This window comes from Tachypleus tridentatus, chromosome 1 (assembly GCF_004210375.1).
Source record: "Tachypleus tridentatus isolate NWPU-2018 chromosome 1, ASM421037v1, whole genome shotgun sequence".
NCBI lineage: Eukaryota > Metazoa > Arthropoda > Merostomata > Xiphosura > Limulidae > Tachypleus > Tachypleus tridentatus.
The window spans coordinates 90,319,381-90,463,559 of NC_134825.1; the positions used below are offsets into that span (position 1 = coordinate 90,319,381).

At 33.7% G+C, this 144,179-nt stretch overlaps 1 protein-coding gene across 1 annotated transcript; it reads right to left on the reverse strand.

The window, feature by feature from the left end:
• Positions 1 to 968: 968 nt before the first annotated feature.
• On the reverse strand, positions 969 to 99,277 carry LOC143255346 (osmosensitive cation channel TMEM63C-like). The gene is given in 24 exon segments (XM_076510847.1): positions 969 to 1,745; positions 9,535 to 9,600; positions 10,327 to 10,439; positions 11,112 to 11,279; positions 11,931 to 12,036; positions 15,476 to 15,638; positions 17,308 to 17,364; positions 24,420 to 24,506; positions 29,751 to 29,857; positions 32,563 to 32,713; positions 40,586 to 40,711; positions 46,801 to 46,934; positions 48,897 to 48,971; positions 48,973 to 49,024; positions 49,240 to 49,320; positions 56,462 to 56,535; positions 59,687 to 59,798; positions 62,843 to 62,894; positions 64,290 to 64,429; positions 72,163 to 72,200; positions 81,651 to 81,750; positions 82,575 to 82,657; positions 92,440 to 92,644; positions 99,010 to 99,277. Coding segments are annotated over 23 exon segments (2,457 nt in total). The 5' UTR covers positions 92,629 to 92,644; positions 99,010 to 99,277; the 3' UTR covers positions 969 to 1,562.
• Positions 99,278 to 144,179: the final 44,902 nt, after the last annotated feature.

A 144,179-nucleotide genomic window follows, 5' to 3' on the forward strand; every position in this document is an offset into this window, starting at 1 on the left:
CTCAATGTGTCTTTGATGAAATTTCACTCCTCTCTAAACCACACTATTTGGTATAATATTTTTAAATATGGGGTTTTCTTTATAATCAACCTTGCAATTATTTAGTATTCCACTTATCAAATCAAAAACATTTTAAACAATGACAAAAACCTAAACATGTAATAGTCGTTTATTCACTTGTAAAAGCATAGGCAATTTTGTGATACAATGTAATCCTTTCATAATTTTAGAAATTACTCTGAATACTTATATAATTTAAAAGTGCCTAACTCATTTCTTCAAAAGCTTGCAATTACTTGCTCTTTATTAGAAAGAAGAAATGGAAAAAAATTTTCTGAAAACTTTTAAAATCTTAAGGTATTTAAATATGGTCTCCAGTTTTTTTGCAACTGTTTTCTTTTTCAGTGACATCAACATTATGTACCAATGTCACAAAAAATATTCTTCCAATGATATTTAAGTTATAATGCCAAAAAAACCAAGTTATTTTCATTCTTGAAGAAAAGAACTTCCATTTATGGTGCAAAGGTTTACAAAGTTATATACTGTCTCAGTGTACCAACTTTTCTTGAGATTGCTCCACAATTATAGGATATCACACAAAATCAAACACCAAAGAACATGTTCTATTCAGACTTTGAAATAGACAGCCCTTATTGTAGTATATTGAAACAATAGTGGAATTTGTAATAAACCTTCTAAACAATGAAAATAATATGAACTTGTAATATACAGCAAAAGTAAACTTAAAATCAAATATATTAAGCAACAAATACAAAATTTAGTGAATTGCAACTAATTAATGACTTGTATAAGAATAGACCATATGACTTTAATAGGAATGCCTACAAAAAAAAAACACACAGTAGCTATACTTGTAACATTTTTGTAACACTTAATTCATTTCAAAATTATATTTTATTTTACAATTACTGTGCCAAAATATTTGTATAAAAATGCTCAAGAAATGCAAAGTTCTTTTTATTTAAAAACAAAAGCAGAGATTCATTTGTCACAGTATATGCAAAAACATGATAGCCTGAAGACAAAGACCTATGTTAATAAAGTAAAAATTGGAACTCTGCAAAATCAAAGCCCAAGACTTTAGCAAATGTTAACAACATTTTTGGAACTAAAAGAAACAATTAGATTACCAGATTACAAACATACGATTAGAAATATCATAAAGTCTATGGAACCATCATAATTTATGGATGGTAAAAACAACTATTCTATCTGCCTATATATTTTTTTTTAAGATTTCAAATTGAAACATATTACACTATATACAAGTGACTTTGAAGCTATAAAAATCAGCTTTTTATTGTTAAATGCAATATATATTTATCACCTCTGAAGCATTTACAGCTGCCTTGTTGATATGGGGAACACCAAAATAGTATAACCACAAAATTGTACTTAAAAACTGTAGCTGAAATTATACTTGGGGTGCATGAAAATTAAATTATCTAGAAAATACAGCAGTGTGAAAAAAATTTCATTGGCATCAGTATTCATTAATGTTATGAATAAAAATCTTTCATGTATGATCTAAATAGATATCAGTAACGTTGATACGGCTGCTCAAAATTGACCAGCTGTGCAAGTTCTTGGCCTGGTCCTACCTGTTCCACATCTGGTGTTACAGAAACACTGTTTTCACTGGTTCCATATGTTCGACCACTGTTTGTATTGTATACATCAGCTCTGGAGGACTGCATTTTTAACACAGTGGGTACATAAGTCTGTAAGTACAGCAATACCACCAATAAAATAAATTAGTTGCTGCAACTATTTTAAAAATTTTTCACTAAAAATATAAAATTATATCATTTTATTTATTTTACACTTTATTTTTTAACCTTTTCACTGAGGTTAAGATATATTTTGCAGTGCTTCCACCCTTCACACTGTGATTGGAGCAAATGTTTCCCAATGCCATTCAAAATTGTTGTTCATTACATATGGGAGTAAAATGAGTTGGAAAGTATTTACTGGCATCCCACTTAGCCTTTCAATAACCAACAAGATGCCTGACCATACACACATTGTCATAGCACCTAGCAGTAGATCTAATTACAATGTAAATGTGCTTGACACAGATAGCTTAGAAGATAGTTAAAGTGAGGCAGATGGTGTTCCAATGTGTGATGATGAAGAGGCAATGAGACAAGTGAAAGCAAGCTCTCATCAATCTAATGATGACAGTAAAAATGATAAACCTGAACCCAACAGGCAAAGACATAAACAGTGTCAACAATGGGAAGTATTTGTCACAGTTGCATTGTGAGGTTACGGAGCACTAAAAAGTATGTCCAAGCCACAGTACATGAGTTAATTAAAGATACAAAAATTGTGAACTAGTTTTAGAATGAGAAATATAACCCCACCTCCTCTAAAAGTTACAAATAATTCCACAACAGTTCTAATGTACAAGATATCTGAAAAGTCTGTAGCCATAGGTAATTTACAGCTTTTCTTAATGTCAGGTAAGTGGACTGATTATGATGCTGTTAAAGCATGCAAAGATCAAATTTATCCTGCTGTTAACCTAGTTTCAAATTATAAAAAAACTGATTTCATTAAATGTTCTTCAACCTACACACAAGTTAGATGAAATGTATTTACCACGTCAAAAGCTACAGTTTCATTTACACATTTCAAACATTTCTGGACTGTTTTATTTAACAAATCATGTGTGGTAACTTCCACACTTATAAACCAAATTTCAGACACCTTGATAAAGACTGAACATATACAAATGTATGTCTACGTATATATATTCGTATGTGACAGGTATTAAATAAAATCTTTAATAGTTTGCTACTGAAACTCAGTCTACATATCAGCTATATACGTTGTAAGTTTTCAGAGATACTTGTAAGAACATTAATAATAAAATCAGTTTTATACTTAATAGACTGCTTTTAAATGCATTGAAACATTTGTGCACTTTTACTTGGGTCCTGATTTGTTCAGACATATTCCTTTTATTTGTAGTCTATATGTACATACCTTCAATACTCCAGAATGGAACTTTCCATGGATGTGATTTTTTTCATAGTATAAAATTAACTTTTTCTCATGTACAAAATGTATTTGTTTTCTCTATAAATAATTTATAGTACCTTTTCTGAAACTTGAGTCACTTATTCCATGTTGTTTAATCTAATCAGTCTTTCTTATGAATTTAGCTTCACAAATTTTGATAGTCAGATATAAAAGTTTGGATATTGAAGAATTTTCAGTACACTGGTGGGTGAATTGTTTATTACAATAATGTGAAAAAAAGGATAATGATATTTAAGATGAACACTATTTATTTATAACGTAAGGTAACAGGTAAATGTTTAGGAATTCAACATATTCTATCTTCAGTATCTAAAGCAAAATAACAATTACATTATTCCTAAATAACTAACTAAAATGCATTGCTATTATAACTGTAATTTAATGAAAACTACAACAACATAAAAATTATATGGGTAAGGAATAATTATTGTACATATTAGAAAATGTGCAACTGAAATGAAGACTACATGTTGTTCAGTACTGGTGAAGGATGTCTTACGTGGAGGGTTTCTTTAATCAGTAATTCCAAATCCATGTTAGCTTTGTAAAGGACACTGAAATTTTATATGTTAAGTTCATGTCCTATTTCATTATTTTGGCATATAAAGGAAACATTCATGTTACTTAACTTTGTGTTTTGATGAAAATTCTCAAAAGTTTATGTCTTGGTAATAAAATTGTTTTTTTAATTTAAGCCTGTTTAAAATTTGAGCTTTGTAGTCAACTTATGTTATCTTTGGAAAAACATTGTTTTGTTGGATTAAAATGATACTGGTGTCTGATCTCCTACAAAAATTATAATTTCTTTGACCAGATCATTGATGAATAAGTTGTATATATTGAAGTTTACCAATACATCTTCAGGAGTAATTGGAGCTATTATTATACCTAGAAAAACTAGCAACTTTTGTCCATTTCTTAAGTGTGTTATTAACAACATAATTTTCAGAAGTTTATGACATACTACTGATAAGTTGGATAAATTTAGATTAGTTGTGATCTTGCTTATAAGACAAATCCAATAACGCAACAGAAAAAAATTATGAAATAAAAATTTGAATTAGTAACCTGAATTAGAAACCTCAATAAAATCACAAAATACTATACTAAGTCTGCCATAATAGAAAATAAGGAATTAAAATCAATATTGTTTCATAACCAATATTTAGGTATCATTAAAATCTTACAACCAGTCCATACAACAGTGTGACAAGTATGCACCACAGAACTTTATTTACACAATATAAGCAACTTTTGCTATTTAATGATAAAAAAAACATCACAATGCTGCATAATCCTAAATTACTAACAAAAAACACTTCTTCATGGAAAGCTGTCAAACACACAGTTCTGGCCCTATTTGTGTGCCCTTGCAAGTATGAATGTACAATTCTTGGTGAAAGGTACATTTTTTACATAGCCTTCCCATACATATTCTATTAAATATGGTAAAGCATGATAGCTTACAAGGTTAGTAAAGCAATTATTAGGGTTTTAAATGTCACATTACAAAGGAATTGGTTGTACTATGAAAATGATTATTAATATTTAGGTAAATGGATTTTGAGGGAGTGTATGTTTTCTTATAACAAAGCCACATCAAGTTATCTATTGTGTCCACTAAGAGAAATCAACTCCTCATTATATATAGCATTGTAAATCCAAAAACAGAGTCACTGCCTTCCAAATGGGGGAAGAAATGTTCAATTAACAAATAGGTCTTTGTCAGAATCTTCAAAAGCCACAATGATCTCTTTCATTATCCCATAAAATTATATTTTCTAAACAACTATGAAGGTTATCAACACACAAGAATGTACAATATAGAAGATATTTATGCTTTTTAACATACATATTTTCTTTTTTTTTTAAATAACATTTGAAGAGTGAAATTTTCCAAAATCTGAAATTTTTTGCTTCTTTATCACAAAAAAAAGTTCACTATCAAAAAACACCTGACAATAAAGTAAGTTAAAAATAATAAACATTACTTACAAGTGCTTGAACAATTACATAAGGAACATAAAGCAGGGGTAGAAATATTCTACATTTTCAGCACGACACACGTCCTGTTGGACAGTGAAACTTGCCAGACATTTGATATTTTAGCAGGACACCTCAAAATTGTCACCGGACATTACCGAAAACAAGAAATCAAGTAGAGACAATTATTATATAAAACAGAATCATTTTATTTATGGCACTAAAACATTATTTCAAAGCAAGTGGCAACAAGCCTTGTATCCATTAAAAAATGACACATCAATGAAACTCGTAGATTTAGTCATCCAGCACTAAGACATCAGCTGATGTAGACTCAGTATCTCTTTTGTCTCTACGTGTGCAAGTTCCATGTGGACTCACAAATTGTCTGTTTTTTTTACTGTCCTTCCACCAGGGTTCTACAGACTTGCACAGTAATTCTGTGCTTGTAAGATCATAGGTCTTATTCTTAGCTAATTTTATTGTCATCAAGTCATTAAGAGATTCATTTATTAGTTTGGACTGCCAGTTGTCCTTAATAACTGCCATCTGGGAAAATCCATGTTCTGGTTCAGCAGATGACATGGAAATCACCTGCATGAGGCATACCAAGGCCAACACTGTTGATCCAGGGAAAGGTTTACCATCCTCAACAGTAATTTGACTTAACATGTGGGCCCACAATCCACTTGCACTACTAGCCAGGGACTCATCTGATTTGGAAAATCTTGTGGCTTTGAGCAGTGTCTCGTGTAAGTCAGCTTGGCAAATATCAGCTGCAATGTTGAAACCCTTAGCTTCTAGCAGAGCACCAAAGTGGTCCAATAGTGAATAGAGTTCATTATGGCCATAAGATGACAATGCTTCCTTGCTTTTAGGCCAGTTGCTTGGTTCAAAAATTTGAAAGGCACCAATAAAATCCTTATCAAATTCTTCAAATCCCCCATTCAGATATGCAACAATTTTTACCTATGAAGATGGCAGTTTCTTCAGCCATGGATTGAGCAACTGTCTCTTTTGTAGCACTTTTTTGAGCCTCTGGCCTTTGTCTGACCACTAATAGCAATCACCTTCCTCTAAGTAACCACTTGCCAGTTTGTTCACATGTTGTGAGCTCTAACAATTTTCTATGATCTCACAACATGATTCAGATTGCTCAGCTTCTCTTTGCAAACAGCAAGTTTGTTAGAAACAATGTTCACAGTAGCAGAATTGTCTTGCATTTTGAGACTAAGAGATGTCAAAACAGGCAGAACTGCCAAGAGTATGTCCATGTACAGGATGAATTTAAGGCTTGTCAAAGTACTGTATAATCCTACAGCTTTCTGTCCATGTTCCCCTTTGTCATGCAGCTTTACTTGATACAAATGCTCCACTAAAGCTGGCCAGTTATGAGAAACTGACTATAGAGCATGCTCTTAGTAGGCCACCCACTGGGTTCCTGTCCCTTTTGTTGGCTTTACCAGCTTCTTTGAGGCCAGCCCAGTTCTGTGGCGAATTGTCATAAAACTTCCATAGGTTTTCTAAAAAGGTTTGGATACTATCAAGGTAAGGGATGTCCTTGATGGTCTTCTTAATTGCAAGTTCCAATCTGTGACTAACACAATGGATCCCAATCAAATAAGGGTTTTGTGCTTTCAATCTGTTGACAAGCCCTTTATTTATGCCAAAATTGACAGCTGCCCCATCAGCTGTCAGGCATACAAATGATTCAAGCCAGTTGGGAAATTTGCCATATATGGACAATGCTGCAAGTACAAAAAATTAGTACCCAATATTAGTTACTTTCTGTAATAAAAAAAAAAGTAAATTTGTACTTTGGAAAATTCAATTGCTCCATTATCTATTACGCTAGTTGTGCTAGGTTAAGCTCCAATTCTGTCATGTTAAATACATGGTTCTTCTTGGTTTAAATCAATCGAAGAATGCTTGAGTTTTCACTGATGTATATTAATAATGGAATAACTATACAAACCTGAATTAAAACACAAATGTACATGAAATATTGTCCATTTTAATTTTTCTTAATTAGGAATTCAGGATAAATCCAGAAAATTCTCATCCAAGGTAATTAAGAAACCTTAACCTGAACTAAGTGCCTGTAGCAAATGTTCAGAATCAGCCTTCTCAACTGACTGCAGACACAGGAAGTGGGTTACTGGGTAATGTTCATTGTCCAAGTATCTTACATAGACTATCTCCTGCTCAGTGTTAGCAGTGTCTGTTGAGCCGTCAGTCATAATGCCAAAGAATAATGAGATGTGCAGACGAGATCTGACATTAATTCTAATTGTTTCTGCAATATACTTCGTAAAGATAACTGCTTGTTTGTCATTGGCATAATGTTCTGTTAAGTTCATACCAAAGTTGTGCTCCTGCAGCAACAGAAGCTCTTGAAAATCGCTGAATGGTTTTGCATTCAAAGCCATATAAAGGGCAGTCCTGAACAGCATAAGCAAACGATCTTTCTCAGTCTGGTTAAGTTTGCTCAATTCTTTTATCATGGGAGTTAAATCAGCTGTTTCTTTTGCTGTTTTAGCTTGACAACTTAGACTGTGGGTGTGACTGTTTTCATGCTCCTTAACCACACTTGCTCTCAGGTTGGAAGATCCTGTTATGAAGGTGTTTTTCTGCCTTCTACTACTTTGGTCATATTCCTGACAAATTGAGCAAAACATCAGTTCCGTAGCGTTATTATACTCCAGCCATGGTCGGCTTCTATTCCATTCATCCTGGAAACGATGATTAGGCTTAGTGCCAGTACTAGCGGTAACAGTTTTTGCTTTAACACTTGGGCTTAGGTCAACTAGCTTGGGTTTTTTCACTCAGGGTTCCATAGAATTGTCTTCTGATTCATTAGTCTTGCTCGTGAAGCCAAATTGAAATAGATCTTTAGACTTTCCAGTTTTTTTACTATCAGATGTCATGGTCAGATCATCGTGAATGTTTAGCAGTCACGTGACTATCCGGGACGGCACGGATAAGGCGACCTAAAAAGCTCATTTTGTGAGCGTTCACGGCCGTTTTTTTTTAATTTGCTTTTTTTTTGTCTTAAATTAAATCTTAAATTTTGCAAGTTATTTTCCACTCATAGATTATACTTTTAAGCAAAATCTTTGGGCTGTGCATACACAGCTTTTGTCTCACTTATATTTGAGGGGATGGTGTATTTGTGTCCAGTATGTTAGAAATATAACCACCTGTCACGATGTCTGATGATAGATGAGAAAGTGCCAGTCAAACTTGATTTTTTAACGAGCATGTCCGGCTTTAAATAGAAAATTTCGAACCCTGAAAACTATATTTATGAATAATGAAAACGATCTTACAACCAGAAAAAACTTAAACAAAAAACAGCAAAAATTTTTCAGTTTTCAACTTTCTAAAACTTGTATTGTAATTCAATACCATATGTAGTACAAGTTCTTGAATTAACTGATTTCATGCATTTTAAGACTGTATTCATACGTTCATCTCTATCAAATCATTGTATTTTATATTTATCTATTCAAACTGCAACAAGTTACTTGTATACATTGTAAACCTAATTCATGTATATGTAAATATGCATGCATTTTCCTAAGTAAACATAAATATAATAAATCCATCTCAACACAATTGTTGACAAGCTGATTTTTTGACTAGTCAAATTTTGGCAACTTGTCTATTAATGACTTGGCTTTTGACATACTTTAGTGTTGCCAAATCTGCTGTTACCAAACCATATAATGTTCTATAAGAAGGCATGGATATAAGGGAAGGGTCCAAGGCAATTTAAACCCCAACCCCACCCTTCCACTTATTCTATTTCACAAATTGCTAATTGTATTATTTAATGTTGTAAAAGTAGGCACAAATCTAGGGGACTAACCTTCTCCATAGTTTGTAATCAGATATTAACTTAAAAAGCAGCCATATAACATCAAAAGAGTATATTTAGTAACAGAATTCAAATCTTCAACCTGCAGGTTTGAAATTGAGTGTTCTAATAAACAGGAATTACCATATCTTATTAAAGTATGCCAAATATGTCACACTTACATATCTGACACTGAAAAAGATAATTTACTATCAACTTCCTAAAACAGTGACATAAGAGTTAACTAAACTATATGAAAATGTTATATACACAGAATAAAATGTATACCTTTAAGGACCAAGAACAATAAAGACTACAAAATAAAAACACCTATATACCTATATGAATCACTATTGAAAGTTTTTCAACAATTTAACATCATAATAAATAACAAATAAATGTAACTGAGAAACAAAAGAATGTTACAGAAGGTATAAAATTTAATCTGTTATGTTAAAACACAATCTGAAATAAGTTAGTTTTACTTAAAATTATATAAGTTATGAAGCAATCAGAATAAATTGCAGATAATACATATTTTAACATAAATAATATGCTATGAATATACATACACATATAGCAAATAATATGTTTTTCTTTAAAGAATGTGATTCACTTACTTGAGGTTCTTCTGTCGGAGAATGATTAGTGAGCACAGTGTGAGAAACTGGTCTTCTTATCAGTTTCTGTATAATAATAGGAAAATTTAAATGGCTTGTGTTTTGCTTAAAATATAAAAGCACTAACATCTACTTACTTGACAAAAACAATACAGACCCTTCATTACTCTTCTATGAAATCCTAAGTTTAATATAAATTACTCATTACAGTATAGATATTACTAAGAAACAATCTAATTTCCCTAGCCTTCAATTTTCTTTGTTTGTGGAGATATAAAAAAAAAAAGAGTCAAATTCATCTGCTCTGCCCTCCTATTACACCCTTTCTTTTACAAATTGCCAGAAACACCCTTAGACATTTTCTATGACATTCATAATCAATAAAAACACTAAGTTTTAATCTACCAAATGATGTAAGATATTTTCTTGTTCTCAAGAGATTTTTTTAGTTATTTCAACTACAGTTTGAAAGTTGTTATTGCTAATTTCAGATCAAACAGCTAAGAAAATTATTATTGGGCATTGATGCCTTTGTAACATTGCAGCAGCCAACATGTTAACTGACATTCTGACAAATTTGTTATTACAGCTGTGCTGTCAGCATTATAAAGCAATTAGGTTTATGTAATTTTATTTTGTAGTCTTATGTGATAATATTTAGCTACCCTTGGTGTATATATATTTAATCTGTGACTTGCTAATATGTATTCCTTTAGTTATTAAACCTGTGATACAATGGTTATATAATCATGATTTGGTGAAACATTTTATAAAATGTATTATTAATTTTACCTTGTAGGTTATGGGGCTCAATTCTTTAAACCAGTGAAAGAAAACTTGTCCAAAGAACACCATTAGAGTCAAAACAAACACAGACAAGGAAACTATTGTAATATTACTCCACCCTGAAAGGTAAGAAAATCATCATTTCCAGCACAGTTTAAATTTATTTTACAAATGACAAATTGATACAAATATAAACACCTAAATAACAAACCTACCTTGATTTATTTTAATTTTTTCTTGAATCCTAACTTTTGGATTTCATAAAACAATTTCACTTTTGAATGTTCTGAAATTTATAATTTATATAATATAAACTTACAATTTTACTGTTGGGTAGCTTGAGAAGTATATACTAAAGTTTATTATATTCAACATTATTTCACACAAAAAGTACAGACAAAGTAATAAAAATTACATTTCACCTTTTAATCTAGTTCACACCATAACAGTTGTTGTTTGTGCAGTGTGATAATACAAAAAACTCAACTACTACTGTGTCTTAATGAGCCTCATTACTATGCAAAAGGCTTCAACAGCACTGTATACAGCAGATGATAAATTATTATACTTTTACTCATAAGTTCTTAGAATTAGTAAAGCTAGATAGTAGAACTAAAGGTCAAGAAATTATCATTAAATGGACTAGGTTTCAACTTCTTTACACTTATATGTAAAAAAGAGGAAGAAGAGAGAAAGGGCAGAACAATAGTAAAAGCTGCCATAAACTTATCTTAAATGAGTATAATATTGTTAAAATGGAAAACTAAACTTCAACCCCAAAAATTCCTCACCTGTTCTGAGAAATGAAAAGAAGAAGAGAGAAACTTGTTGTAAAATTAAACAGAAAACAACATAATTGATTGCTGATGCATGAATACTTTGGTTTATTTTAGAAGAGCCATAAGCAAAGTAAATGTTGTAACGATCCACACAGTGTTTGAAACACATGTACACCAGTCCTATAAAAAGAAAAAAAAATACATTTTATGCAACAGTTTTAAAAATATTTTAACATCTTTAACAAACCCTCAAAAATTTATATGTGCTAAAATCCTAGTGTTAGAGACATTTTGCAATAGTTTTCTTGATGGTAGTTTAAATGACTTTTAAAGTAATTAAAGTAAAACAATTACATCATTTTATTTTCTGAAATTGTGTTTAAAGTTCTTTATAGGTAAAGACTAAAACAGAATTTTTAGAATAATTAAAAACTAAGCCTATACAAGAATGACTACTAAAAGATTAAACTTTAACAATATTAATACACCATAAATAATATCCATGATAACATCCTTCACAAAATCAAATGTATCATCTTCCTCTCTCTCTCTCTCACGTAGCAAGCCAATTACCAATTTTGAGGTGGGAAGGAAAAGCACTTTCGGTCTATCTTTTGTTGTGTTTTTCTGTCACAACTATCCACTATCAAAGACACAAACTGGACTTAACTTTTCTCGCTTTGCCAACTTATGAGTTTTACATCTGATTACTTATATTCAATGATTAACAGTTTTTGAAAACTAGCCAATTGTAATAAAAGTCACAAATTAAATGTTATGTTATTTTTCTCTGGTTATTAGGTACAATACATATACATATTTAAATCTTACCAAATGGTACAATTAAAGGACATGGTAGACTGTATATAATAACCATTGCAAAAATAAGCAAAATCCATGCATACTGTACTCCAAACTCAAACTCCCACAGCACTGCCTGCAAGAAAACAACATTCACAATGTTTAATCAAAAGGTTGAAAACATAAATTCAATATTAATGTATTATTAGCATGAGAAAGTTAAATAATTGCAGTAACTATTTGTGATTGTAGCCCAATATATATGCAGATTAAATTTATTAATACATTTGTTTTATATATCATAGATTTACAATTTATTTATTATGCACAAACTTAAATCATTAAATATGTGCATGATGTACTCCAAACTCAAACTCCTACAGTGCATTTGTGTGTATCAAAGACTAGCATGGAGAAATTATTTATTCATTCAATGTAATTCGATAACTAAGTTAGCCTCAGTTTACTTAGCTTGCATTCTCCAAATACAGTGTGGGCAAAAAATCTGGACTCTCCTACCTTAAATAAATATAATGAACATCAGTGATTCTCAACCTGTGTGCTGCAGTGGTTTTGAAACACATTCACTTTTCTTGGGATTTTACAAGCAAGTTGAACACATCAGTTAATAAAAGCTAATATAGAGACAACACTCTGAAACCTTCCAAAGCATTCTATTGTTTTCATTGAACTCGAGCACTAAGAAGTTCACACTTAACTTTCATTCTCGACTGCAAAGGTTTGACTGTTGGTTTAATTGTGGTGCAACAAGTGCTTCGTATGTCATAAATGATGCATCAAACAATCAAACTGCTTTCTAGAACATGTTCTCATTCTGCGGTAAGCTACAGCTACTACGCTGTAGGTAGGAATTTTACATCAACTGCTGAACTTCGTGCTTATCGTGTATGAATTAGTTTTATCATTTATCCATGGAAAAATATTTAAGTAAGTCTGGTGCTGCAAAGGAGAACGTGTTGAATCAAAAGCAAGAAATCAAACAAAAGTACAAAAACGAATACATCGATTTTTTATTGCTTTGGAATCGGAACATTCTCAATTACCATTCTGCCTACTCTGCAATGCAGCTTTATCGAACGAGGCGCTTGTTCCTAGCAAACTGAAGAGAACTTGGAAACAAAACATCCAGCTGTGAAGGATAAACCAAAAGAAGACTTCAAGAATCTCGCAGCTCAACAACATGAACAATCAAAGAAGCTTGTGAACTACATGAAGCTGCCTGAAAAAGGATTGATTGCAAGTTATAAGGTTGCTCAATAGTTGGCAAAATGCAAGAAAGCACATACAGAGGCTGGCTGAATTGTGCCAGCATTAGCAATCATTGTTGAATCTATGCTTGGAACAGATGCCGCCAAAAAGGTTAAGTCCGTTCCACTGTCCAATGACACAATTTCGCACAGAATTGTAGACTTGTTGTCACATTTGAAGGATCAAGTTTGCGAACACTTTGAAGCACCTGAAGATGAATTGTCTCTGTTGTGATCTCTTCCAGTTGATTAATCTACTGACGTTAGTGGAAAAGCTCAAGTTCTGGCTTTTGTTCAATTCATAAAAGATGGAAAAATCGTAAACAAATACTTACTTTGCAAAGACTTAAAAACTACAGTGAAAGGCCAAGACATTTTCGTGTTGGTGAATGAAATCATTTTGCTCTTCAAATTACATTGAAATAACTGTCAGCATTTACACTGATGGCTGTCCTTCAATGCAAGGAAAAAAGAAGGGATTCGTCACTCTGGTGCACCAACAAAATCCAAACATTAGGATTGTTCACTGCATGATTCACAGAGGTGCTCACCTCCAAACCTTTGCCAAAAGATTTGCAGTCTGTTATGAATCAAGTTATTCAAGTGGTGAATTTCGTCAAGTCTCGGCCACTTCAATTTCGACTTTTCTCTCTTCTCTGTGAGGCGATGGATTTAGACTACAAAAAGCTACTGTATCACACTGAAGTTTGATGGCTTTCGAAAGGAAAGGTGTTAAAGTGTCTTATCCAAATAAAAACTGAAGTAATTTCTTTCTTGGAGAATGAGGAAGCAGGTTTTGAATTTTCTTTTCATGATGAGATTTGGTGGCTGAAAATTCAATTTCTCTCCAATTTGTTTGACAAATTAAATTCTCTGAACTTAAGTCTCCAAGGACCATCTGAAAACATTATTACTGTAACGTCCAAACTGAAAGCCTTTGAAAAAAAGGTGACGTTGTGGAAGAATAAAATCTTGAAAGGAGTCCTTGATTGTTTTCCTTCTGTTAACGAATGTCCGTCAAAGAAAATTGTCCCTCAAATTTTGAACACATTTAGTGACCTACAGTCTGCACTAAAACATTACTTCCCGTCACTTGCTGTTGACGAATATAACTGGGTGACCTATCCATTCAGAATCAATGAGACAACAAATCTTACAACTGAGGAGGAAGAATAGCTCATTGATTTATGAAAGAACAAATTTTCAGTCATTGTTTCCCAAAAAGAGCTTGGATGAGTTTTGGATCTCCATTACAAATTCATATCCTGCAATCAGTTCAAAAGCAGTTGAAGTTCTGCTTTCATTTGCATCTTCGTGGTTTTGCAATATTGGATTTTCAGTATTGACTGAAATTAAAGCCAGAAAGAGAGTGAGTCTTCTTACAGTCGATGATGAAATGCGAGCTCGTCTGTCTACGTTAGAGCCTCGCTTCAATTTGATTTGCTTTCAGAAGCAGGCACAAGAGTCACATTGAAAACATATGTAAAAATAAAAAGTTTTGATTGTTCTGCTATACCACAAAATTGTTAAAAAGCATTAGAAGGACACTCATGGCCAAAGCAAGTGATAGTATTGTCAATGTGCAGATGACATCAGTATCACTTGCTTTGGTCGTGATTTTCATTCTAAGGCTTCTTAGGCTTGCCGTATAACATGTACCCAAAAAATATCGTTAAGAATTTCCTGGTATGCTGCAAAAATTTTCAGATTGTCGTAGTGTGCTGCAAGTCAGAAAAGGTTGAGAACCACTGGTGTACATTAATAACATGAAATGTCTGTCTGTTGATCTTCATTTTGATGACATAGAATAATACGTGCCCAAGTGTGAGGTGACATCCTCCTTAGCATACAAGGGGTGAGCTTGGCAAAACTTCTCTATAATTTTTTGTTTCAAAGCATTAGTTGTTTTTTTTATTGTTCTTTTGCTCATAACTGGATTAATAAATCCCCACTAAAACACAAAAAATAAATTGTTAACCTGAGTTTTAAATAAAGGGTTTCCAGACTTTTTATCCACTTTATAAATTGTAATTTGCCTAACCTATAATTATCACTGATCAAATGTTCCCATTTGAACTACAAAAGTGGCTTCACACATTGCTTAGTTGCATCACTTGGCTTAGTTGCACTTTCCTTTAGTTTGGTAGTTACTAATGAAATATGGTATGCCCAATGTCTATTTGCTATTTCTACAGCTATCTATCTTTAGGGTTTTTTGTCTTTTTTATATTTATTTTCCCCTGTAACTCTATACATTTTTTATTTCAAGAAACTTTATACACAAATGTATGAAAAATATTGACGAACCTTTCTAATGCCAACTTGTTCAGCAATAGATCGAGAAAAGCACAAGTGAATGGCATACATAAATAGTTCTGGAAAGCGAATGATTTCAAGTGCTGTTCCAACAAATCCAGATGTTATCACATAATTAACAAAAAATGCTCCATTGTCTGGCAGAAAGATACACCTGTGAGAAAGAAGCAATTGTACACACAAGCAAAAATTTATTTATTATTACAGTACACATGCATGCCATGTGAACCCACAAATGTTGTATGGTATACGAGATCTGTTCAAAAAATAGCGGACTGTTTGAATTGCGTGGCTCAACTTGGTTCCAGGGGAATCCGCTTGGTGTCGCTAGGTTCGCACAGATCAGCTGATTACGATGCCATTTCCCGATTGCAGATACCTTCATTTGTGTATTAGCTACGCGGTTTTAAGTAAAGTGCGATTTTTTCGTTTGGTGGATTTCAGAATGAATGACCTGAAGGAGCAACGACTTGCTGTGAAATTTTGTGTTAAACTTGGAAAATCTGCGACTGAAACTTTTGCTATGCAGCGTACGGCATGTTTCAAGTGGCATGAACGTTTTAAGGATGGTTGACAGTCCATTGAAGATTATGAGCGTCCTGGACGTCCTTCCACGTCAACTGACGACCCACACGTCGACAAAATCAACACCCTGGTGCGAGCAAATCGACGTCTGACTGTCAGGGAGCTTGCTGAAGAGTGTGGGATATCAGTTGGATCTTGTTACGAGATTTTGACCAAAAATTTGAAGATGCACCGCGTTGCTGCAAAATTCAACCCTCAGAACTCGTGAGTTTTGGGCCAAACACTCGATCACTGTTCTTCCCCCACCCACCCCTACTCACCTGACCTTGCTCTTTGCGATATTTTCTTGTTCCCCAAACTCAAAAGACTCTTGAAAGGAAGATTTGAGACGATTCCCGAGATTAAGGGAAATGCGACGAAGGAGCTGGAGGACATTACAAAAGAAGCGTACCAGGACTGTTTCAACAAGTGGAAACACCGTTGGGATAAGTGTGTGCGTTGGGGAGGAGAGTACTTTGAAGGGGTCCCAGACCTGTAACTTCTAAATAAAGTACATTTTGTTTTATGACATCAGTCCGCGTATTTTTTGAACAGCCCTCGTACGTACATTATATTATGTGCCAACTTGTCCAAACAACTATAAAAACTATATTAATCTACTATCTAATATTCTAAAAAAGTTTGATATATTTATGAAGTCATTGTTGCTTATTACAGAAGTGTTTAGTAGTATAAAACATGTGCATAATTTCAATTCAAGATTCTACCTTAGTTAGACTATCTCACACTAAAAAATTTATCACACTTGTGCTTGCTTGCTTTCTTTGTAACTTGGTGAAAGCAAACCCAAGCTTACACAAACATCAAGTCTGACCAAGTCTTACTGACAGACACTTAACAGTGAACAATAAACAAACTACTAACTGATGAAACCTTCAAAGATAATTATATTAATAATAATAAGAATACAAACAAAAGTGTACACGTAATGAGCCGAGAATATACAGTATTTATTTCACATTATTTAGTTGGACTGGGAATGACAGTAAATATAAGCATAAAATATTGAAATAAAAAGTTCAAAACATTTGTTGACATTAAAAAAAAAAAAAATTAAACTTGGACTTTGAAACATTATTGCAAGGTGCTTAGAAAAAAAAATCAAATTAAAAACAATTTCAAGATGGATTATTAAATATTTATTTCTTGAAATACTTTTATCTTAACACCACAACTTGAGTTTTCTAGATAATGAAATTTTATCTCTCAAAATAGACATTTGTAGAACACATACTTACTCCCATCGGTAAGTTTCATTGTGTGGTCTAACTGCCCATTCTAAGAAAGCTTTTGCACTACAACAAAACAAAAACATTTCCTTGCATAAAACTTCCAAAGGTGCAATAAATGGAATAACACAGAGAACAAACATATAAGATATAAACTTCGTGTACTCATTTAAAGCTTACACTGGTATTACCTAAACACAAAAATGACAATTAAAAATTGCTTTCAGATCTAGAATAGCATGTATACTAGTTTTTGAAAGTTAAGTTTTCTGACAGAAAAAGTAAACTACAAGACCAACCTTACCCAGATTAATTTATCGTGTTAAGTATATCTAAGAATGTGACTGTTTTTAAAACATATAGGAAAACCTAGATTGTTAACTTCCACCTGGAAAGTCAGTTCTTCTGGAAAAGATAAAAAATTAATTTTTACAAAATATACTTACAAGAATTGTTTTTTTTAGAAAATAAAAGTTTGAGTGTATTAAGAATACTTCCAGAAAGTGATTATTTCCTGTAAAGAAAAGTTTACTTCCATTAAATATATTTTAAGAGTTAGTTACTTTGACAGCTACCCACATTATATGTTATACCTCTATATACTACAGAACCAACTAGATTCCTTAAAGTATATAGTGGTAATTTTTTTTAAAAAACAATGATAATGCTTTCTTTATAGTAATATCAGAAATTGGATTAACAGTTTCCTGTGATCACCATCGTACACTTCATACAGCCATATCTTGCAACATTATTTACACTGATTGCATAATCTAATACAGCTGATACTAAATGCTTTTTAATTAGGGTAATTTCACAAAATGTGTGCTTAAACACTGACGAAAAATGACTAATAACTGTGCTAATACGTATCTGCATGTGTTTTCACCCTAGTTTTGCTGCTCTAAATCAGCCATCTGTAATTCAATTAACAAAAACCTAAAAACAATTCTCCTTCACTCTTAAGGTGAAGCTGCAGTAAATATTTTAGACCAATAGCTCACTTAACTTTTGAAGTAGGTATGCACAAAACTTTTGGTCAAAATTGAGAAGCTTCTGTTTAACAGCTTTGCACTTGTGACTTATATTTAGACTAAATTTGACACCTAACTAAGTTTTAAAGTTCTATCAGTGCACCAAATTTGAAAACAAACATCCATAAAAGTATGTTTTTATGCAATAAAATTTCTGGATTTTCAGTATTAAATACAAAAGAGAAAAAAGAAGGATATCTCAAGAGGGATGATTATGGGCCATAAAACTTATCAAAATAGCAAACAACTTTTCTTAGATCATCTTCAAATGAAAAAAAAAATTTGCAACTTACTGTTGCCAGGAACATCTCAGGAATGAGAAATTTTATATCTCATGTATTTTTTAATGAATTACCTTGAAATTAGGTATGTGAAGTAAGTATCTTGTACAACTCAACCACTAAAAATATGCAATAGTTTGAATTAGCACAGTCTGGGCTAAAGAAAGTGAAAAACTGCTAAACTATAACTCCTGTTAATAGCACACAATGTGTCCTGCATGCAGTTTTGGCTGCACAACACATTATTGCATCTTGATCATTAGACTGAATTTTCCCAAAATGTCTGATAATTCAAAAACTCACATTCATCTTAGATTCACAATTGTTAACAGTATAGTTGATACAAAATATAAAGAAATAAACAGCCAAAATCAACGTAAGGAGAGTAACAGTAAAACTATTTTATGAATATTGCTTCACAGTTTAATATAGGTATTTTGGTACCCCAAAGTATTGATTTAAGGTAGGGGCATTTTCTTCAATTAAGAGAATTTCTTTTATTTTACCTTTATTGGTGTTAGGTTCTTTGTTTAAAATTACACTGTACTAAATGGATATACTGTGATTTTTTGAGTCACAATGGTCGTAAAAATGGGATTTTTATCATATTCAGTGCATCTGGTTTACAATTTTGTACCTGTTTTTCTGATGTGAATGAATAAAAATCCTACAACCTGAGTGCTTTCAAAATGTCAACCTTTTATAATTGCTTGGGTTATAGGGAGTTTATTCATTTCTACCAAGACTTCTTGAAATGAAATGTTTTTTTCCAACATTTCCATCTTTTCCAAAACCAATACCATACACCTTGCTTTCTTCTAATCTCAGGGCACTTGTCCTTCTCATTACTTTTCTTTCTCTACTTTCAGCATTATTTATTTGTTTCCAATTAATGTAGTTTACTTTATTTTAGCATGAATCAAAGGTAAAGACCAGTCTCCTTTCTTTCTATGTTTATGTTCTTGGAAAGACATTTTACAGATTTCACTCATGAGTATATTTTTTCAGCTAGAAGAAAAGTTTTTTTTAAATTGTATTATTGGATTACAGTTACATAGTCTGAAATGTACAATCTTTTTTTCAGTTTTGACATTTTTTCCCTAAATTTGAGTCAGTTTTTCATGACCAGGAATCTTCATTTTTTATTATATTTATCAGTGGAATTCTAGTAGAAGTAAAAGCTTGTGTGAGTGATTTTTTGTTGAATTTTGATTTTGAAATGTGTGTTGAAATTGATAATGTCAAGGTTAAGAAAATATAATTATTATTTTTGTGTTCAATGGTAAATTTAATGTCAGGGTGAATTTAGTGTATGCATTCCATAGAAATGAAACAGGCCAAAGTGTCATCTATATATCTGTACCATTACAAAGAAGGATAAAGTACAGATTATGCAACTTGCAATTTAATATAAATCATAAATATATAAGTGAGAGTAGGTGAAACAGGGTTGCCCATGCTTAAACTATATGTTTGAAGAAAATTTTTGTTGCTTTGAATTCTAAATGGGAAATAAACGTATTGGGGACGTGAATTAAAGGATTAAGAGTCATTATTGGAGATATCAAATGCAATATTACAGGCTTCTTAGATAGGAACTATGGTCAAAAGTGATACAATGTTAAAGGTGGCTATTAAGGCTTTGGGAATTATTTGGTTTAATGTGTTTTTGATGTTAAAAGACTTCTTTAAAAAAATAACCTGTAGAGGTTAGGTAAGGTGCAAGGGCCAACTCTATAAGTTAACAAGTCACAAGTGGATTGTATAGGTGGTATAGAGCAGTTTTGTTTGTGTAGTTTTGGAATGCCATACAGTTGTGGGTGTGCAAGAGTCAGTTCACCTTAGATAGAAATGAAGATCTTCAGTAACCAAGTTGTATTTCTTCATTTATGATAGGGTTTTGTTCAGTTGTTTTTCATATGTGTTTGTTGGGTTGTCTGGTATGATTTTATATTTCTTCTTGTTTGAAAGGATGTTGTTCATTATGTTGTTCATGATTACAGTAATGTTGCCTTTGTCACCTTTTTTTAAACCAAAATTATCAATCACTCACAAAAGCCTCTACATTCCCTGTAATACCACCACCCCTGAATCAAATCAAAAAATTAATATACTAAAAAAATATTATACACACAGCTTCAAGACTTTGTTCAACTGAGTACATGGATGAAGATATCAATTCTATAAAGCAGTCCTTCATTCACTCCAACAAATTTCCACTAAACATGAACAAAACATTTCCACCCATCCAGCAGAACAAAAACCTCAAAACTCAACTGACAAACAAAATTGACACAAATATACCAAATACAAACCCAACATTAAACTGCAGTTTACCATTTATCCTTGACATCAGCTCAAAAACAACACTACGTAACAAAAGTTTACTTTTTCTTGATCCTGGGCAAAAAGTGTTACTTCCCAATTGCTTATAACTAAATAAGTGAAAAAGACCTATTGTTGTCTTCAAACTTTGCTTTTGTGATTTGGGTAATGAAATATTCAAATTCACCTATCTTCCAGAACATTCCAGGTAGATTCAGTGCTAAGTAGCTTATAAAGAATTTTCTCGAACTTGCAAGAACTCCCTAGAATGTCGTAGAACTTCCAAGAATTTTCAAGAGCCTTTTAAAATTTTTTAGAACTTTCCATAGTAATATATATATACAGGGGCTGACCACTTCAGTTTAGTTCTTGCTGCCTAAGTGAACACATAGACCTATCTGATTTTATCAGAGATGGCATCAAGAAGCTGCAAGCATTTTACAGATGCAATATGCTATGTGTGTGGCCAATTTATCAAGACAAGAGCAAAAAAGTACTCTGTGATAGCATCTGCTAAAATGTGTAAAGCCTACAAGGGATATTTCGGCATGTCTGTTGGGGATCAAGACAAACCCTGGGAACCTCATTTTTACCTGCGAGCACTGCAAAGAAACTCTAGAAGGTAAGGCAGACAATTGTTGCTTGCTTGAATAGTAAGATTTTATACTATACAAATTTTATCTTTGCCTTTTGGAGAGCAGGGACACTGCAGTGCACTAAAATAGGAAGCACTGGCCACAATGGACTGAGTTCTCTGTGGGGAGGCACAATGTCAAGTGTGAGCCACTAGTGGACCTCCAGAAGATGTTGTTCCCACCATTGCACATAAAATTGGGTCTTAAGAAACAATTTGTCAAAGCTCTTGATAAGGATTCTGCAGTACCTTCGAGACTTCTTCCTTAAGCTGTCTGAGGCAAAGGTCAAAGCTGGTGTCTTTGTTGGACCATAAATAAAGAAGATCCTGGATTTCTTGGACAATCACAAGGCCAAAACAAAATTTGTGTTACATAGTGTAATAAACACAGGGAAAACTTGTAATCAAACAAAATTTCTGTTGATGTCAGATTCACCAAAAAACTGAAAATAAATTAAAATCATTATTAAATAAAGATTACATAGAATCAAACAATTCCAAAATAATTTGTCGAACATGGAATAAAACCGTACAGAATTTTACATCAGCAAAACAGGTAAAAAATTGGAACAAACATTTCCTGAATATATTAATAAATCCTCCCATATTTACCACTACTGTAACTCAAAAAGTCACAGTATATCTATTCAAAGTACTAATTTTATACAAAAACTTAACATCAATAAATGTAAAATAAAAGAGGCTATCTAAATTGTAAAAAAACAAACATTCTAATAATGAACATGTTCTCTTTGTTCTATACTCAATATATACATTGCTGGCCAAAATCTTAAGGCCAACAAACAAAGAAAAAATATGCACTTTGCATTGTTAGACTCGACCACTTATTTAAGTATAGCTTTGAAAGATGAAAATAAGAAAAGGAAAAATAAAAATGAAAAACTTTTTTTTAGCATTTAATAGGGAAAATGTGAACACTATGAAATTAGCCTAAATACTAGCTGGTCAAAAGTTTAAGACCATACTGAAATGAAGCAGTAATCGGTAAACAAATAATGAAATTTAGTCATTTGTGTTCATGCATTAATGTTGTCAACATGTCCCACTAACATCTCCTGTGTTACATTGTGTAAAAACATGGCAAAGGCTAAAAAATTGACAGAGTTTGAACATGGCAAAATTGTCGAGCTGCAAAAGCAAGGTCTCTCTCAACATGCCATCGCTGGTGAGATTGGGCATAGTAACACTGCTGTTGCAAATTTCTTAAAAGACCCTGAGGGGTACGAAACAAGAATTTCAAGTGAATGGCCCAAGAAAATTTCGCCAGTGTTGAGCAGGAGGATTCAACGGGTTGTCTATCAAGACACCAGCCAATCATCAAACCAGATTTAGGCCCCTACGAATGAATAATGCAGCTCAAGAACAATAAGACGGCATCTACGAGAGAAAGGCTTTGAAAACCGTAAACATCTTCAAAGACCACACCTTCCACACCACGAAACAGATCGGTTAAGCTTTGCTGAGAAGTACCAAAGATAGGATGTAGAAAAATGGAAGAAGGTTTTATTCTCTGATGAGAAAAACTTAACCTGGACGGTCCAGATGGCTTCCAATATTACTGGCACGATAAGGATATCCCACCGGAGACATTTTCTACACGACACAGTGGAGGAGGTTCCATCATGATCTGGGGTGCTTTCTCCTTCCATGGAACAATGGAGCTTCAGGTTATATAGGAGCATCAAACAGCAGCATGTTGGAGAGAGCATCTTTATTGGCTGAAGGCCCTCGCTTGTGTGGAAATGACTGGATCTTTCAGCAGGACAATGCTACAATCCACAATGCCCGCAGAACAAAGGACTTTTTCATGGCAAATAATGTGATTCTTTTGGACCATCCAGCATGTTTGCCCGAACTGAACCCAATTGAAAATGTTTGGGGGTGGATGGCAAGGGAAGTCTATAGAAATGGACGTCAATTCCAAACAGTGCATGATCTTCGTGAAGCCATCTTCACCACTTGGAATAACATCAGCCAGCCTTCTGCAAACGTTTATATCGACCATGCCAAAGTGAATGTTTGAAGTTATTTGCAATTACGGCCGTGCAACTCGCTACTGAGACCTCTTGTTGGGCACTTCCTACCCTGTTTTGGACTTCTTTTTGATATGGTATTAAACTTTTGACCAGCTAGTATTTAGGCTAATTTCATAGTGTTCACATTTTCCCTATTAAATGCTAAAAGTTTTTCATTTTTATCTTCCCTTTTCTTATTTTCATCTTTCAAAGCTCTACTCAAATAAGTGTCTGAGTCTAACCTGCAGGATGCATATTTTTTCTTTATGTTCATTGGCTTTAAGATTTTGGCCAGCAGTGTACACACACACACACACACACACACACACATATATATTGATAGATCTCTGTAAAATACTTGCACCTTAAGATGACAAAATCATGTAAAAATGGTGTACGGTTATAACAAAGTTTTTTCATTACCCCATGAAGTCATCTCAAAACTTTAATTTTAAAGCTACTTTTCGTCATACCAAAACACCAATCTACAAAATCTATGTAACAGCCACTGCTTACCATCAATATTTCAACCTAAGTTAAGTCTTAATTTCTGTATTACAAATACTATTTTTTACAAATATTTATATTAAAATGTTTGCACAGCAATTTTTTTTATGAAATTAAGTTTTCATCACCAAACTTAATGCAACAAATATATTTACCTCATCAATTTCATCACTAATAACACTGAAAATATTTAGTTTATAATTACTACACAGAACACACTATAGTAAGCAAGAATGAAGAACAAGAGTAATGATGTTTTAATATTATACTAACTTTATTATACACACAATTGAAATTAACTGACCTTGTTAATCCTAAAGATGGTAAAATAACAACCATAAACAGAAGAAATATAAAAGTTTTCTTCATTATGGAATGGTTTCTTGTTGACCTATTGTGAAATATGCATTAGAAAAAGTTAAACAAATAAAATGCACAACAATTCATTAAATTTAAACATTTGATAGTGGAAATATATGCAAACTTAGAGCAGTAGTAAAGAGAGAAGTCACTATGACTAAATTTAAACAATATGTCTGATTATTGTTTAATTCTTAAAAGAATTATTTTTTAATTCTGCCATCCCTAATTTAGTAGTGTAAGCTAGTCATCACCACCCACTGCCAACTCTTGTACTTCTCTTTTGCCAATAAACAGCAGGATTGATCTTCACATATAACACCTCCACAGCTGAAAAGGTGAGCATATTTGGTGTTACAGAGATTCAAACCTGTGATTCTCAGATTAAAAATGAAGCACCCTAACAACATGGCCACAAAAAAAAAAAATTGTTTTTTGAGAACATTTGCAAAATAAATTAGTATTTTTGATTTTATTTAAATTTCTTTTGTTATACAAAAAATATAAGTTTGTTTCATATTAAATTCTTAATCAGTATTCTAACAGCTAAAAAGGAAAGGATATGATAACAATTCAATTAATAAGTTTTATTTCACAAATATAATTTTTGGTTATCTTAAGCAGTCTATCCTGGATTTTACAATTCAATAAACAAATGCAACTACGATTTCTAATATGTTTTCTCCAAGTTCAATGTTATTTTTTTTAAATGCAATATTTTTACAGAAAGTACATACAAGACTAATCTAGAGTTTTAGTTTGAGCACTAATGACATCATTATGGAGAGGAGGTTTGGGAAGTGGATCCTCAGAAAGCTCTATTTCTTTGCATTGAAGAGACTAAGAATAGGCTAAAACAAATACAGATCAGCATTTTTATACTGATTACAGGATAATTCATGGTCAGTTACGGAACAAGTGATATCAAACATGGCATTAATCATATTGCCTATTCAACACACATTGCTGATATCCAAAGCTATCTTCAGAGGGTTAGTTTAATTTCAAAGTTTATACAATGTTATAAGATACCTTGTGTAGAAGATTTCCTTTACTATTAGTATGTTGCTAAGTAAAAGCAAATAAAATGTTTATATTTTGACATCTAAAATGTTTGGTAAAACAGATAAATCAGAATAAATGTTGTGTTGTCAAAGAATAATATTTTTATAATTGTTAAAGCCTTCCAAATATAACGTTAAGAAATTGCATCAAAATATGTGCTTTGCAAAAAATATATACTGTAAATTTAAAAAATAAGGCTAATCATGATTACTTCTGATACAAATTGTTCACAATTTCTCTCTTCTCTGTCAACTTTTTTTTAATGTAAAGTATTAAAAAAGTAATTCTTTTACCTGTTCAAATGATCTGATCAGAAACTAACAATTCTCTTTTATACTGATGTTTTGATACAAAAATTTTTAACTAAGTAAATGTGCAATTACATGAAAATACATAAAATGATCACAAGTAGTAAAATAAAAAATAAAAGGCTATAAGATAGAACTGCTGACCAGACATTTTGAAGTACAAGTAACCCCAAATAGGTTGATATAGATTGTCCTCTTCTCCCTGATATATTATTATGCATTTTTCTTGTATTTGTATACAAACATATTACTTCATTTTATATTTAATAATGTATCAAAACATCAGTTTTATCATCTGTAATTTATACATTGACAAAGAATTTACTTACTAATTCTACAGTTCACATAGTCTAATAAAAAAAAGGGAATTTAGACAATCTATTATTTATTAATACGTATGTTTTTCATTTTCTAATGTACTACTTCCATTAATTTAAAAAAGTAGGGTTAATTGTCATTGATAGTCAAGAGCAGAAAAGGAATACCCAGGTTCATAATTTTTTTTTTTTTACGTTTATTCTTTATTTATAAAACTAATTAAAATGTAGAATTAGATATCTCTTTAGGGTAGTTAAGATTAGATTAGGTGAAATAAACAATAATATAATAAACATTTTTCACAAGTCATACACAAGAACAGGTCAAAATAGCCTGTGGGTAACTTAATTTGACATTGTAATGTAGCCGCACATTCCCCAAGTGATTTACAATCTATAATGGTGTAAACAGTAGTCAGACATGGTTCAAAGAGCAATAATGAATCAATAGAATATAGTTGTAACTAGATATATACTTTTATGACTTTAAAGCCACTCAGAATAATAAAAGTAGTTTCATACTACATTTGAAGTTATTATAGGAAGAAGGGTAATTTTGATTATTTTGTTTTTCTTTTTTATTTGGTGTTTATGAGGTCAGTCAAGATGACAACCTTGCATAGTTAGGTTAGAGCATATAACAAATAAAATATACTGCTAAAACAATTAAAAAAACAAGTACATATTTCAATATATTTTTGTCATAACTAAATTTATGTATGAAAATCATATCCATTCATCTACAAGTGTATTTTTTAAGTCTGCGAGTGAAGTTTGAAGCAACTCAAACCAAACTCACCTCACTCAAGGAGAATACAACTCAAGGTACTCTATATAAAGCTGTTGTGTGAAACTATGCATTCCTCATTAATTCTCGAAACAAACACCAACATGGATCTTTTGCAGCTTGTTTTGTCAGTGTGTACTCAAGCAGTCAGGCGCCATCTGACAAAACGAGGTGGCCATGGCAGTCCAGATGCTGCAAAATGGCCAGACCCAATGAAGGGTGGCACAGCACATTGGTGTGTCACCAAGCATCATCAATCGACTTTGGTGGTGCTATCAGGAGATGAACTCTTATAGCAGGAGACCAGGTCAAGGCCATCATCACTGCACAACAGCCAGGAGAGGATAACTACATCATGACTACTGCTCTGCAGGACAGGTTAGCTACGGCTCGGTCACTGCAAATTGACCTTCAACATTCCACTGAAACCCATGTGTCAACCCAAACAGTTTGCAATTGTCTGCACGAAGGACTCCTTAGGGCCAGATGGCCTGCAAGAGGTTTAACTCTGACAGCACGATACTGTGAAGCCAGGATGGAGTTTGCTCGTCAGCACCTGGACTGGGAACTTCGTCAATGCACCACCGAGCTGTGGACAGATGGGAGCAGGTTCACTGTGTCTCATGATGATGGACATGAGAGTGTGGAGAGGCTGAGGAGAGCAATTTTCTGCCTGTAACATTGTACAAGTCGATGCTTATGGAGGAGGTTCTGTAATGGTCTGGGCAGCTATATGCTTGGGTGGCTGCACAGACTTACTCGTACTCAACAGGGGTGCTCTGAACGTACAATGATACAGAGACAAAATTCTAGAACCCAGTGAGAGGTCTTTTGCTGGTGCTGTCAGCAATGGGTTCATTCTCATGCAGGTTAACATGCGAGCCCACGTTGCCAGACTGTGTATGGACTTCCTTGACGAGGAAGGAATAGATACTTTTGAGTGCCAGATCTCCAGATTTAAATCAGATTAGATATTGCTGGGATATGTTGTTGAGGCATGTTAGTGAATGCCAGCACCCTTCTCAGAATGTACAGGAAGTCCGACAAGTCCTGGTAGACGAGTGGGCTGCCATACCCCAAGATAACATCGATAGATTGATTTGAAGTGTGCCACATCAGTGTCAGGAGTGTGTCACAGTCTTTGGAGGATCACACTTGATATTGAATGTTTCAAACATTTCTTGAATAAATGCATGTAAAATGTTTAAAGTATTGTTTCATATGGGATATCAGTTTTGGTGATACGGGTCATTTTTAAAAATTTTATTTTTCAATGTTTTACCATTCATCATACATTAAAAAATGGATACAAATTGAACTGAAATGAGGTAAATTACCTAAAAAATAAAAATATTTATTTAGAACACTAAGATAAATTATATAAGAAAACATACTTGTTCCTTTAATTTTTTTGAGCAATTTATAAAGCTTTACTCAAAACAAACATTTGAAATATATTTAAAAATTATGCAAAGGAAATCTGAGTTTTTGAGATAAAGAATATTTTTAACCTAACATGAAAACCAGTTTGCACTTGAATATATTGAATATTTGGTTTGAATAGTCCAAGGACAAATCTTTTTTAGTCTATTAAAAATACTTCGCTAAAAATACGATTTTTTCAGGTGTGAAAGGCCTATAAGTCTTACTGAAAGACTGTCAAAATTTGTAGATATACACACACTATATCAAACGTAAGTAGTATCAAATCAATAAAAACTATGCAAGTACTAAAAGATACCATGGTCAATCAAATCCACTGATTCCATGTGGAGGGATATAACTTCTATTTAATTGAATAATGCACTAAAGAACAGACTAATTACATGCAAAAAGGCAGATTATTTCCTCTAACAATCATGATTTTTCAGGTTTTCCAACTGTGCAACAAGAACAGTTACAAATTCATCCAAGCTAGCTGTTGTGATTCTTGTTGGAACCAAAGTTGAAGTTGAAGTAAAACTGACTATTCTGTGTACAATGTAATTTGATAGGTGAAAACCTAAACTTTTTATTGGTTATAGGGAGTATACACTTAAATGTAAGAAAGAACTATTAACAAATCCTTAGAGAGAGAATGTGACAGGTGAGTGTAGCAGGAGGGTCTGATTTTCTATTCAATAACTCTAAGCAAACAAAATTGAAGATTATAAAAAATAATGTTTTGCTTAAAAAATGAATTTTATAGTGAGTAATTTATGTTTAATTTTGCAGTTTCTGGGGTGGGATAAAACAGAGATCAGAAGATCCCTAAAAAACTGTGTCACAATAGGAGGAATTCAGGATTTTTTTTTAAATATTGCATTATGAAATTAAGACTGAAGCTTATATACTACTAAAACATAGATTATTAGCTATGATTTTATGCTACACTAATTTGTATAACAAACAAAAAGTAGCTTCAAAAAATAAAATGTAAGACACTAAAACCTTGTGTCATGCTTGATGGTTACCTGGGATGAGAGTTAATTTCCCTATAAACTAACTATTTGGTTATACAAAAGGTTCTATCTGTAGTCATACTTATAATACATTTCAAGCATGCCCTCAGTGGTTATTTATGGTACTGTTGTTAAAATAAAGATCATATACAGTATATTCAAACATAAATGTAACATGCCATGATTTTCTATTTATTTACCCAACATTAAATTTTTAATGCAAGTTCAAAAATAATTTTCTTTGCAATACAAATGGTAAGAAATTAACTTCATTAAAAGTCATAATAATATCTAAAGTACATTTAATTACCATAAGAGTAATGAAGTAAGATGACATTTATAGTTTTTCAAACTTACCTGGTCCAATGAAACAAAAAGTCATCAGAATAAGCTACAATGATGGGCAATAATACAGACACTAGCCACAAAAGTAGTGTAGGAAGGAATTCTGAGAGCACTGGACTCTGGAATATCAAATGCATAAAAGAAACATAAATATCATATATTCATCACTGAAAATATAACAAAACTTCTACCTCTGTTTCATTATTTTGTAAAATCCTGTAAGTAGTTTTATATAGCAAAGAGCCTCAGGTACTCATAACATTCTCTTTAAAAAAATAGCATATTGTACATAAAAACTAATGTTAAAGACACTTATTTAGACTTAACTGATATTTAAGATAATTTATATCTATAAATAACAATTTAATATTACAGTTTTTAAATGTCTGGCATAAATTGTTTTCATAATTAGTATGTGAAAAATAACACCTGCAGTTAAACATTATACATTAAATATTCTTTAAGTACTAAACAAAATGCATATATGTAATATTATTTATACGTTCTCATCTGAAACACAGGAGGAGTCACACATAACTAAATGGAAAGTGAAAAACATTTCTCTTTAATAATGACATTTTCTTAATATACAGAATGGAAATGAAATTATTGAAACATTTTAATACATAAAACTGTTACAAAATATTCACTCCAACACCTAATTTTCAAGGATGTCTAAATAGATGTTATACTACTTAAAGCTATAAATAGTTTGGAATAATAAATTACAAGCTGTTTATGGTTGTTTTTTCCATCTAGTTATTTTTAAGATAGTTTTTAGAATTGAAATGACTGGTTAACTACCTTGCTTACAAAAAAAAATCATGGCAAGCATTTAATTTTTTTAAGGAAAGGTTCTGCACTTTCCTAAATTGGGGTGTTAAGGGAAAGTATCATCCCCCCCTTTCCCACACGGATGTTAAGCTTTTGCTAAAATCAGGGGTTAATGGTAATTTAAGTGATTGTAAGTACTTGTCAACAGAAAAAAATTAGGGGACATCTGGTGGATGAAGAGACAGAGAGAACACCAAGGTCAGTGGCACTGGTGGTGAGGACTACATTGATAAGAAAAAGCAAGTCAACAGTGATTGTACAAAGCATGTCAACAAAAGATGCTCTTTTAACAGAGTCATCTAGTATCTGGAATTTATAAATCAAATGCCATGACTTGGCTCATAAAATCAAAAAATTCCAGGAAATTAGATGTGGGGGGAAATGGAAGATCACTGAAAAAACCTACTTTCACAGGACAGGCACCAAATAATCTACCTGTCCTGTGCTCAGAGCTGAAAAGTAAACAATATAAATGTATTATTAAAACTATGAATGTATTTAAGTTTCTTTCAAGGTTAGGTATTCATTCTATGAGGATACTATTTTGTATGATGCACCTATTAGTAAATGTGTGAGGGGGGCAGCTATTAGGGGATTTCTCTTTCCTGTTTTATTGTAGTATTTAAATGCAACGGATGCTAACATTTCATTTATTGTTTGATGTTATATGTTTTGTGTAAATAGCTTGGAGTAAATTTTAGGAGTCTTAGGGCTATTTTGAGAACTCTGTTCTGTTGTAATCGTAATTTGTTTCCGATTCTGATTGACATGTTAAAAGTGACTTGGCATCCATATTTCATCAGGAGATTTATGCAGGCTGGATAGATTTTTTATTAGTGTTTCTGGTTTGCAACCTTTGTTTCTTCCTGCAATTAACCTTAAATATGAAATACCTTTACTGATGGACTTGTGTATGTGCTTGAAGTAATCAACCTATGTGAGCTGGCTGTTGAAGGTTATACCCAGAAACTTGACTGTGGAGCATATTTTTATTTTAGCATTGTTTAATTTTATTTTAACTCTAACATTCTTTTAACTGTTTGTTGAAGCTACACCTGAACATAATTCCTTTCATTTTGAGTGGATTAAGAGTTACTCTCAAATTACTACACCAGCTGATTATGGTGTTTTGGGATTTTTGAATTCTATTGGCAGTTATAAGGAGGTTTCACAAGATGCTCCAAACAGCAATATCATCAGCATATTGGGAAAAATGTGTGTACCTTAAATTCAGAAAGGAGATGTTGGTAACAAAGAGTATGTAAAGGAGCAGTGAGATGATGGAGCCTTGTGGGACTCCTGCTGTGATGTTAAATAGTTGACAGATGATTTTATTAACTCTAATAGATGCTGTTCAAACACTAAGAAAGTTGGATGTCCATCTTAGGATTGTGTCATTTACTTTCATTTTATGTAACTGGTATCTGAGGATATTGTGCCAAACAGAGTCAAAGGCTTTCTCTACATTGAAGAATATGGCAATAGAGTTTGGTTCTTACTAAATACTTTGTTGATGGATCCTGTTAATCTGGTTAAGTGATCCACAGTTTGTCTAACTTTATGGAAGGAGTTTTGGATATGTGTGATCAGACTGTTGTTCCCACAACATGGAAGTCTGTTTGAAATGATACATTCAAGTAATTTACCTGGACAGCTAAGGAGATTGACTGATCTGAAATTGTCGGAACTAGAATTGCTGTCATTTGATTTAGGAGTGACTGTAACTATTGCGTTTTTCCAGGAATATGGGTAATATCCTGAAAGAAGGGACAAGTTATTGACGTTGAAAAATGTATTAATAAATTGATTGATGCATTTTTAAACAGTTTTGTTTTTAGTGATTTGGTGTTCATTTTAAGTTTGCCAGCAGCATACATTGTAGATATTACTTTTAATCCTATTGTAACTAACACATACACTCAATCAAATCATTACTGAGCAACAAATCAGTTCACATAACTCACACAAAAAATGTCTGATAAAAACATACCAATCGTTCTATCTTCTGCCTGAGCTGGATCAAATCCAAATTGTTCACAAAAATTGCAGGTGTAGTTAAGAAAAAGAGGACTAGGAAAAGGAAAAGGTTAATAGCTACAGCACGGATATACCACTTCACGTCATTGACAGTTAGATTCTTCCTGATTAAAAAAAAAAGTTTCAGAAAATTACGATTCAATTGTATAAATAACATCAGATGATCAGTACACTTAAGCAAGTTTTGAACTACTATATGAACAAGTTGGTAATACTTAGTAATTTAATTTTATACAAGTAACTCTCAAATTCTTCTCCCTATTATTCTACTTCTCTTCTTTCTCATATCATCTTTACTGCTCAATTTCCATTTTTAACAACATTGGGAAACTATCACACTAATATTAAACTTAAGCACTTCAATGATGGAAAAATAAACTGACAAATCTGTGATATTATCTTACAATTCTAACTCATTCCAAATGCATCTAAAAAAAACAACAAAAAAGCAGCTTTTTAAAGTATTTAGTTATTCTCTTGAATTTTGATTTTTTACTGTTTTATCATTTGTTTTTTTAAATAACAGCAAATGTTAAATATTTATACATAGTTAACTATTGGTTAAATAACTTTGTTATTATCACAATACAAAGATAACTCCTCAGTAAGCCCAAAAGCATCACACAGTTTACTAGTTGGACTTCAACAGCACAGAACCAGTTGTTCTTTTTCATAAAAACAAGTAAATTAGTAATAAAAACTAAAACAAAGTCATAAAAAAGTAAAAGAAAACCTTTTTTGTGTTGTGTATTAATGTATTAAAATCAAGGAGTTAAAGGTTAAAAAAAAAAGCCAACAGCATGTAAAAACATGATCAATATGGACAGTGTCACTATTGCCAATAACACTGGCCAAAACCACATGAACACAAACACACAAATAACTACATTTCTAAAATGGAACTGTCACTCAGTATCATTTTGATAGCAAGAAAGTGAAATCTGGGTAATTATGACTTCAGTGCACAATGTTGCCACATTAATGGGTCAGTTCCTTGTAAATGAAAATAATAAAAAGAAAGCTGTGGCCAATGTGGAGTCTTGCTTTGATAACAGGCTTGAAACTAAAATATAGTATATGCAAGGTTTCAGCACAGCCAGAGCAAACTGATTTTACCACAATGTCATTTATTCCCTCAAATTCAAATACAGCCAGGAATCAAGAAAATGTTAATAAAAATGGATAAAAAATGAGCTAATATGTTTGGAATCTCCAAGAGAACTGGCCGAAAACTAACAATCAATTCCAAAGCCTTCAAAGAGGTAAGTGAAACAATACAGAATGTATAATTAATGTATTGCTTAGATTTTATACAATCCAGAGCAAGTGATTCAGTCAATGAAATATCTGTTGAACTAAAATATAACACATCACTGTTTCTTGTAAACAAAATTACAACTGTTACAACTTGAAGTCCTTAATCTAAAAATGGAATTTGAAATAACCTTTCTGATTATTATCACAATCACATCTTCAACTGCAGCATGAACCATGTGCATTGCAAACTGTTTCGTTAAACTCTACATCACAATCAAACATAATGGAATAGTAAAACACAATGAAAACAAGGAACAAGAACTTTATTCACTCCACATGCACTCTAAACAGGTAAAACATGTTCTGTTACTGCTTACAGCAACAACTTTGTCCAATTCAGATTAAACATTTCTTCTCAACAAACGTCTCTTGCCACTAAGTTCAAAACAATTATTGTAAACTAGGTGGAGAAGAGAATGTGCTCTTTCTACTGTCTTCAAACATGTTTATCAGCAATACAGAGATGTTTATATATTTAATTTGAAATCCAATACAGATGAGAGGTACTTCTTTAAATGTAGAAGATTCAAGTTTTATATTCCTGCTTGTCATTATGCATAGCTAGTAATATGTGTAGCTCTATTATTGAAGTTACACAATCTAAATGGAAGAATTCATATCACAAATTAATTACATTATACAAAGATTTGAAGATTCATAAATTTTTATATTTCCTTTAGAGATTAAAACTTAAATTATAAACTGTTTTGTTGTTACATTCATTGACATACATTAATAACAAAGTTGTTACATTAAACTTTAAAAGTAATTATACAACTTCACAACATGCACAATATAATCCAGCTGTGCACACAATATAAGGCAGGATAAGCTGATGATCAGATTCTGTAATATCATACAATATCTGACCCATTTCAGTCAACAATGCCAAGATACACGGGCTCAATGTAGGAATAACATATCTTCCAGCAAAAAATATAATCCACTGAGACATAAAGGCACACTGCCAGGTGGGATACCATGGTACAGATTGGAGCTTTAAAGGATAAAATAAGGAAAGATGTAAAAACTTGAGGTGAAGAGAAAGTACATGTACTCTGCATATACTCTTGACAAAAGAAGTACAAAAAGCCCTGATGGTGCATGGGTCAAACATCTTTAATGCACAGTCCTTGGGTCAACGTGTTGATCCATAACTCAGCTTAGTCAAAATGAAGGCATGACATATCTTGAAAACAGAACACCTACCTACTCTCCACAAAGTGGAAGATATGGAGGACGTTCAGAGAAACTGTGCTGCTTAACATGCAAAATGAAAGTAAACATTTGGTCAAAGTGTCAAAAAACTTTGACTCAGCCATCACAGAAGTTTTTATACCTGCCAGATTGAGGTCAGAATCAGGATGTCATTCCCATTGATAACAAAAATATATGCAAATAGTTTCAGATAAAATTTTAAAACTGTTTGCAGTAGTTCACTCACACAAATGAGTAAGGGCACTGATCTTAGTGCTAAAATGCCACATTCAAGACACAACCAAGAAATACTCTACAATTCTGTGTGAAGGATGGGGATAGTGTTGACTTCACATAGACTCCAAATAATTTATCTGCAAAAAATGATAAATAAAAAGGGGTAAGTGATTATGCAACCTACATAAATGCAGGTCCTGTAAAATACAAAATCTCCTTATAATGTCATAAGCTTTATAAAGATTAAAAAAAAAAAGACAAAGACGATGCTCCCTTTGAGAAAGACTTGCCTGATTAATATTTCAATTTAAGCCCAATGTCTTCAGAAACCACAATGAGCAGTGGGAAGAAAGTTATTTGAATAAAAAAAAGATTAATATAAACCATCCTCTTCAAAACTAAACAGACAATTAGTCAAATTTAATAAGTCCATAAAAAGAAGGAATCCATGCATGTTTCCAAGGCTTAGAGGGAGGGAAAAAAAAAAAAAAAAAAAAAAAAAAGATGACAATAGCTTGACATAATAATGAAGAAAATCTTCCTTCTTACAAATCTGATTAAAAACAAACTCACGAGAGGCAGGAGAGAGAGAGAGATATCACACAGCATCTTGTAATGAATGACATCTGGTCTGACAGATATATCGTCAAACCAATTTAGAGAACTGTATACTCTGCCGGAGAAAATGATCAATTATATTTATTTATAAAATCAGCCCAAAAAGAACCCATTTATTAATGGCAAAGAGAAGAGGTGAATATGCTGGAATGATAAGAAAAGCACTCCTTTTTGCAAATCAGCAACCTCTTGATCATGGGAAGTTTACCTCCATTCATCTTTCAAATTCTGTCCAAAAGACAATGAAACTTGTGGTAAGGGAGATATCTTGAATAAATTTAACTCGTATTTCCTTCTGGTTTGGTGCTGGCCTACTAGGCACACATACATGGCTGTTGAAAGGCTCTGCAATTAATAAGACTGGAACATCTGAAGAAGTTTTCCAAAACCCTTAGATGCTTGTTGGAAGTGAAGTGTACATCTTGAAGAAGGATACCATGCAAAAAGAGGGTAACAAATGGATAGAAATATGTCATTAAAAGTCCTACTTAGAATAGAAAAATAAGTACATGTTCTGATATTGAAGAAAGATTGTGATTTGAGAGCATACACTTCACACATCAACCCCTTGTTTAGTATCTTGATTATGTATCCATTAAAGAGGCACCAAACATGCTCACCCTTTTAACCATAGGGGCATCATAATGCAACAGCCAATTCCACTATTTGTTAGTAAAAGAGTAGTCCAAGAGTTGGTGGTGGACGGTGATAACTAGCTGCCTTCCCTCCAGTCTTGCACTGCTAAATTAGGAGATGGCTAGTGCAAATAGGCCTTGTGTAGTCTTACATGAAATTCAAACACAAACAATTAAAGAGCCCCAGGATAATACAGAAGGCAACTGCTGATAAGATCATAAATTTCTTTCAACAAAAATCCTATCATGATGATATCTAAAACAGAACATGGTGTAGTGTTATGACCACCAGTCTTAGGAGTGTAGTTAATGGCACAGACATGAAGGGTACATGCTGGTTAACCAGCAGTATTACTCCTCCATAAACCTATCTGTTACACAACCTGAAACTGTCTTTTCTGTACATCAAAATCTGCTGAATGGAGAAATTATCAGCAGTTTTCAGAAACATATCTTACAAGGAGACACACACAAGTTGGTAAGAATCAAACAAGGTTTTAATATCATTCAAATTAGGAGTACAAAAACAAAAAAAAACCTTGACAATTCCACTGAATTGATATGTTCATTTTCCATTTAAAATTTGTTGTAGACCTTGGTTAGAAATTTGTTTCATTTAGATTTTCCTTTTTAAGCTACATAAGGTCTATCACTCTCCATGGATACTATCCTCAACCAAGAGGGCAAGTTTCCATCAGATGCATATGATTCCAATGAATGAAGATGGGATCCGAAATAAGGCCTTTATATCAGAGACAATGTGACTGAACTAATTCTTATGAGTGGTAGAGCAAAGATAGGTCCAGATGATGATTTATCTACATATCTGTTCCTAAAGGGCAGAAGGCTCTTTACATGGCTAGAGAAATACCATGCACAAGACAGAGAGATCCGTCCATGTTCCCAATGTAGCAGAAGAACAGAGTGCAGCAGCATTATTCTCTATTTGAAGAGGTATGACCATCTTACTAGCCTCTAGATAATATATGTTGTTCAAGCTTTTAATGTACTGCACCTGTTTCTCTCCAATTCATTTAAGAATATGATATAGAGCAGTTGACAAGTGTAGCTTTAAGTTATCAATGGTGTCTTGAGTTGAATGAAATATCTGAGCTAATTAGTGATGATCTTGTTTATAACACCATGTCAATCTTCCAGCATTAAGCTAGGGTATCTGAACTATGTAAGTATATTCTTAACCTTCTATCAACTTGATTTTTTTTATTAACAGGTCCATATTAATTTTTAACAGACTTTGGAGAGACTGTAAGCCCCTCTTTGCTCCACTGAATAAAAACTGAAATATATTTAAAGAGACTTTTCGGAAAGCAAATGTAATATTAGAAAATGAGTTATAGCAGTTAATGGAGATGGTTATTGAGTGTTGTCAGTCTTTTGTTAATGGCTGTTTACCATTGATTTTTTTATTATCAATGAGAAAAAGGATAAATATTCTGCAACCACAGACCATACTTGTCATGGACCTCAATAAAGGAAGGTACTACACTGTCAAACTAGGACAATGTAAAAATATCAGGGCTTCATAGGCAATATACCCAAATACAAGAACTGGATATAATTATAGCTGGGCAATTTACCCAGTATTATCCTTTAACTAAAATAGCAATTAAATTGATTAATTTCAATAAAAGAATAAAAGTAGCAAAATTAGTTTTTATTATTATCATCATTTCTGATTATTCCAACTTTCCAATTAATTAAATTATTGCTATTATGATTTTCTAATATCACTTGTGATTAATTTAAGAATGATCAGCTCTATTAACCTTTTTGCATTCAAAATTTTATTGAACTATTTTATGAATTCATGTCAATAAGTTTGGAATCAAATTGTAGATTATAATTCAAACTAATGTTATATTATATACGAGTTAATCTCCAAATTTTAAAGTAAATTTTAAAGAATCTACCTAAATATAGATTTTAGTGTCACATGGTATGTTAAACATACCATGCACATACACATGCTAAATGTAGCATCAGTTAAAATTACGTTTGTGATGTAAAAATACTAAATCTATAGTTCCATAAAAATAAGGAACTCAAATTAGCAATACTGAAAAAGTTTTAATATCAAATAAAAACCTCATTTTATTTTGTTGAGATATGGTTTATGTACTAAATCAAGCACAGTGGCCCCATTCAACTCTTTCCACTTTTGGAAACAGTTCCTTATATACATTTACTTCAATATATAACATGAATAAACAATTAGCAGCTTATAATGCCCCAAGAGTGGTTTTCCCTGCCATTTTAATTTGTGAGAAGACTTTCTTTTGATCCAAGATTTCCAGGAATTAGGTTGTGTCTTTAGTCTGCTTGAAGTTTCACATTTTTTTAAAAATTTAAATACATCTTAGTTACTAAGCTTAATAAATTATACTCAAATTCTATGGTATCAATATAGCTATTTATGATTTTTTGGTTATTCAACTGTATATACAAAATTCTAAAAATAATTTTGTTTGATATAAAGGATATAGGATATAAAGGTCATAGTGAGAAGAGAACTGTTTGTTTTACTTCCTGGATTTACCATTTTATATTAAAAAAAAAATCAATGATTTATTTCTACAGAGTAATAATACATACATACATATGTATAATAACCGAAATGTAACCTTATATTACAAAATACTAGTCCAATAAAAGACAGGTCAGTTTTATATTACTGAATATGTAACACGAGTGCACATGCGCTGCATTGATGCAAGTTATGTAACATTAGTTAGGCATGACTGGAAGATCAATATAATAAAAATTATAAATATATATAAAATTATACACATAATGAGAGTTACACTAATTAAGAGTAACCAGTTCTATTTTTCGTTGTTGTAAATGTAGTCATTCTATAGCATGAAAAAAGCATAATTTATATTTACTAATTTTTTTTATGATGGCTATGACGTTGGTCAAGTGACAGACCCCACACAGAGTATAAAAAATAATTCTCACTGAAAACAAATGTTTTAAATGTATTTAGAAGGTTTTAGAGATTATGCAAATAATATGAGATTTTTGGGACCAGAATAGTTTGGGACAAAGTTTCATCAAGAATAGTTTTTTTTAACAATCAGATTAGTAATGAAACGGACTATTTCACAAACAAGTCTTTAGTAAAAATATTTAATTAAAAATACTTGTAACCTTTACTAAAAGTCTACCAAATTTTGTAAAGATACACATGCTGTATCAAAAGTTATAGTGGATATACTTAACATTTGCAAATGTGTAGATGAACTCGTATATAATACCAAACCCATAGTGAAAGGCTTGAATAGCACCATAATACATGAAAATAATCAATTAATTGAAATTAGTATTTCTGATTATTCACACTGTTGATTATTCCAACTATTCAATTCTCATAATTGAATAACCAGTTAATTCAATGTAATTGATTAATGAGCCCAACAATTAATAAGCAAATTCAACTAACTGTCCAGTTCCAAATGATAACCACAACATTTGTTAAAAACATCAAATACTGGCACACTTGGTTGGAGCCATCCTTCATTTCAAATATAAAGTCAAAATTTCATTTTTCTGTGTTCAAGACACCACCCAGGCACCAAAATCACCTCCTTCATGGGTCACCATGCATAGAAGACACATGGATGAATGTTTGGATTCTAGAGAAGGTTAACTGTATTGACAAAACCTTCTTCACTGGGAGGTCTCCTCACAACTTACAACTCTCCACTAAGGTTCAAACACAAATATAGAAAAATAAACAAATATACTGACATATAATTAATTATTCCTGTACCCTTTCTCCATTGCTATTTTCTGTACATTAATACAAAAACTAGATGTATGCTTATAATAAAACTATATTTCAATATTCACATTTTAGGTAAAATAACGTCATGAAATATTAATGTAAAATGGCTTTATTTCCTACAAGTTCTCAAAAAAGGCAATATCAAACACTATTTTTACACTTACCAAAATATATCTTCAGGAGGAGGAGCAAATTCAACTTGCCAGTTGTGAGGTTCAAGGATACAGTTTAAACTTGATGTAGGTGGATTGGTACTGCATTTACATTGTTCCTGGTGATCTTTATACACACTGAAATGTATAAAATATTCACACTGAATGACATTCTTTAACTCACTTCCATAAGGGATAGGTGGATAGTATTAACCTTTTAAACACCAAGTAACCATGAAAGTACCTGTATTATAACTTTTAATATAGTATATACACATGCATAAAACTTGGCAAGCTTTCAGTAAACATTACAAACCTTTGGGAACACAAGATCAATTTTTTGGTCAAGAGTGTTGTAATTAAAGATTTATCCATAAGTATACTGAGATAAGTGTAAACTGTTCTGAGTGCAAAGTGATTTTAATAGTAAGATTAAAAATACTTTCCTTCATCTGAAAATTTTCAAATTTCATTTGTGTAACCTCTAACATCTCCTAAATAAATATCAAACGTTTTTATCAGTTAAACTTTATATATTATCTTTCATTTCCCCTACCCTAACTGCATATGAACCTGGTCAAATTTACAAACTTTGTAAATACCATAAAAATGAAATAAATCTAAACTATCCTTTTCTTATTTATGACTCCAAATTATCACAAAAAAAAGTGTAATTGTTTATTCTAAATAGCTTAAGACTCTTTAACAGTCTACATCAGTTTCTATTTAATTTTATTTCATCATCCTTTCAAATGTGTATGACTAATAATCCTGCCATAAGAGCATAAAAACTACTGTAAATGTGAAGCTTAAATTATCGTAATGAACGTTATAACACACTAGATACTTTCAAGGATTCCTCATGTAGAATCATAATTTTTCATTACCTTTTTTATTCTTATAATTTTCTATTTATTTTACATGACACTTAATTTTATTACAATAAATAAAAAATATATATTAAAAACAAGAAATATAGAATTTACCTTTGACTCTGTTTTTTTCTGTGAGTTGCTGATGAAATTTAAGCCTACTTTTTTTGTACTGAAGGTACAAGTACATTAAATTTTTATTTACTTGAAGAATGCACATAATACCAGAATAATACCATACAAAAGGTAAACAATATTCTATAACTATTATAATTTAACTGAATTTCTTATTAAGACATGAGAATTTTAAAAAATTCCATTAGTTACTCGATCTGAACAGTGGAAGAATAAATTTTAAACAGAAAATATAATAGACAATATTCTGTATTGAAAGCATAACATAACATTAAACATAAATTTGTCTTTCTTTCAGTTTTAAATAATATAAAATGTCAAAAAGAATTATTGGCAATTTGTAAAAGAATGGATGTGGCAGGTGAGTTAGACCATCTAGTTTTTGCCTCTGTTAACAAAGAAGATTAAAGACTATAAAATTTGAACTTTGCCTCAGTAATATCTACATTAAAATAAGTAATTTACATTAAACACTGTACTCCAGAGATGGCCAATAAACAAGTTAGAGGAGAGACAAAATCTACAGAATAAATGTCATGATTCTCATACAATGGGAAGTTGAAAATTGATTTACATATTTCCTTTTAAAATTAAAAAATTGAATTTTGTATAAAACTAAAATTCAGTTTAACTACATTTTGATGCCAAGTTTATTAAAACAGATTGATAGTAAAATAGTTGTATTAAATATTGAATGTAAGTCTGTAAAAGGTCATGATACATGCACTTTAACATACTGGAACATGAGGGTTAAACTCTTTTAAGCGATATTTAAATATAATGTAGTTTTAATTGCTTCAATTTCAGTGGATATCATTATAATGTTATATTTGTTACAAATGAAGAATAAAAGTTATCATTCTATTTTCTCAATTTACAAATGACAAACATAAAATGGGCAATTCCACAAAAAAGCATGAAAAACACAAAATTATAAATCAAATCTTTAAAATTTCCATTAGACAAAGAATACAAAAAATTGTTTACCCAATGTTAGAAAAAGTTAAAAGTTTACATCCCAGACTAATGAATTAATCTAGAGCAGTTCTGAGTGACCTTTGACCACATCTAAAAGTTTAGTGCTAAAATACCACTTTCAATAGACATAGCTATATGAAAAGTTCATTGAAAAAACAAAATATAGACTTGTCTTTCTAGATAACACTATAGGTTGGTTATAATAAGGTTATACTCCATATACAAAAACTGATTTATATCACACAGATATACAGCCTAAAAGGTCATTGAAACATTACTATAATAAACAATAGACAAATTACACGAAGTATGTCAAGTCCGATAAGCATGCAAGATTTTTTTTCTTTTAAAGTCATGTACTACATGATATACTGTTAATATTGGTACTGACTGATAGAATACTTTACATTTACCAGCCACTGATGTGCTACCAGAACAGCATAAGAATCATAAAAGTGTAATTTTTATGCAACTTAATATCACAACTACTTCTTGTTTTCTGAAAAAAATGTTTGTTTGGTTGGTTGATTTGGTGTTTTATGGCACAAAGTAGACTATTAGTGCCAAACATCTGGTAAAATGTTAAAATTAAAGTAAATTTAGTAAAATTCATAAAAGTAAATTAAAGTAAAACAAAACAAATTTAAAAAAAAAAAACATTAATAACATAAAACTAATGTTTACATCTAGTCTACAGCAGTAAGAGAAAATTATAGTAATACAAGTTGTAAAGGACTTTCTGTAGCATAATTGTAATTACCATAACTTGCCAAGACGGCTAACAGGTAATTACAAAAACCACCGTCAGTCACCTGAAGTTGGCCTTTCTGGTCCTGGTTCAGAGTTATTTGATGTCATGGCCATTTTCAAAAAGTAAAATAATAAAAGTTTAAAAGCTTGCCAGGATGACTAATAGGTAGTTCAAACAGCAGCATTACTCACCTGAAGTTCGCATTTTCAGTCCTGGTTTTGAGTTATTTGATGTTACACTCATTTTCTAATTTCAAATCAAACTAGATAGACTGTGATTCTTAAAAGGGAATCACATTAAAAATGTCTAATATATAAATTAAAAATTTTAAATGGCCTTTAAAAAACAAAAAACATTTCCAAGGTGGACAGTGTCATCATCACCAATAACACTGTCTTGCTTTATGGACAAACCTTGGGACAGAACATGTTTAAAATGGTGCTGTTGTTGAGAGTTGTAACGACAGTAAGGCAGTACAATGTGGCTTATTGTGACCTGAGTGTAACACAGACAAAACACTGGTGCATCACTCCCAGATAAAAGAAAACAATGAGTTAAAAAACTGTGACCAATTTGTAGTCTAAGTTAGAACAAATTCCTCTTTCTGATTTTTACAGAAACAAAACGGCCAAAGTCCAATATACAATTTTATTTGGAAAAGCTCTTTTTCACATTGCTCACTCCAAGTTGACTGCCAACTGGCACAGAGCTGAGCTGTGAATACAGGACCATAGTTCATGTATGGAACAGACACAGAAGTGATAGTGCCAGAGCAGATAGATTTTGCTGCTGTGTTGGCGAGCTCATTCCTACAAATACGAAGGTGGCCCAGTATCCAGAAAAACTGGATAGAAGTAGATGTTAAAGAGAAATGTGCCAGTCAGTTTTGAATATCGGCGAGAACAGTGTGTACTAATGTGAAATAATTCCAGAGCCAGTAGAGAACAAAGCGAGTCAGTTGCTGCCACACAGTTGTCTATTGATGGCTTACAGACGATGGCAGAGGGCCAGTTTACTTGATCCAGCTTCCACTGGAGCACGCAGGTTGGGTGGCATCGACCATGGCCACATTCTCTCTCAAAACTATAGAAAAATGATCATTACCTCATAGATTATTGTCAATCCTCCAAGAAAGGTGGGAGAATAGTGAAGTGGGGGAAAAATTGAGAGATCAATAGCAGTAAAGAACTGACTAGGTGCATGAAAATAAGTAAAGGAACCAGTACTGAAAAGAGAAAGGTTGTGATCAGAGAGTATATGCTCTACAAAGCAACCCTTTCTATCAATATCAGTACTTTCCCAGAGGGGATGATGTCCATTAAAGCCCCCAGGATTAATAAGGGAGACAACAACTGTTCAATGAGAGTATCAAGGTCTGATCGATCATAGGTCTCTCCAGGTGACAGGTAGAGAGAACAAACAGTGATGGTACAACCCAAGGAAACACAGATGGCTACGGCCACCAAGGGTGTGTCGAGTGGCAAAGACAGGGTGGGCACATGCTGATCAACCAACTGTGCCACCCTTCCCTGCACTCGTCCATCACACAACCTGTCATTTCTGCACAAAGAAAACCTCAAAAAGGTAACCATATCAGTAGGTTTCAGAAATATTTCCTGTAAAAAAAGATACAGGATGGTAGGAAGCGATCAGTGCTTTGATGTCATCCAGATTAGAACGTAAACCTCGACAGTTCCATTGTATCAAGGTGGCCATTTTTATTTATGTGTAGGAGAATTGGGTGGAGTACCTTTCTGTTTACAACCACATCTTTTTTCTTTACTGTCTTTATATGAAGGAGGTTTACAGACCTCCATGGATCCTGCCCTTGATCGAATGGGCAGATCTTGGCTATTGGAAGAGGATTCCAGTAAATGAGAACGTGAATGAATAACCATTTTGCATCTTGGGGTAGGAGAAGATGTATCCAGGGTAATGCCTGTGCCTGGAACCAAAGGAAGTGGATTTTGGAAATTTGCTAGAATGTGTGTAAGGGACAGAGATGGTGCTGAAGTTGATTCATTAACTTTCTTTAACTATGGAGGTCAAAAACTTTATGTTTGGTTTGAGAATGATTCTTTTGAAGGCACAGAAAGACCTGTCTGCACTCCCACTGTAGTAGTGGAATAAAGTGCAGCAGCATACGTTCACAATAAAGTGGTGAACAGCAACTTTCAAGCCTCAGGATAAGTAATGTTTTTGTATCATCTACAAACACTACACGTCTTTTTCTTCCAACCATTTAGGGCAAGAATGAAAGCAAGATGGGTGAGAGCCATTGCAACTGATGCAATGAGGGTCCATTTCACACACATAGGCATTGTGGTTCTTGCCACTGCAATGAGCATATGTCAAAGAACCATGACATGATGTCTTCGAGTGACGTAACTGCTGACACTGGAAAAACCTGAAAGGGTTTGGAATGCATTGCTGTACCCTGCAATTAAGATAACCTGCCTTGATGGTGGCAGGTGGACATGGTGATGTAAATGTGATAATGAGGACATTGATCGGTATCATAATTCCATCTTTGCAAGTAGAAATATGCCTCACTGCAGAAACTTCTTGGGTGGAGAAACCAATGAGAATTTCTGACTTAGGAATGTTCTTCAAATCTTTCTCAACAACTCCTCATGACAAATTCAAAGTTGCATGAGGTGTAACCTCAATAGGTTTATCCCCAATTGCTTCTGAATGCAAGAGGAGTTCATTGTGTTGAGATGTGGTTGTTTTTGCCAATATGTCACCAGATCAAAGTTTCTTTACTGACGTTGGAGAGCCAGCAAGTCCCTTCTGAACAAAAAAGGGAGACATTTGCCCTAAAGGTTTGTCTGAAAGAGAATATTGTACAAGAAAATGAGGTACAACAGGTGTTACAGATGTTGAAGATTGCTGCTCAAAATCTTCAAGATGTGGTTGTTTACCTATGGGACTGTTTTTTCACTATTTTATTTAAGTTTTTATTTGGAGGATCCATAATAAAAAAGAAATATTTCGATACCCACTGACCCCATCCACCAGGGAGCCCCACGAGGGGACGCACTACAATGCCAAACAAAGACACTGCAACAACGCCAGGGTTTTGTGAGCACTATACCTAAACACCAACATTAGATACAATGTCCACAACAGGTGTTCAAAACATCCAATACTGGTATTTGGTTGACCCTAGCCCAAGTGGACCGACCAACTGACACAAAAAGTACTACCCCAGGACTGCCCATCTACAGGAATTCAAGGCCAAAGTGGTGTGTTAGGGACCCCTCAACCACCAAGCTCCTCTCCTCCCTTTCATGGGTCACTACGCACGCCAAACATGGGTGGATGTTTAGATACCAGAGGAGACAAACTGAAAGAACAGAACCTTCCCTGGGAAGTCCCCTCACCACGTACAGGAGTCCACATTGAAGGCAACAAATGTTTGATACAAAACACGTAACATTCTACATCTTAATAACTTGCTGTAAAAAAAATAAGCCTATAAAACTAACATTTCAGCCATTGTATCTGTCTGGAAGGTAACGAATGCTATCCCCAGTGGTTTTTGTAGAGCAATCGATTTTTCTCTATCAACAGCTGATATCAGTGCATGTTCTTCTTCAGTGTAATATTCCAATCCATCAACCTGGAATAAAAAATAAAATTGAAAAGTACAAGTATACATATTATTTCTATTTTGATACAACAAACTTGTATGCAATATGTTACAGAGTTCAGATATTAGCTTATAAACTGTTTATCTTGTACACACGTTTTAAAAATATACAAAAGCAAAATAACTTCTGAAAATGATAACAAAACTGTGAAATATCAGTTGAAATAAAATATAACACATCACTGTTTCTTGTAAACAAAATTACAACTGTTACAACTTGAAGTCCTTAATCTAAAAATGGAATTTGAAATAACCTTTCTGATTATTATCACAATCACATCTTCAACTGCAGCATGAACCATGTGCATTGCAAACTGTTTTGTTAAACTCTACATCACAATCAAACATAATGGAATAGTAAAACACAATGAAAACAAGGAACAAGAACTTTATTCACTCCACATGCACTCTAAACAGGTAAAACATGTTCTGTTACTGCTTACAGCAACAACTTTGTCCAATTCAGATTAAACATTTCTTCTCAACAAACGTCTCTTGCCACTAAGTTCAAAACAATTATTGTAAACTAGGAGGAGAAGAGAATGTGCTCTTTCTACTGTCTTCAAACATGTCTATCAGCAATACAGAGATGTTTATATATTTAATTTGAAATCCAATACAGATGAGAGGTACTTCTTTAAATGTAGAAGATTCAAGTTTTATATTCCTGCTTGTCATTATGCATAGCTAGTAATATGTGTAGCTCTATTATTGAAGTTACACAATCTAAATGGAAGAATTCATATCACAAATTAATTACATTATACAAAGATTTGAAGATTCATAAATTTTTATATTTCCTTTAGAAATTAAAACTTAAATATTAAGATTTGAATTATAAACTATGTTTTGTTGCTACATTCATTGACATACATTAATAACAAGGCTGTAACATTAAAAAGTTTAAAAGTAATTGTAAAACTTCACAACATGCACAATTTAATCCAGCTGTACACACAACGCAAGGTTGTTTTTATATATATAAATAAAAATCTTAAGTTATTCAAATAATGTTTAGCCACTTAAATAATTGATGGCAAGATTCATATTTTTTTAACTTGTAAATTTCAAGATACAAAAAAATTTGAATTAATTTAAAATGCATTATAGAAAAAACAATTTGCTCCAGATGATATGTCTAAGTTTCAAAAGCACTCTTGTTAAAGATTTTCTTACTTTTATCTTTAACTGATATATTGACCCTACATGTTTTCATAACATCATGAATGTAGTCCAGATTTGGATATCTTACAATGGGCAAGCTGATGGCAAGTTGATGCTTCAGAATTGGTTTTATTCATGCTTTAGGTTTATTTAGCGTAGTAATAAAAACTTGTATAATAAAAATAAATGAAAAACATTTCACGTGTCTATGATGATGAAACAAAAATCTATATCACTCCATATGAAATTGACTAACTAATACTAAAGTTAAATATCAGAGAAATTTAAGTAAGAAATAACATTACACTGGAAATTTTCTATTGATTAACAAAAACAGGGAAACATAAGAATTTTATGGTTGAAAATCTAATAAAAAGTTTTAATTAATGTGTGTACACATATATATGCTAGAAATGGAACAAAGAAAATAGTAAAAAGGTTGTGTCAATGGAAAAGACAGGATACTAATTCAAGATATAAATGGTCAAAAACAACAAAACCAACAAAAACAAAATAATCTTATGTCAAATGACTATAATCCTACAGTAAGGTAATCAACCGCACTATGAATTGGTATTGATTTATTGGATTAATCAAAAACTCTCAGAAACAACAGATTTAAGTCTTAATTTGTACCATTTTAATTTGAAAAAGTAGCGAAGTTTTGTGTTCCAAATGTTACTGAACTAAACTACTTGTACATGTTTAAAATAATTTATATTATCATGACTGTTGGCAACTATATATAATTTTACAAGTGTCCCTTACTTGTGGACAACCACAGGCATCTCCACAGACACACATTCGTCCACAAGTGTACGGTCTCATTCTCGGTCTCAGTCCCCGTTTCTTTGTAAACTGTTTCGCACCACAACTTTGCCTGCATAGCTGTCTCTCTTTGGAAGAATGAAACAGTTTTATATTTCCTTATAGCTAATTATTTTAATTTAGTATTTCTATGTGATACTTACATTCACTTTAAAAAAAATATACAATATTATTAAAGTTAATCAAAACTAATGTTTTAACTTATCTCTAATTAATTCTTTAGTTAACAATCAGCATTATACAACGAACATTTATTTGTAATGAAAAATAAAAAAGTACATACCTTTGCCTGTCTAGTTTAATTAATTTCTTAACATCATAGGCAACATAGATATCTTGTATAATGAATTCAGGATATGCCTCCCTATTAAAAAATATATACATACGTAAGTAAATATTAAACAACAAACCTCAAATACTGATTTCTGTGTGTCAAACAGTATGTTGAATTAGCACTGATTCAAATTAGATGTTTATGATGTAAAAATAAAAAGTCCATAGTTTCTTAAAAATTAGATACTCAAATTACAGAATGTTGGCAAGGTAGAAGGTACAAATTAAATTTTCCTAAATAGAAAATGTATTTAAAATAATACTTATCTCTGCTGTCACTTACAGCTATTATTTGACTACCACAGTTTCTTCCTTCAGCCACATGAGCATTGGTCCAATTTTTTCTCGCTTGCTAGTCTTTTATACCCCACTCAATTACCCTTGGCAATATTTAATCTTGTAATACTCTCCTCACATGTCAATGCACCCTCTAATCTCATAATGCATATAAACAACTCAATCAGATAATTTATAATTTTTTTCAGGAGAAACTCTAAAACCATCTCCAAAAGCAACTCTTAGTGGAAGGGAAGGGAAGAATGTGTGAAGGGAGGGTAAGTGTTATTAGAAATACATTTTCAATTCAGGAAAATGTTAACTTCCCAAACATACTTACCTCTGCTGACACTTACACAGCTAGAATCCCACACTGAGTAGATAGGACAAAGTGAGGGAATTATCTAGACAAAAAGCATCTGCATAGATCATAGGTGTGCCAAGAGAAGGTTGGTACCCAAGTGGGGGAATTGCACTATATCCAGAACAGGTATTCACTTCACCCTGAATTTAGTTCCTGCGTAAAGGATGAAATTGTACATGAATGGTTGTCACTATAGGCCAGCCTCATCCAGATATGAGTTTCCACTAGTTGAGGTTAGAAATAAAGAGTTTTGGTCCCTAAATCTCACACTTGTGGCTAAAGCAATTGTACTGCAACATTATGCCTATACACTTTTGATTGGATACAATCTGTAGCCATAGTGTGATGCATTCTGAGCCACCAAACTCATGATGAGAAAATAAATAAAGTTGTGCAATAACCTTTTCCTCTACCTGAAGAAACCAAAAGGCAACACCCCAGGCTTGAGATGACAGGATCACATATGCCTTACCCAACTAAATGAATAGAAGTCACCCAGTCCAAAACTATGAACATTCATTCTCCCTCTCCAACTAAGTAGGCAAGAAGCATTCCACCTTTCCCCAGAATTACTGTGACAACCATGCACACCCAACCATCAATCAAGTGTCAAATCTGAACCAGTATTACAAATAGACTCCTATATAGGCTTGTGTTGATCCACCAATATTTGAAAAAAATCATCCAGGGTCCCAGACATGAGGCCCCCAGCTTCTCCTCCAAGATTGGAGAAATTAAGTTGAATGCTCTGGAGGAAAAGCCTCTGTTCACCACCCCAGTTACTGGAAACCAGGTGTAATAATGACTTCCTAACACTACTAGTAGAATTTAGGGAGTAATACATGCTGAGCAGTCCTGAGTAACAGTGCAATATGTGAACCAACTTCCTTAAAGATTTAAAAGCAAACTAATTCTGAGTTATTAAATCCAATGTTCAGCAAGGATGGTCAGGATTCCCCTTAGTTTTATTCATGACAGTCCAGCATAGTATGGTAATACCTATTAGTGAGCTTGAAGGCAGTTTTATGATTTAGTTTGTTTTAAATTTCATGGAAAGCTACAAAAGGGCTATCTGTGCTAGTTATCCATAACTTAGCAGTGAAAGGCTAGAGGGAAAGCAGATAATCATCACCACCCACTGCCAACTCTTTAGCTACTATTTTATCAATAAACAATGAGACTAAACACACTTTATAATGCCCAGACAGTTGAAGTGGCAATCATGTTTGATGGGACAGGGATTCAAACCCACAACCCTCAGACTGCAGGTCAAATGCCCTAATCACCATGTCTTTTAGATCACTTTATTTCTCTAGAGCCTGTTGCAACTGACAGAAAGTTTAGTGAAATAGTGGTTGTTAATGTGGAATTGGTTTGATAAAGCACACCTGCCTGAGCAACACTCATTATAGAGTGGGATACTGTGAAAATAAGGTATGAGACCCCAAAACATAGCAATCAAAATATTTTGTATAATCTAACAAAAATAATTAAGGTAGCTACAGAGGGTAGGCAAAAACTCTCAGATGAAGAAACTGCCAGATTATGCTAATGAGAGATGAAAATACTGGGGTACATCCACATACCAGTCTGCACTGGGGGAAGGAAAGATGAGTTAGAGTGTGTCATCCTATCCCACAACATTAAGCCAAATGGGAACCAGCTGAGTTCAACTGAGAGAACATGAAATATAAAAATATCCAGACTGATGACACATTAAATTGGAGCAAAAATAGATGGCTCAAGCCCTGAAAAGGAAGCTTTGGCTGTTGTTTGAAAAAGAATAATCAGGATGCAATATTCTGACAATTGATGAGATGGTGTTAACAAAATCCAGTCATTCAGCATGGTGAAAAGGAGGTGATTAGGAAACACTTATATGATGTAACAAAAATCATGTAAAACCAAAATGCAGATATTAGCACACTACAAACTCAGAAATCTACAATACAAGTAAAAACAATCAACTCAAATTGAAGAATAAGTAACCATGGAAAATATAGGCATTGATTTAGATGAAAAACACTGATGAACAAACACCCACCTCCTATCTGTGTAGCCCCAACAACAGACTGGAATAAAATCTCAGAAAAACTAGCACAACACTCTCATAACCCCCAAACTAAACTCAGAGTCTCAAAGCACAGTTTTAAATCTCAAAGACATGCAGGAGATGGACACCATTCAAGTTAGGTGAACAATAGTGATGAAGATATGAAATGAATGACTAATCCTGACTCAAACATTTGCTGTGCTCCTGTATCCATGGTTAAGGTTAGCACACATAAAAAAATTCTCAGAACTGAGTCCCAAAGACCCTGAAACTATACAAAAATCACAGAAGTGCTGACAATTTAACCCAACAGTGGAATCTTTGAATATAGATAGTGTCAAGACACTGAGGAGGCTAATATCGAGGTAGGGATAAAACTATGACCCCCAGTAGGTGTCAATGAAATTTGAGCCTCCAACAGGGGGAGGGACAGAAAAACCAAAAACTGAACCAATAAACAATATATCCAGATAATTATAAATAAAGTTGGTGATGCTGAGTCTTCCAACAAGGTGAAGTGAAAAGAAAACACAAGGTTGGATTTTAAGTGTTGCACATCTGTAAACTTAACCTTTCCCCACAGGAGACATTGATCATTTCAAATTAATTACAAACTCTACCTTAGAACCATGATATTCAAGAAGCAGATATATGATTTAATAGTTGAAAATGCTTCTACCTAACAATGGTAAGCTAATTCACAAAATTCTGAGAATATGCAAGATAAGACATAACTGTCTTTTCACGTAACTGAGAAGGAAACCTTCAAACATGAGCCACAATATCTGTGGCTGGATAGAAAATTAAAAATTTGCTCCCTGACCTTTCAGCAATCAAGTAAGATGCAAGCTCAAAAGGAACTGGGAAAAAGACCAAAACATCACATGCTCGAAAAACCAAAATGAGTTAACAAATCTAAAGCAGCTTATGTCAGTGTTGCCTACTATTTAATTGTTAATAGATTAGTTAAAAGCTGCATTGATTACCCTTGGTTCGAACATCATTTTGCAAGCTGAATTTTTATTAAAGCAAAGCAATGTTGAGATTTCCACCATGTCCATCCTAGGGAATCGAACCCCAGAGCCCAGCACTGTGAGTCTCCAAACTTAACATTGTCTCACAGGGGCTGAAAATCAAAAGAAGAAGCAGGAAAACAGCAAGTCTAATTTCTCTCCAGAATGTCAAAAATCACCCTCAATAGCACTATTAAAAGATCACCACACATCCAAATATATGTCTCAATCTCCCAACAAATAAGATCACTGACAGTCTCACTCAAGAGTTACCCCCTACTGTGATTTTTGTGTGACACTAGATATCAGAACTAGGATAAGAGAGGTCTGAATTGCCTCTGTGCTCGAAGTAATAATCCAGGAATTCATACAGTAAATTGGCTTACCAATCAGAAATTTTGTTTTTGAAATTATTATTATTACAAAAATCAAACAGATACTGGTTAACATTCACAGTATCTCCGAACAATTGTAATATGGGGAAACTTGTCAGTGACACTTTGTTGAGAAAAAAGTGATAACATTATCTAAAAAGAGATGCTTATATATATTACCAGAATAGAGTTGCACATTGACTTAGCTGAAAAGTATTGAGATAAATATCACCAAAGGCAATTGAATTGGATATAAACAACTGGAGGAAGCAAGAATTCATTCCAGTGTTCAGATGAGCAAAGGAAAAAACTCTGGTTGCCAAGTAATGGTTACAAGTGTTAACAGAGGTATGTTTTAGTAAAACAGCCTCTTATCCTATTCTACTTTGAGATATTAACCCTATTTCCACTGGTATCCTTTACTGTGCACAGCAAAAGGTTTTAGTCTTACATTTAAAATTTTATTGAACTTTTTTAATATTATATCAATTAGAACAGCATTAAATCTCAGCTAATAATCCATATTTTGATATCATACAGGTTTTAAGTTCTTAATTCTACATACAATATTTTTTAAAATCCTGAATTTTCCCTGGTGTTATACAAGGGATATTTTCTCTTAGTATGAGAAATGCGTAAAATTAAAAGTAGAATACTATTTATAAATTTGAGAGCTAAAAAACAAACAAACATTATAATCTTCAAAAGATTTTTGGTTATAGAGCTAACACTTAGAAAATCAGACCCCTCCTGCCACACCCTCTCAATCAGAATCTGTTAACAATTTTCTCTTATGTTTAATTATATATTACCTACAACCAATAGAAGCTCAAAAGTTTTCATCTATCAAATGAGGTATTGTATAATTTTATGTTTTGAACAGTTAAATATCAACATCACTCACAGAACCAACATTGTTCCAGTGAGAAGGTTAACAACTAGACTGGATGAATTTGTAACGACTCTTGTAGCATAGTTGGAAAGCCAAGAGAGATTTGAGGTAAGAGAATTCTTCTACTTTATGGATGTTATTAGTTTATATTGTTTGATGTATTACATAAGTAAATAAAAATTAAGTGAATTAACCCTTTTGCAACAGGCCACAGGTCAAAGACCATGGTCATCACATTTGTTGACTTGCACTCAAAATTTTATTGAACTACTATTTTATGAATTTATGTCAATAAGTTTGGAATCAAATTATATATTATAATTCAAACTTTAATGTTACATAAGTTAATTTCTTAATTTATAAGTCCATATTAAAAGAACATACCTAAATACACAATATTTAAGAGATTTTCATTAAAATTTAGATACTCATACCAGCCGTTTTGAGAATACATTAGAACTATACAGTGTTTATGATGTGCCTATGATCATCTATAGTGTAAAGAATTTGTTGTACTTACATTTAACTAGTTTTTAATACATATATTATTTTTAAACAAGTGAATACTGATAGTTTAGTTTTTGAATTTACCACCAAAGAGTCACAGACACCTACTGTACAACAATCCCAAGTGCAACAACAACACAATATATGTTTATACTATTAAGAAATAACATTCTTTAACTGACAAAAGGTAAACATAAGAAAACCTTATCATCTAATACCCAAAGACATACTTATAATCAAGCAAAAGCTCAAAATGTCCCCCTAGTTGTTTTCTCAGCCTATACAAAGTGTTTGCATGGCAAACTTTTTTTTAATACTAGTTTCCAAGCAGTAAGGTAAGACATTAAAGAGCTTAAAATTTTATGTTTTTTGAGACCCAAATAAAGCTTAGTTACTAAGCTTGATAAATTACAGCAGAATTCTGCAGTATTAATAAAATAATTTATGATTTTTGATTATTTCAAAATGTATATATAAAAACCTTAAAACGTCATTTCAATTTACATCCTCCATGTGTAAAATTTGATAAAGCTTTATAACCTATGACAAGCAGCAACCTAACACAAGGTTTGTAACAAGAGATAACTGTTTATCATACTTATTGTCCTATGTATTAAGTAAAATAAGTTTAAAAAGTTATTTGTAAATAGTAATAATGTATATACATATATAATGTATTATAACTGAAAAATACTAGTTCACTAAAACACAGCCAAGACAGGTTGCTTTGTAATGACATTTTCTTATTCTTGAATTTTTAATAAGTGAGCATGCATGGCATAACTGCAACTTCTGTAATATTTGCCAAGCATGACTGAAAGATCAGTACAATAAAACTGACAAATGTATAATGTGATGAGATATAAACTATCTAGACTTAACATTTGTGATTTTTTGTTTTAACTTGTTGTCATTCTAAAAGATGTTTCCTAATTTTTTATAGTAGTTACAAGGTAAGTCAAATCAACCCAACCCATATAGAGGCAGTAGTAAAACAAAAACAAAAAAAACAGGTAAAATATAGTTTTCTCTAAAACAAATATTTAATAATCACCACCTGGAGGTTAAAGACTTCACATGTGAAATCTGAAAAAAGTCTGATGCATAAAAGTATTTTTAATCTTAAAATCAAAATTACTTTGCACTTTGGATAATCATGATTCAAAAAGAAAAAAAAGGCATGAGAAAAACAATATTTAAGAGATTTTAAAACTTAAGAAAATCTGATACTTCATGTATAACAGCCTTATAATGTTTACTGATAATATATATATTTGCAAAATTTCATGAAGATAAATTTAAAATTTATAGCATGTAAACTATAACCAGCACAAAATGTTTACAAGGTCAGTCTCTGTTTTAAAACTGATAGAGTTAAAACTCAATTGCAAATACTAAATAATTCTAATTATGTTACAAAAGTTACCTTTAATATACATTTTTCAACCTATAAATTTGAAATACATGATATGAAAGTTTGTTTAGTTTTGACAAACAGTATTACACAGGATGCTTAAGCTAACATTCTAAATATATTTTACAAAAAGTATTTAAAAATTCATATATTTGAAACAAAATTATTTATGCTAACTTGAACACCATTCAACAATACACAATAATATACAACTACAACAAATGCAACCACAGTATGTTAATTTTAGAACTAAACATAATAGAAACTAAAGAAGCTTACTGAAAGTGCTGCAGTAATATATTTCTTGAACAATGCTCTTTTGGAATCCCAGTTATCATTAGTGACCGACCAATCTGTAAATATGAAGTTCATATATTCACACAAGTTTCAGCATTTTACAATCAATTTAACACATTTGCACAAGTCATAACAGTTGATAACCAACCTGTAAGTCCCAAATTAACAAATGTAGATAACTTGTGAATAATCAGCAATATTTAAAAAAATTATACATCAGGTTATAGGCACACAAACATCTTTACCCAGAAAATTGACAAATAGAATTTTCATTTTGCTGCTCACTTTACATCTTCTATCATAACTATTATTGCTCAACTGTAAAAGTTCCCTTACTTTTAACCTTTGTATCTGTAATAACCTTTACAATTTTAGAATTAAAATGAATTTCAAACAGGTACTTATCTCTGAAACAGTCTGTCTTTTGGTGTTGGGCAAAACTCATGGGACCTAAACTTTCAAATGTCCCTGACACAATTCAATACTTGCATTACGCTTACCCATACTTCATTATCTCACTTCCAATGTCACTTATTTGCACATACATTAGAGGACTACATAGCTTTGCCTTCCAGTCCAAAGCTAATTTTACTTAGCAATCACTGAAAAATCTTAAGTTTCTTGGAGATGTGGGTGGGAATGTACTTTACAAATAGGTAATACTAGTATACAATTAAAATACAAATACTAGTATACAATTAATTTTAATCCTAAAAATACAAAATTAGAAAAAAAAACAGACTGGCAATAAAAGTATATAGTTTGCTTGGATACCCACATTGAAAAGAAGATAATCAGAAAATGTGACTAACTATGAAATGTGAAGTACTCCACCAATCAATGGCTAACAGAGTGAGAAGGAGAAATAAAAAGTAGCATGCAGCCCCAAACTGCATAAGAGAATCTGAATACAGGTGGCAGAAGGAGTGGAGAAGACTGGGTACTTGTTAAGAGCACAACTAAAAATGACTGATCCAGTCTATTATATTGATTCAGAAGAATACCTAATCACCTAGAAAGCTAATTCTTGTTTAACTAGGATGGTTGTAATTAGATATAGGAAGTAGATAAGCTTTAAAAAACACTGAGATCATGTTTATTGTGGAAGATTGCTAGCAGAGACCAGACTGTAGAAGGTTGAGTTGAAAGTGAAAAACTAGACATGCAGCAGCAAGAGATGGCTAATAAAACACATCTTTATCAAGATACAGAAAGATTCAATGCAGTGCTTCCAAACCTTTTTTGCCACAGCATTGCCCTCAAACTATATGCACTCATACTATCTTCTAATAAATTTTAGACCATTAAAATGTTTTATTAAAATGAAAATTGGATGGCAACAATAGTTAATTCTTATGGTATAATTTTAACACATAAAACTTTAAAATCACCACTAGAACTATTGGTTACTACAGTTGTTTCTTGAGCTTTATGTAATTGTCACTTTTTCAAAGTCCACACAGGCTGGTTCAATTACTTTGGAACACAATTGCAAAAAATTCCTGTTATTACAATACTATCAGTGATAATTTCACTTTCAAACTTACCACTAAAGGTACTTTTTTTGGATAAACATACAATCACGCAGTCTAAACCTAACTATATAACTACATTTTTGACACATTTATACCCTGACAGAGGTCTAAAACACTCCACACACAACTTGGTATTATGATTGAATAATACTCAATTAAAGAACAACTCAAGGGGTTCTAGTAACATGGTGAAACAACATAACAATTGCCAATTCATAATTATTGAACTACAAAACACAGGAATTGTAAATAATTACAAAAGCAAACTTGTGATAAACTATCCCTTCTAAACATAACTAAATTTAATATTCAAACTAAATAAACTATCTAAATCATTACTTCTGCATTAAACTTAATCATGTATGTCTAACAATCAGTTATAAGCCAATCATCCACGTAATAACTGAAAGCAATTCCAAATGAAAGCAACTGACTCTGACCACTCAACCAATTTAAACTACAAGAAAGAATTTGAAACTGGTAAACCATTTCTTGATGGAAAAACCAGAGAAACTGTCAAGATCGGTGAGAAATGGATACATGATAGACAAGCATTCTGCAAATCCATAATGATCATATGCTGGTATCATCAAAATCTCTAAGTAATTTCCTAACCTCCTTTTGAAACCAGGACAGTGAAATATGAAATGAGTAGAGAAAGAGCTATTGTAGGTCTCCAATTCCCTGTATTCTTGTGGAAAAAAAGAAAGAGCAAATATTTTCTAATGCAGCACTTGTGGGAAGGAAATTTGAAACATGGGTCTCACAAATGTCATTTTCATTGTTGATCATTTGAAAAATAAAAGTCATAATTCCCACTCTTATAGCATTCCTGCCAACCCATATCATTAATATTTTTATTGCATTTCATAATTCTACACTTCTACATTTATTCTCTGGTATTTGTTATCAGTGCAGGTTAATGTTCTTCCCAACATGTGTTATTCATTCATTAAATATTCAAATGATCTTGAATTGTAAATCTCTCCTTTCTGTGCTACAATCATGTTCTTTTAATCAATCTTTGTATTTTATTTATTTGCCCACATACTCAAAATTACAATTTATATACAATGTTCATTTCATAACATACATACATTAATTTATAAAATGGTTAAAAAGATTTAAAGTAGATATGAACATTAGTTATAATCAACACTTCCACATTAAACCAGTAACAGAGAAGAAACAATACTCAGCAGTCTATCAATGACACACATTAAATAAAATCAAAGCATGAATATGAGAAAGATCTGCAAGTGTTAAGGTTAAAAACATGTGCTAACTTTTATAATTTAAATTTATTTTGCCTTGCCTAACACTTCAAACTTTTAAAGCATGAATAACAAACTAGTCACCTCATCAAGTTTCAGATTTTTTTTTGTGCATACAGTAAATGGATTTTGTTTTAAAACAAACATACCAATATTGCAAGATAATTTCTAGAGCACAATTTGTGGGACATTGTACTTTTTATACAGTGCACTCTGTGATGAGAAGTCAAATATAACTGGTATATTTAGAATAAAAAGAGCTTTTTTAATCAACTTTCAGCTTGTATAATTTCATATACATGTGTACATATATACTTCAAAAAGCATTCTCAACTACACATAAAAACCCAATGAAGAAGCAAGAAAATGCATTCTCTTTCATATCAACTAATACTCACCAAACTTTCATTTTCTACAATGCTCAAGTTCAGTGAAAACCGTCTCATGAAAAATATTCCCAACGGTAAAAACACAAATGCTAGTCCTACATGCACCCATAACAGTGGAGAGCTGATGACAAAAGTCAAAGAGAATAATGTTATTCATGCACACAAAATGTTATAATAATAAACATTACAATAGTAGGTATCATAAAAGTACATTTGCCAGTATATGTACTTCAAAAAATTAAAATATAGTCATGTATACTAACTGACACAAAGATAGTTTTCATGCTTTTGTATTTAAAACAAAAATATTTACTCATTCTTTTAATTTCATGCTCCTGTTAATTCTTTACACACACACAAACTTTATATTAATTTGAATTGTTTTATTCCATCTAAAATTAATAACAAATATTAAAAGAAATCTAAACTACAACAGTCTCTTAACCAAAAGGAACAAAATGGTTTTCAGCCTCACTTTTGGTTTAATTGAGATCTATTCCAATGCCAAAATACCTTCTTAACTTTACATTCTTAAAAAAAAGTATTTAAGTTTTTTTACACAGAATATTGACTGAAAACAACATAATAGAATAAATATATTATATTAAAGTAATCAAGGATTCTTACTCTTACTTTCATGAATGGCAAGTAGGTTTTACAATGAAATACTAATTCCTTCATCCCTATCAGACCATTCTTATGCACCAGTTAAGGCATTAGGGAATTTGTCTTGAATTGTTTTATATAAGTACAAGGTCTCAGTTCATAGCCTTTCCTAATTTTAAACTGATAAACAAGAGGGAAGGCAGATAGTCAATAAGCACCCACTATCACTTCATGTGCACTTGGAAAAGTTATTAAATATCTTTTACATTTTACACATCAAAACAATCATGTGATTGCACAGAGATCAACAAAAATCACATACAAAAACTCAATTTTAATTAATTATTTTTAGTAAACTAAAAAAATTTGTCAGTGAACATTTGTTTTAAATAGTTTGTGTAAAGTAATTTCTATGTTAAGATTAAAAGTACGTTTCTTCATCTCAAAAATTTCAAATTTCCTTTCTGTAGCCTCTAAATTCTCCTAAATACACTTCAAATTTTCGTTTTCAGTAAAACATTATTTTATCTGTTTTATACTCTACCTAAACCTATGCAAGGTTGGCCAATTTGACTAATATCGTAACCATTAAAAAATCAAAATAAATCTAAATTACCATCCTTTTCTTTATAGAATAACTTTAAATGTAGCATGAAACTGCTTTTATTATACTAAGTAGCTTTAAACTTATTACAATATACATCTATTTGTACTTAAATAGATTTGTCCTTATGATTTTATTGCCCATTAAAAAATTGTAAATCACTAAGGGAACATGCAGCTCGTGTTACACCATCAACTCACATTACTTACAAGCTATTCTGAGCTGCTCACCTGCATGCCCAGTTAAATATTTTTATTATATCATTATTGTTTATTTTACCTAATCTAACCTTAACTAACATAAAGAGATCTCTATTATTATATAGATAACTACCTTTATAATAATAAATAAATGATAACCATAAAAAAAAACAAGAAATCAAGAAATACAGTACTTACCAAAGTACTCATTTTTATTTTTTTGCTCTCAACTATTAATGACAGTTAACTTTTTTTTCAGAGATTGCACTACTGTCATTAGTTTAATTAAATATTGCATCAAAGAATACGGACTATTAACCTGCAAAAAGCAGTTTCATCTAAGAATCTGTTTTTCCGGCTTTCTAACTATGTGACAAAAACTATTACAAATGCATGAGAACCAAAGTTGAAATAGAAGTAAAGCTGACTATTCTATGATCAGAACACAAAGTGAAACAATACATCAATTAATGGATGAAAACCTTAAGTTTCTATTGGTTAGAGATAATACATAATTAAATGCAAGAAAAAAGTAGTATTAAAGAAATCCTCAAGAAGAGTGTGGGCATAGCAGGAGAGGTTTGATTCTTTATTTGATAGCCCTGTAACCAAACAAAACCGAAGGCTATATAAAAATTATGGTTTGTCTGAGCAATGTTTATTTTACAGTGAGTAATTTACATTTAATTGTGTAGTTTCTTATAGTGTTAAAATAGAAATGAGAAAATACCTAAAGAAAATGTGTCATGTTTGTCACACTACAGAAAATTCATGATTGTTTTAAATACTGCCTTATGAAATTAAAACTTGTATATTATTAAAATATGGAATTTTAGTTCAGATTTTATGCTATACTAATTAGTATACCAAACAAAAAGTAATTAAATAAAATTTTGAATGTAAGACACTAAAACCTTGTGTCATGCACCGTGAAGAATACCAGAGACGAGATGGTTAATACAGTTACATGTATAATACATTTTACAATAATGCAGTATTCAAAAAGTATTTGGAATAAACTTTTTGGCTTCTCTGACATTCAATGTTTGGATATTTTTGGGACTAGTGATACTCCTCTTTTTTTAATTTATTTTGTTCAATTATCATGGCTAAAGAGCAATACAGAGCTGTAGAAATAAAGTAATGAATGCTAGAGAGACCAAACGATCATTCCAAAACTTCTATGAAAGCATCATCTTGATGAAGATACCCAAATTTCATGTGATTTTGTCATGTGTTAGTTACACAATGTTGAAGATGTTTTGATTTATCTGGAATACATTATGTGCATATAAGAATCAAATAGAACTCTACAAAGATATGAAAAAACAGTATGTGCTGTAGATTCTAAAGCAAAACACAACAAAATGATTAAGCTTATGGAACATATTTAAACGACTTGATGATGCTCTAGACATATCAGCAAATTTCATGAAAATTACAATCACTACTTCAGTTATTCTATCCTAATGAAAAGTCCAGTTAATTACATGTTGTTCCATTACCAATTAATCTGTATGGCACAATGTAAACTGTATCTATCTAAAAATGTATAATACATCTCTACTTCAAATTGTGGATTAAAAAAATAATTAGATTCACTTGTCACTATCTTAATTTTAAGTGAATATTGACTTACAACATTTAACTAAAATACATCTGACAAATGCAGACTGGTTACCATTTTATGATATATACAGTGGTTAGGTGATAATTATTTACACACACACAAACACACACCAGCTGGTTACTTACTGTGGATTGAGATTAGAGAGGGTAGTGTGACCAAAGGTTTTGGAATCTCCCTCTAATAAATGAAAAGGTTTTTTCACTGTGGAATAAACCTTCACCATGTATAACTTGCATCTTGTAAAGATTTAAGTCAAAATCAGCAATTTTATCAAGCTATAGCTGTAAACAAATGCATCAAACTAAGAAAGTGTTTCATAATATTTCCCCATAATATCTCAAGTGAACAATATTTTCATCAGCTTTGCTTTGCATATGAAAACACATTATATGGCTTAAACCCTCTAAATTTCTGTCTAATTCATTACATGTGCTCTTTTAGTTTGTTTGTAATTAAGCACAAAGCTACACAATGGGTTATCTGTGCTTTGCCAACCACAGGTATCAAAACCTGGTTTTTAGCAGAGTCCACTGCCAACAGGGGGCATATATGCTCTTATTAATTAACTCTCTATTTTGCAATATCTACATAATTCCTAGCTTTTACACAATGTTTAGAAAATACAAAAATGTTAAACTTTTTCTTAAAACAATTTTTGCTGAAACATAAATTGAAAGAACAAATTGTAAACTTATCTTTATTTAAGACACATTAAGTTTCATCTTAAACTGTTGAAACTTTAAGTTTTAAAATATTTTTTAAAAATATTGTAAAAAAACAAAAAAATTTAAATCCTACTTTTATAATGGTATCATAAGTTTCCTAATACTGTAGTGTCTTTGTGCTCCTGTATACCTCTATAAAATTGTGGTTTATATCAACAGAAGTTTTACATAAAATCACAAGGCTTCTGACTTTTCTACCACTTGCACTATATAATAAAAAATGTGCCAATATTTTCTGCATATTAATTGGTACAAAATATATAAATTTTTACAACATTTAATAAATTTTCATAAATACTCAGTTATCCAATCAGTTCATGTTACAGATAAAAAAAATTAGGAAATTGCTGTAATTAACTTGAAATTGTATTTACAAACCACTCAACATTAGCAGTACCAAGCAATACAATCTATCTGCTATGTGTATTTGGTTGTTGTTAAGCCTGAAGCTACACAATGGGCTGTTTATGCTTTTTACACCATGGATATAATCCCTAATTTTAGCATCTTAAGCCTTCAAACTTATCACCGAGAAAAGTAATGGCAAGAAAATATATTAAACATTGTAAAATTACATAATAATCTGGTATGCTCACACAAAAAACATAAGGTAAACAATTTTTTCATTGTTTTTGCAAGCTGGGCTGTACATCTTTATTAAATGTATATGAATAATGAAAACTTTCAAATAAAATGAGCCCCTGAAGTAAATGTTTCAAAGTTTTATGAAGAGAAACAAAAAAATTTTGCTAAAGTTAAAAAAGTTCATGAAAGATGCATGTTTAAAAATTAGAGTTATCAAAATATTTATATTAATAAAATATATACAGTTCGAAACAACACTTACCAAGATTTCCTTGAAAATTGACTGGCAAGACAATGACCAGAGAAACAACACAAATAATGAACATGTACAGAATTATGTGTCGCTGAAAAGATAAGTACTGTACAGCATCATAACCACTCTTCTTTAAAATGTGCTCATCTCTAAACATAACAAGAGAAAAAATATATATGTGCTTAATTTTCTGTAACTTAATCACACAATATACACAAATACAAACAATTCTGGATAGTGTACTGAGTTACACACACACACACACACACATATATATATATGATTCTTCAAAAAAATCCAAATAAAACCAAAATATACAAAGAGATAAAAGTAATCATAAAAAATATTTTCACAGATGAAAAAGAACATTCATTTATTCCTTTCTTTATTAACTGACTTTTGTCACAAACCCTCATTTGACTTTTTTTAAGTGCTGGAGCTTCTATGGTAACTGAGAATGTCTACAATCCAAAGCTATTTTTGAATTACAAATAAAATATTTATTACAACAACAACAACAAATGTTAAGATGACAATGCTTTAAAAGCAGCATATTATAATCTAGTTAAAGGTTTCACTGAACAATAATGACAGTAGTAAACATAATGTTACAATATTTAACTGTAATAATAATAAAACGATCAAGTAAATGTGTCAACTTCAGAGTAATAAAAATAACTACCAATGTATCTAGCGCAATCACGATAACAAAGTGTACCATGAAATAATGTGTACAGTTTAAATACGATAAACATCAGGCAACAATATGACAAATGCATCGATAGTATTACAAATCAATCAACAGGATATTAGTTAATTATAGCTGTAGAAATAAATAAAGTAAAAATGTGCCCAAGATAAGTCAGTAAAAAACAAATTAGCAATGTGGTAAGTTTAATGTGTGCAGCTTAATAAACATCAAGTAACTAAGTGTCCAATGTTACATTGTGTTTATTACTGACATTACAATCTATATAGTGTAATGACAGTAATAAACATCATAGGATGTTTCCAATGTAATGACAGTAACAAATATATCATAATAAAAAAAAAAAATCAGTCTGGCATTAAGAAAGCTTGAAAGTAAATAAACCTTTTTTCTTGTTCTTGTTTTTAAAACCAAAGAGCGTATGCTGTATAAACAATTTATACACATTTTCCACTTAGGATAATAAAAGTTTATCAAATGAAGTCCCACTCATTCAATTTTTCATAGGGTTGTGTCAGTATAACATAACATTTGTATTTATGGTAAAGCTTCACACAGGGGTGGGAGCATATTAAAATAGCTAATACTGAAAATGTAAGGCACTGAGTGAATGGAGGTGAAAGTTATTAGCAGTTTATATCATAACAGTTGCACCTATAGACTTACCAATACAAAATAATCATGCAAATACATCCCACAGAAACAAATACACTATGAGCAATAATTAAAACAAATTTTAATTTTACAAAAAAAATAAAAAACATGCAATAATAAATTTTAAACAAGCCACAGGCAAGAGCTTTCTGCTCCAGTTTCTTTCAAAACTCAATTAGGAAGTTCCTACTGAGGCTCTTTGGAATTAAGTGTAAATACGTTGAGAAATGATAATAGAAAGCATTTATTTACTCATAAGAGTCAGGGGTACCTAGAACAAACTGCCTAGTCATGGTATTGAAGCTGAGCCACTCAAACCTTACAAGAAACAACTTAAAAAGATTCTTGGATTTGCAACGAAATGGGCAGAATGTGTCAAATGTCCTCCTCTCATTTGTTAACTTTCTTATATTTTTATTTAGCAGTCTTAGACCAGTCCAAAACTATAGATTATCTTTAACTTTTTGGATTTTGCTGAACTGGTTGGTAACTACACAGCACTTGTTGGTGAGAATGTACATTTATTAGTTCAATATTTTGCTATTACAGCTTTGTCAGGAGCTATTGATTTCCTACTAATTCACTCATCCAGTTCAGTCAAAATTGAAACACTCTTAATGGTAATAGTAAAATATTGAGCTAAGGTTAGCTTCTGGATATAAAGGTCATTATTTTATTTATTTTTATAGAAACAAATATTATCCAGTAATATAAGTTTTCTGTATCCACTGATTACAGGGCCTATTTAAAGTCAACCTTTTTTCTACACTGAAAATATATTTTTAATACATAAATACCTCCTTTCATATAATAGTTTTTCTCATTAAATGCTATACTCTACATGCGCAAAATTTTCACTTATCACCAGCCACAGTGCTCTCACCTACCCCACATTTAACATGGTACATCTGCATTGTAACATGCAAAAACTAACCACCAACAGGAGTGTGATGCATTCTCCTGTTGCAGCTGGCTTCCTCAATACTGTATAATCTAACCTTCACTTCAAGATTAGAATAAAAAGGAAGCAGATATATATATGGGAAGGTAGGGTAGAAAGAGTCAGTGAGGGTAAATTTTAACTACTGATACAATATCTTAACTCTTCTCACATAACAGCTAGAATCCCATACTGAAATGATGGACAAACCAGTGTAAATTTAGCTGGATGAGTACGCTTCAGAAAGCATTCAAAGAATACCCATGGAGTGTGACATCTCTTGGTAGAAGAACACACCCATCAAAATCTATACCACATGCAAGGCAGGTGTACTTTTCACCCCATTGTGAAAATACATGCAACTAATTCGGGCATAAACAAAAACATACCAAATACTCAGTTGGGTGTGCCAAATGGTACAAAGTGATTCAGGAACATCAGGCTAAAATCACTGGGTCAACTCCAGTCCAAAACCAGGCAGCATTAAGTTTTTATCAAGTCCTCAGTAAGAGGATGGCCAGTACAATTTGCACCTCAAGAAGAGGAAGCAGAAACTAAAACAGGATATGTTCTATAATTCTAAATCAGAGAATATGTGCAGACCTACTACACAACTATCATCAAGCCACCCAGGAACTTGACATCCAGGCAATGGTATGAAGGGGAATGCAATGTTTTGGTTCACTTAAATTCAAAAGCTGGGAGTCTCGGTAATTTAACATTCAGTTGATACTAGGATGAGGGATCCCTACCAACTACCTGTGTGAGGACTTATTTTGGTTGATCCAACTCTAATCCAACATCAGACCACTTGGGAAACATTCAGGTAGCAATAGGATGAGGGATTAGCTGCATTTTGATAGATCATCTCCAGTCCATAATCAGGCATTATTGGGTATTTTTCTTCTGGTCCAGAGTAAAAGGAGAATTCACACCATCTACACTGACAGAATGTTACTGCTCTTCTATCAGCTGAATGGGACTGATCACCTTCAAAAGGATGCCTCCATAGTTCATTAACTAATTGGCTAGGAACCAGTAAGTAGTAAGATCTCCTGTGAAGGAGGATGGGATAAAGAGAGGGGTGTCAGAGGAACAACAATACTAGAAAAAGTGCAACAGGTCAACATGAAACCTTACTTTTAAAAACAGACCAGTCCAGTGGGATGGGCAGCTATCCTGACACTGCTTTACTCATGAGTTGGTATGATCTGAGACAGGTATATCTGTGATGCAGTATATAACAAGGATGAACTACCTGGTGGATCTGTGTTCCACTCCATCTCAACAGTGGGCATCATAGATATGAAAAGCCATACAATGCTAATTTATGGATTAGTATAACTGGAACAGGCAACACCAACCACAGAGAATGATCAAAACATGTAAAACTGGACCACTGTAAGGAAATTAAAAAAGATAAAAACACATTCCCACTCACAGTTGAACTGAATTTTGTCAGGTGGTATTTGGTATCCTGATGATTATGAGATGGTCACATGATGTGGTTCAAACACCAGCCTGGATAATCTCTTCCAATAGATAATGAAAGTTGGAAGCCAGAGAGGATGAGGTGCTGGATCTAGAGTAAGAACACAGGAAAAAAGGCACTTGGAGATAGGAAACAAAGAAGAATAAGCTAGCTATATAAGCTGACAAATTTGACCCATGAAGCTAAGAGAAGTATCTTGGGTTGTAAAAGGGTTCCAATGAATAAACAGGTGAGACAAGGAATCACAGAAGGAAGCCATACAGTCAATACAGCACTTGAGAGCATGAAAGGGACAAAGAAGATGACTAAGATCAGAGTGACATCATACTCTTGAGTCACCCAGAAGAAACTGCAATCTGAATACAGGAGAAACATAGGTGTGGTTGCAAAGGATGTGTGAAACACTGAGAATGAAAAAAAATCTTCTGGTCCATAACAGCCACAGGAAAAATGAACAAAAAAATTTAAAGTGCAGAATATGTCCTAAACAAGTAACCAAGAGTTTGAAATGAGGTTGGATAAGAGCCTGGAGAACTATTTGAAGATCCTAAACTGGAAGGGGTGTAGGAAATGGTAGGTAAAAGAAGAGAAACAAGAAAACATAGTATGAGAAAAGAAAAACAGAAGAAGTTGCTAAACAAGATTGCCAAATAACCAGCAATAGCACCCACAGAAAAACCACTGTGAAACAGAATTGCATAACTCTCTAAGATATGAGGCACACTAGGATGGGAAAGGAGATAACCATGGCATAGATACTAATGCACCATCTGCTCTGATATGCCAGTAAAGATGAAGAATGGACTGTAGGGGTAAGAAGAGGTGCTAAATGTGTGTATAATTTAGAATGACTTGCAAGGGTCAAACAAATGCCATGTATGAATCTGACATGTGGTAATGGTGTGAAGACATACAAATGACCAAAGTTGTTGAAACAGGGACCAGGAGAGAGGAATTGGTAATGAAGGAAGACTGAAATTGGGAAAAACAACAACAAAAAACAGGAAACAAAGGACTAGATATGTAAAATGTATGGGGGATAGATAAAACTTAAAGAAAGAGAGGGAAAAGAAAATAAGCATAAAAGTTAAGGATAGACCAATCCTGACTGAAGGTGCTTACTGTCAAAGCCAAAAAATTTGGAACCAGGCACTAAAAAAATGGTTGGCTTGGAATTGAGGTTGATGGCTAATGTATCAAAAAGCAAGTGAACCACTGAGTATATGACTATCAAAATACCTGAGAAACTATGGACTATGGAAAGAATCTTGCCAGGATAAGACAATCAATATATATAACAGGTTTCAGAGCACCCAGAACAAAACACCTTATTAGGTGAATGGGTCCAGAATAGGAGTTCTAATATTCAAAAATGAAGCAAACCTGTACAAGCTCACCATTGTTGATTGATAGAAGACAAACCTGCCAAAATGGAGCATTACCAAGTTGTCTCATATGAAAGGAAAGAAATGGTCCAAACCTTGACAAACAACAAGAAACTGCAGAACTTGCAATTTCCAGGAAATACAGAATCACTCTATAACCAGACAGAGAAACATTTCTAAACAGATATAATCTGGAACAGGGAGACAGAAGAAGATTGCATGCCATGATGTTGATCCTGTTTGAACCACCAGGTTACAAAGACATATCATTAGGGATGGAGAAAGAGAACCGAGTCCATGGAATCCTGAGCATGATTCCATTTATTGTGCAGCATTCGCTAAATGGCATGCAAGTCCCCAAAAGAAAAAGAACCTTATATATAATAAGAGAAGGAGAAGATCGAGAGTTGAGAACCAAGAGCTCCATCGATCTTAACAGAAGAGAAGGCTGGACTCAACTGAAGTAGAAGTTGAAAAACCCTCTCAAATTGATAATGTAGTGTCCTAAACAAGAATAGCCTAATATATTTCAGAGAAGATAGCAAGAAAACCAAAGAGGAAGGTAAGGGATGGAGAATGAGGATTGCTTAGATTTAGTGATAAAATGAATGGAAAGTCCTTTGAATAACCCTTGAAATCATTTAATAGGTGCACAAGCCTATCCAAATGTGCTCCAAACTCATCATAACCTACAGTACAGTTACCAATATCATTGGTGGTGGGGCAACTGACAATGAGTAATTTGATGATAATTCACTAAAGCACAGTAAAAGCAGAATGGAAAAGGGATAGAAGGGGGTGGAGGTAAAATAGAAAGGTGAGCAGATGAATGCCATGAAATACAAGAGAACAAAGAGAAATGGGCAGAGTTGACAAGCATTCCTCACCCTGAACTCCAATCAGTTAGGTAAATCTTAAAAACCCAGGATAAAAATGGAGCCATGAGAAAGATTCAGAAAAAGGGAGTGGGTAGGTGCACATTTGATGTCTCATAAACAGAGGAACGGAACCAAGGATGTAGAGAAATGGCCGAGAAAAACAAGTGTGCACACATGGAATATATGAGGAAGTAAGTATCCTCCTACAACCCCTCAGAGAATTAGTTGATAACCACAAATATCAGATGGACAGAAGAGAGATAATGCAAGAAGTTGGTCAAGATCAAATGGAGATGGGAAAATCAAGCTTGAGAAATACTTCACAATGGTATCGGAGACAGATCCCCATGCTAGAATAAAAAACTTCAATGTCTGAAAGTCCATAAGCAGAAAAATCAGAATGATAGTGCATTAATTCATAAGTATTCAAAAGACAACTGGTACAAAGCATGCTGATCCCAGGAAATAACAGTGCAATAAACACACTGCAAGTACCATGACCTCTCAATAAGAAAAAAACAAAAAAACTAGTTAATTTGAAAAAGGAAATTTAAGATGGAAAGGAGAGGAATTGCTAGGGGATATAACTAAAATGTAACATGCCTGTGACACTATATCTAAAAAAACTTAAAACAGCCTGGAAGGTTTCACAGTATGAATTTGGAAGTTCATGTCAAAAAATGCAGGATGAAACAAGCTATCCAAACTGATATCTTCCTGCAAAAGTTCCCCAGCAAAAGGAAAATATAATTTGTGATTAAGAGGCACAATAGGCTGCATACTGGACCCCAATTCATGACATTCAAAAGCCGATACCTTCTCAGCAGAAACCCAAAACCTAAGAAACTATAAGTTGAAGTGTAGTGATAGCATAGACAACAGTAATAGACACTGTAGATTGAAATTTGGAATTTAAAATTCAACTTAGAGTGAATAATGAAATATCAACCTACAGTATGAAATTTCACTGTAAAAAGAAAATTTCGAAAAAACAAACAATTAAAAAAGTAATTTAATAAATAAATTAAACTGTTAACACAAAATACTTAGCAAACAGAAGGGAAATTTGAAATGTCTCCACTCTACTCTGCAAAGTCAAGAAGTGAAGACAGTTCTACAATATAGAGGGAACCAACTGTGAATAAGAGAGTTGTGCTCTTATTGATGGAGAACTGTAGCAAAATTATTTACATGCTACAATGCAACTGTACCACATTAAACATATTGGATTGGTTGTAGTATCAAGGTTAGTAGTATTAGAAAACTTTTTGCATATAGATGGCAACACTGATTGAGAAAAGCTATAATGTGAAAGGTAAGTTATTGTATCAGAAGGATCTTTTTTGCACCACTGTTAATATAACAGTCAATGTAAGTATAAAAGACAGCAATAAGTGAAAATTAACAGAGATGACATTTGTCACCTAGTGGTGCACTATACAACAAAAGAAAAGTTGTATACAGTTTATATGTATAGTAATACAAGAAGCATTTCTTTTAATTGTAGTTTTCTTAAAACTTCCAAGATGAAAAACCAACTACAGACAGAAAACTTCCACCCCTGTACCAAGAGTACTGTTACTGTCTTTAATTTTGAACCATGACCAAAGAAAGGTGAACTGTATCCTACCACATTCCAATCATGCTAAGGAGTTGACTATTACTCTTATAGCACATTTACAATTTAAAGTATGGAGAATATTTTGCAGCTCACCAGCTTCAAAATCATTAACTATACAACAAGGGCCACATACCCATAATGACAGTAAGATCAGATGAATGTTATGATTGAGAGAAAAAATCCACACAATAATTTACACTTACTTGACTTTGAAAATTGCTGTAAGCCAAGAACAAAATCCCTAGAACAGAAATCAATGTTCAATCAATCTTTCATAGGATTTACTACATAAGTATAAAACTTTATAAGAACAAACACTAACAAATATTTATTTTGAATATTTTCTAATATAAAGTGACATACATTTTGCACCACTAATGTTAATGATCATTGACAGACTTCTTTCATTAGGCCTAATATGAAAGTGGTCTCTTCACTAAATATAATTTTTTTAAAACATATGAGACTTAAAATATTAAAATACTCAATATACAATCAATTTTATATAATATACAATTAAAATTTCTGTGTAAAAAAAAGATAAATGGTTGTAAAAAGACATTTAGAGAATTTTAAGTATTTACATAAATTTTCTTCAGTTTTATCCCTTATTAAACTCGCAATTTGTTTTTGTCTTTTGCAAGATTAAGAAACAAATGTTGCAAAATTTGGTATTTTTGTACCTTTTTATCCACAATTTTTTATTTAAGAAAAAAGAATTATGAGATTTATTGTTTCTTATAAAAAAGACTAGTATATGCTTTTCATTCCTCATAAAAACCTGATTGCTTTCCTATATTTGTATGCCCCTTTTGGATTTCATAGGTTGCAAGTCAAAATTAGTTTTTTATGAGCATACACACATATATACATACATACACACATTCAACAGCATGTATATCACATATCTATACTCTCCAAGAAGGAAATAATCCTTAGCTTGTAATAAAATTAAAAGTTGTTAAATAAAGAAAATATATCATGGAATAAAAGTACAGCTCTTCATCAGAAATTCTACTAAAATCAACAGTAATATTTTGTTCAGCCTTTTGTCCATAAATCATGACCCTTTATACAGGGTACCATTCAACTTGGTTTTATGTACTTGATGTCATAGTTATGAACTATTAATTTTATCCTACACTGTTGATAGTGCAACAGTTCATGGTAGAAGAGGATTGGTATGAGAGACAATATAAAGACTGAAAAAATTAACTATGCATTTTGGAAGGTTGTCACTTCACAGTCATATCTTGCAAACAAAAAGTTTGGTAACTTCTGTTTTTTTGTCCACAATAGATTTTTACATTTTACTACAAGCTGCCATATTTCTTGTACATGCACTCAGCAAATTTGAAATCATTGTCAAACATCAAACAAGCTGAGACACCAATCCTACTTAAGGATTGAATGTAAGGCTTGAACTAACAAATTAAATCAAGAACTTGTATTATATGCATAATTTATTTCATACAATTTATATTACAATTACTTTATTATACATCATAGAACTGGTACTGCAATTACTACATTTACTTTTATTAAGAATATTAATGTTTGACATTTTTATAGAAAAAAATACAATTTTCAAGAACTCAAAAACAATTAAAAACTTATAATAATAAAAATAATAATAATAATAAAAATTTATGAAAATATGTCCAAGACTATGGAGTCATTAGCTATACAAATATATTTTGTGAGCATGATATAAGGTGCATGAAGCTGAATAGTAACTACCCTATGACATGACCCTTGATTTAATTGCATCATCTTACTAGGTTTGTCCTATGCACATTCTGTTTAATGTTGAGTTAAAAAAAATTATATTCTATTATGAGTTTATAATATAGTATTCTACATGATACAGATGTGTTTTTTACAACATAGTTGATACAGTTAAAAAAACAGAACAAATTCCTAAAGGTCTAAAAGTTGTACACTGCACTATAAATAGCCAATATTAGAACAACAAGGATATTTGATAATTCTACTCTGAATATAAGCTTATCAATTACTAAATAGCCAAGTCAGGGAATAAAAGGTTCATGCACAGTAACTCCTAATCTAGAACAAGAAATAAGGTAAAGAGTCAATAGCATCCACAGCATACATGGCTACTTTCAACCAAATAGCAAAACTAAGTATCACTACACCTACAAAGCTGAAAATTCGAAGTGTATTGTGGGTCAAGTATTAAATCTGCACATTTGCAGCCCAATACATTAGTCACTAAGTCACACCTAACCCTAAAAACTGAAGAAAAAAAATTTTTGTTCATCAATAAGTCTGATGTGTTATGTTAACAATAAAATAAGAATTAATCCCAAACTATCTTAGCTTTCTTTAGTACTCCACATTAAAATAAAAAAAATTAATTAGGTCAATTTATAAGCAACTCATTCATTTGCAAAGCTTACTGAAATAAAAATATGTAATAATCATATTAATAAACAATAATTGGTATATGAAAAATCTCTTACTTAACATCAATAACAGATTGTGCAATGTGAAACAAAGCAAATATAATTACATTAAAAAAGTTCTTAAAATTAAATTACTGGATTTTTTAATATTCTTAAAATTCCATGTTGTGCTCGACTTAAATGATATTTATACTCTTTTAGCCAGACTTGTATATCAATTCATTATATAAAATATACTGTGATTGAAACAACCTTCATAATCACGTATTTTATAATTCAAGCTTGCCTACTGTAGTGGTTCTAAAACTATCATGTGGTATTATGAATATTTGAATAAAATGCAGCACATGAAAATTATTTTTCTTTAATACACTTGTTAAATCAAAAATATTAGCTGAAGATAAAGATACGAGTTTTCTGAAAATTCTTAAATTTCACTATGATATTACTAAGACACTAAAAAAACAGAGATTGTGTGGTATTGTAAGGCTTAAACTTAATGAACAATTTTTAACTCCCCAAAAGTTGAAAGAAACTAATAAATTAGGCTATCAAATATTAAATATTCATACAAGTTTGATAATTAAACTCTGCAATTCATTCAGAAACTGAAACTTAAAGATTAGATAGCCCTCACATTTAAAGATTATAGAAGGAAGATGGATTGAAACTCACCAGTATCAAAAAGAATGGGAAGAAAACTTATTTCAAATGTAATAGAAAATAAACTATCTTTCAACTTCACTAACCTTTTATCAAAGGCTACTACTTTGAACACTTTTTCAATGCAAGTTACCATGTTACTTTTGGTATTTAATTAAACACCTTTACTATCAATTTATGTGAATTAAATTAACATTACAGAATATGTTATGATTCAAAGTTTTGTTATCTAAGTTTTAAGTCCTTTATATAAAAAAAAAACACTTTTAAAACTACTTAAAACTTCAGATTATTTTAATGTGACCAACTAGCTATGAAAATTCTCTACTTTGGCACTCCGTATCTTCAATAATACAATGCAGTTGTGTAGATACACATCTAGAATACAAAATGCTTTTCAAAAATATCTGAATACAGTTGAAACAAATACATATTGTCAACATTTTCCTAAATTGAAAATGTATTTCTAACAATATTTATCTCTGTTGACCCTTTAGCTATTATTCAACCTTGACTTTGCCCATCTAAATACTGGTTACATTTGCTCCAGTCTTTTATACTCCACTTAAATACCCTTGATGTTGACATTCTCCACCAACATCAATGCACCCTCTATCCCAGTGTTGTATATCAGTACCTCTCTCAGATAGTGTTATCCCTTTTTTGAGACTTACACCATCCCAGTTGCTAACACAGATTATTAGTGAGGAGGAAGGGTGAGAGAGTGTCCGTAGAGATAAGTAATATTGGAAACATTTTCAATTTAGGAAAATATTACCTTTCAAATCATAATTTCGATCTACTGACACTATAGCTAGAATCTCACACTGGGAATATGAAAAGATAGATGAGATCATGATGTCAACAAAATGCATGAGCACAGATTAGGGGTGTACTACAGGGTGTTTGGAAAGTCACTGTGCATTTATATATGTATGTGATAACAAAACTGCACAGTGACTTTCCAAACACCCTGTATATTCACAAGTGGGGGAGATGCACAACATCCAGAAAAGGTATGCTCTTCACACAGAATATAGTTCCTGAATCAAGGGTGGAATAGAATATTAGTAATCATCATTATAGGCTATCCCCAACCAAACAGCTGAGGTTCTACAATTTAGGGTTGGAATTAAGGAGATCTTGGCTCCTATACCTCATATCTGTGGCGAGAGCAATTTGACCACAGTGTCATATACAGATATACTTTGGAATGGATACCAGCCTGTAGTCATGCAGTGATAAATTCTGAACCACTTGAATCACAATTAGTAAGTAAACAACACCAAAGCAGACAAATTTTCTCCTCCACCTGAAGAACTCCAAAAAGATCATTTATGCCTCACTCAATCAAAGGAACAGAACTCATCTTGTTGCTAATTATGAACATTCATCCTCATTCCCCAACCAAGTGGGTAAGGAGCATTTAACTTGTTTCTGAAATTATGGATAGGACATGAAACAACTTTGCTCAACCAAGGAACCAGGATGAAACCACTCCTGTGGAATTATGAAGAGATAGTGAACAACTTTCCATGAACAAAATATTAAATGAATTTGAATCAAAATGGCTATGCTCTTCCCAACCAGATAACTTGGAATCAAATCTGAGCTGGTATGAGTAGGCCCCCATGGAGACTAATACCTCTCCTTCCAACATATGGAACCCAGGTAGGAGGGCCCTAAATTATGCCCTCTTCTCAAAGAGTCGACATAAACACTCAAACACCCTGGAGGAAAATCCTTTGTTCACTGCCCCAGAAACTGGAAACTGAATGTGGTAAGGACCTGCTACCTCCACCAGTAGAATCTGTGGGGGAGAAGAATAATGCACTTTAGGGAGTCTTGTGGAACAGTGCTCAGGAAACAGTTTAAAAGGTGAATCAAATTCTCTATTTTTTAAAAGGAAACCAATCCCAATTTATTCAAACCAATGATCAGCAGGGACATGCAGAATACCCTTTAGCTTTATTCATAATAGGTCAGGCATTAGTGGCAGTCCAGTAAAATGTGGTAATACCATCTGATGAGTGCCTAGATGGTTTTATGGAGTGCCTCATTTCTGCAGAGCAACTGGTAAGAAGGATAGAGAAAGCAGTTGCTTGTGCAGAACTGGATGACTTAAAAAAAAAAAAGCCTGTCTGGGCAACATTTACCAGAGTTGGATACAGTCAAAAAGAAAAAAGGGTAAGGGATCCTGGAAAGTAAAAAGACAGGATCACAATGTAAACAGTCACTCATTATTATCTAGCAGATGTGAAAATGACCACAGAGGGTAGTCAACTTCAGAAGAAGCTGCTGCCAGATTGCACAAATAATGTGAGAGAAAAGTATCTGGAGAAATCCACATACAAGTCCATAAAATGTCCTCCACTAGGTAACTGAAACAGGTGCCAAAAGATGTAGAAATATAATGAATCTGAAGTGTGACTCTACAAAGGTTCCTTGCCTGTAAAAAAACAAAAGTCCAGAATAATCAACACAGATATTTGTAAAATCATCTCACCAAAGTAATTATGGAAAAAAATCTCTGGAAACTGAAGGATCTCAATGAGAAAAGGGTCAAGTACCATCACTTCAAAAGGAGTTAGTGTGAGTTGCATAATGCCTCAGAGCTCTGACAGGACGTGACAAATGATCAGTGTTTAATCAGTCATAGAGGTTAGAAATAACTGGTAAAAGAATTGTTAAGAAGGATATATCTTTTCCCTGGCTTCCAGAGACTGAGAAAAAAAAGAACTTATCAGGGTATAGCAGGACCATACTGGAGCTATAAAAGTCCAGGTCACACAGGATGCAAACAACTCTGACCTATGACATTATTATGCCAGCATCAACAAAAATACCAATTAAGGAAAAGATGATATATGGTACATGAAGCTAAAGACAAAGCATGTAATACCTCCTTAAACATCCCAGATTACATAACTGCAAATGTCATTTGGGAAGAAGGACTTTAAGAGTCTGAGAAAGACTGGGTAGTATTGGGAAGTAAAAAAATTTCAAATGTTTAAAATAACAAAAAGCAGTTGATACAGCTGCTTTACTAAAAATGAGAGAAGATGAAGCTAGTCTAAAAATGAGATATGATAGGTATGTTTTGGTGAATGGGGCCCAAACTCTTCATGAGGTACACAAAAGGAAACAGCTCTGAAGTAGCAGAATGAATAACAGTCAGAATTCTGAAGGGCAGAAAAATTGGGAAAAGCAGTGGTGCAATCTCATCCCATGTGAATGAAATCCAGCTATCACCAAAGCCAGAGGATGAGGTACAGGTGACCAAAATTGCTGGTAGAAGAGGTTCAAATGAATGGCAGAATGTGTCACTCACCAGAGACCTGAAAGTAAGAGCATATTCATCAGATAAACCTAGCAATAAATAATCTGTTTGGTTGGGAGAATGCGATTAGACTGAGACAAGTAATCTGCTAGGAAGTTTATCACTCCAAAAAAATGGCAAGCCAGAAGGTGAAATGATTGGAGATAGCCATGTAGAAAAATAATCAAATTTTGAGAACAAAGGTCTCTAGAACATGTGCTCCTATGATGGAAAATTTAAGAGACCATTATGGAATTGATGGAATGAATCATGACAACAGTCCCCTGCAACATATCTGCACCATAGCTTGTTGAACAGCAAGAAGCTCTAAATCACTGATGTGGAATGAAGATTCATCCTTCATCCATATACCATGAAGTTCCTGAACTTCAATATACACACTTCATCACTGTAGTAAGGCACTTACTTACAAAACCAAAAAACTCAGGACAACTGATGATAATGTTATCTCATCCAACCACCGCTCGAGAACAAAGATGTTGCTTCTGATGAAGGTGGCTGGATTGAAATTTCAGATTCATGGGTTACACAATAACCACTGAAGGGACAGCACATATCCTCACCCCAGAATCTGATATTCAAGGGATGCTCACATCCCCAAAGAGAGATAGAACCATCCATGTAAGAGCCAGACTGCCCATTCCATAGCCTGGAGCTGGATGGAAGTTAGCTAAGCCTGGCTTAAAACTAAATTTGTATGACCCTGCAGAAGACAGTGCAGATACTAGGCCAAAATGGTAGATCCCAGGAATGCAGAATCTGACCCTTGTGCACAAAACATAGATAGTGACTGGATGAACTCACTACATGAACATAGAGAAACAGATCAGCAACACTGAACTTGATCATCCACATATCTAGTAAAAAATGCCAACACAGGTTGACAAAATAACTCCATTGTGAACCTGAGGATCAAAGAACTGGTCAAGCCAAAAAAGACTGGTAATCATCTACCCATCTCAGGCACAACAAATATAAGAATAAAATCCTGGAAAAACTGGATTGATTCACACTACCACCTCTATGACAATAATTCTCCAGTTCTCCTGGAACAAAATTCCACACTACTTATCAGTAGATGGTGGAAATACTACAGGTTGAGAGGATAATGGAGGTGGAGAAGTAAACAGAAAGACCAATCCTGATGCCAGAACCTGAAGTACCTGTGGATCTGCAGTGAAGGAAAACTAGATACCCATCAGTTATAACCATACTCCTACAAACGCCACCCACCTTGAGTAGAAACTGATGCTATTGGCAACAGTCAGCCTGAGAAGAGAAGCCTTGAAGCTAAGGATGAAATCTATTCTGAGTATCCACAGAGTGAGGAACATAAGCCTGGGTCAATCAAATACAAGAAAATGTGATCTGTTCAAGGTGTTTGCAGGGTCCAATCTGGATCTCCACATATCAAAAAAGTGGATCTAGTCTGTGGAATTAAAACACATGTCTACCTGGTGATGGTAAGCCAAGACATACAAACAGTGAAACAAAGGTTTAATGTACATCTTTTTCATTAAAAAAAAACAGTTAATCTCCCAGCATGCATCAACAGTATCAGGAAAAGGAGAAAACAAGTTAGTCCCATCTGACCTTTTTACCATTAAAGAAGTAGGTTCAAAGGCCACCAAGGAAAGCCCCAAAATCTCACTATTGAAGAAAAGGAGGAGGTGGTTGGTCTTGTGAGAAAGGACCCAAAAAAAACAACTTGAAATTTGCCACAGAATGACATGGATAATCAAGAAAAGCAGCCACAATTCCCAGAAGAAACACTTCAAGGCCAAATGTATGGTTTCATCTTACAATGTAACAACTCATGGACAGCCTCAACTAAAAAGTCCATGTGCAAACTAATTTTCTTGTTAAAAGTAAAAATACTTTTCCTGATGTCAAATTTCCTTTATGTGTCCATAAAACTTCCTAAATGCAAGCTTTTTTCAGTGAAACTTTATAGTTTATCTGTTATTTTCTCTATCCTGTCTCAAAACAGTCTCAGTAAATTTGGCTGACTTCTTACAACCAAATTAAAAAAAGCAAAATAAATAAAAATTACCCTGTTTTTCTTTCTAGAATGACTCCCATCTGGAACATGAAATTACATTTATCCAAAGTGGCCCTATGTTTGTAGTAGTATATATAAATATGTATATTTATAATTAAATTTTAGTGTTGGATTACCCGTTGAATGATGTCTAACTACTTCTTGATGACGACTATCCCCACCATTTTAAGTTGTAACTCACTCAAGGAATGTGTAGGTCATACTGCACTAATGAATTGCATTACCCACAAGCTACTATGAGTTACTCACGTATGTGCCTTGTGAAAAAATTATTTATTATGGCATTATTATAACTTATTTTACTTTATCTATATGCAACTGAACTAAAAGGATCCCTATTTTTAGATTTTAATTACTTTAATAATTAAACAAAGAATAAGCATGATAAAAAAGTAAGTAATAATATACTCATTACATCTTTTTTTGCTTTTGGTTGTCAAAGAGAGTTAATCCTAATTTTTTATACTACTCATAACATTGTAATTAATAATTATTATTTAATTAAATAATGCTCTAAAAAATACACACTAATAACATGCAAAAAGTAGACAAATTCCCTTACCTCTTGAAATGTTTCTGGCTTTCAAACTATGTGACAAGTCATTATAAATAATCCAAAGCAGTAATTAACTTTCTTATGAGAAAAATGTTGACACTCCAAGTAAAACTGACATTTAACTAACAAGAACATAGCAACAGACAATATGTCATTTGATAGATAGAAACTTTGACTTTCTATTGGTTATGGGTAATATATAAATAAATGTAGATATGGTCAGAGCAATAACAATTTTATAGAGTAACTTATCTTTAATTTCATAATTTTGAGGGATGGTTAATAAAATAAGGAAAATAAATGCTAAAAGGAAATGTGTCATGAGTATCACATTCAACAAAATTCAGGATTTTTTAAAATATTGCTTCACAGAATTGAGATCTTAGAACTTGTACACTATTAAAATATAAATTATTAGCTAAGATTTTATACACTATTCTAATTGGTATACTATAAATAAAAAGTAGTTTAATAAAATTTTGAATGTAAGACACTAAAACCGTATCATTTGCAGTAAAGGATATCTGTGGAAACAGGGGTATATCAGTTCCAAAGATAATTAGCAAATGTATTCTTTTTTGTAATCTTAAAAGGCACTATCTGGTTCACTTATATTCAAAAGTTATCTACATTATAGTGGTTACCATGTCTAGATGAAGATTAACTTCTACAGAATCAATTGAATCTTCCTCTCCTGTCAACCTCTGATTCGTTGTAGCCTCTCCATAAAACAACTGAGTCCACCTATAACACAACAAACAACTGTAAATTTTAGTATGAAGTACTGAAATATTTTCACTAAATTCCTTTTCAGGCTATTGAAGATAAGAGCTTATAAATCAGCTGTACCACACATATATTTTGTATAGAAATAATCTTTATCTAGAAATCTTTCAGTGTGTTATTAGCATTTGATTGAGGATATACATACACAGTATTCATACAAAAGAAAAACAATCTGTATTATAGAAAATATTAAGTTACAAACTATATAAATGATATTTCCTGCATCAATCTGTGTTTAATAAAACAAGCTTTTTCTCTGTTCCTGCATGAAACACAACTTTCATATTTTCAAGAGATGGGTAGTTAGTTAATTAGCAACATAGCTACTGTAGTAAAGGTTTGTTGCAAAAAATATATAAAATGTGAAATCACAATTAACAAGTTTGTTTTTTTCTATTTTTCTTTTTTCACTTTTCTTATTACTTAGTTTAATGTAAGTTAATGGTAAAGTCAAAAAAAATCCAAAAGAATATCAAAATAATCACTACTATAAGCAGATTACAACAGACTACTTAGCTAGGAATAAAAAATCTGAAGAGCTCAAATCTAGCAAGTACAATTACTTATACTTTATCTGATTGTAAGTATGATTATTATCTTCAAAGTTTATGCAGTTATTTTCTATATTTTTCAGCCTTACAACTAGCCAGAGAAAATTTCCTTTAGCCTTTATTGCAATAAAACATCAAATGGAATCAATATGTTGATCTTTCAAAAAAATTTAACTTTTATTAAATTATACATATTGTGCAAAAGTAACTACAAGAATATAGAAATTTTACCTCTGTTCAGATTTTTGAACCAAAGCAATCCTTCCATAATTCCAAGCTCGTTTTCTTAATATTGTGAATAGAATTAACAGAAGCTGAAAATTTCAAATATTAATGAGCTTTTACACTCTAAAGAGATGTTAAATAACAATTACAAAAAAGCTATCCACCATTTTATATCAAAAAGCAACCTTGACAACAATACAAATGCAAGTAACATGTTCACTAAAGTAATAAAATCTTCTAAAACATGATATATAAAAAGGCACTATTTGTTGAGATTAATATTTCAACATTAGAATTTGTACTTGTAACACTGTATAAACATTATAAACACATTTAAAGTTCTTTATTTCTGTATAACAAAAAAGACAAATGTCAGTTATGGACAACTGAATGATACAGTTAATTCAATACAAAAAAAAAAAGGGCTTTTCAAAGCTTGACTTTCATGTTGAATAGAGATTAAGAGAACTATATCATCTATACAGTTTCTTACCATAGATAGACTTGGTACTCCGAGTGCTACACACAAGGGGGATAAAATCCTGTCAACCATTTAAGGCCTTTTAGGGGGACTTTAGATATGACATCATTTGTAAGCATTATCATTACTGCTTACCCAGACTGACAAATTGTTAGTATAAATAACTAGTTACCATTCTCTTAGGAACATAGCAGCACCATACAATTCATTTGGGACCTAATTCAGTAAAGGATTCCCCTCTACCTCATTACAAAGAAAAAATGGGGAAATATTCACCAGAACCCCATCTAAATATTTATAGAAGTCATGTAGTAATATTGTATAGTTGTTTGTACCTTACTGATACTGAAAATATAGCAAGCAGATTATTTAGTAATAAATATTTAAATAGTATGAGATACAGAAATAGCAGAAAGACAAAGACAACAGCAGAGGAGTAAAGTCACAGCCAAGGAAAAGTTCAGAGTGAAGTTAACTGCTGTACAAGTAATACACCTAATGATTGCCATAGGCCTAGTGTTTAATGTTAGAATAAGACTAACAGTAGAAACGGATATAAGAATAATAAATTATTCCACCAAAGCATGGTTCTAAAACAACCTGATTACATTTTGACAAAAGGAGCAAAAGATATTTTGAAGGAAGAAGACCAAACGATCAATGAAGGAGCAGTATGTGACTGAAGTGAATCACGTCACAATTATAAATAAACTGTACACAAGATTCTGGTGCGACAGAAATAGGGCAAGGTAATTCAGCTTGACAACTGAAATTCTAAAGTAACTGAATAGGTCTAAGTGGACATTTAACATGAAGAGAACCATATAGTGTTTATGATATCCCTTTATGTTCTCTATAGAGTATAAAGAGTTTAACAAAAATTTTACTAGTTCATAATATCTATACATAATTACTTTGAAAATATGGGGAGAGCATGCTGTTTGTTTATGGATGAATTTGTCACTAACTAGTCAAAGACACCTTAAGAATCTTAAGCCACAGTAGATATACTATAAAGAAATATATATAAAAGCCTTTAACTGACAATTGGCAAACTCCAGCCTTTAACAAATTACAGTCCTTTTTAACTCACTATACAGTAACCTACATTAATTGTGTGAATAATATTGTGCTATTGCACCTAACTTATATGGAATAATATAGTTGACCAATAATAATACAGATTTCTTTTCTTTTTACCAAAGGTAAAACTGTAAATGTAGTCTGTTACATAAAAGCTTCATGTATTCTTTATTTCATCACAACCTCTGTTGTGGACTGCAATTTGCACAAGCAGTGCTGATAAACCTTGAATAGGCAAAACTGCAGTCCACAACAAAGGATGCAGCAAATCAAAGAATATATTAGACCTCTATGTAACAGAGTACATTTTCAGTTTTACCTGTGTTTAAAAGTAACCTGCAATATTATCAATAAACAGATGATTCACTGTGTGATTTCAAATCAGAATTAGGCAAAATGCCATCATACCATTAACACATCTAAATTAATTTAGTTTACTATATATTGAGTTAAAAATGGCTTAAAACCCCATCAACAAAATTTTATTGGCTGCTTAAGGTGGGACATACAAATTTTCAAAACAGATAATTAATATATGTTAGCTATAGAACTGTACACCCTCCAAAATAGTTTCAGCTTTAATAGACTACACTTGTCAGTTTCTTAAATGATATGATCTTCAGGCTTCTTTACTTGTGTCTTCTTAGGTAGGAATACTCCACTGATGCCAAACTACTACCAATTCTACACTGTCCTTAAAATTGTACTCCAAAGTGAAATACAACATGTCAGAAGGTGGTCGAAGAGCAATTTCATATTCTTCAATTAGTATATAATGGTTTCTGCATCAAGACAACAATCTTCACTTTTATCAGGTCCCAGCATGGCCAGGTGGTTAAAGTACTTGACTCGTAATCTGAGGGTCAAGGGTTTGAATCCCTCTCACACAAAACATGCTCACCCCTTCAGCCGTGGGGATGTTATAATGTTACAGTCAATCCCACTGTATGTTAGTGAAAGAGTAGCTCAAGCATTGGCAGCAGGTGGTGATGACTAGTTGCCACCCCTTTAGTCTTACACTGCTAAATTAGGGACAGCCAGCACAAATAGCCCTCATGTAGCTTTGCACAAAATAAAAAAAAACAAACTTATCAGTAACTTGTAAGTTATAATTTAGCTATTTGTGAAGTATATGCCAATAATTTGTTGATTACTAACTTTTATAAATAACACATTTGTGTTTAATTTGTTCACTCCAACAACTACAACTATGTATGTGTAGTGGCTGATCAGTCTCCTAAGCCATCCATGCAATGTGCTGTTGTTAGTAGTGGGGCAAATATGATTTTAGGATGTTATCTATAGAAATACTGAATACAAGTCTACAGAGATTATAATGTAATTGTATAGATCACTGGTCAGGCCACACTTGTAGTACTGTATCCACTCTTAGACTTTTACCTTAGGAAAAACATTAAGTTATTGAAAAGAGTTCAGAGGAAGGTTATCAAAATGGTATCTGGGCTAGAGGGGTTGTTATATGAAGAGAGATTAAGACTATTAACATTGTTCTTGAAAAATGAAGTGTTAGAAGAATCTAATTGAAGTGTTTAACAACGTATAAGGAATTGATGATGTTGATGCATCACATTTTTCATACTTAACAGTGAGAATTACAGATGTTGTTGTTTGGCATTTTATGATGCAAAGCAGCTGGGCTATCTGAGCCAAACAACCAGTAAAAAACAAACAAAAAACAGTGAAAGTATTATAAAATGTAAAGGAAAATTAAGTTAAAACAAACACAGTTGCCTAACATCAAATAAAACTTAAATAGAACTAAAAAGGCCAATGGTCATAAGAAAATTAAAAACACTTTAGGATGGTCAGTGTCACCATTGCCAATGACACTGTCCAATATCAGGGATAAAACCATGGTAAAAACATGTCCAAAATGGTGCCACCGCTCACAGTTGTGATGACAGTAAAATATGAGTTATTGTAACTTGAGTGTCACACTGATCACACATTGGTGTAGCAGTCCCAAATAAAAGAGAATGATGAGTTAAAAAACTGTGACCAATGCAGTCTAGTTAGGACATCTTCCTCCTTCTGATCCTCATGGAAACAAGATGAACAAAGTTTTTTTTATATGGAAAAGCTTGTTATCCTGTTGAACACTCCAAGTTGACTGCCAACTAGAGCAAAGCTGAGCCTTGAGTACAGGGCCTTAGTCTAAGTATGAAATAGGTAGGGCAATGATAGAAATAGAGCAGACAGACTTTGTTGTGGTGTCAGCAAGCTTGTTCTCACAAATACCAACATAGCGTGGTATCCAGAAAAACTGGATAGAAGTAGATTATAAAGATAAATGGGCCAGTCGGTTTTGAATATCGATAAGACTAGAGTGAGAACTATTGTGAAGCAATGTCAGGGCCAGTAGAGAGCTAAGCAACTCGGTGTAAGTAGTACAGTTCATGTAATGCATAGCTTCTACATGATCCAGGGCAAGAGAAATAGCATAAAATTCTAAAAGAACACAAACTGTAGAGGGGTTCCTATGTAAAACCACCAAATAACAACAAATCATGGCAGAGGAAGGAAAACACAACCCCAGTGGAATGTTGTGGTAAGGATCAAAGTTTAGAAGCATACAGTAAAGGCAGCTGCAAATGGCAATGGTATAGAGGAGGTTCATGAGACTTGTGTACAAATTCTGAAATGGAGAATCATGAAAAGCTCCTGTGCAGAGCCCAAACCCCAGATGGTGAACAGGGTCCAATATTTTCAAGGCCGAGGTTCTAGCAGAGCCATAAATTAGAGACCCATAGTCCAGTTCTGATGAAATGAGGACACGATAGATCATGAACATAGAACATCGATCCACTCCCAAGAAACCCCAAGAACTTTGCCTCACCAAACACAGGAAGAACAACTTCACTGAGATGGGCTTGGGATTGGGGCGAATACCATGTTGGTGGCAAAATTGCATGCAAACAGTTTTAAGAAAGAAAAGGTAAAACCCTTTACTGTGTCTCATTTCAGTAAATATTTGAGGGTAGTGGTAGTCTGTAGCTGCTGCTCAAAAACCTCACACTCAATGACTGACATGAAATATGGAAGTCACTGACACAGAATCCATTTGCAACTTTTAGGGAGAATTGTCCAGTAATGACATTAATCTTTATAACGAAAATTGTGACACTCAAGACAGCCCTGAAGGACTCCAAGTTTCTGTGGGCACAGACAAGAAAGTGTCAAACCCACACGAACCTGGTATGTCCAGTCCATTAAAATATTACTGATAAAAATGGGCAAATGACTAAGCAACCCATATAAGAGTAGATCTCGCAAATGCCATATCTCCACATAGTATCACAAACTTTCTCAAGGTCAAATAACAGAAACAAGACATCACTTGAGAAAGGCCTCCCTGATTGATATTAAGTCAAATCACATGATTTGCAGTGGAATCCTATCATCAAGACCGACACTGGGTGGACAAGAGGAAGTTGTTTTATTCAAGGAACCAAATAAGATTAGCATTAAACATCCTCTTCAAGATCTTACAAAGACATATCAAAGAATTGTACAGTAGTTTGAAGGAATCTTGGGATCATTCCCAGGTTTGAAAAGAGGGTGGACAATAGTCTGGTGTCAAACATCAGAAAAAGCATTCTCCTGCTAAATCCAGTTAAAAACAACCAGAAGAATAGCAAGAGAAATATGAGAGAGATGACACAACATCTTGTAGTGAATAACATCAGATCCAACTGAGGTACTGCCAGACCAATGAAGAGCAAGCTTAAGTTCCACAAGTGTAAAGGGGTGATTACAGTTATAGAGACAATCAGCCCGAAAGGAAAGAGATGACTGCTCTGCCTAAGTCTTGATGGCTAAGAAGGTGAGATATAAAGCAAAAGTGCTAGATGCATGAGAAAAGCTTTCACTGGGAGTAATGATCAACTGTCTGACCATTATAGAGCAAGATTGAAAGGGGGTAGAAGTATACTGCCCACTGTCCTTTTGAATCTTGTCTCAAATGATTTTAGAATTGGTGGTAGAAGAGATGATAGATGTATATTTAATCCAAGATTATTTCTGGCTTTGATGTCTGGCCTGCCAAGCAAGTGCACAGGCCCACTGAAAAGCAACACACTTTAACAAAAGTTATCCCAAGCCTATTTTTGAGCATTCATGCCATGTGGCAGGTAGGATTCCACTACAGATGAAGATACTGTGGAAAACATGTCAAGGTTTTAGGAATAGGAATATACTGAGCAGCTGCCTGAACAATACAATCATTCACTGCTGCCAAACAGTTGTTTATTGATGACTTACACGTGACAGCAGGATCAACTTCTAAGAACAGTGAAAGAAGGCCAGCTAGCCTGGTCCAACTTCCATCAAGGCATGCAGGTTGGGTTACATCGACCACAGCCAGTCTCTCTAAAATGACAGACAAATTATCACTGCCCTGTGGGTCACTATCAACTTTCCATGAAAAGTAGGAAAAAAGGCAAGGGAAGCAGATAGAGAGATTAATAGCAGTAAAAGACTGGCTAGGAGCATAAAAATAAGAACCTGTAATAAAGAAAGAAAGGTTGTGATCTGAGAGTATATTCTCTACAGTACAACCCCTCCCCCCCTTAATATCAGAACAATCCCAGAGGGGATTATATCAATTAAAATCCCCCAGGATTATAAAGGGAGACAGAAATTGTTCTATGAGGGCATCACAATCTGACTGATCATAGGTCTTTTCAGGAGCCAGTAGAGAGAACAAAAGTGATGGTACAATCCAAGAAAACAAGGATAAATAGAGCCTCCAAAGGTGTATTGAGTGGCAAAGACAGGGTGGGCACATGCTGATCAACCAGCAGTGCCACCCCTCCATGTGCTCGTCCACCACACAAGCTTTCATTTCTGTACAAAGAAAACTGCCAAAGGGTGACTGTATCAACAAACCTCAGATACGTTTCCTGTAAGGAGAGGCAAACAGGATGGTAAGAATCAATTAAATCCTTAATTTCATCTGTATTTGAACAATAACCCATACAGTTCTGCTGTATTAAAGTGACAATTTTTGTTTATGTGGAGAAAAATGGGATGGAGAGCCCTTTTATTTTTGAACACGTTTTTTTCTTTATTGGACAAAGGACAGTCACTGGAATGAGTGTCAGGGACAGAGATGGAAGCAGACATAGATTCATCAACTCTTTTAATCATGGAGGGCAAAATATCCTTCAGATGTTTTGCAAACTACTCTACTGGAGGCACAGAGATATCTGCCTGCACTTCCACTGTAAGAATGGAATGGAGTGCAGCAGCAAATGTCCTAGATGGAGTTAGGGACAATAATTTCTGAGCCTCTGGGTAGAAAATATTATTTATAGTCTTCAAACATTGCACCTCTTCATCTTCCATCCATTTAGGGCAAGATATGAGTAAGAGAGGTATGGACCACTACAGTTAACACAGCATGATTCTAGTCTGCACTCGTAAGCATCATGGTCTTTGCCACCACCACAAGTACATGTTAAAGAACCATGACATACTATTTTTGAGTGACTGAACTGTTGATAATGAAAACACCTGAGGATTGGGAATATATGGCTCTACCTTACAGTTCAGATAACCTGCCTTGACTGTGGCAGGAGGACATGGTGATGTAAATATCCATGTCAGAACATTAGTAGGCACATAATTCTGTCTTTGTGAGTACAGATTCAGCATTCCAAAGAAACACCTTGGCTGAAGAAACCAGCAAAGATCTCAGATTCAGGAATATTCTTTAAATTCTTCTCAACTATAACTCCTCTGGAAGAATTCAAAGTTGCATGAGGCATAACCTCAATGGGTATATCCCCAATGGCCATCTATTTCAAGACAAGTTTGGGATGTTGTGGTGAAGATGTTTCCACCAAAATGTCTCCATATCACAACTTCTTTACTGACTTAGGGGAGCAAGCAAGCTCCTCTGATCCCTTTTGAATAAAAATAAGGGGGACATCTGCACTAAGGAATTTTTGGATAAGGAATGGATAATTATAAATCAAGGTACAGAATCTGACTGCAATGTTAACTGTGCAACATAGTCATCCATGAGTGGTCATTTTCCAATATTCTTTTTTTTTAATATTTTTTCATTTTTACAATGACAACAAGGATACTGCAGCAATGTCCACAACACCCATTGAAAACATCCAACACTGGTACCCTGGTTGACCTCAGCCCAAGTGAACCAGCTGATTGACCCAAAGGGGGGGAGGAGTAACCCAAGGTTTGTCCATTTATAGGAATTAAAGACCAAAGTGTTGTGTTGGAGATGAACCCCTCAATCACCAGAGTCCTTCTCCCCTTTATGAGCTGCCTTACACAGCAAAAATGTGGGTGAATGTTTAGATCCCAGAGGAGATATACTGAAACCACAGAACCCTCTCTAGGAGGTCCCTTCACCACATACAGGAATCTGCCTCAAGGGACTTCAGGTAAGAATTTTATTTTTCAAATAGGGTGGTTGGCTAATGAAATGGGTTGCCTTTAAATGTTGTGGGAACAATAAATTTGAGTGAGTTTAAAAGAAATCTTGATACATATATCAATGATAATGGACGGCTTTAATTGTTTCTTTTATTTAATAGATTTAGTTTGGCTTAGAGAATGGGACAACTGAGTTAGACCAATAAATCCCTTGTTGTAACATTAAACAAACTCTTTAAACTAAAAACAACAGTTTTTGATCACATCGCTCTTGAAATAAATAAATTTTATGTTAATCCTGATAGAAAGAAAAAATACTTTTTTAACACTAACCAAAAGGTATTTCAAATTGCATGTTAATATTTGTCATTTTCACATTTCAGAAAACTCCTTCTCATTACAGACATCACAATAATGATTTTGCATAGTGTCTAAATATAAGCCAGGGATCTCCAAAAAACTACAGGCTCTATTTGGAAGATTAAGGTAGAGAAAATAATTTCACAAAATAAAAACTGATTTTAGGAAAAAAAAAGTATTGAAATACATGTCTGAGAAGAAGTAAAAAAAATTGCTTAAAATTCTAATCTGCTTTGTTGGGCTGATTGAATTATTATTTTTCTATTCTAATTTGTCCATAGGCCTCCTAATAGGGCTGAAAAAACAATTCAAATTTTGAATTCGGTCATGCACATTTTACAATCAAAATTAATGAATCATAATCCAAATTAAACTTACAAAGTGGACTGCTTCAACATTTTAACTGTTATGCTGTAGTTTATACAAAGCTACAGATCTTTGGTCTTGTATAAGAAAGTATACCAACTTATTGTAATTAAGATATAAATGTAAGATCTTATTAAAATTTACAAGGTTATCCAGATAAAAGCCTTTGATTTTAAAGAAAAACAAGTTGAAGAGAGACGGATTTAAGATTCAGATAAGATAAATGGAGATCCTGTTTTGTTTTTATAATAAGCTGATAAAGATGTGGAATGAGACCTCATCTGAATGTTATGGAATTCAACAGCCTACTAAAGTTTTAGTGTAAATCTAATGATTTTCTGAAAGAAAAGAGGTATATCTACTTTTTTTATTTTTCATGGTATGGGTATGTGTGAAAGGACAACACTGAAGGACCAAACCAAAAAGACCTTTGTTCACATCCTATGTCTGAGTAATCAAATTAGATACAAAATAAAATCTTCCCAAAAAGGTCCAGTAAGTTAACAAGAACATAAAATCATTTGATACAATGTTCAAGATTTTTTCAAAAAGTACCAAGAGATATAAAAGCATTGCTAGAACCTTGTGAAACATCAGTTCATGTTTACCAATATCAACAAAACATATGTTATGACAAGACAAACATTTCAATAAACCCATACAGGTCACACTCATTAATTAAAAGAGGAAGATAATTTTAAGAAGAAAGTTATCAGGTCTAAAACTGATTCATTTATGACATGTAATATATACTAAATACTTACACTACTACTGATACATATGCATCTGTAAGGAGGTAATTATTATATTGTACAGATAAATATATTGATACATCACAAAAGATAAATTAAAAAAGAAAAAAATGTATATAGCAATTACAGAACATTTAGAAATATAAATATTTAATGGGAACTGCACATACCTGCAATCTGTTGATAATTTAGGTTAATTTAAGTTATCCAAAATTGTTAATGCAAAATTGTTAGTAAGTTAATCATAAATTACATAAACTCCTTAGTTTCATTTTTACTTTCTGAACAAGCAATATAGGGGCCAAATTTCATTACAATGACATGAATTATGGTACACACATGGACTCCATCTCTATATTTTACAACTGTTGAAAACATCTTTCTAAGAGAAAATACATTCACGTACCAACCAACCACAGATATTAATTAGTAAATTTTCTGGAACACCCTCGTATCCACCATATAAGGTAAAAGTAAAATTTTTTCTATGAAAGGTGTTACACTTCACAAAGCGACTGTTACTGCCTTCCACTTGATAATCCAAGTCATCACCTGTTGCATCATCATCTTGAACAAAATAAGTCTGAGACTGCATCACTCTGGTCTTCTAACTGTAAAACAGACAAAAAGTTAGTATTCTTCTTCCATACAAATATATTCAATATTCAGATGTCATTTTGGCAACTAAAATGTAGTCCTAATGCCATAAATGCCCAAAATGTATAAATACTTCAGAAAAAAGTCTCTAACCCCCTCAAAAAAAAAAAAAAACACTTAAAACATCAAAATTATAAATAGACTGCAATATGTATAATGTTTACAATTCAAAATTTCTCCATTAAAATCAAACTTCATGTTCTGAATCATGTTTTAAATAATCATTTTTCTATATATATTTTTAATTTCCAAAGTAGTAAATGTATAAAGCTCATTTATTTACAACATACAGTAAGAACAAAATGTTACTTTTTATGAATGAAAGAAACCATATTTAAACATAACTAGATCTTCACATCCATTTCTATTTAAATATTTTTAATAACTTTAATGCTGTTTTTGTGACTCACAGTAGTCACTATAAAGGGCTTGTGTTAACAACATTCATACCACTGGCTTAACACTCAATATAAGATTTATATATATATATATATATACACACACACACACATAGCTATACCTAATTCACCATTTGATGTATGCATGCACATGCATGATGTTTTTTACTTAATGTATGCTCAATTACTTTAACACATTTTACATTTTTGAACATTATTTTCATACTAAACATCATCTCTTCCAAAATAATGTACATTTGTTTTATCTGGATTTTACTTTGTTTAAACTACTTGAAATTCTGATATGCAGTTTGTTATAACTTGCATAAGATAAACATACAATATTTATTAAATTTGGATCTGTACAGGTATGGAATTCTATATTCTATATATATATATATATATATATATATATATATGGACATTTATTTTGTATATTAAATTATTTTTTGTATTAAAAACTGTAAAACAAATTATTTCTAATTAATAACTTATGCACTAATGGCAGTCCTACACCTAAGAAATATTTAAAACATTAACTACAGTATGTGAAAATTAATTTTGGTAAGAGAAAAATAAAAAATAGGCAATATTAGTGACTCACAAATTTTAAATCAATATCTCTTCTGTATGTAAAAACTGCTCAAGTAAATTTAGAAAAATTATTCACACAAATGTAACAATAAGAGTAATTTAGTCCAATCAGATCACCACTAAACATAATTACCACTGCAAACACAAAAAAACTCTAGAATACTTCTTCAAAAGCAAAACTGTCCAACAAAAGAAAAATCAAAGTACAACAAACCTTCCAATATTTCTTACTTCCGTAATATTCAGCACACTGACCCTTTACTACTTGAATTTTTAAGAGCATATAAAATAAGTTTGTCTAAAATTATAGCATTTTTACACACCTTGTATTATTTGTATGATTAGTTACCACTGATTATCAATGTTATATCTGGAAAATGCACACAGTTGTTTCTAAGAACTTCATCAAACATAAGTTAATATTTCCCTATATCTTACCTCTACTCACATGATAGCTTTATCCTGATGACAGTTACTTTTCTCTACCCATCTGAGCATTGAATTAAGCCCTCACAGAACCAGACCCTAAAGGATAGTTACTAATACCATAGTCTGAGCTCCACATGAGCAGAGGATATCTACTCATAAGGGTGGAATCTCCTTTGTGTTCCCAAAGAACTTAAGAGCTGATGCAGGTCTTGAAACCTTAACACAAGATGCACAAACCATTTGATAGAAGACCATGGTCAAAATAGAATAGTAGAGACAGACCACATCTACCCTAGACTACATGGAACCTGGATTACTTGCAAAAATTTAATGTCTGAGAAAAGTACCTTCTCCAAGATCCCTAAGGGTTGAAGAAGAAAGTTGAACTTCATCAAGCAAGGCATCTCTTTCCACAAGATCCCAGCAACAAATCACCAATAACCCAAGAAGAGAGTAGATGCTGATAACTGAACTAAAGTAAAAATCAATAAATGGCTAAGATCCTCTGAAAACTGAACAGGCAACCTGTGATAGGTCTCAGACAACACCTGAAGAAAGAAAAGTAAAACACAAAACTGCTGTACAGGACAAAAAATTTCAAGAAAACTGGGTGTGGTAAAGACTAACAATAGTACCAGACCTAGATCCCCAAATAAGAAGGGAATCTTACCTCTGAGTCTAAATATGAACTCTCCAAAAGATGGAAAGCTTAGGTATGTTGATTCAATAAATGGGGTGGTCAGTGCATGGCAGCACCCTCTGTTAGTTGATTAACAATGTTTGAAAAAGGTAGAAGGACCATACAATCAGCCAAATGACTTGTTTTCAAAGAAGGAGAATTGTAAACTACAGGAGAAATGCTCAAGACATTACAAACTTGGTGTTCTAATTGAAAAAAATGGTGGAGAAGGTAGAACGCCTGTCCTAGGTTTGATGTTAGATGTACGAGCAAAGAAAAGTGCCAATAAAATAGAGTTAACATTTTCGTTAGTCTGCCCCTCATTCTCCACAAGCTCAGACTCTGAGGTGATACGACAAAAAAAAAAAAAAAAGACTCCACCTCTCTGAGAATGAAGGACTGAACATTCATGCAGAGAGAGTTCAAAGAACAGTTACCAGGATGATACCATATCTGAAGAGATTATCATAAGGCAATAATTGTTGTTGGAAAGAAAAAAGCATAAGGGTTCATAATTAGCTTTATATATTTTTAGTGGTTTGAAATATGTAAATTCAGGTGGTGTTTTCATAAGATATTTTGCACATAATAGGGCTAAAAAGAAACAAGTTTAAGGTATGGAAAACTCAGATATGACTCCACTTAAGACAGCATTACTTTTTTAATAGGATGGGTGGGCAAGTAATAGATTGTCTTTAGATGTGGCAGAAGCTGCAATGTTAATTAGTTATGAGGAAGGATGAATGAACATTTTATAAATTAAGGATGGGTTAGTAAAATGAATTTCTATAGAATTTAGAGTAAGGCAATTACAAAATGATATAACTTAAGTCAACCTAATGTCCCCTCTATCGCTAAAAAGAACACTCAGATGCAGTAATTATTTTCAGAGTCTGTCACAATTCTTTCCTTTCATCAGTCATAACAGGATAATTCACTGAAAGTCTTATAACAAGTTTCTTGTTTCCTCTAATTAGTCATAACTCAATAATGAAAACTGTATCAGCCAAATACAGTATATTGAAAGAAATATAATTTAAAAATTTTCATACATTTTCTACTATATACAGCATCACTGTAGTGAATTGGGATTTTTTTTTTTTTTACAAGCAAATTCTATCTTGGCATCAATAATAAGTTGCACTTGCAGTGATAACCTCTATCTTTTGATGTTAAAATATCTGTCAAGGAATAGAATGAGATTGGTGTAGAAATTTAAATATCTGAGTTGATTATTTATATTGCTAAATTAAAAATTAAATTGTATAAACTTACAACAGTTTGGTAATGGCATTTACTTTACTGACATCAGTAATATCCAACCTAACCTAAAATCATCCAACTAACTATACTAATTCACATTCATGTATCTACATAACAAAACTAAATATATGACATAGCTCACACCACATAATCAGGCAAACCATTCCCAACTCAGTATATAGCCCTTATATGTATGTGGTAACATTCAATCAGTTTTAACAGTTTATTGCAGAAACGTATTGCAAAAAATACACAAATCAAAGGAGGCCAACATGACAATACTCAGCATGGACACATTAAACTTCTTAAAATTATCTTTTAAAAAAATATGAGAGGAACTCCAATACAGGCATTTAAAAATGTCAAGAGCATTAATATTGTTGATGCTTTTTTTTTTTTTATTTAATGGTGAGAATGATAGGATTAAGGAACACAACTATAAATTTTGCCTGGTAGGAATCTTCAGTTAAGACAGTTTTATTTTTCTAACAGGGTAATTGACTTTTGGGATGAGTTGTCTTCAAGTGTGATGGAAGCAGTAAATGTAAGGATGTTTACCTAAAGGCTTAATAAATATCTTAATGTTAAAGGCTCTCAAACTTTTTTTTTAATTGGTTTCATGGAGAGAACAGCTTTGGTAGATCAACAAGTCTTTTGCTATCTTTAAGCTAAGAAACCTGGACTTGTATTTTTCATAATAGATATCCATCTACAAAATGCTTCAGCAGAAAAAAAAGATAACATTCTGACTCATCTAAAACAGTAAATGATATCTCAAAAAAAAATAAAGCAACTTGACATTACTCACACCATATCATTTATTTATGTAACATAAAACTGAATTTACATTCATTCTGGGTTATAATTCACCTAAACATCATGACCAAGTTACACTGAATAAAATACAATATTCTTTCCAGAATAAATATTTATTTACAAATAAAAGAAAGTAGGAACTGCTTCAGCTGATTATTCAGTTACAACATTAATGAAAATCAGAAACAGTACAAAAACCTGATAGAGAATCCTGAAACGCATCACTTGCAACAATAAAAAAATTTTGCTTTCACCAAATTAATAACAACTTTCTGCTTTCTACCATCAAGTTAACTAGCTTTTTTCCTGCTCCAATAGATGCAATGTTCCTAAAACATACTTTATGTATCACTTCAAAACAAATCTCATGGAAGTTCAAATTTAATAAATCTACTAAGTTAACCATATCTAGATTAAATTTTAAAAATTTAAAAATGTATAAAACAACCTTTCATAATTTCTTGTTGACTATTTGTAGAAATATTCAATACTTTTTAAATTATAAGTTCTAATAATAATAGCTTTATTATTTAACTTTATTACAATAACTGTCTAATTAATAAAAAATGAACTTACCAATCACTGGAACTAACAATTAGCTCAATTTACTGGTTACCTATTTGTATGAATGACACTGATTGGTGTCACATAAGATAACTGAAGAATTGAAAAGCTAACTAAATCCTGCAATATCATGAAAAAAACTAACTGTAACAAACATTTCCAATTTTTATTGTTTTTAATTAATTTTAGGTGTGTCAGTATATGTTAGTTTCACTACTTACAGAAACGCCCAAATGTTTTAATTCTAGAAAATTATACAGTACACAAAACAAAATGTATCAGAATATCACTACAAAGTGATCTGTAAACTTAAAAATATAAACCTTGACTGTGAAACAAGTACATAGTATAAACTGAAAAAGTATACTCTATGTATCAACTTACAAAATATTACCAATTACTGGGGGAATCCATTACTCGTTCTTTTACAACCTGATAAAGCAACATCACCAATCACACATTAGTACTTCTGTCAATAAATTATCAACGAAGACACTCATGAAAATTTTAAGAATGCAACATTTGCTTTTATGCACAGATTTCTATTACTCAAATAAAATGGTATTTTCCCAGTATTCTGTGATTTGGCTTGAAACAAATTCATCCATCAGTTTATCAGAAAATGTATGTGGTATTGTTCTGTTCATTTGTTGATTCTGGAAAATAGTGTATTTCTTGTTTGGTTGAGTATTCTCAACGATATTGCTCAAATTCATGGGAAAGTTAAGAATCATGTTTTATGATGTAGAAATACTTACAAATACTACTATATTTCCTTAAAATCTACAAACAAATATAATAAATTTATTTACAGTAAAAATTTGCAAACTAAATCATAATTTAATATGTCCTCCAATGGCTCAGCAATAAGTCTGTGGGCTTATTATATCAAAAAGCAGGTTTCCATATCCACAGTGAGTAAGCACATATAACACACTGCATAGTTTTGTGCTTCACAAAAAACAATTTTCTATAGTATGTACCCATAAAAGAATACTAAAATGTTATGGAACATCTTGTGCTCCATAATACTAAAACAAAGTAAACTACTGCTACACAAGTAATACTGCTCATTTCCATTCTAAAAATCTGCAACTTGTGCAAGAGCCTTCTTGAATTTTGAACCTGAAAAGAATAAACTGATGAATTAAAATAAAAACAAGTATCTTTTTAATATTTAATAACAGTTTGGTTAATTTACCTTTTAAAAGTAAGAAGTATATTTCATTTCCCTTTTTACTAGATTAATACGTTGCACTGACAATTAATTTGAAATTAATATAATTACAATTTACCCAGTAACACTAACAGTAATTAATAAAATCTACGAATAACACAGTTTTCTACTTTATGCCCATAAATACAAGTACGATATCCTATATTGCTAATATTATCAACTTTGCTTAGTCACCTTCAAATTACTTTATTAGTACTGCTAAAAAGAAGTTCGCTAAGCCTTACCTGGATGTAAAAATAAAGTAGCTTAAAGAAGTCTTAAAAAACTTAACTACGGCCTACTGGTACTACTCTAGTAATCGGTACTAGTATAACTATAATTACTACTACTAACACTTACACAAAATTCAAACTTTCACTCCCAGTCTACTGAAGTAAGAGCTGGAGTGGTTCTATTAAAATTGAAATTTAACGAACAATTGAAGTAGTTTATGTTAATTATTACAGTATAAATTATATCACTATTTTTTAATATGAGCAATCATTCGTTAGCATTACTAAATTTCGCGTCTGTAACAGTGTACGTGCAATCAATAACGATTTATTTTTATATACAAACTGCCATTGGTATCAAATCTTATTATAATTTAATTCTACCAGCTGTTACGTTGCACTCGAATACTACTACTTACTCTTCGTATTCTTCGCTGACAAACATGTGCTTAGCCCCTAGTCGGAACTATTCAGTATATGTCAAACATCTAGCCTCGTAACAAATGAGGAATACACCTTATTCATAAAATGATCTAATAGTTGTTCCCTGACAGAGAAGCTACAGTTAAAACTCTTGCTCAAGGAAGAAATAATGATAATGTAATTAATCACAGGGAGAAATGAAAGGCTTGCCGTGAAAAACGTTTAAAATTTAAATATAATTGTACAGCATTTTCTTCCTTTTGGCACCCAAATTTCAACTTCGCAACTGAAACAAAAAAACAAGAAAACTTAGAGGCATCGGAACCAAGAGATGATAACTCTCTTTTACATAATAGACCTTAGTTCTCAAAACTTGACCTAATATATTTCAGGCTGAAAGAAACAACAGCATTTATTAAATTATATGCATGAAACAAAACAAACATGGAACATAGAAAAGTGAAAGAAGGTTTTGTTCTCTGATGAGAAAGAATTTAACCTGGATAGTCAATATGGTTTTCAACGTTACTGGCACGATAACGATATCCCACCGGAGACATTTGCTCCACGACACAGTGGAGGAAGTTCCATTATGATCTGGGGTGCTTTCTCCTTCCATGGAATGATGAAGTTTCAGGTTATACAAGGGCGTCAAACAGCAGCTGGCTACATTGGCATGTTGGAGAGAGCATCCTTATTGACTGAAGGCCCTCGCTTGTGTGGAAATGACTGGATATTTCAACAGGACAATGCTGTAATCCACAATTCCCGCAGGACAAAGGAATGTTTCATGGCGAATAACGTGATTCTTTTGGACCATCCAGCGTGTTCGCCCAAACTGAACACCATTGAAAAAGTTTGGGGTGGATGGCAAAGGAAGTCTATAGAAATGGACGTCAATTCCAAACAGTGCATGATTTTCGTGAAGCCATCTTCACCACTTGGAACAACATTCATCTTTATATTCATAGGCCTTAAGATTTTGACCAGCAGTGTATATATTACTATGGAAAGTTCTAGAAAATTCTAAAAGGTTCTTAGAAATTTTCGTAAGTTCTACAACATTCCAGAAAGTTTTTTAAAATTCTTGTAAGCTCGAGAAAATTCTTTATCAGTTACTCAGTGTACTGAATCTACCTGAATTGTTCTGGTAAATGAGTAAATTTGAAATTTTCATTACCCAGGTCACAAAAGAAAAGTGAAGAGAAAACTAGGTCTTTTCCACTTACTTTAGGCATAAGCAATTGGGAAATAACACTTTCTGCCCAGGAACAAAAAAAAAGTTAAAATTTTGTTACAAAGTGTCATTCGGTGTTTTTTTTAGGAGTGATAGTAGCCTCGAGACGTTACCTAACCTGTCAGTGGAAGAGACTGATGGCTACTTTTATGTATACTATGTATAACTCTGCAGAAATCTTTCTCAAAAGAAATATAAAAAAAAGATCTATAAGATTAAAGACATAGAACAAAATATACCTGAAGAAAAACTTAATGACTTTTTACCTATGTGCTTTGTAACACTCCACGTACTTGAATAAAACTGTTGTAATATATTCCGTCATTGGGCTGGTTCTTTAAGAATATTGGTTAAAAATAAAGACAAGTCGATTCCATTTAAAATAATGAATTCATTTACTTCTTCAATAACATTTGATACAAGCTAAATTCACATTGATACAAGTTATAATAACTGCAAACTAATGTTACATATGCTAACTTATAAATACAATTACTTACGGAATTTCCATGCTAATTAATTGATTAAATGAATGGGTTATTTTCAATACAAAATACGGCCCCTTTCAAAACATTCTTATCTTTTGGCTAAGAGTTCGCCTTCTCTTGTGTCGGGAATGGTACAGTCATGCCATGTCACCTAGATCAAATCCAGTCTCATCAGTATAAAATCATAGCGAGCTTTCCTTTTATCACAATCTGATGTACGTCTTTCTTGGATAAAATCATGTATGACTGCTTTTCTTCAGATACACAATGCCTCTTTTATCGACAAAGCTCTACGGAAATGACGGTGTATTTGGTTCCACTGCACCCCAGTCGCTACATGTTGATTTATTACTAATAAGTTCTGCTCTGAGTATCTCACTTATTCTGGTACAATAATCACCCTCTCTGTTGTCACTGGAAATTTATTCTCTGGTGTAGTAATTGCAATGTAGTGCACAAGAGTATCCTGGTCACTGACTGTAAAGCCAATTGAACTTAGCCTAATCCTGCATCTACGTCTCTACATGAAGTCATTTACCAATGTGAACTCTTCTTTGATGACAATTACCTACATCTCATGAGGTGTAGAATAGCCTACAAGAGTAACTTTCAACTTTTCTCTTGTTGAAAATTTATGTTTACCTGCTGTTTGTATCAATCCCTCTTCATCTCCAGAGGTTACTTTCCATATATTATTACCAAACTGGGTCGAGCAATTGTAGCTGCTATAAAACATGCTGCAAGATCTATCCATACATCTATGGACGTGTAGACGGTTTCACTTATTTAATTTGTTTCTTATTTCCTTTGGGGTAGACGGAATATTCTCAGTTGAACTTCGCTCCATAAATACAACCAATTCCTGTCTTATATGTCTGATTAGTTCTTTATTGTTCCTTTAAACAGTTTAGGCTATAATACATATCCTCAGGTTTTTATATATATGACTTACTAACAGCTATTGATTACTCAATCTTCGCTGCAATGACCATGCTCCCACAGTTATAGCAGCTTTCTCCTTTTGACATCGCTGGAAAGGAGTTTTATTCCACATAGGCTTTAAGCTACAGTCCTTCACAATGTTGAAAAACTCGTTTTTTGTGGTTTATTTCCTCCGTTCTATGTAACTATCTGTTTAACTGATATTTTCAGTTATTTTGATACATTAGAGCCGTAGTTGAATCTTTGGTAAAAAGTTGGAAACAATTTATATACATTGCTGATGTTTACTTCATAATAATACTACTCAGTATTAGGGTAGTAATCAATAAAACAATCCCTCCCCTACTCTAGATACTTTATGTAAGACATTGTGCATTTAAAGAAACACTATAAATAAATACAATTTAATTAAAGAAGGACTATAGATTCAATTCAGTTAAGAACTGAAGAATTAATATTTTTATTTTAAGTTTGAATCATTAGTATGTTTATATAAATGTGTGTGTGTGTGTAGTTACACATCCGTGCACGCGCGCGCGCGTATATAGTAATATTAATATTGTTTGATGTTTTTCATTATTGGCTAGTTAAGTGAAAATATTTAGCTCATGTATATTTAAGTAACATACAGAGTAAGCCTTTTGTATGCTATTATTTTAATTAAGTTCTTCGATAGTATGATAATCAATTCAAGATAATTTACACACACTCACTCACCACTTTACCATTCAACGTCGTAACATTTTGTTTAAGATAGAGTATTTAACATAATCTGGTAAAATAAAAGATAACTAACTTGTTGTGTTTATATATAAATGTAAAGTCAAAATTATTTGTTTGTTTTTTGAATTCCGCACAAAGCTACTCGAGGGCTATCTGTGCTAGCCGTCCCTAATTTAGTAGTGTAAGACTAGAGGGAAGGCAGCTAATCATCACCACCCAACTCTTGGGATATTCTTTTATCAACGAATAGTGGGATTGACCGTAACATTATAACGTCCCCACGGCTGAAAGGGCAAGCATGTTTGGCGTAACGGGGATGCGAACTTGCAACCCTCAGATTACAAGTCGCACGCCTTAACACGCTTGACCATGCCAGGCCTGGCCAAAATTATAATAAATAAAAATTTAGGGGTTAGTACATAACAACAAAAACTTGTTAGATTAGCGGTTAGAAGATTTTTTGTTGTGATTTTAGTTTATGAATTTACATTTACAAATATATATTTAAATTTCTATACAATTATTGTTTATGTGCCAGATATTTATTTTCTTTTTACCTACACTGAGGTTTGCGTTGTATGCGTCCAAAACTCGGAGCCAGGAAACTATCGCACCGATCATTACCAATCATAACTGGGCAGTATTTTTATATTTGAGAACTAAATAAAGCACTCATTCCATAAAAATTATATGTTTCAGGCTCAGCCAATAAAAATTACTACCTAAAAGAAATACGTTTCAGATGTAACCAATGAAATTACAAAAAAGGAGGTAAGATTCAAATAAACTTTAAAAATATTTGTTTTTCTTTAGTGAAAAATCTCATGAGCGTTGGAACAGAATAGCAAGGCACTTTCACCAATAACTGCATTTACAACGAAATACTTTAATAAAATATGCTCTCTGTCTGTGATGTAATGCTGTGCTGATAGCTCATTTTTAAACTAGTTTCCATGGATAGTGAATACTACTTAATGACAGGTACGAGTACATTTGTCGTACAAATGTCAAAAAAGGTCGTAGGCCCAATAGCCTTCAGCAGGAATAAGCAATTGTACCTTCCCAGAGGTTGGGTATTTCTCCTAGTTGACATAATAGTAGACCAAAATAAACAGCAAACAATATACTTCAGTCAACTACTTAAATTACAGTAATCCTATGCCTACGTTCATGAGAGTAAATTATAAAACAACTCTCGCCGATGGGGCAAAAACCTATATGTAGCTATCACTAAAATATCAGCTCAAACGTATAAATTGGAATAAAACCATAGTTTTACTCGAAATATAGACAACAAAAGTTTAGGAAATAGAGAATTTATCTATATAATTACCTTAACAATACTTATCTCGTTAATTACATATTTGACGTACCAGTCAAACATTCCACAATAAACATCGAAAAGGTCAGCAAACTTGAATGACATTCACGTTATTAATCACGTGAAGATGTGACTAAACTTCGATAAACCGCTTTTATAGTTATAAAACTGTCCGGTAGAGGTTTAACTTAAAGCAATCGTTGTCTTGAATTAAGCACAAAGCTACACAATGAGCTATCGGTGCTCTGACAACCATGGGTATCGAAACTCGGTTTTTAGAGTTGTAAGTCCGCAGACACACCGCTGAGCCACTTCGATGCTAGAACAATCGACAAAAAAGCATTTGCCCATAATGAAGGAAAGTTCGTACATGAACTATGACGAATAGTTCAATTTCAGGTTTTCTGATAATAATATAACGATATCACTAATGAAATATATGTTAATTATTGAAAAGCTTTTGGGCTGATCAATTATTTTATTTTTAGATAAACCAACTAAATATTTATAGGCATGCATCTCTAACTTGGAAATTTGTGAATGTTTTTTAATTCCGCGCAAAGCTACACGAGGGCTATCTGCGCCAGCCATCTCTAATTTAGCAGTATAAGACTAGAGGAAAGACAGCTAGTCATCACCACCCACCGCCACCTCTTAGGCTACTCTTTTACCAACGAATAGTGGGATTCACCATACATTATAATTCCCACATGGCTGAAAGGGCGAGCATGTTTGGAGTGACAGGGATTCGAACCCGCGACCCTCAGATTACGCATTGATTTTGGCTAGCAACTCTGAATTATACGAGTATATGCATTATTCAGATGTGGCAAACTATATTTCTTTGTTTTCAGTCGATCCATGGCGTCGTTTTACACGAGCATTTTGATTTAATGAGTCTAATTTAGTCATTATTAATAACTGTTGCGTAGTGTTATGTCTAATTATTAATTAATATTAAGTGTATGTTGGTGTTAATTAATAGTATTAAGTGTTATTGTTATTACCGTTGAGTTTCCCAACAGGTAATAATTAAGGTTGTTTGTAATAAAATAAAATAGTGGTACCTTTCCAATGTTAAGCAGGTATAACAGGAAGTGATATACTGGGTGAAGAGTGAATAAAAACTCAACTACTTATCAAGTTATTGTGATATAATGTAACGCTTTTATGATTCTAACTTACAGTCCTACCATATATGAAATAACAAAATGTGGATTGATATTTTGGGGAATAATATATATATACTGCTACCCTTGGTGTCAGACCGAGCGTTTGCCTGTCTTCATTTTACGCCGGCCACTTTCCCCTTGCATTTGAAAAGTTGCGCACACAGTAAAGTTCAACATTCACATTTGAAATAAAGAGTACATACATGAATAATATCGATGCCAAGTTTCATTTTGCAAGCTGGATATTTCACACTGAATTGTTGGGAATAAATAACTCACATTTTAAAATATGACGTAACTTAAACAATAAAAATGTAGATTTACTGTATGTTCTTGTTGAATAACTATAATCGAGGCCCCCGCTAGTACAGCGGTATGTCTATGGATTTACAACGCTAAAATCAGAGGTTCCATTCCCCTTGATGGGCTCAGCAGAAAGCCCGATGTGGCTTTGCAGTAAGAAAACACACACACACACGCTATAATCGACAATCACTTTCTACGATGAACGTTGTAACGAGATAAGAGCTTTGACTTTGAGTGTAATCAAAAGTACAACACAATTTTTTGTTCATGAAATAATTTCATTGATAGATTAACCTATGGACAGGAACATTTGCTTGTAACTAAATAAAAACAACTGTTATTAGAGAATTAACAACAAATCATGAAACTTGTTATGATGTAAATGACTTTTTCAAGTGCCAAACCATGATTATAGGTAGTTATATTTATCATAAGACATTTTAACGATGTATTTTTTATGAAGTCCTTCAAGAATTTTCAAGAATTAGAAAGTTGAAAATTTGTGCTACAACTACATTATGTCGCCACTATCCACTGCCGATAACGAGTTTCGTTCGTTCCAGAAGTCTAGAAGCCAACTAGAATACAAGACACAGTGATGATTGGTGAAGTATTTATATAAGCTATTTTTGCAACAACAGCTTTTATAGCCTGAACACTTCGTCGGCTCTGGATATGACAAATATTGTATAATCAAAATACTGTTATTATAAACTCTTCTTATTCTTGAAAGTTCCTAAAGGGCTTCATAGAAAATGTAGTGTTCAAAATGCAATAGGCCAAGTATTAATGGCTCGTGACAAGTGCAAATCACAATATCAACAATTTACGGAACAATTGAAGCTTTATTATTTTTGCTTGAATATCTAATTTTTTTTCGTTAAAGCCTAATTGAAAAAATCCCCGCTTTATTAATTTTGTTTGTTTGTTTGTTTTTGAATTTCGCACAAAGCTACTCGAGGGTTATCTGTGCTAGCCGTCCCTAATTTAGCAGTGTAAGACTAGAGGGAAGGCAGCTAGTCATAACCACCCACCGCCAACTCTTGGGCTACTCTTTTACCAACGAATAATGGGATTGACCGTCACATTTTTAACGCCCCCACGGCTGAAAGGGCGAGCATGTTTGGCGCCCCGGGGATGCGAACCCGCGACCCTCAGATTATGAGTCGCACGCCTTAACACGCTTGGCCATGCCGGGCCCCTTTATTAATTTACTGAGGAACATTTTTTTAAAATCAAAATAGTATCATTGTACTATAACCAATTAATAATAAATTCATCACTCTTTATTTGCCAAAAACGTATTTGAGTGTGCCCTGGTGGGATACCAAGAAGTCTTCTGATTTACAACGTCAATACCAAGGGATTCTATTCGCCTTGGTAGACACAACAGATAATCCGATGTGTCTTTGGTATAACAAAACACAACTAAATACTTCTCTGAATACTAACGTTGGCCCGGCATGGCCAAGCGTGTTAAGGCGTGCGACTCTCAATCTGAGGGTTGCGGATTCGCATCCCCGTCGCGCCAAAGATGCTCCCCTTTCAGTCGTCGGGGCGTTATAATATTACGGTCAATCCCACTATTCGTTGGCAAAAGAGTAGCCCAAGAGTTGGCGGTGAGTGGTGATGACTAGCTGCCTTCCCTCTAGTCTTACACTGCTAAATTAGGGACGGCTAGCACATATAGCTCTTGAATAGCTTTGTGCGAAATTTAAAACAAACAAACTGAGTAGTAACAAGTTATAACAAGCTTTGTTATATATCTTCTTTTCTGAAAATTAAATGTATGCTCTCGTCAGGAAAATAACTTCACAAATAAACATACATTATTAGTGTCTTTACCACTTATATATGTTTTCTTATAGTAAAGCCACATCAGGGTAAGTATTCTGTCTACCGACGGGATTCGAACTTTTACTTTAGCATTGTACTTCCGAAGTATTATAGTTGTCTTACTGGAGAATTTTCCCACTTGTCTTTTGTAGGTCACTATTAACAAAATATTTTCGAGTTTTATTTCCTTTCATATTTTATTTCTCCCAAATTCATTTCTAATACGACAGAAACAGTTATTAGTGAAAAGGAAAGAATACTGATGTATAACAATATGCATCGGAAACGGCTAAAATAGAAATAAAAACGATATTGAAACGTGTGTGTGTTTTTCTTACAGCAAAGCCACATCGGCCTATCTGCTGAGCCCATCGAGGGGAATTGAACCCCTGATTTTAGCGTTATAAATCCGTGGACATACCGCTGTACTAGCGGGAGGTGTATTGAAATGTAATTATATCAAAAGTGTAACGTTCTCGAGCACAGATAGCCTTCGAGTATCTTGGCGCGAAATCCAAAAAAAACCAATAACGTACTCGTTCCAAAGTAATAAATTCTTGTTCTTTGAATTGATTGTTTGTTTGTTTTTGAATTTCGCACAAAGCTATTCGAGGGCTATCTGTGCTAGCCGTCCCTAATTTAGCAGTGTAAGACTAGAGGGAAGGCAGCTAGTCATCACCACCCACCGCCAACTCTTGGGCTACTCTTTTACCAAAGAATAGTGGGATTGACCGTTACATTACAATGCCCCCACGGCTGAAAGGGCGAGCATGTTTAGCGCGACGGGGATGCAAACAGGGCCACTTTGAATTGAAAAGACGCTTTAAAGAATGGGGAAATTTAAACGACGAGTTTTACAAATATTATGAAATATCTTTGTTTGTGGCAACAGAAAAAAATATGTTGTTCAAAGCGCAGTCTCTGATCGTTTTTAAATATTTTGTCAACTTTTGTTTAAAATTAGCTCTACAGGGTGGCCCGTAAGTCCCTACCCATCCATATATCTTATGTATCCAGTGTATCTGTATGCTGTCCCTCATTCTTGCTGCATAATATTATGCAACGCCATGTTCTGTGAGACATTTTCCTCAACATAGCAGGGGTTATTGTTCCAAATGTCGCGGTAACAGCTGCCTTCAACTCATCATTAGTATTATAACGTTGTTTAGACACAATGCCCTTTATGTATCCACAAAGAGAGTTATCACATGTTGTGAAGTCCGGACTTCTTGCGAGCCATTTCATGGGTGCCGGGGATGTTACAGAACCACGACCTATCTATTTGTCTGGAAAAATGTCATTAAGATAATCTCGCACAGTGAGGGCATAATGAGCCGGAGCTCCATCTTGTTGAAACCAAACCACCTCTCTTATTCCAAGTTCATCGAGTTTTGGTATAAACCATTGTTGTAACATGTTCAGATATGAGGTATGGTTTACTGGCCCGTCAAAGAAGTATGGTCCAATAATATGACATGCATTAAGTGCTGCCTACATCATGACACGCGGAGTGCTGTATTCAATTTCTTCATGATAATGAGGATTCTTCTTTGCCCAGAAGTAAACATTTCGTGCTCGACTCGAACGGTAAATTGCGCACTCGTCCGTAAACATCACCTTTCCTCGAGAAGGGATCGTATTGAAGATTCGCAGTAACTCATCACACACCAGTTTCCTATTTTCTCTGTTAGCATCACTTAGTTCATTCACAAATGTGGATCGCCATGCTTTAACTCCTATGTCCTTTTTCATAAAGGTCTACATGGTTGCTCGCGGGATACCAAAATCAGCTGATCTTTTCCTTGTCGACTTTAATGGTGAGTTAATTACTGACTCTTCCACACCAGCATATGACTCTGTACGTTTAACTGGTCTTCCTGAACGAGGTGCATCCTTAATATTGTCAGTTTCAAACAATTTGCTTTCCCAGTTTGACATCGTTTTTTGTGTTGGTGGATCCTCATTGAATCTTTCTCTAAATTTGCCAGTTATTGTATCCAGGGTGTCACCAGTATTCTTGCGTACCCACGTACTTGTCACAATACGCTCTTCAAGTGTAAATGGGCTTACATCGTCCATATTTCTATATAAAAAAAAAGAACAAATTTATAATACATGCGTAATTGAATATAACATAATAACATATGGATGGCTAGTGACTTACGGGCCACCCTGTACTTTAAAATAACATCTTGTCTCAGTGGTAACTTTCGAACGTTCTTGTTAGTAGAAAAGTTAGGGTTTAACGTGTCAATCAACTATGTACATTTTATTCCGGAGGCAAGTGTCTCGTAACGAGAAGTAGTTAGTTCTATACAATTTATCATGCATAGCGTGTATGACCTCTTCCATATAAGCACATTTTCTGCAAACTGGGAGAATGAAAGAGGAATTTCTATGTATTAGATGTATTTCACTCATATACATTTTGCAGTTAATATGCTTGTATATTCCATATGCTTGTATGGAAGAGGTCATACACGCTGGTTATACCAGGAACTAACTGTGAAATGGGTCTAAACCAGGGGTTCCCAACCGGTGGGTCGCGACCCCCCAGGGGGTCGCGAAGCCTTGGCAGGGGAGTAGCGTAGCCTTGTTAGAAGTAGCTTGGGATAACATTAATTTTATTTCATCGATTACATTTTCATGCTCTTACATTTTTTTTGTTTCGGTGCAAAGCAAAACGTGTGCTACGTTAGTTCAATGTCATTAGGTGATATTATGGGTGTATGTATGCGTGCCTGTGAGTGAATGTGCCTGTGTGAATGTGTATGTGTCTGCAACTGTATGTATGTGTGTACTAGTGAGTAGCGAGTATGTGAGTGCACGCGCATGTACGTATGCTTGTGTGTCTGTTTAGCTGTGATTAAGTGTGTGTGTGCTCGCTGTCGACACGTGAGTCACATGTCCGTTGCTGATTGGTGGATGACGAATCGCGCGACTGGCCACGCTCCCTTCCCTCCCAATACTTACCCCATCATTACTCTACCTGCACCCCCCACAAGTAGTCAGTGTAAGATCTACAGTTGCCAAAGCGTTCATTATTCAACATTTTTATTTTATTTTAACAAGGAGATAAGTAAGCAGTAGAGGGGAGTTGTGTCCATGGCTAAACGGCGCAGATACTCAGAATGCTACCTCAACATTGGCTTCACCACTGTGCTCGCCAACGACGGCATCGAGAAACCACAGTGTGTTTTGAAACATCCAGAACACGCAAAGAAGGTTTGGATTTCTTCAAACGGCATGAACGGTGTCTTAAAAGCCAAAGAATCGATAGAAGTGGGTCGTTTCAGCAGCAGAGTGCAGCCGTAGTGGAAGCTTCATATGAGATTGCATTCGAAATTGCTAAACAAAAAAAGCCTCACACGTTTGGAGAAACACTTCTTAAACCCTGCATGATGAAAGCAGTAAATCTTCTTCTTGGAGAAGCCAGTGCAAAGAAGATGCAGCAAGTATCCCTGTCAAATAATACTATACAGAGGCGCATTTCTAAAATGTCTCTGGATGTGAAGGAACAGGTTTTGACTGAAATCAAGGGTTCCCCTTTGTTCTCCTTTCAGCTCGACGAGTCAACAGATGCAAGTTCTTGTTCTCAGTTGCTTGTCTTCGTGAGATACATTAATTCAGGTGACATCAAAGACGAATTCTTATTCTGCAGTGCACTTGAAACCACAACAAAAGCTGATGATGTCATGGAAAAAGTTTCAACTTTTTTTCAAGACGAAGATCTTCAATGGGAAAACGTGTGTGAGGTTTGTACGGATGGGGCACCGGCTATGCTGGGATCGAAATTAGGATTCCAGTCGAGAGTGAAGAAGCTAGCACCTCAAGCAAAGGGCATCCACTGCATGATTCACCGATATGCTTTCGCCAGTAAGACTCTCCCTGCCTCTCTGCAGGAAGTGCTTGAATCTGTAATCAATATTGTAAATTATGTGAAGACTCAAGCACTCAACACTCGGCAATTCAAAGAACTATGCAAAGACATGAATGCTGACCACGAAGTCCTTCTCTTCTACACAGCAGTACGTTGGTTGTCGAAAGGAAACGTTATTAATCGTGTCTTTAAAATGAAAGATGAAATAAAGCTATTCCTGGAGACTCAAGAAAGGAAAGATCTTGTAGCTTACTTCGAAGATGAAGCATGGAATAAAAGGGTTGCGTACCTAGCCGACATTTTTGACCAGCTGAACAAGCTCAATTTGAAGCTTCAAGGAAGGGAAATACATGTTTTCCTTTTTCAAGATAGTCTTCGGGCCTTTGTTTCCAAACTGCAGAACTGGCGTCGGAAAACCAATCTTGGAAACATCGCTATGTTTGAAAAACTTTGTGGAGTGACGGATGAGTCTCAGATCCAACTGGATCAGTTCCTCAAGGATGAGATTACCGAACATCTTCAGTCTCTAGAAAAGGAAGTCGAGCGTTACTTCCCTGAGCTATCACAGGAACAGGAAGCCCTGGTAAGGAACCCATTTTGTACTGAACTTGATGTATCCAGCATCCCAGATGATATCCAAGATGAATTTCTGGATCTAAGGAACGACTCTTCAGCTCGTGATCTCTTCAAGGTGAAATCCGTGACTCAGTTCTGGTGCGCTATGTATCAGTCATACTCCAAAGTCAGCATGATAGCTTTACGTGTCTTTGTTCCATTTGCTTCTACCTACTTGTGTGAGGCAGGATTTTCCACTATTGTCAATATAAAAACAAAGAATAGGAACAGATTGGATGTTGGAGATGACATGAGACTGGCTCTAACAAACGCTCGGCCACGAATTTCAAAGTTTGCTGCTGAAATGCAACATCAGGCATCTCACTAGCTGGGTTGGATAGCTGTTCAAACCTATGTTAATATTATTTTAAGAAATATATTTTCTTTTTGTGAATTCAGGTTGGACCAATGTGATTTAATTTGCTAATAAATAAATACAAAATTTTTAAATATTTTTTTAGATGTTTCTTTCCCTCTCCTTCACAGAAAATAAAAGAAAAATTAAGCTGCTGATAGTAAGCCCTAAGTAGAGGGTCACATGGGTTTCAAACTTTTAGGTAAGGGATCGCGAGTGCCAAAAGGTTGGGAACCCCTGGTCTAAACAAAATAGCAAATTAATAGTTTCGTTTGAGATTACTTACTAATTAATTACATTAAATTGCAAATTACAATGTTAGCAGTAAGCGAGATTGTTACAAGAACAGGTACTGAGTTTCAGTCACTGGAACGACCATCCTCAAGTGCACAAGTTTTAACGGTAGAGAACGTTTTGATATTTAAATCAACACAACAATCTAACATTGCTAGATTAGGCTTGGGTGTTGATTTGAACACTGAAACATTCTATACCGTTACAACTTGTCTACTTGAGAATGATCACACTAATCTATAATTTACAATTATAAATATAAAAAATATGTTTGTTTTATTTTCCGAAATATCACAGTACCAAAATAAAGATTAAAAGTACGTAATAATACTAGGCTTGATTATTTATATAAAATTTTATTTTTTTGTTTTAAATCTTTTTTTATCTGAGAAGAATAAGTAACATAATTTGAAAGTGTATCAGTTAATATATGTGTCTATATTGAAGGTATACATATATAAATAATATATGAAAAAAAATCTTCATATAATTGATTGAATTTGAAAACGAAATGTTATTATATAAATAATCTTTTAGTAGTTATGATAAGGCTCAGCATGGTCAGGTGGTTCAGACACTCGACTCGTAGTTATCTGAGGGTCGCTGGTTCGAATCCCCGTCACACCAAACATGCTCGACTTTCAGCCGTGGGAGTGTTATGATGTGATGGTCACTCAATTCGTTGGGATGTTGGTGATGACTAGTCTGCCTTCCCTTAAATTACAGTATCAAAAATTAAGTTTATAGCAATATCAGTTATGTTACTTGTAAAATCTTAATAAATTAAAGTAAAACACGACTATTTCCTTATTTCTCTACCGTAGTTAACATTTTCAAATCGTTTCAAATTCGAACACATTGCACATAAACATAGAGAAACAAAAGCGTTGTTTGAATTACTACATAGGAAATGTATAATATACCTTATTAAGTGACAAACCTACAAAAGTAAGAGTGAAATATTATGCATGATTGTTAACAACATCTGTTCACAATCCACACATGTAAATGTATACTATTTTATCTATTCATTATATTTCTTACCTGCACTGTATAGTACTTTATCTTACAGCAGATTCAATATCATTGAATGCAGAATAGTTAGAGGGTTTCTCTTGGAGAACTCCTTCATTTACCTTTTTTCTTTCTCTCTCTCTTTTTTTTTTAAATCTCACATTTCCCACGCAGACATTCAGGTGACGACCTTACCGACCAGTTGTTTTACTTTCTGCTATTCATTAAGGAGAAATAGCTGTTTTGAATTTCAATGAGGCAGTCACAAATATTATGTTGGTGACGCTGTATATACATGTATGCATGTATGATTCATTGTCCCTAGCAATCCAGGAAAAGTTTGCTTTATGGATTTCAGATTCATCTTTTGTTCCACAAATTGATAAACGTTTGATAAATTCTCTCGCTATCTTTGGTGAATGAACCATCTGTAGCTATAACAACAACTGTCTGTCTACTGTGGTCTTTCAAGAGGTGAAAAATTTCTGAAGGCATTATTGTTGTTCGGTATTGCTGCGAGCTGTAACTGGATGAAATTGGCTTAAGTACCAATACTGTACAAAAAAATGGAAACGCAAATGATGGACAACAAGTATATTGAATGCAGAGGTTACCACACAAGTGTGGCCCATCCATTAATTAACCAGATAACATCGCACAGGATCATTTATAAAAGTGCTACACAGGCTTGGTTGCCTATAATCACGGCTAGCATGACTGCATGAGGAGACCTGAATCACTTTGAAAGAGGGGTGATTGTTGAAGCGTGTTTGGGAGGAGCTTCTTTGACCAAGACAGATGAACATTCTGATGTTTCACGAACAACTGTGTCTGAGGTGATATCAATATAGAACTTTAAGGGAAATACGTCATCAGAAAGGAGCAACAGAGGGTGGAAGTGCATACTTCATGATCGCGATACCTGTTACTAATTTGAATGCAATAATTCGAACTGCAAGGTAAAACAGGCAATCAATCACAGATCAGTTGATGGCAAATTTCAACCTGGGACAAGAGCAGCCATTTCCATAAAAAACGGTTTGCTAAAAGCTTCACATAACGGGATACCATAGGAATGTTGCAGCACCCAAACCACTTATCTCACCTAGCAATGAACGGTTGTGAATCTAGTGACGCAAAGAGCACAAGCTATGGAATATGGAGCGTGACGTCAACCTAAAGAACTCAATAGTCCTGAGTGTTTGGTTCCAACAGTGAAAATGTGGTGGTTCCATAATGGTACGGGGTGCATTTTCCTGACATGGTTTAGGTGCTTCATACCCTTAGAAGGCAAGTGTAATTGTATTGAGATATCATCTTCACCCAATATTACACCATTTCTGTCTTGCAGAGAGGGGTTAATTCAAGATGACAATGTCGCCATCTCCATAGCACCATTAGTTGCCTAATAGTTTGAGGAGCATGACACTTGCATTACCCATATGTCATGGCCTTCTTACTCATCGGATCTGAACCAAATCGAGCACATGTATATGATATTCTGGAACAATGCTTGAAACAGTATTTTCCACATCCATCAACTAAGCATGAGTTGATTGACTTTATCCTAAAAGCGTGGTGCTGCATTTCCTCTGAAGAATTTCAAACACTGGTAGATTCTATGTCACAGTGCATAAAGGCCACATATTGTGGCCCAACATCGTATTAAGTGACTTTACTTAGACGTTTTAATTTGTTGGCCACTACCAATATACCCCATTTATGAGGCAAAGGTTTTATATTTTTCTATATCTTGTCTAGCTCTTCAACGCTCATAATTATCATAGAAAATGCATCAACATAGGTTTTTGGACAGAATAAACAGTTGAAGTTCTCCAGCTCTATTTCCCGCAGAAACTTATAGTTCGTTGACACTTTTAGTAGCTCTTGTTAACATTGTGTTGATATGTACAATTAATTTAAGTTGTCATTGAAGATTCCTCCCATCCCAAGGGTTTCTTCTGGGGGAACGGCATTGTCTGTTAATAATACTGATGGCTTGTCCTCATCAGTTAAATGTGCATAACAAGGCCGTATTTTGGAATAATTGATAACCATTCTTGTGTCATTGCAATACTGAATCACCATGTTAAGAAATAATTGTATCTTGCTTTTTTATTGCTGCCTTCATGGGGGCTCTGCTATACTGGAATGCTTGCAGTAAATGTTAAAAAAACAACATCTGGCTGTACATTAAGGGTTGATGTGTCAAATAAAACTAGCAAGAGTGGTATTCTTGAAGCAAACTTGTAATAATGATGAACTGATCTGACTTACAGCTTCTGTCCTTCATGATTCATCTTTTGATATGCAGTACTGCTAAAACCTATATTTCACATGTTATACTGACACCTGTTTTGAGTTCTTTGTCAAAAAGAGTGGACTGCTCAGCTCTACTATAGGGATCGTATAGCTCTAAAGCTACTTCCAATTTGTTATGACCCGCTTCAAAGCCTTGCTATATATTAACGGCAAATTCAGCAGCATTGATTCTGATTTCTTGTCTACCATGTTAACCATCTAGTAATGATGATGGCAGTAGAAGTTTAGTTTCACGGATAATCTTTCCAGCTACGGCTTTCTCTGCGTTCTTGCCAATTACGTTTAGTAATGATGATTCGATAATGAGAATGATCCGTCACGAGTTTCACAATGACAATACTCCCATTCTGACCTTGATAGGTTTTCAAGCCCACAAAGTTCCACATCAGAAACAGGTTTTCACTTACTGCATCAATTTGTGGAAAATGTTTATTCCTAATAACGTAACAAGGCAAGGATGGTTAAAAGTAACTAAGAAAGCAAGTTATTTTGTACAAAAGACCTAAGGCAGATGACAAAAAATATCTTCTCAAGTTTGTATTCAAGCTCAATAATAATCTCATATTGTGTAAGCGATATAAGAGAAGTGTATCTAGATCACTTAGTGTTAATATATTAAGAAAGATTTAAAACTGATTTAATTAATACCACGATTACTTTTAATGCACAATACGTGGCTCTATGTCTCTTCAGTAATTGTGCTCGTCATGGCCAGGTGGTTAAGGTGCTCGACTCGTAATCCGAGGGTCGCGGGTGCGAATCCCCGTCACACCAAACACGCTAGCCCTTTAAGCCGTGGGGACGTTATAATGTTACAGTAAATCCCACTATTCGTTGGTAAAAGAGTAGCCCAAGAGTTGGCGGTGGGTGGTGACGACTAGTTGCTTTCCCTCTAGTCTTACACTGCAAAATTGGGGTCGGCTAGCGCTGTTAGTTTTCGTGTAGCTTTGCGCGAAATTCAAAGAGAAAAAAAAAAACATTCTAAGAGATATTGGTTGAGGAATAATTCGTGAGCGTTTTTTCAAGTTAAAAAATATATTCATAAATGAAACGCTTTCGCAAAATATTTCATGTCATTTGGTAGATAATGTTTTGCTCTAATGGATGGTGTGTTTTATTTTCATATGTCTTTAATTTTTGCTCTCATTTTCAGCTCATTAAATGGAATGTCAAGTGGACAAAATCGAGCATTTTCGACACCATCTGCTTTTCGCATTTAATTTCTTGCAATTTCGTTTAAAACAATGCATACTGTATACCTAGGTATTACATGAAATAAAGTATCATAATAAATGTTTTGGGTGTAATGTGTTCATGCATTGAAGTATTGTATAGTCTTGCATGTAATGCTTGAATGAAATTATTTAAAAACGCTCACGAATTATTCCTCAACCTAATATTTTAACAATGTCAAATACATATTAACGTGCAGCAAACATAATGTAAACAAATAATTCCATGGTTGTGTAATCTTAATAACACGAGTGAGTTGTTACTAATCAATGTAATTTTTCAAAGCCTACGTCACTGTGTTGTAAATTTAACACCCGTCTCAATAAAACACCATAATAACTAAACAATATAGTGATACTTTTTCGATAAAACCGTACAAAAACAATCTGAGACAGTAGAAAAACTAAACCTTTGTTCTATGTGATGTGTACCTAGGAAAACGCGACCTGTGTCCGAAGTGGAGCTGGAACGGAAGTGGCCAGCACAATAATTTTACTATTATCACCAGCTGAAAAAAAAAAAAAGAGTAGACAGTGTAAGTAGTAGTTGTTAATTTACATATCGATCCCTAGCTACGACAGGTGACCTCTAATGGCTGGGATAAAAAAATCATCTTACTATAGTATACGTTACATTAAATCTATTTTGAAATCTCACTACGTTATTATAATTCATGCCACTATGCTCCATTATGTTTAATCTGGTGGCCGTGCATCCTAACAGTATAATTTCAATTGCAAAATGTTCTATCATACAGCAGTCACGAAAAGAACAAACTCGTACTTGTTTGCTTTCCTTATTCAATCTAGTGTACCAAGACGATGATTCTCCAACGCTGCTTCGGCAGCCTGAATTCAAAGGATGATTTAATTGATATATCTTCGGATGAAAAAGCAGAAATACTCATTTCTTTCCCCATATGCTTGAGACTTACGGCGGTGGAGCAGTTACACTGTGGAAGCATTATTTGTACATGTGATTTTTGTCATTTTTACAGATGGAATAATATTTGGTTCATAACGTACTCAACCCTCTCTATATTTTAGTGTCTGATTTATAAAGTAGCCAACCCTCTTCATACGATACAAATGTCTAGTTTATAACACAACCAATCCTCTGTATACATTAGTTTGTATTATAATGTACTCACAGCCTTCTATGTAATTGTAGCTTATTTTTTTGTTTTGCAACATTTTCTACCTGTATGTTAAACAGCCCATTTAACGCCGAACTAATGTAACCTTTTCCAAAATCAGTATATTATAATAGAACAGTGTTGTTACAGATGATATATAAAAAATAACGCGTGTGAATTATTTTAAAAAATTGCTTTGTTTCAAAATATTTATATTATAATGCATTTTATATACCTGTTGTCTTTGTAGAAAACATCTTAAATGGATCTTAAATATTACTTAAACTGCTGGATTCTAGTTATATAATAATGTTACTTGTATACTGCTGAATCCTAGTTCTTACATTTAGTTACTTTATTAAGCAGTGCTGTATTCATGTACTATGACTGTGCTAATTTTACTTTACCTGTTCTGTAATTGTGTTAATAATTCTTTCTTATATTTTTTTCAGTTTTGTAATTATTTTTACAATGCTTTCAAGTCCTCAACCTCTCTATATATGTAATAATGACAGTAATAATTTCTTGTTCTACACCTGCTTTACAATTATTTATCTTTTTTGCTTGTTAATTTTTGAAGTAATTAACTAAATTTGATAGAAAATATTGAATTAAGCATCCTTCTTGTATGTGTTATTAGTTTGGAACATTGGTACTTCCTTACAATGGAAACTATACTTTTCCACACACTTTTAGTGATAATTATTCGCTGTTTCAGATATGAATTATCGACATATACATTAGGTTATCTTCAGGTTAACAGAGAGTTGGTTTCTTGTCATCGTGAACTGAAGTGAGTTGCTTGCTTTATGCTTTAAAAGTGTATAGAAACATATTAACTGAGCCCTGTTGGTTCAGCAGTAACTTTGAGAGGCTGTTAATATTAAAATTTGGGTTTGATCCCTATGACAGACAAAACATGGTTATTTCATATGTAGGTTTGTTTCAATACAAAAACAAAGAAAGCTTATAAAATATCCACTTTGCAGTTCACATGATCTGCGTTTTCTTTCATTTTGGCATGTTTTGCCTCAAGCTACAGTTATTATTGTCAAGAAATTTGATGTCAGTAATGGGTGGACAGGTAACATCTATAGATGTGTAGTTAATCAGTGAAACAAGGAGAGGAGCTTACCATCTTCAATTCTGATGTCATTTTTTTATCACTGTAACTGGAAGTAGCTATCCATCCTATATTATAAAGTCACTCCTTGATTGTTGAAACAGAGGAGGGCCTGTTCATCTTAACTTTAATTGTCATTCTTTAATTACTAAAAGGGGAAGAAGCTACCTGTCTTATATTATGAATTCATTTCTTTATCATTAAAATGGAGAGAGAATATGTACATTGTGATTTAATATTTTTATATTTTGTTTTGATGAAGAGAAAACATATTTATTCATAACTGGTTTCTCCAATAGGTTTATTTCTAACAACAGCAAAAACAGAACAGAACAGAAGGAGCATTATGTATATATACACAATAACTTCTGTTGCAACTATATAAGAAAATAAAAATTGAAAAAAATTAAAACAATCTATAGTAATAATATTCATTGTTTCTTTAAAAGGAATTTAAATTTTATATATTCTTAAAGTCAAAATTATAATGGAAGAAATTAATAATAACACAAACATCATCTAATCATGTATTATATTTTATAAAGTTTAGATAAATTATTAAATTTGTTCAATAAGTACAGATTTTAATCTGGTTTTTACAGATGATGTTGTGAAAAAATCTTTCTGCTAAAATATTTAAAATACTCAAACAATGAATACAGTGCCTGTTGATTATGTAAATACTAAGTTTACCTACTTAAAAATCATTTATCTATGTGACTTCTGACTTTCAAACTTATTTGAGATTAAATTATGATGACTGTTTCATTATTCCTATGGTTTCTTTAGTATTTATAGATGTCATATTATTTGGTTGAGCCAAAAATAAATTGATATTTTACTAATTTTATTCAGTGATCAATAAACCATAAGATTATTATTTTGTTTTAAAAAGTATTTGGCATGACAAAACAAGGATGTATACTGAAAATTACTTTCTTTTTTATATATTGATCTAGGTTTACTTTCTAGTCATCATTTGTGATATTGTTTTGCCACAGTATGTAATATTAAATAGTCTTTGAAACAGCCATGAGAAAAATTTAACAAAATCACACAAAGATTAAAAAAGTAAGCTAAAATCAATAATTAACAAAAAAGACAAAAAGAAATGTTGTTTCTATATATTCCTCAGTTTTACAGTGTAAAATGTTTTGTAAAAAACAAAATAAAACATTTTTTCTGATTGAATCAAATTAGTCAAATATTGAATAAAACTAAAGGTAAAATTAATCTAATGAAAGAATGGGTATTGATAAAATTGATTGTGATTTGTACTTTCTGTACACTCTGTTTGAGTATAATGCACCCAACCATCTATATGCTCAAATGGGTGGTTTATAACATAATTAATTGAACACGATTGTATATACATTGGCCAAACTAGCCAAACTTGGAAGTGGTCACTTAACCTAAATCCAAGCCCATCCTTGTCCCTGAGTGCATTATTTTCCAATCTTTTAGACCTATTTCCTTTCTTAGCTCAACTATGAAACACAGTAAAAATAATTATATCTTAAGTGAAGATGAAGGGTTGGAAAATAATATGGTATGTACATGACATTGTCTTTTTTAATTATTTTAACTAAACAGTTGCATGACCAATAGCTTTTTATATTTATATGGTTGCACATTATAAAATAGTTTATCAGTGTTTTATTAAATATTTTAATTGTGTATTAAATAACATTTATCAACCACCCATTGACACAGTAGTATGTCCACAGACTTATAATACTGTAAACTTTGTTTCAATACCCACATGTTTAATTACAAACAAAAAAACATTTATTATTTGAGTATTTTAAATATTTTAACAAGTTCCTTGAATTTAGGCATTTGATTATTTTTCTGCTAATATACTTTTGTATGGTGTAACCATCAATAAAAATTCATTTTTGACCAATAGAGAAAAAGGAACTGATTAATCATGCATAAACTTTTTATAGTAATGATAAATAAAATATTTGATTCTTAGTTTTAACAGGACTTTTTAGTTTATTAATTTACAATTTCTTCAAATGAAATGTTCCAGTAGCTGTGTATTTTTACAATTACAGGAAAACCTTTGTTTTCAAATCAATGACCAAAACATATTTCAATGTTAATTTTTATCTAATCATGATAATATACATTTGAGTGTTCATGTGATGTTTACATATTCTTTTACAGTCTAACATTTATTGGAGATATCACATTTATTTGTAAACTTCATATATAAAGACAACTATGTGGTTGTTGTTATTCTTTGTTTGGTTGGCCAATACTTAACAGAGTCAATCTTAGGTGGGTCAGTGAATTCTAACTGTTGGTAATGTGAATCCAAGGAAATCCACCTTTACAATATTTACAATTTTTGCCTCTTGGGATCCAGTTTAAATATCTCTTTCCTCAACTGAACCAGAAATTTCCTTAACCCTTCATAAAATTTATCAAATGTTTTACCATTACAGTTATGTCATCTAAGTAGATAAATACGACATTTCAGGCCATATGACATACCATGTAAATAATACTCAGATATACTATAGTTAATAGTTTGTTTTATGCAGTTTACTTTAATTTCTTAACTACATTAGTTGATTGAGAGATATAGCAATTTAACTTACATCTGATAAATTCAGCATCTTTAACTTGAAGAAAAATCTGTTGAGAGAACTTAAAACATTGAGACAGCCTCTACTTTTAGCCTAGAAAGCCCAAAAAGAACTAATATTTAGTTCCAAACATGAGTAGTATGATACTTCATTGTTTTAATTCTGCAAGTCAAACTTTCCAAGAACAAAAAACAAAAATTCCTTTCCAATTGGTTGCATCTTACTGAGTAAAATTGTCCACTGACTCACTTGTAGCACTAAATGATTCCTGGTCAGTTTGTATAAGAAAAATAAAAACTGTTATGTAATCCACTGACAGTTTATTACTAGTTTCATTTATAAAGTAAAGAAAGAATGTCTATGATGTACTCACAAATCTGTAGTTAGCATTTTTCCAGAGTATAAAATATGCACTTCCAATATTCACACACTTCAAAACAAAATTTCTCACTTCTATAACATCTGTTTAAAATAACAGTTTGCCTTCTAGTTGTAATATTAACATATATGCTTCCTTACAAAGAAAAGAGGCAGCACGTGCCATATAACATACTAGAAAACAAATCAAACAAAGTTTTTTAGACAGACCTGTATAGGAGTTGGCCTAAGTCCAACAAAAGAAGACTTAATCTAAATAGAGGATAACATATGAAGAATGGTACAAGATGTAGGAAACATTAATGATATAAGTATTGGAATGACAATGACCACATGCTAGAATGGGGAAGATATACATTGTAAGGGAAAGACAATATAAGGAACACACTGGAATGGATTCAATGGGAGAAGTGGGTACAGTATTAAAAAACAACATTGAGATCCCAATCCAACAGACCAAAAGGACATGGTGGATAGACTAGATGAAAGGAATGAAAAAAGGTGGAAAATAAATGGGGAAGAGAAGGCTTTCTGAAAATAGAAAAGTGGAAGGTTTTCAACAGGGCAGCTCTATAATGAGCAACATTTGAAATAGACAAAACCTGATCAAACCAGCTATAAAACTAGAATGGGATGGTAAAAAAAAAAAACAGTGAATAGACCAAAGTCTGAAGTTAAACCAACATCTCTGGTATAAGTACCAGACAAGAGAAGAAAAGTGGTATAGACAATGAAAGATGCTATATGAGATGGGTCCCTGAGCTAAGGTAAGGGACTGGATGAAATACATTCTATTAAGGTTCTTGGAGGAACAGTCAGGAAGAGGGAATAGCAGGGGTTGTTGTTCCAGTAAGGGCCAAAGCAGAGGGAACCATATCTAAGCCATCCAGTATGAAGCAACCAGCAAATCATGAAAAGAATTTATCTGGATAAAGTTAATGACTCTGTAGGAGAGTCTAATTGGAGGGTAGGCATATAATTAAAGACCCCTCCAATCTCAGCTGAAGGCATTCACCCCCAAAGCTGAGGAGCAAGGAAATGATACAGAACCTGATGGACAACCTAAGATTCCAGGATGTTGATATGAAGAGTAGCCTCCTCAACTGATCACTGCCTCCAAAATGTCTTGGAAGCTGAAGAAAGCCTCCCAATCTACCAAGGAAATATCTGTGAACACACAAGACTTAGAATGAGAAAAGAAAGAATTATGAATTATCCAAACAACAAAATTATCCAAGTCAATCCACTGCAGCATTTCCAATTTCAGTTTGGTTAATGTTACGCTTTCTGCATACTTTATGAATTTTGCAGTTTCTTTAAATAACCTGTACTTACTAAATGTTAAAGAAAATTGTACAAAAGTTGAACTAATGATGCTTGAAACTTGCATTTGCAAGCTCCAAATGTATATTTTTTCATGAATTTCAAGATCTGTCATGTGTTTTTTAAGTTTTGGAAATATTTAAAAGTGCCATTGTACACATCACATTTAAACATTTTCAGTTTGATTTCTAAAGCTTTTATGTTATCAAACATAACACCAAACGTTTTGCCAGATCCCTGCAACCTGGTGTTCAAGTCACGTGAGAAGAAATCTGCAAAATCATCAATCTACAAAGTCACACAACATCAGAACATTCTTTACAGGAAAATTATTTATTTGTCAAAAACAGACGATTTTCATTCAAATACTCAATAAATCATTTAAGGACAAAACCTATGTTTAGTCAACAAATATTTACCATTATTATCACAAAATATCCAGTATTCACTCACAAACAACAGAAGAAAAATATAAGCAGAGCAAAGCCAATACCATCAGTTTACTTCTATTTTTTACTCCAATATTGATGTGTACACTGGATCTGCAAGGAATTCAAAACATGTCATCCAGTGTAAAATGTTCCTGCAACCACAAAGCTGGCATCAAGAGGGCATGAGATGTCTCTTGAGAACATTTCTCACTGCTCCTGGGTTGGAGAAAATTCATCTGCTGCTGCATTTGGCAATAATGATAATCTTTATATATACATTTATTTATTATGGATTAGCGTTAGGGTTTAAAGAATCATGAGGCAAGGTACCACATGCCATGTGGCAGCAAAATGTTTCACGTGTCACCTTGGGTACGCGTGCCATAGGTTTGTCATCACTGACCTACATAGTAACAATCGTGCAAAACCAGTACGTATAAAAAACATTAACAAAAACAAAGGAATAATCAAACTCTAAATGCAAATTTAGACAGAAATAACTTAGATGGTAAAAGAATTATAAAAAATCTATCTCACGAAATACTTAGCTGAGAAGACACAAAATACTTAAATTATCAAGTGCAGAAATCACGTCCATCCACACAAGCAACCTAAACTCTATAAGAATATACCAGCTGAGAGTAAAGAATATACTGAAGAACTTACCACAGATCTCCTGAGAAAAAGAACAATACCCAACCCAGCAGATTACAACTGTAAAATGCCTATTCGACCACCATTGCAAGGTTGGCCCTGATTCCAGGGTGATGGCACGATCCAAGAGATTGAGGGAGAAGTGCCATTGGTCCAGAAGCATTTGGTAAAGGGAAAGCATGTGCACATGACCTAAGAATTTCCAAAAGAGATAGAACCTCTCATGCAGAGACAGAAGAACATAGAGCCTTATTGACTCCCCACTTCATATCATGGAGCCTAAGTGGATAAGACTGGACCCGACCAAGATGGGAATTAAAGAGAATCCCCAGGTGAAAAACACATTGCATAGGAGTAGTAAAGTACTTCTCTAAGTTTACGAAAACAAACCACTCAAGCAGCTTCTTAAAGAAGTAAGTGAAAGTGAGTAACTGACTTAGCATAGAAAGAGGTGAGCAGCAGCCAGCTTGTCGTGTAATGATGAGTCCAAAGACACGTGAAAATGACATGCAAGAGAGCATAATTTTGACAAAACACAATTGGAGCTGCAAAAGACCAAATGTTAGTGCCCAGACATGAAAGACAAAACCCTCATAGCTAAACCAAAACAAATGATATGACACTGGGGCAATTAGAATATGATGATAAGCAGCCAAAAAACTGAACTTGGCCATTCACAACTTCAAGAAAGAAACCCACTGAAATGAGAAGTAGAACTCCGTGCTAAAGTGAGATGTCTCCAAAGAGGTATACAGCCAAGACAGATCTATGATGGGTTTCCAATATTCCATATTTTTAGATACATCAAAAACATGAGACTAAAATACTAGTTGAGTGGACACAACTCACTCAATAAGGTCTTTGTGTAGGTCTTTAATAGACTAAAAAAGAACATTAAATGAGATACAATCCCAAGAAGGAAGGAAAGAGATCTGGCCGGTGGAAACAGAGGACAGAAACCTGAAGAATCCATAGTACTTTGTCAAATATAATGAAAAAGACATAACTAAACATACTTAGAAAAGGTACTTATTACACTGCACAACAAAGTTTTTGCTTCTTGAACACTGTTGGGTGTTCCTTATAGATTTCTGGCTGCTGATCACAAAAATCACATCCAAGTTTGCCCATCATGTACCATTTCATCGAAATTTTCAGTTTTGTTGTGTTTTTTCTTATATTTGTGTCCAAAAATTATTGTTTCTGTAAGAGACCTATGAATAATGTTTTGTGCACTCTGGGCATGAAATCAGGCCAGGTTGGAAGCTGTTCTGTGGAAGTATGCAGCCTGGGCATACACTGTCTTAACATGCTGCTCATAGTGTGTACGTATTGTTTCAAAATATAGCATTGCCTCAGTAGCACTGTAACAAGTAAGTTAGATGTTGCAGACATTTTGCAGGACGACTGGTGTCGGTCATTATGTCTCGTCAATGTCGTAACAGCCGCGATACATTCTGTTATATTTGTGGTGAGTATATGCTTGTTCATCAGAAAAGCTCAATGACTGCTCTTGTGAATAAAGCATATCATCTGTACTTTGGTTGTAAAATTGGTGTTCAAGGCCAGGAATGGGCCCCTCACATTTGTTGTGCAACATGTGCTGTCTGTCTGAGAGCTTGGCTCAACGGCACTTGAAAGACAATGCCATTTGCTGTCCTGATGATATGGCAAGAACAGAAAGACCATGTGACTGACTGTTACTTTTATTTGACTACTGTGTCTGTTTTCTCTGCCAAAAATAAGAAGTCAATTGAATACCCTAATCTGCCTTCAGCAATGAGACCCATGCCACATGACGACAGTCTTCCAATTCCAAAACCACTAGAGGAATGGACTTTAAACAAACCAGATGAAAAAACTGCAATGCAGGGAAATGGAAGTGACATTGATCCTGATTTTAAACCATGCTCCTCAAGTGATCCATATCTTATAACACAGTCAGAATTAAATGATCTGGTCAGAGACTTGGGCCTGTCAAAAGCAAAAGCCAAATTGCTGGGTTCGAGACTGCAGGAATGGCGTTTGCTGTCACCAGGTACGAAAATTTCTGTTTTCCGAAGCCACCAAGATAATATAACCAAATTTTTTGCCTTCTATTCACATAAAATTGGGACTTATGAAACATTTTGTGAAAGCAATGAACAAAGAAGGTGAAGGTTTCCCTTATTCAAGACAGATGTTCCCAAGAATAACTGAGGCCAAGATCAAAGAGGGCATTTTTGTTGGCTCTCAGGTCAGACATATTATGAGTGACAAGTGGTTCGAAGATCTGTTAGTTGGGCCAGAAAAGATTGCCTGGAAAGCATTCAAAGACGTTGTTGACAATTTTCTCAGCAATTAAAGAGCCCCACATTACATTCAGCTGGTAGACAAACTTCTCAAAGCATACAAAACAATAAAGTGCAACATGTCACTCAAGATTCATTTCCTCCACTTACACTTGAACTTCTTTCCTGCAAATCTCAGTGCTGTCAGTGACAAACACGGTGAAAGGTTTTACCAGGACATTGCTACAATGGAAAAACGATATCAGGGCAACTGGAATCCGTCAATGCTTGCTGACTACTGTTAGACACTGCAATGTGATGCACAGGATATTGAATACAAACGAAAATCAGGAGCAAAACACTTTTAATTATGATGAACTTAATAGCATATTAGAAACGTAAACACAATTAAATACTTTATTGCCGGTAAATAGTTAACTGTCTATTTCTCAGACTTCCTACGTGATGAAGCAAAACAAAACTATATTTGTGCATACCCACCAGGTACCTGTCACAATCAGCAAAAACTTTACAGGAAGCAAAACTTTTCAAAAAATTGTTGTGCAGTGTTATTAACAAATGAAGAGAAAATAAAAAATTTCTAGTCTACGAAGTACATAAAAATAGCAAACCTACAAATCTACAAAATTTGACCTAAAACATAAAATAAACAACTAAAGTACAAAAACGCTGAAAGAAATTTTAAAGGTAAAATATTCTTAAATATAAATTTTAAAAGTCTACCCAAAGAACCAATAATACAAAGGACACAAAATGAAAGCCAGTTCATATCATCAAAGAAAGAAATCATTAGCCAAATGTAAAAGAATAACTAACCATGAACTAAAGCCTGTGCTTACCCAGCAGATATCACTTGATTTTGAAATCCTTCAACTTGTATCAGACCCACTGTTTACTAACACAGAAATTTCTTCAACTACCATATTGACTCTCTCAACACGGACTTGCTCAATATGACTGAACATGCGACTACTTTGTACTCATTTAAAAGTCGATAGAGTTATAATCTCTAGTTTTCAAAGTAATGTGTTTTTCATAAAATTTTGGTAGACTTTTAGAAAATGTAAATATTTCATGCATAAAACGTTGTGGTTTTTGTGAAGTATTTTTAATAAACTGAAATAGAGATCTGTCCAAGAATATATTGAATATTTGTTTTGAATAGTCTGTGTGTAAAGTAATTTTCATGTTAAGATTAAAAATAGTTTTCCTTACCTCATAAATCCCAAATTTCCTTTGTGTTATCCTTAAAAACTTCCTAAATACGTTTCAACCATTTTTCTTAAGTAAAACTTTACATTTTATCTATTATTTTTTATACCCTACTTCAAAATGGTCAATTTCACCAATCTCATAAATACTAAAAATTAAAAATAAATCTCAATTACTTTTTCTTTTTAGAATTATTTCATATTGTAATATGAAACTACACTTGTTTATCATCAGTAGCTTTAAGTTCATTATAGTTTACATATACTTACAATTAAATACAATTAAATTTTAAATTTCTGCCCTTTTGATGACCCTATGAACTGTATCTACTATTTGTGCCATTATAAGTTGTATCACTCAGTGCACATGCAGCTTACATTACACTATTGAATTATACTACTCATGAGCCACTACGAAGTACTTGTATTCTTGCCTTCTGAAACATTTTTATTCTATTATTATTACTATTTATTTTACGTAATCTTAACTAACATGAAAATATCCTATTTTTATATTTAAGTTCCTTTTCTAGCATTAAATGAAAAATAAATGTGAAATAAACTACTTACTCAATCTTCTTTTTCTTGCTGCCAAATGTTGAGATTACTTAAGGCTATTTTTTATTATAATAATAATAGTAATGCACTAAATTTTTTGTTAATTAAATAATGCACCAAAGAACACATACTAATTACATCCAAAAGGCAGACAATTTTCTGAATGAATTACAATTTTTCTGGCTTTCTAACTATGCATCAAAAGCATTTACAAATTTATCCAAGCCAGCTGTCATGATTCTCATGGACATCAAAGTTGTATTATAAGTGAAACTGGCACTTGTCTATTCAGACATAACACAGAACATCACTGGTTAGATCAAACATTGATTTTCTATTAGTTACAGGTAACATATAATTAAATATAACTATTAACAAATCCTGAAAAAGAGGGTGTAGCAAGAGGGGTCTGATTTTCTATTTGACAGCTCTGTAACCATACAAAATTGAACACTACAAAAAATATGGTTTGTCTGAACAATCACAATTTTATGGTGAATAACTTGCATACAGTTTCATAATTTTTGAAGAGAGGTGATAGATAAAACAGAGAAGATACTCAGAAAAAGTGTCACACAAGGGGAAACTCGGGTATTTTAAAAATTGCATTGTACAATTAAGACCTTACAACTTAAACTATTAAAATATAGATTATTAGTTAAAACTTCATGCTATGCTGATTAGTTAACATAGTCAAAAAGTAGTTTAATAAATTTTGAACATACGATATTAAAACTTTGTGTCATGCACAGTAAAGGATACCAAGGGCAATGGGGGTTAAATCTCAAATTCATATGAAGAAATACAAAAACAAAAATATATTTAAAACGAACAAGTATAAACAATAGAAATCAAATGCAAGAAGTGAAAACAGACATAATTTTGTGATCAAGCACTGTGAAAAGTTTGTGACATGAAGAATGATTTAAAACACATGCCTATACAACAGAATGTCAACTGAGTAAGTCAAGTAAAAGAAGCTAGCAACACTAGTAACAGATGACAGTATGATGGAGGGAGGGGTAGTGACATAATCAGCATGCTTTCAGAAATAATGAGAAAATGAAGGAGTAGAAAAAAACTGGTGCATTGACAGCAAACGTTTTTATAGCAATGGTTATAGAGTAAATCATTATCACATTAGATTTGGGTAAGATGAAGTAGTACTGTTTTGGAAAAAGATACAAGTAGAAAAGATGTTGCAATGGTCTAAATTAAATTACCACTACAGTCAGTGTAGAAAAAAAAATATTAATACTTTCACAACCACAGAAATCCAAAGGGTGACTTTTAAATTACTGAAATACAAAGTTGATAACTTACCACATAGTAAATAAATGTGTGCAAGGCCAGAACTTGAAATTAATGTTAATGAATAATACAATATATATATATATAAATCCAGGAAATAAATATTCCAGTAATTAATGAATCAGGAAAAAAAACACTTAATTCCAAAATAACACTCTTCCATATATTTAAAATACAAAATCACGAACAACATTTAGTAATAATCAGTAATAGTGTTCTTCAGCTATATCCAATGAACTAACTTGTTAAACTCAATGTAGGGTTTTCATTCACTTGTTAGATCAAAAGGTTATAAATCATGCAATTGTCATTTTCATATTATACTGTACAACATTAATTATATCTGTACATCACCACCAGGGGAAACTGATGCCTTCATAATACATGCATATGTACTCAAAATAAACATGATCATTTAGAAGGTGAGATAGCATACCAATGTAACCAGAAATCCACAGATTAACAAAATGATAAAAGGAATAATGAATGTTAAACAAAACAATGACCAAGTATAAAAACATAATTTATTTCACAATGTGTGTGTTCAGAATGCATCAATCTCCTGTTGGTGCAACCTCTTTCATTATTTATGTGATTGTAATCATGTCATACGAATAACAACATAAAAAAAAAGTCATGAGAAATTCACCAAGTCACCTCTCAAACCACCAAATCTTTTGTAGGTGGATGTTATGAAATCCATAATGATTTATTACATTCATATTCAGACTGTTTTATAACTTCTCTCAATATGGGTTAGAGCAATACGACCAACCATGTGACCTCTTTCTACTCAATTAAAATCTTTTTAGATTTAATACTTCCAACATTCAATAAAGTGTGTATTCCTTCACAACATTAGGCAGTCTTTCAGTTAATATTATGTTTTAACATATAAATCTCACAGGTTGCTAAGCCTTTTAAAATTTTGGAAGTGGAATTTTTTTAAGGTTTTATATACACAGTTGAATAACCTAAATATTATAAATAACTACATTAATACCATGATATTCCACTATAATTTACCAAGCTTAACAACTAAGGGTTATTTAAATTTTAAAGAACATGAAACTTTTAGCAAACTAAAGACAGAACCCATCTCCTTGAAAACCTGGATTGAAAGAACACAGTGGCTTTCTAAAAGATTAAAATGTCTGAGAAAACCATTCCATGGACATATTAAGCTGTTGATTTGCTATTCAATTCATATACTATAGTAAGAGTATATAAGGGACCATTTCAAAAAAATGGAAAGAGTTGAATGGGGCCACCAATTTTGATTCAGTACATAAGCCATATCTCACAAAATAAAAAGATGAGGTTCTTAGTTTATATTCTAGCTTGTCAATATTAGTAATTTGAGTTCCAAATTTGTATGAAATTATAGACTTAGTATTTTGACATCACAAGCATCTAATTTTAAACAGTGCTGCATTCAAAATACCATGTGACTCACTAAAATCTATATTTTATTGTGTTCTTTCAATATTAACTTTTAAATTAAGAAATTAACTTGTATAATATTACAGTTTGAATTATAATCTACAATTTGATTCCAAACATAAATTCATGAGATAGTAGTTCAATAAAATGTTGAATGCAAATCAACAACTGTGATGCATGGCATTTGAGCCTGACCCATTGTAAAAGGGTTAATAAAATAAAGATTTCTCCATTAATATGAGGTATATTTATTTTGACTAATCTGTGTACAAAGTAATTTTCATGTTAAAACACTTAAAAAATATTGCTCATTTCAAAAATCATAAATTTCCTTTGTGCAACTCCTAAGAGTTCCTAAATGCATTTGAAGCATTTTTTTCTCAGTAAAACTTTATAGTTTGTCTGTTATTTTCTCTACACTATCTCAAGGAATTGGTCAATTTGACAGACTTCATAACCACCAAAAATATTGAAATAAATATACAGTACCCCTTTTTCTTCTTTTTAGAATAACTTCAAATTGTAACATAACAATATTTATCCCAAATACCTCATAACAAGATACATCTATTTGTAACAACATTTTACTGTTTTATTGTCCTTTGATGTTGTTGTTTTGAATTAAGCACAAAGCTACACAATGGGCTATCTGCAGTCTGCCCACCACGGGTATCGAAACTCAGATTTTAGTGTTGTAAGTCCTGACATACTGCTGAGCCACTGGGGGGCTTGTCCTTTGAACCATGTCTGACTATGGTCCATGCTATTGTAAGTTGTAAATCACTTGGGGCAGGTGCAGCTCATGTTATGCTATTGAATTCTGTTACCTATGAGCTGGAAGAACTAGAAGCAGCAGCTTGTGTGGGTGCCTCATAACACATGTTTATTATAAGTTATTATTTATTTTTTTAATCTTATCTAACCTAAAAATATCCCAATTTTTACATTTTAGTTACTTTTATAATTATAAATAATGAATAAGAATGAAAAACAAGAAATAGCATTCTTATAGAATATTCATTTTTCTTGCTCTTAACTATCGAAAGGAGTTAACCCTAATTTTTCATACAATTTCTTGTATTACACTTTATAATTTTTATTAAATTAAATAATGCACCAAATAATATAGACTAATAATATATAAAGAGTAAACAAATTACCTTATCTCTCAAAACCTTTATTGGCTTTCTCATCCAGCAACAAGAGTCACTACATACTCATCCAAGCTAATCATTAACTTTCTTACGGTAATGATATTGGTACTCTGAGCATAACTGACATTTAACTGTTCAGAAGATAACTTTATATGTCATTTCTTAGATGGAGGTTGTGAATTTCTGTTGGCTACGGGTGATAGGTACAGGGGGTAGACAAAAGAAAAACAACTCCCCTTGAAAATGTTAATTTGTTAAATCTTTTATGACAGAAAAACTACATGTTTTTAGAATGCACTCAGAGAGGTCTGTTCAAATATGATCTCAAATCCCAAATTTAACACTAACATTCATAAATAACTGAACTTTTAATGATTTTAGTTACATTTTCTCATAAAAAGTGTTTATCACCTGCTGTAGTTTCTTAGATCATTTTTATTCCAATTATCCTTCTCAATAGGCTTGGTAACAGCAGCTTAATATGTGTCATTTTTGTTCAACAGTAATTGTTGCTTAGAAGTAGTACAAACTGCATGTCTAAAGTTTGTTAAACAAGAACTGATGTACTTGTTTTCTTCAAAATAAGTCCACTTTTTGATTTTGGCAATTTTTCATTATCACCTAAATATTCAAGTGAACCTTATAAATAAAACTGTTTAATACTCTAATAATTTTTTTAACAATTTTGAAAAGTTTATCATTTCAAACGAAGAAAGAATCCCTAAATTATCATAGGCTGATTGCTTCTTCATATACATATACCACACACACTTGTCTGTATACGAGCTACAATAGTTAAATGATTCCTGTACATCAACTCATTAATGCAAAAAAAATTACATATTAACTCGAGCCAGTGAAAGCCCAAAAATGTACCTTTCCTCTCTTCCAACTTAATACTTTCATCATTATCTTAAATTTTTGTTGTTAAATCCAATTTCATGTTATGCCTTGCCTGATGGCAGTGATAATCTCCATCATTTCACTCCTTCCTCCTTCTAGTGAAACAGATTAAAAACGACAACAGTACATGGTCCAACCTCACTCATGGGGAAATTTAGGAAAACATTTCAAAATAGGATCTAAATACAACAAAGAATCTTGTACTGAAGTGTTAAATTTTACTCAAAAGAGTTACACTCAAATGACTAAACAATTCATGATCTAATGACAAATAACAAATTAAACCTCATTACAATAAATGTTTTGTGAAGTCTAAATACACACTGATGGCCAAAATCTTAAGGCCAACGAACATAAAGAAAAAATATACATTTTGCATTGTTAGACTCAACCACTTATTTGAGTAGAGCTTCGAAAGATGAAAATAAGGAAAGGAAAAATAAAAGTAAAAAACACTTTTAGCATTTAATAGAGAAAATGTGAACACTATGAAATTAGCCTAAATACTAGCTAGTCAAAATTTAAGACCATACCAAAGTAAAGTCCTAAACAGGGTAGGAAATGCCCAACAAGATGTCTCAGTAGTGAGTTGCACGGCCGTCATTGGGAATAACTTCAAACATTCACTTTGGCATGGTCGATATAAGCGTTTGCAGAAAGCTGGCTGGAATGTTATTCCAAATGGTGAAGATGGTTTCACGAAGATCATGCACTATTTGGAATTGACGTCCATTTCTACAGACTTCCCTTGCTATCCACCCCCAAACATTTTTAATGGGGTTCAGTTTGGGCGAACACGCTGGACGTTCCAAAAGAATCACGTTATTCCCCATGAAAAAGTTCTTTGTCCTGCAGGCATTGTGGATTGCAGCATTGTCCTGCTGAAAGATCCAGTCATTTCCACACAAGCGAGGGCCTTCAGTCAATAAGGATGCTCTCTCCAACATGCCATTGTAGCCAGCCAGTGTTTGACGCCCCTGTATAACCTGAAGCTCCATTGTTCCATGGAAGGAGAAAGCACCCCAGATCATGATGGAATCTCTTCCACTGTGTCGTATAGAAAATGTTTCCGGTTGGATATCCTTATCGTGCCAATAACGTTGGAAGCCATCTGGACCATCCAAGTTAAATGTTTTCTCATCAGAGAACAAAACCTTCTTCCACTTTTCTGTGTCCCATCTTTGGTACTTTTCAGCAAAGTTTAATGGAGCTGTTTCGTGATGTGGAAGCAGGCGTGGCCTTTGAAGATGTTTACGGTTTTTAAAGCCTTTCTCTCATAGATGCCATCTTATTGTTCTTGAGCTGCATTCTGCAGGGGTTGGTCTCTCGGCGGCTCAGGGATTTTGTCTGTACCGTTGTTCGCCGTGCCCGTTCTGAGAGTTTCTGTTGTTTGTTACCGTGTACCGTATCATGTTCGACTTCAACCGTGTTTCTTGGTCGTGTGTTATGTATTTTCTGTGCTTTTTAGCAGTCTTTTCGTGTGTGTGTGTATGTGTACGAGCTGTATAAGTTGGTATGGCTACAGCCATACGGCCGTACTCTGGTCGGCTGAGGTCTATCCGCTTTGTGGTGCCCGCGGCCACGCTATCCTCGGCGGCCATTGATGCCGCGAACGCTGCTGTCGGGGTTAGCCACACTGAATGTTTACAACATTTTGGCAATGGGTATTATGTGGTGACGCTGGCGTCGACCGCTCACGCCGTCGCCTGCTGGTCCAGGTCTCTTTCCCTTGGGCGACCAGTGTGTGTCTGTGGAGCCAGCCAGAATGAATATTAAGTGGCCAGCCTCTTTCGAGATGTCCCATGACATCGTCCAGGAGGTGTTGTCGGCGTATGGGACGATCCGCCGTATTGAACATGAGGCACAACAGTCGCGCCTGAATGTCTGCACTGGGAACTGGCGTGTCTGCATGGACATGCAGACGCCGGTTCCGAACTTTGTGTTGGTAAACGGTTTCCGGGTGGGGTCACCGAGGGTGCGTTTGTCCTGGCGCCTAAAGTATTAGGGGAGGGGGAGCCTCGGTCCTCTGTGGGGGCCATGTCTCGCCCGCTCAGGAAGTGAAGGCTGTGTTCTCTGAGGTGAAGGGTGGTGCTGTTCGTGGTGGAGGGGGCCCTTGAGGAGGCTTTGGGCCATCCTTCTTGCCTGGGTTTGACAGGGCCTCTGTGGGATTCAGGACGGCCCGGGTAGCTCTGAGACGTACCTATCTCCGTGGGGGCTCTGTCCTCCCTGTCGGGTGGTGTGGGCGTTGGGTCTGTGTGGGCGCCCACGATCCCACCATCTCTGTAAGTGTTGGGGAGGATCCCTCTGTGGTGGGTCCTGTTCCCTATTTTGTGTGGGGCTGGGTCCCTCTGAGGAGGGTCTTGCCCCCTCTGTTTGGGATGGATCAGTGGGGGTGGTCGGGGACTTTGTGGAGCCTCAGACTTCTCCTGCTGGTGATGCCGTGGCTGGGAGTTCTGAGGGACCCTCGGCACTGGCTCTGGGGATGGTGGTTGTTCCGGCCCCCTCCCCCGAAACGTAGACCCCGACGCTGGACGAGCTGCTGTCACCAAGCTCATTCTTGAGCATCTTGGACTTTCCTGGTCTTCCCTGTCTCTCCAGAGTGAGTGAGGACAGTGGGGAGGTATGGGGGCCTTGCAGCCCAGTTATGTTGTCGGACTTCGGGCTTGTTGTCCCTGTTGTGCAGCGGCGGTGGTGGGATGTCGGCGGCCGCTGCTACGAGAAGGGGGTGGGGTCGGGTAGCCTCAAGAGGCCGCATGCCTCCTGTCTTCGTGTACTTTGTCAAAGCAGCAGCATCACTAATTTCTCCCCTCTGATTGGTTGATGGGTTTTTTCCTGCCTTAATCTTAACACCCAGGGGATGTGTAGCGTTGTTAGGCAATTCTACGCATTCTCCCTGTTTTCTTCACGCTACCCTATCCGTGCCTTCTGGTCGTTTGGCACTACACTTTCGCGTGGGGTGGGGATCCTCTTCCATCCGCATTTTATTGGGACCATCCTCGTATCACATAGTGATGTTGAGGGGCGGGTGGTGTACATTGATGTTGTCGCTGTGGTCATAAGATTCGGCTTGTCATTGTCTATGCGCCTGTCTGGACTGGAGAGTGGGATGCCTTCTTCTCGGGCTTGGACAGGGTCATGGTTACACAGGCCGATATCGTCCTTGGTAGCGACTTCAACTGCGTTTTGGATCCTTCCCTCGGCAAGATGGGGGAGATCCTGTTTCTGGTGATCACTGTACACGGTTTCTGCATGCGCTGCTGTCGGATATGGGCTTTTCCGATGTCTGGCGTGCACTGCATGGGTATGTTTTTGTGGTTACCTGAACCAGTCGGGATGTTTCTTGTCGCCTTGACAGGTTTTATGTGACACCTGACCTTTCGGCAGAGCCGGGAGCAGAGCTGCCCTTCATCAGGTTGGGGAGGTCTTGTTTCATGTGTCTGACCATCGGGCGTTTCTCGCCACATTTCGGGATTTTGTCCCTGTTTTTCGGGGCCCCAGTGTTGGAGATGCTTTGCTTGCCCTTGTTCTGGGGCTCTGTTCTGTCGAGTCTGTCACTGGTTCTTGGTGGGTGAGTCTTTGCTGAGGCAAGCTGGCATGCGGCATCACTGGGTCGAGACACTCCATAGAGAAGTAGATTTGGACTATTCCAAACTGGCGGCGAGCCCACTGCCTGGTTCTTGGTGGGTGAGTCTCTGCTGAGGCAAGCTGGCATGCGGCATTCGCGGGCCCACTGCCTGGCCTTGCAGGGCAAGCAGGACATCTTGGCTGCCTTGCTTCGTGGCAGACCAACGGATCACTGGGTCCTCTCGAATATTGAGACACTCCATAGAGAAGTAGATTTGGACTATTCCGAACTGTTCCATGCGGCGAGCGTCTCTAGTCTGATTGAGTCACTCGATCCCAGAACTGCCACCAGGGTTCTGCTGTACAAGACACAAGAGATGGCTAAGACCAGACACATCTCCAGTCTGGTGTTGGAGAATGGTCAATCGTCATATGACATTTCCGACATTTTGGACGCGTGCCTCGGCTACTATCGTTGTTTGTTTTCAGCTTCGCTCGTGGACGAGGGGTTGTGGGACGACATTACTCGGTTTTGGCCCCTGGTGAAACCAGTCTCCTTGGGTGAATGTTGGTCGGCTATTCAATCCATGCTGCTTGGTAAGTGTCCTGGACTGAATGGGCTACTGGTGAAATTTTACAGCCACGTATGGCATGTTGTCAAACCCTCCTTCGTCCGACTTTTTAACATCTGTCTGGCTGTGGGGTCTCTGCCGCCGGGAACGCTGGATGGGCTAATTACACTTATCTGCAAGGATCCCAGCCAGTCTGAAGATCTTTCCTCGTGGCACCCATTTCTCTCCTGAACGTGGATGCAAAGATTATTTCTAAGGTTCTGTGTGCCCATTTGGTGTGGTCATGCCTTTCTTGGTCTGCTGCACTCAGACTTGTGGCGTGCAGGGCAGAAGTATCCAACAAAATCTGGTGCTTCTCAGGGACCTGTTCCATTACATTATGGATCGAGATATCCATGAAGTCTTTGTGTCCCTCGATCAGAGCAAAGCTTTCGATCGAGTTAACCATGGATTTCTGTGGTACATTCCCGGGGAGGTGTGCCTTCCCTCCAGTTCTTGTCCAGTACGTGCAAGCTTTGTATGCGACTGCTTTGAGCATGCTCTTGATTAATGGGTACCTAACGTCTCTTGTTCCCATCCTACAGGGGGTTCGTCAAGGCTGCCCGTTGTCCCCAACACTTTACATGTTGGTCATCGAGTGCCTGCTCTCTCATCTGTACCACTTGGTCTCAGTGCATGGCCTCCAGATGCTGGGGGGTTCGAGCGTGACGTATGTCATGCATGCAGACGATGCGAACCTGTTCCTTGAGAACTTCACATCGTTAGGTTCAGCACTGGCCATCGTCCATCGATACTCTCGGGCCATTGCTGCCCAGCTGAATATCCCCAAGTCTCGTGTATGGGGGTTTGACAAATAGGCCTCGTCCACCGACTCCCCGTTTGGTCTGGATTGGACCCCTCCCCAATCATTTACTTCGGGGTTTATTTTCTCGCGGGCCCTGGGGCTGCTTGGAAGTGGGTGGTTCAGCATGTTGGTTTGGCTGTGCACGATTACCGCTACTCCCCTGTCAACCTGTTTGACATCGTCTAACATCTCTATAATATATAGAGGTGGTGAGGAAGAGGATCCTCCCCTTGGTCTGGTACCTAGGGGCTGTCCTTCCTCTGGATGACTGCACAGCATGAGCCATCGAACACCATTTCCTTGTCTTCCTGTGAGATGGCAAGCCAGAAGCAGAGTCTTTGCTCTCCTTGATGTTGCCACCTCGCAGGGGTGGTCTGAACATCCCTTGTGTCTGGACCCAGTGTCTTTCCCTTTTCCTGTCGACCACCTTTTGCTGTCTCTCTTTGGAGGGTCACCCCTGTTGCCACCTCGCGAGATACTTGGTTGGCACGGGGTGCAGGCTCTTTGATGTTCCTTTGAACCTGCAGACACCTATATGTTTTGACCCTCCTACTTGGTCCGTCGACGCTGCTGCGGCGATCCGGTGGTGTCGTACCGTGTCTGTCGAAATACTGACGGACTCCAGTTCCCTCTACCACCTGCTGGTCCCAGAATGTACTCACAGGATCGAGTGATACCAGCCTGCTCTGCCGTGGGATGTTATTTGGGGCCACATGGCACTGCACCACGTTGGTAGTTGTCTTCAGGCTTTCAACTGGCACGTTGTGCATAACGTCCTTGTGGTGAGGGAGCATTCATACCTGTAGAACTCCAGTGCATCTAAGTTGTGTCCAGTGTGTCACACCCAGGTTGTGTCTGTCTTGCACAGGTTGGTTCTCTGTTCGACGTCAGCAGAGATCTGGGAAGGGGTTGCTCGTCTCATCCGGGTCCCGCCACTCTCAGTGGAGACCATCCTGTACCATGTCCCTGTCCCTGTTCCCAACCACCTGGCCTTTTCCTTTTAGTTTTCCATCACCATCTTTAAGTACGTCATCTGGCTTGCTCAAAACAAATTGGTTTTCGAGCAGGCGCCAGTGTCGTAATTTTCGATGCTGGGTAGGGCCAGGTGTAGGCTGTTACTCCACCTTGAGGCAGACTATTAGCAACTGGGTTCCGGGACCTTTTACCATCTCTGGCAGCTGAACGTCTAACCACTGATGAGGATCACGTGGAGATTGGATTTTGAGTCGCCCTGCCTCCACACTCGCTTCTTGGATTGTATTGTTTTCTCTAGTATTTATTTAAGGGTTTTTGTATATAATTAAAGGGTTTTGTTTTTTGTATATATTTAATATTTCTTTTTGTATATATTTCATGTTATTTGTTTTTGTTTATTTTTGTTTGGGATCTATTTAATGTTTTTTTTTATTTTCGTTTTGGATCTATTTAATGTTTTTTACATCTATTTAATGTTTTTTACATATTTCATGTTTTTTTCTTTTGTCATGTCTTTTGTACTGTTTCATATGTTGTTAATAAATTCAAAATTTAATCTGGTTCGACGATCGGCTGGTGTTTTGCCGAATCCTCCTGCTCAACGCCGGCGAAATTTTCTTCAAATTCTCGTTCTGTATCTTTCAGGGTCTTTTAAGAAATTTGCAATAGCAGTTTCACTATGCCCAATCTCACCAGCGATGGCATGTTGAGAAAGACCTTGCTTTTGCAGGTCGACAGTTCTGCCACGTTGAAACTCTGTCAACTTTTCAGTCTTTGCCATGTTTTTACCCAATGTAACACAGGAGATCTCAGTGGGAGATGTTGTCAACGCTAATGCTTGAACACAAATGACAAAATTTCGTTACGTGTTTACCGATTAACACTTCGTTTCAGTATGGTCTTAAGCTTTTGATCAGCTAGTATTTAGGCTAATTTCATAGTGTTAGCATTTTCTATATTAAATGCTAACAAAGTGTTTTATTTTTATTTTCCTTTTGTTATTTTCATCTTTCGAAGCTCTACTCAAATAAGTGGTTGAGTTTAACAACGCAAAATGCATTTTGGCTAGTGGCGTATATATATATATATTTATATATAATATAATATATAGAGCTCTCGTAGAGATTTCACAATATTCATAACACCTGTAAATATAATTTAATTTTAGTAACTTCAAGAAGCTGAATTGATTTTTACCACACTTAGCAATGATTACAATTATATAAGTCTGAGTAGGGTAGCCTTGATATTTGGAATCACTTCCACATGATTTCAGTATATGCTGATCTTCTTTTTGGCACCCAAATTTCAACTTCGTTACTGAAAAAAAACAAAACAAGAAACTTTAGATGCATCGGAACCAAGAGGTAATACCTCTTTTTTACATAATTGACCTTAGTTCTCAAAACTTGACCTAATATATTTCAGGCTAAAAAACAACATCATTTATTAAATTATATGCATGAAACAAAACAAATATGCTTTTCCAGGTAACTTGTATTACTCACTTGATTAACTACGTAAGACAAATATTGTTCCTGAGGTTGACATATATACTGAAGAAGGTGTTTCGGGTGAGCTTTACCTAAAAACAACACCTTTTTTGCGCAATTTTGTTTTCAAACTCCACATAGTGGATTTTAAGTCTATCCATTATGCCACCGTTTGTTTTTCATATCATACTGTATAATTCTAAAAAGTGTGTTTCCTATGGAGGTTAAAGAACAGTCTGGAAATTTACATGCTAATTGTGTTTCTACATTCTTACCGTTGAGAGGGAAAGCAGAAGGATAATCGACTTCTTCGTTGCTGGACAATATTAAGCATGGCGTCTCTGTCCCACGAAGTTGAAAATACTCTGAAGTGGTTAGTATGAAGGTGGAATCTACAGAAACGATGTTTTGAGCTTCCTCATACTTCAGGATATAGTACTTAGTATTTGTGGCGCTCACCACCACGAATCGTGTTAAAATTTGTTGAAACTAAGCACAAAGCTATACAATCTTTGCTCTGATAACTGATAGACTGCAACTTTCAAGCGGTGGCTGGTAAATATAATTCTATTTAATTTATTCATTTTCCATTTAAAATTGATTTGGTGAAAACTAATGGGTTGAGGATTTTTTGGAAAATTGAGAAAATATTTAACATATTTTAGTTCACGCTATTCTATAATATGTTTCCAAGAGATATTTTTTACAAATAACTTTTTAAAGAACAGTCTGGAAATTTACAATTGGTTAGCAAGTTTTGATCAGTCGTTTTTTTTAGTATGGAGGTGGACAGTTGGAGGTTGACAGGTTAAAAAGATAACTGATAGACTGCAACTTTTAAATATAATTCTATTTAATTTATTCATTTTCCATTTAAAATTGATTTGGTGAAAACTAATGGGTTGAGGATTTTTTGGAAAATTGAGAAAATATTTAACATATTTTAGTTCACGCTATTCTATAATATGTTTCCAAGAGACATTTTTTACAAATAACTTTTTTCAATTGGTTAGCAAGTTTTGATCAGTCGTTTTTTTTTACAGTTGGAGGTTGACAGGGGGTAGCAATGTTTGTTCATCAGTAAGTTTCTCTGTTTGTATTACGGGATCAGATGTGGAGAGTTGTTGCTGTTAGTTGTAAATTTAATGACTTTTCATTTGCATTGTTTGATTGATATGTCCATTTGAATACTTCTGAGTGTGTTGGGTTTATTAATAGTTTAATTACAATTTTTCCAAAAAATAAAAACTTGGTAGTAATGAGGATTTTAATCATGTTGCGAACATTCTATTGAATATGTATCTCAGGACGGCTGATATGGGTATTAACACTTTTGCTAATGAAGCATATAACAACGTTTCGACTGTCATACCAGCCGTTCTGAGATCATTTTTACTTCAATTGGGTTTCTCATCATCACGAATTCTGTTGGATAAATCTCCAGTAAAATACTACAGTGATGCTAGTCGTCACAGCTTTAATACCTTGCTCTTTGTCAGATGTGTTTAGATTTCTTTATGATGATACACGTAGTTTTACTTGAAGGAACTTTATTAAAGGATCACTGGTTTTATCTCGGAACGATAAAATTGTGGTTAATTTTAATGAGATACGGACAATGTTTCACCAGATTTTGATTAACAAGGATAAAGTCTCACCCAAATATTTTTCATATAATCTATCTTGTTATATATTTTTTATTACCTTTATTTAAAGATATCTTGAAAGTTTGTTTGATAGTTTCCAATTTTAGGTTTGTTCGTTTCCAAGTGAGAATGTAATTATGTCAGGAAAATAACACCTGTTGTGTGGTTTAGGTAAGTAATTTGGTAATTACAGCTTGTATTTTTCAAGATGAGAAATTACATGTTGTTGCAAAAAATACAGGACTTTTTTGCATAAAACTGGCGTCTCATTAGAAAGAAATGGCTCTATTTGAATAAAACAATTGTCAAACACATTTTTCAGTCAAATACAAGAGACCAAAATTTTTCAAACAAAGATTGGAAAATACAAAATACATACAAAAATAACCATTTTTTCTGAATGCAAAACAAAAAATATGATGGTTCAGTTCATGTGAAGAAAAACTTGAAGCAATTGTCCAATTGAAACATCATTCAAAAACTTCTTGAATATTTATAAAAATTAGAGATATTCTGATGGTCGACTTCATTTGATTACCGCATTCAAGTTTTATAGTTATAATTTCTCATTAAGTATACATGTTATGATTTATCAAAGTAACGCCATTTTTTTGCAAAAAATACCAGTTTTTATTTCTGTACTTTTTGTTGCTGTGAGGACATTGTCCTGGATTCAATTTTCGTAGGTCTTGGTTTCCCCAGACTGATCATGTCATCTTTATAACCGGTTTTTAATTTAATGATGATCCTCGTAGTTCTGGGTTTTGGGACTTTAATAATAGTTTGTTGAGGGATTTCCATTTTGTTGAAATTATTTTTTTAATACGACAAAGTCGAGGTTGGCCTATTTATCTTCAGAATATTTGTCAGTGGTATGTGAGGTTGAAAGATGTTATCAAACAACTTACAACGGTTTATGGTGCTTGTCGGGCTCGTGCTGATAACGCATGACGAGCATATTTCAATAGGGCTATAGAGCATGAACATACTTTGGTTTCATACTGTTTTTTTAGGTCCCATCAAAAACTCCATGATGAGTTGGAGGAATTAGATATGCAAAGGATAGAGAATATAGTATTAATGTCTCATGGGAGGTGGTTTGAAGAAGAAGGTGAATTATACAACAAGTACTTCCTACTAGGCTTTGGTAGAGGTATTGTCTAATATATCCACCAAGTTTAACGATTCTGATTGTCTTATGTGTGACGCTGACTTCAGCGTTGATGAAGGAGGATTTGCAGCATCTTAAAGGAAACACATCTTCAGTATAAAATGGGTTCACTATAGGATTTTACAGGTGTTTGTGCTTTCTTTCATTGCGGATTTTGTGCAGGATCTCTTACGACGTGTCTTACTTGACAGTATGAAATGGGGTATACTTATTTTGCTTGCCAAGGGAGGAGATAGCAGACCATCATCCGTTAACACTTCTGAACTGTGACTAAAAGATGTTGACTAAACGTTTAGTTACTAGATTGCCTCGGTTTATAGGTAGTATCATTTCAAAGGACCAAAATGGGTGTACTTTGG